This window comes from Plecotus auritus (assembly GCF_963455305.1).
Source record: "Plecotus auritus genome assembly, chromosome: 2".
Classification (NCBI taxonomy): Eukaryota; Metazoa; Chordata; class Mammalia; order Chiroptera; family Vespertilionidae; genus Plecotus; species Plecotus auritus.
Window position 1 is genome coordinate 228,689,610 of NC_137771.1, and position 137,153 is coordinate 228,826,762.

Below are 137,153 nucleotides of genomic sequence, written 5' to 3' on the forward strand. Positions count from 1 at the left end.
CATATTTTAGGAAAAGGGGCCAGCATGGGGGAAATCCACAAGAAGCGTGGCTCCCTAGAAGGATGGAGAGCCTGGCCGGCGTGGCTCCGGGGTTGAGCCTCGGCCTATGAACCAGGAGGTCACTGTTCGATTCCCGGTCAGGGCACATGCCTGGGTTGCAGGCTCGATCCCCAGTGAGGGGCGTGCAGGAGGGAGCCGATCCATGATTCTCTCTCATCATGGATGTTTCTCTCCCTCTTCTTTTCCCTCTGAAATCAATTCCCTCTCATTATTCTTTAAAAAGAGAATGGAGAGCCCTAACCGGTTTGGCTCAGTGGATAGAGCGTCGGCCTGCGGATTGAAGGGTCCCGGGTTCGATTCCGGTCAAGGGCATGGACCTTGGTTGCGGGCACATCCCCAGTAGGGAGTGTGCAGGAGGCAGCTGATCGGTGTTTCTCTCTCATTGATGTTTCTAGCTCTCTATCCCTCTCCCTTCCTCTCTGTAAAAAACCAATAAAATATATTAATATATATATATATATATATATATATATATATTTTTTTTTTTTTTTAAGGAATGAACTTCCAATAATACAGCATGGGTGAATCTTGAGAACATTAGGCTAGGTACCATAAGCCAGACACGACACGATGCCATGTACACGAAAGATCTAGAATCAGCAAGTTCAGAGCGAGAAAGTAGATGAGAGGTCACCAACACCCAAGAAAAGGGGGACGGAGTTCCTGTTTGGGGTGATGAGAAAGTTCTGGAAATAGACAGTGGTGAGTGATGGTTGCACAGTATTGCCGATGTGACGAACACCACTGAATTCTACACTTAAAGTGGCAAGTTGCATGTTGCATGTATTTGCCGCAACCTCACAACATGAATGATGTAATGTGCCCAAACCCGTTGAACTGTACCCTTGGAATGGGTGAGTTGTATGGCATGTGAATTCTATCTCCATAAAGCAGTTTGTGTGTTTTCTTAAAATCAAACCATAACCGTCCTGGCTGGTTTGGCTCAGTGGATGGAGCATCAGCCTGCAGACTGAGGGTCCTGGGTTCAATTCCGGTCAAGGGCACATGCTGGGTTGCGGGCTTGGTCCCCAGTAGGGGGCGTGCAGGAGGCAGCCGACCAATGATTCTCTCTCATCATTGATGTTTCTATCTCTCTCCCTCTCCCTTCCTCTCTGAAATCAATAAAAATATACACACAAAAATCAAACCATAACAATGACAGAGGGGGTCCAGGGAGGTGAATGAGTCCGAGTGTAGCCAGGAGGCTGTGGCTGTGTGTCCGGCTGGGCTTTGCAGGCCCAGGGAGGAGGGGGAGGTGGCCAAGTGGGGGAGATGTTTGAGGGCGGACAGCGCAGTGCGGTCGGTCATGGAGGAGGCCTGGCTTCCCTCTGCCCCCCCCCCCCGCCCCCACCCCCACCCCCACCCCCCGCTGCTCTCGTTAAATCAGGTTTTAGTCCTAATCTCATCTCTCAGGATTTCTAAACCACGTGAGAAGGTGAAATAATTCCATTTATCTTCCTCTCTGGAGCCCTTCGTCCCAAGGGCCTTGTGCCTCCAACCAAATGGAAACCAATTACCGCCCCCCCCCCCCCCCCCCCCCCCCGCCGCTCTCTGTCTCTAATTATTATGCAACCAAATGCCCAGGAAGGCGGGGGAGGGAGCCCCGTAAAGCCCATTGGGCAGAAGCGGGGTCACCCCCTCCGCAGGGCAGGCGCCTCCCCTTCTCCGTGGGACTTACAGGATTGAAAGCGGCCGCAGGTCGCCCCGTGGTTGTTCGGCACAGTTACCGGAGCTGGAACCGCAGCCGAATAAGAAAGTGCCCCCCCCACATCAACACCCCCCACAGCCCTTTGACCTACTGGGTGCCGACGGACCAGCCCCACCGTTGACTGCAGCGTGGCCCAGGGGCCCCTCGTTCACAAGGGACCAGCAGTTCCAAGGGAGCGGGCCGGCGGGCTCTGAGCTCCTGCGCGGGGCTGGTGCCACCCCGTCTCCTGCGCCCGATGGGACCGACGGCGCAGAGACACAGACCACCTGCGGCAGGACTCCACACCCCCTCCGCCTGCAAAAACACCAAAATCAGGGAGGGCCACTGGGTGGGGGGGGGATCACGTCGCCGTGTTCCCTTCTGTGCGGTGGCCCCGCTGGGTGGTCTCACCCCGTCCCCATTACATCCATTCCGTGTGCGCGAGGCGGGCTCCTTGCGGGGACCCCAAAGGACAGTCCTCCGCGTATGTGAAGGTTTCTTTTCTGCAGTCTCCGTGACCTGCGATCCATGGCAATCTGAAAAGATTACATGGAAAATTCCAGAAATAAACAATTCATACGTTTCAGAGCGTGTGCCGTTCTGAGTAGCGTTGTGATGACATCGTGTGCCATCTGCTCCATCCTCGGAGCTCGGCTGTGAGTCACCGCTCTGCCCAGTGTCTCCACGCCACATGCCAATAAGGGAGACGACGCTCACGTAACCTTTACTCCAGTGCATTGTCACAGTTGTTCTCTCTTTTTTTATTTTTTTTATTTTTTAAATATATTTTATTGATTTTTTACAGAGAGGAAAGGAGAGGTATAGAGAGTTAGAAACATCGATGAGAGAGAAACATCGATCAGCTGCCTCCTGCACACTACCTACTGGGGATGTGCCCGCAACCAAGGTACATGCCCTTGACCGGAATCGAACCTGGGACCCTTCAGTCCGCAGGCCGATGCTCTATCCACTGAGCCAAACCGGTCAGGGCTGTTCTCTTTTTTTTTTTTTTAATATATATATATATATATATATTTTTATTGATTTCAGAGAGGAAGGGAGAGGGAGAGAGAGATAGAAACATCAATGATGAGAGAGAATCATGGATCGGCTGCCTCCTGCACGCCCCCTACTGGGGATCAAGCCCGTAACCCAGGCATGTGCCCTTGGCCAGAATTGAACCTGGGACCCTTCAGTCCACAGGCCGATGCTCTATCCACTGGGCCAAACTGGCCAGGGCACAGTTGTTCTCTTTTATTATTAGTTACTAGTAGCCCTGCCCACAAATCCATGTGCCAGTAGCTCGCTGCCGCCCTCCAGTAGCTCTCTGCCCACTGCCCAGCCCCCCTGTAGCTCCCTCCACTCCTCCACCCCATAGCTTGCTGCCCTGCCCCCTCCTGTAGCTCTCCGCCACCCGCTTGTAGCTCACTGCCCCACCCTCCTGCTGATGCGTGATCCGGTCGTTAATCGGTTGGTCCATAGGCTTCACGGCATAACGACCATTTGCGTATTACATCTTTATGATGTAGGATTGATGTTCGTCTCATGCTGTGCTTAACTTGTAAGTTAATTTCATTGTAGATGTATATGTATAGGAAAGGACATCGTATACATAGGGTCGGGTATTGCCTGTGGTTTTAGGCACCCACTGGGGTCTGGGAACTAATCCATCACGGATAAGGGGGGACGACTGTACATTTCCTATTTTCATGTCCTAATTCCTGCCTTTGGTTAATTTTTTTAAATATATTTTATTCATTTTTTACAGAGAGGAAGGGAGAGGGAGAGAGAGTTAGAAACACCGATGAGAGAGAAACATCCATCAGCTGCCTCCTGCACACCTCCCACTGGGGATGTGCCCGCAACCAAGGTACATGCCCTTGACCAGAATCGAACCCGGGACCTTTCAGTCCGCAGGCTGACACTCTATCCACGGAGCCAAACCGGTTAGGGCTGGTTAATTTTTTAAAGATATTTTTATTGATTTCAGAGAGGAAGGGAGAGGGAGAGAGAGAGAAGCGTCAATGATGAGAGAGAATCACTGATTGGCTGCACACCGCTCACTGGATCGAGCCCTAACCCTGCGCATGTGCCCTGACCGGGAATTGAACCCTGACCTCCTGGTTCATAGGTCAGCGTTCAACCACTGAGCCAGGCCGGCCGGGCTTCCTGCCTTTGTGTTTTTCTCTTGGAGCAGCCCTGTGCTGTCCTCCCAGCTCTGCTCCATCCCGGCCCTCCTTCCAAGCCTCTCTTGCAAGGTGCCCCTGAGCGGTGTGCCCTGACTCCCCCCCCCCCCCCAGCCTCTCCCTCACCTGCCCTCCAGGTGGGCTGTCAGCGAGGACGGGCGGCGGCCCTTCTGGGAAGATCGAAACCTGCATTCGTCAGCCGCCAAGAAACCAACCTTTCAGCCGGGAGAGCGAGCTGAATGTGGTCCAGCGCTAAAAAGGCTTATTTTTAGAGGCAACAAACGGGGGTTTGTTTGTGGAGCTGGCATCGGAGCCGCTGCGCAGCAAAGGGCCTGCTGGCTGCGCAGGAAGCTGGGCGGCTGGAGAGGCCGACTTCAAACGCCGCGGGAGGAGGCCTTCAAGGAATGCGAGGGGAACGGTGTCTCTGCGTGCAGTCCACCCGAGGTCAAAGGCAGCCAGTGCGGAGACTGTGTGCTGCCGCGGCCGGCCAGCTGCCCCAGAGGCCTCGGAGCTGCACGTCTGCGGAGCGAAGGGCCAGGCTCTGCAGTCCCTGTGGGCTCCGAAGGCCCCGGGACTTCTAAACGAGATGTGGGTTTCAGAGCATGGGCGACATCTGGGCTAATGCCTTGACATCCCTCATTTTTTCTTGCATGCACTTTTTCATTTACTTTTTTTTTTAATATATTTTATTGATTTTTTACAGAGAAGAAGGGAGAGGGATAGAGAGTTAGAAACATCGATGAGAGAGAAACATCAATCAGCTGCCTCTTGCACACCTCCCACTGGGGATGTGCCCACAACCAAGGTACATGCCCCTGACCGGAATCGAACCCGGGACCCTCAGTCCGCAGGCTGACGCTCTATCCACTGAGCCAAACCGGTTTCGGCTCATTTACCTTTTTAATATATATTTTTATTGACTTCAGAGAGGAAGGGAGGGGGAGACAGAGAGAGAAACATCAGTGATGAGAATCATGGATCGGCTGCCTCCTGTGCGCCCCACACTGGGGATCCAGCCCACAGTGCCCTGACCGAGAATCGAACTGTGACCTCCTGGTTCCTAGGTCGATGTTCAGCCCCGGAGCCACCGGCCCGGCTCATGTATTTTTGAATATGCCCGGTTTGCTCCTATGATACTGGCATTTTTCTCTGTGCAGAAGAAGAACGTGGCGCAAACACACTTGGAGGTTCTGGGAGCCCCGTGAGCGGCTGGGTTCTGACCCCCGGGACTCGCAGTTGGACTGTCCCCGCCGGCACCACTGTCCCTCGCTCTGTCTGCCGAGCTGGAGGACCTACAGGCCGTCCTGCTGTGACCAGCTCTTCACCGGCCAGGATGCCCTCGAGGCTCGTCCAGGGTCTGGGCTGAGTGCCACTGTGTGTGTAGAGCGCATCGGTGCGCCCGTGAGCGTCTCTCCCGGGAGGGAGGCAAGAGCAGGTGCTCACGTGGGTGTGCAGTTGGTCCTTCTTGGTGAACGCACGCAGAGCGCTCTGGCAGAGCCTCAGAGGCGGGGGGAGAGGCCGCGAGGGGGGACATCTGGGATTCAGAAGGTCAGCGTCTGCACAGCCAACCCGAATGCCGCTAGCCGCTGTCAATGGCGCCCTCTGTCGGTGAGAATCTGAATTTATGTCTTAGAAATGGTGACAGTACCCCATGACTTCCCCCCCAAAATTTTTTTAAGGTGGTAAAATATATGTAACATCAAATTTACCATTTTGACCATTTTTAGTGTGCAATTCACTGGCCCTAAGGACATTCACAGTGTCGTGTGACCATCGCCACCCCCCAAACGCAGAACTTTTCCATCTGGGAGAACTGAAGTTCTACCCCTTCCAGGCGTCCTCAAACTACGGCCCGCGGGCCACATGCGGCCCGCCGAGGACATGGATCCGGCCCGCCGGGTGCCGCTGCCTGTCCTGCTTAGCAGCCGACGCGCCCCGGGCCCGCAGTGCGCATAGGAATTTGTTCATAGTTTTTTTTTTTTTTTTTAAACTATAGTCCGGCCCTCCAACCGTCTGAGGGACAGGGAACTGGCCTCCTGTTTAAAAAGTTTGAGGACCCCTGCCTTAGACCCTAGTTCCCCATTCCCTCCCGTCCCTGGCAGCCACTATCCCGTCTTCATGACCTTGACCACTCTGGGTGCCTCATATAAGTGGCATCAGCAGTCTTTGTCCTTCTGGGACTGGTTATGTTCACTAACACAATGTCTTCCAGTGTCACCCACATTGTAGCCGCTGTCAGAATGTCCCTGCTTTTTAAGGCTGAACAATATTCCACCGTGTGGACAAGCTGCACTTCCTTTACCCATTCATCAACCGATGACACCGGGTTGCTCCACCTCCTGGCTGTTGTGAATAAAGGCTGCCATGAACGTGGGTGCACAAAAATATTTTAAAAATTTGTCATGATAATTTCCAAGGGAAAGCTTAAAGCTACCACAAAGAAAACAAATCAACGTCCATTGGAAGGAATTCGGCATCAACAAAAGTGAGTTCTGGTGAAGGGTATAGAGCAGAGATGCCAGACTTTCTCAGCTCAGGGTGTCCTTGGTGCCCCTGATCAAAAAGAAAACAAAACAGAAAAACAAAAAGCTTGAACTGTTATGTTCATTAAATAGTTAGATCCAAACAACTTAACAAGTACTTACGTTCTAACAATTAAATAGCTGTTTGACGTAAAATACATGTACGTAGAGAGGAAACGTATTTTTATTTTATTCCTTAACAACCCAATTACTTACTAAGGGGGAGGGGTGTGCCCTATTGGGCATGTTGCAAATTCTGCAACCTTTTTTTTAAAAAAATATATTTTATTGATATTTTACAGAGAGGAAGGGAGAGGGATAGAGAGCTAGAAACATCGATCAGCTGCCTCCTGCACACCTCCCACTGGGGATGTGCCTGCAACCAAGGCGCATGCCCTTGACCGGAATCAAACCTGGGACCCTTCAGTCCGCAGGCCGACGCTCTATCCACTGAGCCAAAGCGGTTTCGGCAAATTCTGCAACCTTAAATCAGATTGGCCAGCACCCCCTGCATTTCCACAGCAGCCACCGCAAGCCGAGCTTCATGAGGCCCTGGCATCATCGAAGAAAAGCGGCACAACCTACTGTTGAGAGAGAAGGAAAGAATGGCAGTGCCCCTCACTGTCACAGTGTCGACCAGCAGGCCGAGACGCCGGCGAGGAAAGGTAACGGTGTCCCGGCACTGGGCACAGCTGCCTGTCCCAGGCCGGGGGCGGAACGGCACCCCTCCCAACTCGAGGACCCACTAAGTCACGGTGCTAAACCCAGGCTGGAGGGGTTTACGGCCATGCTGTGCAATCGACCAAGCTCCATCCATTCCTATTGATTTTTGGTACTACTTTATTTTACTTTTTAACTATCGGCCCAGTGCACGAAATTCGTGCACGGGGGGGGGGTGTCCCTCAGCCTGGTCTGCACCCTCTCCAATTTGGAACCCCTCGGATTGGGCCTAAACCGGCAGTTGGACATCCCCCTCACGATCCGGGACCGCTGGCTCCTAACCGCTCGCCTGCCTGCCTGCCTGATTGCCCATAACCGCTTCTGCCTGCCAGCCTGATCGCCCCCTAACTGCTTCCCTGCCGGCCTGATTGATGCCTAACTGCTCCCCTGCTGGCCTGATTGCCCCAACTGCCCTCCCCTGCAGGCCTGGTCACCCCCAAGGCTTTTATTAGTATAGATACATTTTTATTGGTTTTAGAGAGGATAGGAGAGGGAGAGGGAGAGGGAGGGAGAGAGAGAAACATCAATGATGAGAGAGAATCATGGATGGGCTGCCTCCTACACGCCCCTCACTGGGAATCGAGCCCACAACCCAGGCATGTGCCTTGACCGGGAATTGAACTGTGACCTTCTGGTTCATAGGTCGACCCTCAACCACTGAGCCACACCGGCCGAGCAGTGCCATTTTATTTTCTCTTCATTAAACTTTGTTTCAATGGGCCTCAAAATTCTGCAACAGATTTAAAAGTCAAGATGTTTCCATTAAATAGTATTCATTTTAAAAACTAACAACTTGAGGAGAAACCAAGATGGCGGCATAGGTAAACACCTAAACTGCTGCCTCGCACAACAATTTCAAAACTACAACTAAAAGACAGAACGGACACCATCCAGAACCACACGAAAGCTGGCTGAGTGAAAATTCTACAACTAGAAGGAAGGAGAAAAGCTCACAGAGAATTGGAGGTACGGCAAAGGTGCTTTGTGCGCGCAGAGAGGAAGGGCGGCTGAGAGCCTGGCTGACTTCCTCTGGCGGAAGGGGGAAGAAAGCCTCCGACCGCACTGAACCCCAGTTCTGACTGCACTGAACCCCAGTTCCGGGCGAACCCCTGGGGACCCACGCTCTTACGGGGGGAGTCTGGACTCTCGGGCGGAGACTCGAGCTGGGAAAGGCAGAAGTCTGAAGGTGCACGCGGGCCAGTGCGCACAAAGGCTGCGGAGGTTGCCATAGGCTTTCCCTAGTGGAAGGGAGTCAGAGGATCCTGACTGCACTGAGCCCCAGTTCTGACTGCAGTGAACCCCGGTTCCAGGCGAGCCCCTGGGGACCCACGCTCTTGTGGGGGGAGTCTGGACTCTCGGGCGGAGACTCGGGAGCCGGGGAAGGCGGAGGACTGAAAGCGCGCCCGCGCCGGTGCGCACAAGGGCTGCGCACAAGGGCTGCGGAGGTTGCCGCGGGCTTTCCCTGGTGGAGGGGAGTCAGAGGCTCCTGACGGCACTGTGCCCCAGTTCTGACTGCAGTGAACCCCGGTTCCAGGCGAGCCCCTGGGGGCCCACACTCTTGTGGGGGGAGTCTGGACTCTCAGCCGGAGACTCGAGCTGGGGAAGGCGGAGGACTGAAAGCGCACGTGCGCACAGGGGCGGGGCTGACAGGAAGCCAAGACTGAGGCTCCACCCCATCCAAGCTGAGCACAGAGGCTATTGCAATTTGGCAAGTCTAATCCTATAAGGCTGTCTCCAGCACCGAACTTCTCCCAGCATAGACACAGTTGATCCTTACAGCCAACTGGCCCGGAGGTCAATTCTTCCCAGTGATACCAACAACAATAAAGACTTAATTACAACAAGGCTGTACACACAGTCCACAAAGGGGTGCACCAAGAGTGTCCACCTCAGGTTAACTGGGGAAGCAGACCCACTGGACCATATTGGAAACCTAGCACAAATATCTACCTTACCAACTCAGGGAATCAGTGAAAATGCGGGGTCAAAGAATCAGATCACAAACGAAAGAAATGGAGGAAAACAAACGACTGGATATAGAATTCAAAACCACGGTTATAAGACTTTTTAAGAATATCCTAGAAAAGGCCGATAAATATAACGAGACCCTCGAAGATATGAAAAAGGACCAACTAGAAATTAAACATACACTGACTGAAATAAAAAATATTATACAGAGACCCAGAAACAGAATAGAGGAACCCAAGAATCAAGTCAAAGAATTGAAATACAAAGAAGCAAAAAACACTCAACCGAAAAAGCAAAAAGCAAACAAAAAAATCCAAAAAGTTGAAGATAATGTAAGAAGACTCTGGGACAACTTCAAGCGTACCAACATCAGAATTATGGGGGTGCCAGAAGAAGAGAGAGAGCAAGATACTGAAAACCTATTTGAAGAAATAATGACCGAAAACTTCCCCCACCTGGTGAAAGAAATAGACTTACAAGTCCAGGAAGCCCACAGAACCCCAAACAAAAGGAATCCAAAGAGGACCACACCAAGACACATCATAATTAAAATGCCAAGAGCAAAAGACAAAGAGAGAATATTAAAAGCAGCAAGAGAAAAACAGTTAATTACCTACAAGGGAGCACCCATACGACTGTCAGCTGACTTCTCAACAGAAACTATGCAGGCCAGACGGGAGTGGCAAGAAATTTTCAATGTGATGAATAGCAAGAACCTACAACCAAGATTACTCTACCCAGCAAAGCTATCATTCAGAATTGAAGGGCAGATAAAGAGCTTCACAGATAAGGAAAACCTGAAGGAGTTCATCACCACCAAACCAGTATTATATGAAATGCTGAAAGGTATTCTTAAAGAAGAGGAAGAAGAAAAAAGTAAATATAAAAATTATGAACAACAAATACATATCTATCAACAAGCGAACCTAAAAATCAAGTGAATTAAAAACCTGAGGAGCAGAATAATCTGGTGAATATAATAGAATCAGGGGCATAGAAAGGGAGTGGACTGATAATTCTCAGGGGGAAAGGGGTATGGGGGGTTCATGAAGAGAATGGACAAAAATCATACACCTATGGATGAGGACAGTGCGGGGGAGGTAAGGGCAGAAGGTGGGGTGGGAAAGGGGTGGAGGGGAGCTATGGGGGGAAAAGGAGAAATAATTGTAATAATCTGAATAAAGATTTATTAAAAAAAAAAAAAAAAAAACAACTAACAACTTAAAACCTCTCTCTCTCTCTCTCACACACACACACACACACACACACACACACACACACACACACAGAGGAATAGTCCATACAGCGGTCACCAACCGGTTGTCCGCGGACCACTGGTGGTCCGTGAGGTCCGAAAGGTTGGCAACCGTTGGCAGAAAGCATTCTTCCTTCCTTCTGGAAGTTTTACGATGCATTAGTGCCCATAACCCGTCTTTTACATTATACTTAAACTAGTGACCCGTGCACATTGAAAGGAAATAGATTAGAAGACATTTTAATATTGCGATTCGCCTTTCTCTGTAATAGAAGTGTCCATCAAATTCACGATCGACAAGGACAAATCAAAACACACGTGTGTGATTGGAGCCAGTGAGAGCTTTATATGTGTCGCGCATGTGTGAATCAACGTTTATTTTTATTTATTTTTATTATTATTTTTTTAGGGGTGACCAGGCCTGCAGGGGAGGGCAGTTGGGGGGGGGGTTCAACGTTTATTTTTAAATTGCCAGTGCGCCTCCTACGTACGGGCCGGTTGATCGGTCGGCCGGTCACTTAGCCTTTTATGTATAAAGATGCCCACTTGAGACGAACAGTTCTGAGACCTTTCTTCCACCGCTGATAACACTCTATTTTGTGTTGTGTCCCAAATGACCCAATTATTTACTAAGGGGGTGTGTGCCCTATTGAGGGGGTGGGGGTGTGTGTCATAATTTCCTTTACTCTGTCCAAGGGTTTCTCCCTCTCAGGCTTATGAGATTTAAAAAAAGACACAGGTATCCTCGAGGTCCAACTTACTGCGGGTCATGGACGTGGTCCCGGGGTTCTGTCGGCATTTCCTCCAACCAGAGGGCAGCCTGGGAGAACTGGGGCATCACCAAACTGCTCCCCCAACCAGCTGGGTCATGGCGCACTGGCACACGTGACCACGGGTTGGTGAGCCATTAAAGAGCGCACCGGCCTGGCTCTCCTGGTTCGCTCAGGCCTCCGTGTTTTATTCCAGAGCATTTAATGCGGCTTGAAACACCGTGCTTCCCCCTGTCCAAGCCGTGTTCCGCACACTGCATCCTTTCTCTGCAGGGAGGCCCCAACCTCAGGCAGGGCTGGCTTCCCGGCCCCACGGAACGGACGGGAACTTGGGCCTGGAGACCACCGCACTGTCCGCGAACGCTTCCCCAGCCATGCCAGCTGCTCCTCTCCTCCCACCCGCACGCCCTGCACGCCGCCGTGCGGGGGCACCGGGGGCGGAGGTCAGTCTGAGAGAGGCGCTAGGGTCAGGGTTAGGGGCGCCTGCACCGCCCTCGGCCCAGGTGCCGGAGCGGGGACCTCCGCATCAGCCCGCCCGGCACCCTCCGGCCAACCCGCAGGGCCTCCCGCCGCCCAGGCGTCCGCCGGCGGGCCAGCACGTTCTCCCAGGGCGCGTTCGCCGCGCTGACGGTGCAGCTCGCCGGCCTGGTGCCCCGCGGGAGCGGAGGATCCGGGTTCTTTCCCCGCTCCTCGCCCCCAGCACTCCAGAGAGCCTGGGGCGGGGGTGTCGCGCAGAGTCCGCTCGCTCCGGCCGCGAGCGAGCCAGCGGGGACGGCAGCAGCGGCGGGACCCGCCCGCAGCCCGACCTTCCGCGCGCCCAGCCCTCCTTGCCACAGGCCCCGCCCCCTCGACTGCCCCGCCCTCCAAGACTCCGCCCACATCTCCCCGCCCTGCAGGCCACGCCCCTCACCTTCCCCGCCCTCCGCAGGCCCGGCCCGTAAACAGCCACGCCCCTCAGAGCCCCGCCCCTCGACTGTCAAGCCCCTCACGCCCCACCTCTAGTCCCCGCCTCTTCCGTCTGCCTCACCTAGGCCCGCCTCTTCCGCCGGGCTTGCTCCCTGAGGCCCCGCCTCTTCCGGCAGCCCCGCCCCTTCCTGCGCACGTGTAGGTCGCAGTCTGGCGTCTGCTGCCAGAGCATCCTTGAGCCCCTAGTCCGTAGGTGTGGACCCCGCGCGACCCCGCCCTCGCGGCATGGGGGTCCCCAAGAGGAAGGCCGGCGGCCGGGACGGCGCGGCTTCCCCCGTGGGCGCGGCCAAGCGGGCCCGCACGGAAGAGCTCACGGGCGTGCGCTTCAAAGCTCAGCTGCGGGACCCGCAGGGCGCGGGGCCGGGTGAGTGCGGGGCGGCGCGGCGCGGAGCACGTGCGTGCCGGGCGGCCTCGGGCCGGGTGTGGGGATGTGGCCGTGCACGCAGCCCATCCTTTCTGCGGCTTTGCGGTCACCGCGGGCCAACTTCCTCCTCCTCCCCCCACCCCCCCGTTTGCAGAAGGGAAACCGAGGCCGGCGGCTGGGCTCCAGGGCCCGGGCGGCCCCAGCTCCGCGCGCAGCGCTTCCTTGCCGGGCTGTCAGCGCCCCCGGAGGCCCGGCTGGTTTGTTGTGACAGCTCCAGGGACCGCTCGCCTCCTGGCCCGGGCAGCAAACTCTAAAGCCCTTTCGCTGCAGTTGCTAGGGGAGTAAACACGTGCAGACGTTCTCACAAGTCCTGGTCAGTCCCCACTGCGAGTCCGCTCGCCACGGCCCGCTGTCCGCACTGTCCCAGCGCGTGAGTCCTGCGTCACTCACGCAGCGCCGCCTCTGGGACTGGGGTGACTTAAGAGGGAACTGGAGACCGAGAGGGAGCCATTCTGTCACTTCACGTTTTGAGAAGCGTGATGCCCTTCACAGCGCCCTGTAACCCGTGAGAACGTAGGTTATGGGGGAAACACAGGTGCACGTGCTACTGTGTGGGAACACTGGATCTGTGTCAGAATAAAACGGTGACGTTGTTTCTCCCAGGTTAAAGAAGTTACTAACTCCATAACGTAGGGTTATTAATTATTGCAGAATAGCCTCCCTTTCCAGTTTGTCTCCCACAGATTGTGTTTTTACATGGTTGAAACCTGCAGCTGCTAGGCAGTGCTGGGAGGCTATGCCTGCTTTAGCAGTTATCCATGTCATTCGTTCATCCCTTTGCTCATTGTTTACGAGTGGCTCTTATTGGCTAGGATAGAGATAAGATGGGGAGTGAACGTCAGACAGGGGCCTGCCATTGTGAGCTTACGCATAGTCCAGTGCAGAAGGCAGGCATCCATCAATAAAATCACACGGAACCGTTCTGGGAGATCCAGGAAGGCTCCGGGAGGAAGTGGCTTTCAGCGAGTGGTAGGATGGGGCAGGGGCAGGGGCAGGGGCCCGGTGGCAGGAGAAAGCATGTTTATTTAAGAGACTGCATCCATGCACACACTCGGTTTTGCTCAGAGAGCACCATGACCTCCAGGGGCAGCACTGGAACAGGTTTCGGATGGAAACCCGGGGTGACGGGTGGGTGCAGGTGAAGTCGCTGGCAGGCGTGGCAGTGAGCTGAAAGTGTGTATTTCCTGTGATGTGTGCGGGATTTGTGTTTGAATCTGGTCTCTGTCTTGGATTCTCTCTCTTTCCGTGTGTTCTCACAGCTTCCTGTGATCGGATTGCCTCACGGAACGGCATGGGTAGATGTTAGGGGGCTTGGTTCTCATCCAGGATCTAGGGAAGGCGTTGCTTCCGGCTTTACTGAGGCAGTGTTGACATACATGTAAGCCTGAGGTGTACAGGGTGATGACTTGCTACATGCATGTCGTGTGAAATGACCACTTCAGGTTAGCGAACACCGCCATGCCTTCACATCATCACCTTTTTTGGTGGGGATAATGTTTACAATCTTCTCCCTTAACAGCTTTCAAGTACATGACACAGTGCTGTTAACTGCGGTCGCCACGCTGTACCCTACATCCCCAGAACTTACTCATCTTACAGCTGCACGTTTGTACCCCAACCATCATCTCCCTACGTCCTCCCACCCCACCCCCACCCCAGCAACCTCCATTCTGTTTCTATGAGTTCAGCTGTTTTGGGTTCCACATGAGTGAGATCACACATCACTTGTCTTTCTGTGTCTGACTGATGTCACTGAATACCCTCTCGTCTATCCATGTTGCAAAAGGCAGGATTTCCTTGTTAAGGCTGAATAATACTCCACTGTGTGTGTGTGTGTGTGTGTGTGTGTGTGTGTGTAGCTGTATGTAGGTAAACATAGGCATACCACATTTCCTATATTCGTTCTCTGATTGCACCCCCTTCTTGTGGGGGTGGGAGGAAGAGCGCCGTGGGGTTGGATTGGTAAAGACCCGGGTGCTCAGGAGTGGATCGACGTGCGATCAGCGAGGACCCTGAGGGAGAAGGGTCTGCCGGGTGGACGGCTCCCAGGCCTCCCTGGCGACAGAGAGGAGGCAGTGTCATTACCGATCCCGCCTCCACATGGCTGCTCTGCCCACCTCGCTCCAGCCGCCTGGCGCTCCTGCCAGAACCCCCTCCGTCCCAGTCGCTGCTGTGATGGTTCCCGGGGGACCGTCCTTGTTGACGTGCACGTGCCATTTCAGCCTTGGAAGCGTTCGTCGCTGCCGCCAAGCAGCTGCCGCGGGAGGGCGCGTACGACGTGGTGGAAGGCTACGTCGCCATCTCCGTGGAGTGCGCGGAGGTGTTCCAGCTGCTGAGTGGGGAGCGGCCGCCCGAGAGCCAGGTACGCCTCTCCCGACGCCTGTGCAGCTGCTGTCGAGTCCCCTCGAGGAAGAGGGTCGCGATTCAGATGTCCCAGGCGCATCCCGCCTCTGCAGAGGGGTGCCTGGCCCCGTGCCGGGGGTCGCATTCGCTCTCGCGTCATGACCTTAGAAAGCATTTTAGGGGAAGCACGAGCTCCTTGTCAGTGGATACCAGCAGAAGGAGGGGTCACAGGTTCTTCAGACGTGCTGGGTTTCGGGGGTTGTTTTAACAGAAGGGAAATGGGTAGGAATTGCTTTCTGGTTCCTGGGGGCTCAGAACCGGGTGTTGAGGATCCGCTGCCGTCTCGGGGTGAGGGGGGAAGGCTTAGACCCGACCTGCCCGACGCAGCAAGGCCCGGGCGTGGCTAGAAACTTCTCTCCTCCTGTCACCGGCGTGGTTGTAAGCAAGCAATTCTCTGGGCCACTGCACTGACTCCGGGGCGGGGCCTGGGAGGCCTCGTCCTGCGAGTGCCTGGCTGAGCCGGGCCGGTCTGGGGGCAGAAACGGGAAGGTTCGCGGCGCCTCTCGCCCCCCTCGCAGGTGCTGTTGATATTTCAAGCTCTCGAGGCCATTCTCCTGCGGACAGCGAGCGACCTTTCCCATTTGCACGTCGTGGGGACCAACATTGTGAAGAAGCTGCTGCATAACCACATGAAGCTCATCTGCGAGGCCCTGTACGCCTCGGGGTACAGGTGAGGGGCCTCGGGGTACAGGTGAGGGGCCTCGGGTTACAGGCGAGGGTCCTCGGGGTACAGGTGAGGGGGCCTCGGGGTACAGGTGAGGGGCCTCGGGGTACAGGTGAGGGCGCCTCGGGGTACAGGTGAGGGTGCCTCGGGGTACAGGTGAGGGCCTCGGGGTACAAGTGAGGGGCCTCCGCGTGGCAGGACCAGCTCAGGCTCCCCAGCAGGGCTGGTGGCCTTTTCTCATCATGACATGGAGCCAGCGGCCGAGGCTCTGCCCCTCCTGCTGGTCCCCCCCCCCCCCCCGCTCTCTACTCCTCCTACAGCGGTCCCTCTCACTCCCGCCTGCTCTCCTTGCGGCCCGGGACGCTGACATCCTCGCGTGGCCTGGTCACGGGCGCCCTGCCTGTGCCCCGGGGCTCGCAGAGGCTCTCAGGGCCTTTGTGCCGTCCTGGTCCCTGTCGCCGTCGCCCTCCAGCCGCGGAGGAAATGCCACTCGTGCGCGTATTTGCCCAGCGGTGCACTCCATGCCTGTTCCCGTCACTCTCACTCTCCCGCCCCAGAGCGCAGGCTGCAGGCGGCGGGGCCTCGCTGCCCCACCTGGTGTGTGTCCCCGGCACCCGCATGGCCTACTGCTCGGTGGGTGCTCAGTAAACAGGTCCGGGCGCCTGTGCAGGGGCAGTGGCACTGCGGGGGTCCCCTGTGCCCGGGGAGGCCCTCTGCCCACGGAGGCAGGTGGGGTGGGCTCGCCCACCGTGACGCCTTACTGCACAGAGAGGGGCCGTCTTTCTAGCTCACGTTGCGTATTCCTGGGTCCTCCACAGACTCAGTTTTTTACTTTCATTTGAAATGTTTGTTACGCCTTTTTTTTTAAAGAAATAAAGCACGTCCGCACATCTGCTTTTCCCCCTTCCGGTTTGGGGCAGCAAGCCACAGCTGGGTGTGGGTGCTCCGTGCGTCTGATTTCCCCGTTGTCCCCGTGCAGGGTGGCCCGAGCCTGCCTCAGCCTGATGGCCGCCATGGTGACCCAGGGCCCCGAGGCCGCCAGGGACGTCTGCAGCCTTTTCGATCTGAATAAAAAGACCTTGTACGCCCTGGTGACCAAGCGGGACTCCAAGGTGAGTCCTGCGTCTCGTGCCTCCCGCGTGAGCCCTTTCCCCACGGAGAGCGGGCGGGTGGTTTGTCCATCCCGCTCCGGTCTCGGTCCTCACGCACCTGGAGTCAGGCCTCTGTGTGGAGGGTCATGCGCCTTGGCAGCCACTGGGCCCTGGGGGGCGGGCAGGCCTGGCTGCAGGGGGCATGGGGGCGGGCAGGCCTGGCTGCAGGGGGCATGGGGGGCGGGCAGGCCTGGCTGCAGGGGGATATGGGGGGCGGGCAGGCCTGGCTACAGGGGGATATGGAGGGCGGGCGGGCCTAGCTGCAGGGGGCATGGGGGGCGGGCAGGCCTGGCTACAGGGGGATATGGAGGGCGGGCGGGCCTGGATGCAGGGGGATATGGGGGGCGGGCAGGCCTGGCTACAGGGGGATATGGAGGGCGGGCGGGCCTGGCTGCAGGGGGCATGGGGGGCGGGCAGGCCTGGCTGCAGGGGGATATGGAGGGCGGGCGGGCCTAGCTGCAGGGGGCATGGGGGGCGGGCAGGCCTGGCTGCAGGGGGCATGGGGGGCGGGCAGGCCTAGTTCCTGGCCGCAGCGGGCCTGCCACCTGCAGAGCAGAACGACGGGGCCTCTGAAGGCAGCTGCTGTGGGCGGAGCGTCATAGTCCTCCCTTCCGTGGGGTGACTTAGCTCGTGAGCAAATGACATCTCTCCGTGGCCTCGTGCTGTGGACCCTGTGGGACGCTCCACTTGGGAGAAAGCCCTTGGAAGGTGAAGCAGTGAGGTTCTCAGAGAGACATCTGTGGCTTTTTTACGTTTCTGTGCCTCCCAAGTGCGTCTCGTAGCGAGAAGGCACTGGATTCTCCCAGAGAGAATGGGAGTGCAGCTGGTGGGCGTCGGGCTGTTGGTGGTGTTCCCGGGGGGCCCTGCAGTGTCACCTGGGCTCGGCGGTTCCGGGGGAGAAGGCACACGTCTGCGGGCTCGGTGCTCCTCCCGAGGCCTGTGCCAGCCGCAGGTCGGTCCCTCGGGGTGACAGTCCACGCTCCCTGCTGGCGCTCCAGAGCCCGGCAGCCAGGAGCGGGTTCTGCACCCCGTCCTGCGTGGGGAGCAGCCAGGAGCGGGTTCCGCACCCCGTTCTGTGTGGGGAGCAGCCAGGAGCGGGTTCTGCACCCCGTTCTGTGTGGGGAGCAGCCAGGAGTGGGTTCTGCACCCCGTTCTATGTGGGGAGCAGCCAGGAGCGGGTTCTGCACCCCGCTCTGTGTGGGGAGCAGCCAGGAGCGGGTTCCGCACCCCGTTCTGTGTGGGGAGCAGCCAGGAGCGGGTTCTGCACCCCGCTCTGTGTGGGGAGCAGCCAGGAGCGGGTTCTGCACCCCGTTCTATGTGGGGAGCAGCCAGGAGCGGGTTCTGCACCCCGCTCTGTGTGGGGAGCAGCCAGGAGCGGGTTCTGCACCCCGTTCTGTGTGGGGAGCAGCCAGGAGCGGGTTCCGCACCCCGTTCTGTGTGGGGAGCAGCCAGGAGCGGGTTCCGCACCCCGTTCTGTGTGGGGAGCAGCCAGGAGCGGGTTCCGCACCCCGTTCTGCGTGGGGAGCAGCCAGGAGTGGGTTCCGCACCCCGTTCTGTGCGGGGAGCAGCCAGGAGCGGGTTCCGCACCCCGTCCTGCGTGGGGAGATGCCCAGGGGTTTTAGACGTGACCTTGGGCGGGAGAGGTGCAGGCACTGCTTCCGGGGTGTGGATGCTCACGTGACCTGTCCCCTGTCCCAGGGCATGCACGACGTCCGGCTGGCCTACATCCAGTTCGCCCTGTCCTTCCTGATCGCCGGTGACGACAGCACCGTGGCGCAGGTGCTGGAGCTGAAAGGTGGGTGTGCCCCGCGCAGCAGCCCCTCTGCCCGGGAGGTTCCCCGCGAAGCACTGCTCCCGGGTTAGCAGGGGTCTGCGGCCTCGGCCTGCGGGACGCCAGAGGGAAGGGTGCGGCTTCCTGGCGTGGTCAGTGTGAGCCCGGTGCTCCTGCTGCGCGGGCTGCGTGCGGGGCGGGGCACGTGGCACACCCCTGCAAACGGGGCCTGCGCCAGGTCACAGCCCGAGTGCCGGTGCTTAGTCACTGAGCCGGTGTCACCACAGTGTCGGTGCTAGAGCTCCCAGGAGCCCCGCAGGCCGCTGGCTGTCTCCCTCCAGGAGGCGGCGGCGTGTGGATATGTGAGGCCCTGCCTCAGAGGGGACTCAGCAGGACAGTGAGCGCAGCACCTGGACCCACGGTCCTGGGCCATGCTCAGTGCGACCCCTGGGGTCCAGCCCTGTCGGGAGGGGAGGCCATGCCTGTAAGGACGGTGCTGGTGTCCCATCAGTGCTGCGGGTGGTGCGGGGTGCGGCAGGCATGCGCTTCAGTTCCTGCGGGCATTGGGCCGGGCGCAGCGAAACTCTTACAGGGGTCCTCAAACTACGGCCCGCTGGCTACATGCGGCCCGCCGAGGACATGGAGCCGGCCCGCCGGGGACCGCTGCCTGTCCTGCTTAGCAGCCGACGCGTCCCGGGCCCGCAGTGCGCATAGGAATTTGTTCATAGTTTTTTTTTAAACTATAGTCCGGCCCTCCAACGGTCTGAGGGACAGGGAACTGGCCCCCTGTTTAAAAAGTTTGAGGACCCCTGCGTCTTAGCATGTTCGGTACAGCCAGGCCAGGTCCGCTCGCTTGTCCTAAGGAGTAACGAGCGGTGCGAGTGGAGGTGTGATGGGGCCGTCCTCCCGTTAGCTGAGAGTTAGCCCTCGCCACCGGCAGGCGTTGGGGAGCACCGAGGGCGGCCGTGGGTGGGGAGCAGCTGCTGAGTGAGGGGACATGACTCACATCGGGCTTCCTAACCGCCTCTGATGGGGACACGTTCAGTCATGAAACGGTACGTGTGACCCCATTTCACTAAAAGTTAAACACACAGAGCCTGGATACGCCAGAAGGTTAGCGGGCAGCTGGGAGCCCCGAGGTCAGCAGAGTTAACCGTAACCTCCGGCTGCGGTGTTAACGCTGATTCCAACTCCCGTTCCTGTGCTGTGTCTGGTGTCTCCCTGGCTTTCCTTCTCTGAGAAGAACGGATCCACTCTCACAGAGCGGTGTGCCCATGAAGCACGTGCAGAGCGAGTGAGGCTGTAAACGCTTCCGTGTCTGTGCCGGCCGAGTCCCCGGGGCACAGGCACCCCAGGCTGTGCTGGCCGAGTCCCCGGGGCCACAGGCACCCCAGGCTGTGCCGGCCGAGTCCCCGGGGCCACAGGCACCCCAGGCTGTGCCGGCCGAGTCCCCGGGCCACAGGCACCCCAGGCTGTGCCGGCCGAGTCCCCGGGGCCACAGGCACCCCAGGCTGTGCCGGCCGAGTCCCCGGGGCCACAGGCACCCCAGGCTGTGCCGGCCGAGTCCCCGGGGCCACAGGCACCCCAGGCTGTGCCGGCCGAGTCCCCGGGGCCACAGGCACCCCAGGCTGTGCCGGCCGAGTCCCCGGGGCCACAGGCACCCCAGGCTGTGCCGGCCGAGTCCCGGGGCCACAGGCACCCCAGGCTGTGCCGGCCGAGTCCCCGGGGCCACAGGCACCCCAGGCTGTGCCGGCCGAGTCCCCGGGGCCACAGGCACCCCAGGCTGTGCCGGCCGAGTCCCCGGGGCCACAGGCACCCCAGGCTGTGCCGGCCGAGTCCCCGGGGCCACAGGCACCCCAGGCTGTGCCGGCCGAGTCCCCGGGGCCACAGGCACCCCAGGCTGTGCCGGTCGAGTCCCCGGGGCCACAGGCACCCCAGCCTGTGCCGGCTGAGTCCCCGGGGCCACAGGCACCCCAGCCTGTGCCGGCCGAGTCCCCGGGGCCACAGGCACCCCAGGCTGTGCCGGCCGAGTCACTGGGGCCACAGGCACCCCAGGCTGTGCTGGCTGAGTCACTGGGGCCACAGGCACCCCAGGCTGTGCTGGCCGAGTCCCCGGGGCCACAGGCACCCCAGGCTGTGCTGGCTGAGTCCCTGGGGGTCACAGGCACCCCACATTCTACCACCACTCAGTGAAATGACCACCATCACTTTAAAGACATCTCTGAGCAAGTCTAAGCACAGAGGATTATGGAAAACAGAGTCATGGCACATACTGCCTTTGGAGAGGCCAGTGAAGTCCATTTTCGGCAGTTGACGTGAGAAACGGGAAGCAGAACAGGACTGGGAGCCGCCGAGGCCCTCGTGGTTCTGTCGGCGGAAGGGACCCTGCGGCACGGCGGGGCTGCTGCCCGATGAAGAGGCAGAACTTTCAGGAAGGAAGGGGGCCCGGCTGCTGTGCCTCGAGGAGGTGCTGCTCTGGGCTCCTGCCGGAGATGCGGCTCATGCTCCCGCTTTCCTTTCAGAGTTCCTCCCCTGCGTCTTCACCTCGGGCGTCAAGGAGGATCGGATTTCCACAGTCGAGATGCTGTTGTCCACGCTGCAGACAAAGGTGCGCGTCCGGTACCCACGCGTCTGCCCTTCGCGACCGGGGTTTCACGGGCCTCAGCTGCCGAGGTGGCCGTGAGAGGGCCGGGAGCTGTTCCCAGGCAGAGCGTGTGCTGGGGCCGCAGCCCTGAGGGTCGGGGCTGAGCAGCGCGGAGACGGGGAGGAGCGGCGGGCACCGTTCCGGGAAGCAGGTCGCTGGGAGCCGTGACGGCCACGGTGGTGTTTGGTGCCGTCTGGCACGTCTGTCTTTTACGAGCGTCTTAGGGGCGTTGTGAAACCTGCCTCACGGATCCCTGTGACACAGCGGCACCTGAGCGGTCAGTTAGAAAAGCCCTCTGACCCTCCGCACGTAGAAGTTGTCGGAGGCCGCGGACGGGGAGTCCGGGTGGAAAGGCGATTGGCACTGTGAACCTAGCACAGCGGTTCCCCCCCGACCTCCCGGGCACCCGGCATGTCTGTGGCGTGGCGGTCAGCACTGGGAGCTGCAGCTGCGGCCAGCGGTCAAGCGGGGTGCTGCGCTTCACCCCCAGTCAGGCCGGGATGCCCCGCGGCCGGCGGCGGGCCCCAGAGCCAGGTGCTGTGGTTGGGAGCCCTGGTTTAAAGCCGGGCAGGTAGAGATGCAGGGGTCTCACCTGCCACCCTAGCATCGGCTTAAAACTTTCGTTCTAGCGAAGACGCTCTGAGTTGGATGCTTTCTGCGGGGCGTGGCCCTCGGGGCACAGCAGGTCTGGGGTGTGTGTCCAAGGTCTTAAAAACGTGTGCAGCCCTAGCCAGTGTGGCTCAGTGGATAGAACGTCGGCCTGTGGACTGAAAGGTCCCAGGTTCAATCCCGGTCAAGGGCACATGCCCGGCTGTGGGCTCGATCCCCAGAGGGGACTTGCAGGAGGCAGCCGATCCATGATTCTCTCTCATCGTGGAAGTGTGTCTCACCGTGGGTGTTTCTATCTCTCCCTCTCCCTTCCTCTCTGAAATAAATACAACATAATATTTTTAAAAACCATGTGCAGACGTTGGGGTGGGGGCTGCCTCAGAACCACCGGGAATGTATTTGAGGAACGTCACCCCCAGAGGTTCAGAGGATCGTTGGGGCGGAACTGGGAGCGGCACCACAGTTCCCGCCCACGGTCAGGTGCAGCACAGACCGTACAGGCGGTGGCCACAGCCTGGGATCGGGACGCCCTGGGGTGCACCGGGGCTGGCGAAGTAAGTCACGGTCACTCGGAGGGCAGGACATCAGCCCTCAGGTGCTTTCAGAGGATGCTGGCCGGCGTGGGGACGCTCGTGCTGTGTCAGGAGCAGCAATGCTGTGAGCGCACAGGGCCGCAAAGAGGCGGAGCCCAGCCAGTGTCTGCACGTGCATCGCGTGGGACAAGGGTGGGGCACGCGTGTGCTGAAGGGAAACACACCAGATGCTGACGCTAGTAGCGAGGGGGTGGGTTATTAGTGACTTCCGTTTTTTCTTCATATTCTCATTTTTAAGAAAATATATCTTTATTGATTTCAGAGAGGAAAGGAGAGGGAGAGAGAGAAACGTCAATGATGAGAGAGAATCATAGATCAGCTGCCTTCTGCACGCCCCCCACTGGGGATGGAGCCTGCAACCCGGTATCAAACTGTGACCTATGACCTGGTGCGTGCGCACACCGGCCAGGCTTGTTCCCTTTCTTTGGGCCAGATACTTTGTCACAAGGCTGCATCCTTTTCACAACGACAAAAACAACGAACGCTCTTAAAAACGGAATTCCTTGACATTGCTCTGTTTCCCTGTTTTCAGGTGGTTCACAATAAACGTATCACAAAAACCCAGAAGGTTCGTTTCTTCACCGGGCAGCTGCTGACCCACATAGCGTCTCTCTACAGCTGGAACGGGGTCGTCGACGTGGACCTGGGGCCCACCGAGGTGCGTCGCCGTCGCTGGCCTCGCCGTCAGCGCGTGAGCCTCACAGCCAGACGCTGACGGCGGCACACACGCCTCCTTTACAGTGTCTGTCCCTCTGGCCGGTTTCTTTTGGCCTTCGCTTACGTTAGTTTTCCACTCAGATCCAACACGATTTTTAAAGTTTTATTTTTATGGTAAGATTTTTTTTTCCTACTCTGTGGTATGATATGAAATTTTTTTAAAAGACTTTTTATTAGCCCTAGCCAATTTGGCTCAGTGGATAGAGCGTCCGCCTACAGACTGAAGGGTCCCAAGTTTGATTCTGGTCAAGGGCACATGCCCGGGTTGCGGGCTCCATCCCCAGTAGGGGGTGTGCAGGAGGCAGCCAATCAATGATTCTCTCTCATCATTGATGTTTCTATCTCTCTCTCCCTCTCCTTCTCTGAAATAAAAAATATATTTTTAAAAAGATTTATTATTACTATTTTTTAGAGAGAATGGAAGGGAGAGAGAAACATCAATAATGATATACAATCATGGATCGGCTGCCTCCTGCACGCCCCCCCCCACGGGGGATGGAGCCCGCAACCCGGGCATGTGCCCTGACGGGAATTGAACCCCGACCTCCTGGTGCCTGGGACGACGCCCACCACTGAGCCACGCCGGCCAGGGCTGAACTTTTGTTCTAATGAGAAAACTGCTCCCTCAGCTGAGTGACCTCTGAATGTCCCCGAGGTGCTTGCCCAGTAGAACTGGAGGGTCGCGCCGGCTCTGCCTCCTCTCGCCTGCCCCTTCGTTCCCTTCCATTGTTGTCAAGGCCGGCCTTTGGAGCTCCAGGGCCGGCTGCTGGGCCTCAGACCCTCAGCACCAGGGAAGCGCATCCCTCGCCCGCGTGAGCTTTGCGTGGCGCCGTCACTGACGTGCCCAACGGGGACAGCTGCTCCCGTGGACCAAGGCCAGTGTCTCTCGGTTCTCGTCTGAAATCCTGGGGGTGCTTGTGAGCATGGACTTGGCCGAGTCGCGAAGCCTGGGAATTCCTGTGACTTAATTACCCCAAGAGCTGGTTTCCGGCCCCTCATCTCCGACCCCAGGGCCTCTGGTTGGGAGCGTGTCCTGTGAGTGCCTTTCCCGGGAGCCTCAGCGCCACGCACACACTCGCAAGGGTGGAATTCTGTTGAAAAGGGCAAGAGAAATCGAGTCGTTCTGAAGTTGGTTTAAAAACACAGGTTTAAACGCGCCCCTCCTCGCAGGAGTGCTTTCTCACGCTGACTGCTGCTTGTTTTCCGTTGATTTTTTTTTTTTAATATATTTTATTGATTTTTACAGAGAGGAAGAGAGAGGGATAGAAAGTTAGAAACATCGATGAGAGAGAGACATCGATCAGCTGCCTCCTGCACGCCCCCTACTGGGGATGTGCCCGCAACCCAGGTACATGCCCTTGACCGGAATCGAACCTGGGACCCTTCAGTCCGCAGGCCGACGCTCTATCCATTGAGCCAAACCGGCCAGGACTTCCGTTGATTTTTTAATGGCGCCGAGCGTTGACTTCGCAGTGTTTTCTGAGCTCCCCTGGCCTCGGCCCTGTCCTTTCCTCTGTAACTGCCCTGGAGGCCTCTCCTGGGGCTTCCACGCATTCTTCGCCCTCCCAGGCTTCTGCCGAGGACGCGGGGCGGGGCCTGGTGCGGGAGCGCGTCCACGGCTTCCTGACGGACCTCTGCTGCTCGCTCAGGCACGGCATCAACTTCCATGACGCGTCCTTGGGAACCTCTGGCAGGTGAGTGTCCTCAGGGGCCACCACCCGGGACTGCGCGAGCGCTAGGGGGGCAGTCGTGCCGGGTAGGACTGGAAGGGGACCCCTGCCTGACCCGTCTCCCGTGAGCCTTAGAGCCCCGAGGCTTCCAGCCTGTGCCTCCGGGAGCAGGTCTCAGGGCAGCAGTGGGCCTGCCCCCAAGAGAAGCACCTGTCACGGGGGGCAGGGGGGGCCCTGCTCTCTCGGGGGCGGGGCCTGAGGCTCAGGCTGCCCCGGAGTGGGCCTCGCCACCCTCCCGAGGGTGGCATTGCTGCCCAGGTTAGCGGAGGGGCCAGGTCAGTCCCGCTGTGAGTGGCAGGGCTCAGGTTTGACCCCAGGATGTCTGCTTCCACGGTCACCTTCATCGCCGCTCCCCAGAGACGGCTGCTGACCCGCTAGGGTTTCCCCCTCTCGCTTCATGATCCCTAACGACAGTGTCTCCCCGCAGCCCACCGCTGGCAGCTCCTGTAGACTTTGTAGCTCTGACACGGCCACGCAGCTCGTGTGGTTACTTTGTAGCAGCAATGGCCGCTGTTGGACACACTGTCCTCAACGGGCCCTTGGCTCGGTGACAGGGGAGCATCGGACACGTGGTCGCTGTGAAGGCTCCTGTTTCTTTTCTTTTTTTTTTTTTAAATATATTTTATTGATATTTTACAGAGAGGAAGGCAGAGGGATAGAGAGTTAGAAACATGGATGAGAGAGAAACATTGATCAGCTGCCTCCTGCATACCTCCCACTGGGGATGTGCCCGCAACCAAGGTACATGCCCTTGACCGGAATCGAACCCGGGGCCCTTCAGTCCGCAGGCCGACGCTCTATCCGCTGAGCCACACCGGTCAGGGCTAGGCTCCTGTTTCTTAGCCCCCAGGTGATCCCTACAGGGAGGAGCTTGTGTGACTTCGTTTAACCAGTGAGGACGGGCCAGCGCGGTGGGGATTTCCCTCCCTGCTGTCACTCGGGCCCCGTTCTGATTCTGAGATGGTTCGGATCGAACTTGCCACAGCGTTTCTCTTTCTCACCAGTCAGCACATCTCACTCTCCTCCAGCGTTGGAGCCAGGCTCATAGTCTAATGTAACACAGGCCGTGCTTAAGGCGCACACGTGTCCCTTGAGTAGATCCATGAGCTAGAGCAGCGTCGCCAGCCGGTGGTCCGCAGACCGCTGGAGGCCCGTGAGGTCCAGAAGGCTGGCGACGCTGGGCTCGATGGTCCTTAAAGGAGCACGTGAGTCAGCGTGTGGGTCCGATTCACTAAGTGCTGGTTTACACACGGTTAGAAGCCACAGCAAAATGCTTGTGCTTCCGGGAGAGGCAGGGAGTTTGGCGTGTGGGGGCCTTAATGGGAAGCTTGAGGAGAGCTAAAGCGAGTACCGCACCAGCCCTCGATTCCTGGGGTCTCCATGCCGGCGCCCCCCCTCAGGAAGGCCTTCTCAGGGCCCCTGCTGAAGTCGCTCCGCGTCCCTGTCCTTCCCCTGCTCTGCTCCTGGCTGGGACGGCCCGCCCCGCGTGTTGGTTGACTGCTTGTATGTTACCTGGTGGGTGAGGGTGAGAACAGGCTGCTCTGCAGAGCCTGGTGCGTAGCGGTGCCTGGTGAAGCGGGGGCCGTGGCGTGGGCAGGCCCGAGGGCCCATGCTTTGGGTCTGGCGGGCCCCAGTCTGTGGGAGCCGACCGCCCAGCTGTGCCCTTGCAAGCGGGAAGCAGCAGGACGTGAGCAGACAGACGTTCACCTCGTCTCGTCTGTGCATCTCACTCGTTTCTGTTCCCTGGTTGTGGGCGTGGTATTTTAGTCTGTGGATTTCATTCCTTCACGTGACAGCACAGCACGAACTATGTTTCCCTTATGAAATTTGCATGTTAAAGGTTTTTAGCTTTTATGTAGTTTTACTTAATTTTGGGGAAATGTTGACTGCATGTAAAGCTGCCCTGTAGCACCTTAGACGTGGGGGGTTCTGGAGGGGACACCAGGCAGGGAGGCCCTGGAGGCGAGCGGCAGGGCTGCAGGGAGGCGAGGCTGTGACACCTCCCGCTGACCCCCCCTCCTCTGCAGAGGCGGGAACCTGACGCTCCTGCACTTCCTGTTGGGCTTGAAAACGGCCCCGGACGACGAGCTGGTGGCCGAGCTGGTGGTGAGCATCCTCAGAGTGTGCCCGGACCTGCTGCACAAGTACTTCAAGGAGGTCACGTTCTCCTTCCTGCCCCGAGCGAAGGCCACGTGGGCCAACAACATCAAGCTGCTGCACAAGGTGAGGCGGGGGTCTCAGCTCCCGAGGACGGGCCGAGTCTCCGATCGGGCGGCGGGAGAGGGTGACCGTGACCCACTGAGTGTGGGAGGCTGTAGGTGGCGCGGCTGCGGCCTTCTCCACGCGCTCCTGTTCACCGAGCTGAACCGTGGGCTCCGCCTGGGAGTCCCCGGAGCCAGTTTCACCCGGTTTTCAGGCAGCGAGAGCTTCGCGAGCTGCAGCGCTGGGCTGGGGTGAGGGGAATGTCCCTGTGGTAGGAAAGTGTTCAAACTCTGCTGTTTCGGGTACTTAGAGCAACTGGACATTGGCTGTGGGTGGTCAGCTTTGAGTGGATATATATTAACTTCTGATCAAAGATGTTAATTAACACCCCCTCGTCTACCAGGCAGTCCTCCTCCACACCCCTCGACAGTTCCCCTCCCCCCCCCTCTCTCGCTCTCTCTCTTCTCTCTCTCTCTCTCTCTCGCTCTCTCCCTCCCCCCTTCCTCCTCTCTCCTTTACGGCCTGCGTGCTGCTGCAGTGCTGGGATGGTGTGCTGCTGCCTCCGCCGGGGCAGGGGTTTTCCTTTCATTCTCCGCTTCTCCACGTGTCCCGAGGGCCGGTGCGCGATCCCGTGTGTCTGCCCTGTGGGGCGCTGCTCTGGGTTGGCCCGGGAAGGGGCGGGGCAGGTGCGTGGCCTGTGCAGGCCTGGGTGACAGGCCTCATCTCTAGCCAGTGTCCCGAAGGAAATGACTTAACCTCACTGGAGTCTCTTTTTTATCTGTAAACCTTTTTTTTTTTAATTATTATTCTTTTTTTATTAATTTCAGAGAGGGAGAGAGAGAAACATCAAAGATGAGAGAGAATCATGGACCGGCTGCCTCCTGCACACCCCACACCGGGGATGGAGCCCACAACCCGGGCCTGTGCCCTGACCAGGAATCGAACTGTGACCTCCTGGTTCCTAGGTCAATGCCCAACCACTGAGGCACGCCCGTTGGGCTCTAAAAATACTTTTATTTCGTATTAAAGATCCCTACCCTGTGGGGTTGTCGGACGCACAGAAAGGTCACAGCACTTGCCAGGTGCCCCGAGCACTGCCCCTGCTGAGTGACCCTTAGTGCTGGCCTGGCTCTGCCTGCTAACGGCGGCCTGGTGCCTGCTTCTCCACGTGGGCTGGCGGCTGCTCCTCCGAGCCTGGGGCCTGGGTCACGCTCACTGTCACTGGCCCGGCTGCCCTGTCGGTGCCGGCGACCAGTCTCAGGAGGGAAGCTTACCTCCGCCCCCTCATCTTCTCCTCGTCACAGATCTACGAGGCCCAGCCGGACGTTTCCCGGGCGTTTCAGACCCGAGAGTTCATCCCCTTGCCCCGGCTGCTGGCCATGGTGATGGTGACCACCGTGCCCCCGGTGTGCAACAAGATCATGTTCACCCAGGCGCTGAATGTGAGTACTTGCCTCGCTTCTAGAATGTTCTCCTGCTCATCCGCTGGCCCTACAGGATGTGCTGGACTCTGACTCCTCAGGGAGCCTCAGAGGCTCTCCGTGTGTCCACCCACCTGGGTAGGGGCATTCCTGCCAGGGCCAGGCGATGGCTGCTCAGCCCCTGCTCGAACGGAGGTCTGTGCCCGCTGCAGCCCCGGCTGGGGGGGGTCTGTGCCCGGTGCAGCCCCGGCTGGGGGGGGGGGGGTCTGTGCCCGGTGCAGCCCCGGCTGGGGGGAGGTCTGTGCCCGCTGCAGCCCCGGCTGGGGGGAGGTCTGTGCCCGGTGCAACCTAAGGACCTTGTGGGTCTGACTCCTTCCCAGTTGGACAGCAAGTCGGTGAGGCACACGGCCCTGGCCCTGCTCTTGTTCATTCTGAAGCGAGCGCTGAAGACCATCGACTTCTGCCTGAGCAGCGAGGCCTGGCAGGGGCCCGGCGTGTACACGGCCGCGATGATGGAGGACTTTGCGCGGCTCTTCCGCGAGGCCCTGAGCAAGGTAGGCCTGCGGCCCGGCATGGGCGGGCATGTCCAGGCTCTCTGTGGGGTGCCCCAGTTAGCGCCCAGCTGCCAGGCCATCTCGGGAGCTCAGGTGGGTGCGAAGTGCGGGGGTCCGTGGCCCTCGGGCCTGAGTTCCTCCAGGAGCTGGCGTGCCCGCCCTCCCCCAGGCCGCATGCACACGGGGCGGGGCCGCACGCACACGGGGCGGGGCCGCTGGAAGCCCCTCTCGCTCCCTCCTCCCCGCGGGTCGAGAAGGCCATGGCCTGAGACTGGCCGCTGCCCGAGCCGAGGTCGCCCTGGGCAGGTCCCCGAGGTCACGGACGTGTCTGTTCCCAAGGGCCTCGCTCGGGGACTGAGCCTTAGGGGCTGCGGGGCCAGCACTTGGGTTTCACCGAGTCCCGGTGTGCGCGGTTCGGGGCGTCGTGCCTCAGGGCGGGGCGGCCGAGGCTGGGGTGCGATTGCCCCCACCCCCGTTTGTGCATCTCGTCAGGGGGCTCAGTTCACGCGTCTCTCTCACGGGACCCCCTCTCTCCGTTCCCCTTCTAGGTCTTCCCAGACCTGAACACGGTCGTGTGGGTCTGGCAGTCCCTTAGGAAACAGGACACCAGAGGCGGGGACGAGCGGGGACGGAAGCCGGACAGCGGGGCTCCCGCCGCCAGCGAGGCTGCCCCGGGCGGTGAGGGCTCCTGCAAACGGAGGGCGGGGAGGGCTCGTGTCCTCGCTCAGAGGGCGGGGTCCGAGGGCATCGTGCGTGGACTCTGACGTGTGTCACGGCTGTGCGCTCTGCACGCTCGGTCTGAGCACCTGGGCGCGGGGTGCCCGGGGCTGGGCTGTCAGTGGGGGCGGGGCCTCCTGCTGTGCAGGTGGAGGGGCTGCGTGGACCCTGGGGGTAAGATTCTTTGACTCGGCCCTGTTAGCGGGGCGGGGGGCTCCGTTTCTCATGTCTGTGTCCTGTGAACCCATGGCGGCCCCACTGCTGTGTCCCCTCCCTCCCCACCCCCATAGGCACCGAAGCTCAGACACAGCGCTCTGACCTGTCCAGGGAAATGGGGGTAAACCCAGCTGTTGGAGCAGCTTGACCTTTAGCACGGGTCCTTCAGTCGCGTCCGTGGGTCTGTCCGCCGCGGGCTCGGTGCTCAGCGCGCAGTTGACGGCGGTGGGTCCGTGGTGTCTCCTAACGAAGCTTTCGTTTTGGTTCAGACGACGCGGAAACCATTCTTCTGAAGGCCGTCCTGCTGCAGGTCATCTGCTTCTACCAGAGGGTGGTCCCGCACGTGGTCACGCAGTACAACTTCGACTTCAGCAAGCTCCTGAGGGGTGCGCCTCACACCCCTCCCCGCCCCCGCTGTGCCCGCCAGTCTCTCTCTCACACACACACACACACACACACACCCCTCCCCGCCCCCGCTGTGCCCGCCAGTCTCTCTCTCACACACACACACACACCCGCCCCCCGCTGTGCCTGCCAGTCTCTCTCTCACACCCCTCCCCGCCCCCGCTGTGCCTGCCAGTCTCTCTCTCACACCCCTCCCCGCCCCCCGCTGTGCCTGCCAGTCTCTCACATACACACACACACACACACCCGCCCCCCACTGTGCCTGCCAGTCTCTCTCTCTCTCACACACACACACACACACACACACCCGCCCCCCACTGTGCCTGCCAGTCTCTCTCTCTCTCTCACACACACACACACACACACACACCCGCCCCCCACTGTGCCTGCCAGTCTCTCTCTCTCTCTCACACACACACACACACACACACCCCCGCTCCCCACTGTGCCTGCCAGTCTCTCACATACACACACACACACACACACACACCCGCCCCCCACTGTGCCTGCCAGTCTCTCTCTCTCACACACACACACACACACCCGCCCCCCGCTGTGCCTGCCAGTCTCTCTCTCTCTCTCTCTCTCACACACACACACACACACACACACACCCGTCCCCCGCTGTGCCTGCCAGTCTCTCTTTCTCTCTCTCTCTCACACACACACACACACACACACACACCCGTCCCCCGCTGTGCCTGCCAGTCTCTCTTTCTCTCTCTCTCTCACACACACACACACACACACACACGCCCCCCGCTGTGCCTGCCAGTCTCTCTCGCTCTCTCTCTCTCTCTCACACACACACACACACACACACACACACACACACACACACCCGTCCCCCGCTGTGCCTGCCAGTCTCTCTTTCTCTCTCTCTCTCTCACACACACACACACACACACACACACACACACACCCGCCCCCCGCTGTGCCTGCCAGTCTCTCTCTCTCTCTCTCTCACACACACACACACACACACACACACCCGTCCCCCGCTGTGCCTGCCAGTCTCACACATATACGCACACACACACACACACACCCGCCCCCCACTGTGCCTGCCAGTCTCTCTCTCTCTCTCTCTCTCTCTCTCTCTCACACACACACACACACACACACACACACACACCCCCGCCCCCCGCTGTGCCTGCCAGTCTCACAGCCCCTCCCCTGTCCCCTGGGTCTGCCAGCACACGAGGACTCGGGTAAAACCAGGGGGCCCAGAGCGAGGGAAGGCTGGGCGGTGGGCGGCGTGTGTGAGTGTGGCTCTCGGGGCTGCTGCTCTTGTTGGGATAATGCTCTTCAGTGGCCGGGGTCCTCGAGTCAGTGCTCGGTGAGCAGCCGCAGCGAGAGGCGGCGGGAGACGCAGCCTGCGTGGCCTCGGGCGCCACGGGCGTCGGCAAGTGGCCATGGACGCTCCCGACAAAGCCTCTCTCAGAGGGTGTGGGCCCTGGGAGGGCGCCCTTCCCGCCCTGGCCTCTGACATCATTACTCACCTCCCACCGCTGCGGCGGCGCACACCAGCCGTGAGTGTGACTCGCCGTCTGGTCGCGTTTCCCCGAGGGGACGTTTGGTAAAATCACTGTTAAGAGCCTCTAGGACGAGCGTGTCAAACGCGCGCTAGGAAGGCCTCGGAGCAGCGTCCTGTGTGTGAGCGGTGGGGCGCCTGCAGTGGTTGGAGGGAACGGTTCTCGGTGGTGGGAGTGCAGAACGGGCTCTGGAAGGTGGCCGTCTGTGTGTAGTGGCGTGTCCTCCCTGGGACCAGGCCAGGGGCCAGGAGCAGTCTCGGTGGCCGCCGTCTGCTCACAGAATGCCTGCAGCCGGGGAGCGAGGCCAGTGCCCACACCAGGGCTGGCATTAGCGGGGGCCCCCGGGGGGCGGCGTGGGGGCGGCACCAAGCTGTCGGAGGCCTCAGTGGCCCAGGCAGCGTGTGGAGGGTTTGACGGCCTCGGGCGGGGATGTCAGACGAGGTGTGGCCGAGCAGGGCACAGCCTGTGTGAAGGCGACCCCAGGTCGGGACAGACCCTGCGTCCGCCCTTTCATCTGGACACGGCGCCTTCGTCTGGTCCCTGGGCCAGGACAGCAGCCGCCGGGCGCAGCCCCCGCGTGACAGGACTTGTCTCCGCCCAGGTGTCATCTCGGAGCAGGCCCTGTGGGAGGAGGTGTCCCCTGTCCTGCAGCACCACCTCCTGCAGGTGGCCCTGGAGCTGCCCGCCTGCAAGTTCTCCTGGTTGAAGGCTCAGGTAGGAGCGGGCCCGCCTCTGCCCTCGCACACCTGCGGCTCGCTGGGGCTTCCCAGCCGGTCAGGGCCCGGCAGGCGGGGCCCGTCGGAGGGCGATGTGAGCCAGGAAGCCCGCACTCCCGTTTGGAAATAAGGCGCTTACCCGAGAGCTTCGTCTGCTGGGCACTGCGCTTTCGCACTCTTTGCCTTGACTGGTTGCTGTTTTGTGTTTAAGGCCTTTGGGAAATAGCCCTGGCTGGCCTAGCTCAGTGGGTAGAGCGTCAGCCTGTGGACTGAAGGGTCCAGGTTCGATTCCGGTCAAGGGCACGTGCTTGGGTTGTGGGCTCAATCCCCAGTGGCGGGCTCGATCTCCCTTCCTCTCTGAAATCAATAAAAAATACATTTTAAAAAAAACAACCTTTTGGGAAATAAAATACACACCTCCTGTGTCCGTGCCCTGGAGGAACTTGAGGCAGAGAGAGGGAGAACCCCAGCTGAGGGCGGGCTGGGGGGAGCCGGGGAGCGCTGGCGTTCTCTGTGACTAGCGTGTCTGCTGGGGCTCCCTGAGGAGCACCATGTGGGGTCGGGAGGGGGACTCACGATGCAGCGGGTCCTGTGCACTGACCCGGGCCTTACCGTTTCTGTCGGAAAGGGGAACCCAGGCAGTTAGCGTCTCTGCGTGTTTCTCGGTAGCTCAGGTGACTTTGGTTTTTTTAAATATATTTATCGATTTCAGAGAAGAAGGGAGAGGGGGAGAGAGATAGAAACATCAATGATGAGAGAGAATCATCGATCGGCTGCCTCCTGCATGCCCCCTACTGGGGACTGAGCACGCAACCCGGGCCTGTGCCCCTGGCCGGAATCGAACCCGGGACCCTTCAATTAGACTTGAAACTTAAGATCTCGTGGGACCATAGTGTGGCAGTGTGTGTTTACATCCTCACACGTTATGTTTCCAGAAAGGAGCAGGACGCTGTGGCCCTGGGGCCATTGTATTTCTCCCCCTTTCCATCCCCCAAGTCCTCTCTCTGAGGTCCCCTTGCATCCTGGTTGGGGTGTTCCGCTGGAGGACTTCCTGGGTGCCAGGCTCCACACGTGTGCTCTGTCACGGCTCGCTGGCGGCTCCACACATGTGCTCTGTCACGGCTCGCTGGCCGCTCCACACGTGTGCTCTGTCATGGCTCGCTGGCTGCTCCACACGTGTGCTCTGTCACGGCTCGGTGGCCGCTCCACACGTGTGCTCTGTCACAGCTTGCTGGCCGCTCCACACATGTGCTCTGTCACGGCTCGCTGGCCGCTCCACACGTGTGCTCTGTCACGGCTCGGTGGCCGCTCCACACGTGTGCTCTGTCACGGCTCGGTGGCCGCTCCACACGTGTGCTCTGTCACGGCTCGGTGGCCGCTCCACACGTGTGCTCCGTCACGGCTCGCTGGCCGCTCCACACGTGTGCTCTGGGACGGCTCACTGGCCACAGCTTAGAGATGAGGCGCTGGGCACAGGGTCCCAGCCGCGAGTGGCGGGTCTGGTCCTGGAGGCGGGGGAGCCCCTGACTCTGCTGTCCCAACCGCAGGAGGGCCCGGAGGCGGAGCTCATCGGGGGTGAGCGCTCCGTGTTCTACCTGCTGATGAAGATGTTTGTGGCCAGCGCCCACGCCCAGCTCAGGTCGTCCACCAAGCGCCTCATCGTGAAGGTGAGCTCTCCCGCCCTCTCGGCTCCGGGTGCTGAGCACGGTCCGCACAGCAGGTGCTTCGTCAGGCTGCCGAATCGAGGGTCTCGGCCCTCATCGTTTAAGCCTGAAGGTCCTGTGGCCGTTCCAGGGGTGGCGTCTTAGACGTGCCGTGTCCCTGAGGGGCGGCGTGCCGTGGGGGCGTGAGCTCGCGGCGGCTCCTCGGTGTGGGTCCTGGTCCTGCTTCCCGGCGGCCTTGTCACTGACTCGCCCCAGGTTCACGTCAAACCGTCCTCGTGGACGTGGGGATGCACCTCGCCCGCCGGAGTCCCCAGGGCCCAAGAGGCTTGGGCATCGGGCAGGCGGGGGTGCGCAGCTGCGGGGGCCGCGTCACGCACGTGTGCCTGGGACTGTGCGGGTCTGGGGAAGAGCCCGGGCCTCCTAGAGCCGGGCGTTTGCTGTGTGTTGGGAGGAGCTGAGGGAAGGCGAGCAGCAGCGGGACAGTCCTCCCTGCCGAGCACACGTGCTCTCTCCTGTCCCCTCCGTGGGGGCAGAGAGAACAGCATTTAGTGAGACTGTAGGGGAATCCCGGGCCCTTGGGCTCCCTGGGGTCCGCGTGCCGTGGGGCACGCCACCCGGCCAGCCCCACAGAGCCAGGTCCTGCTGACCTGCCGGCCATCTGCTCGCAGATCCTGCGGGACACAGGCGTGTTCGAGCACACGTGGAGGGAGCTGGAGCTGTGGCTGGAGCACCTGCACGACCCCGCGGAGCACCGACGGGAGGCCGTCCTCCAGTTTCTGGAACGAGTGAGTGCTCCCCGTGTACAGAGCGTGCCTGGGGGATCCCGCCAAGGGGTCAGAGCCACGGCAGGCGTCGATGCCCCAGGCCCACAGGCCGCCTGGCTCACCTGCTTCCTGCCGACACTCGGTCTGTAAGACAGGAGGAGACTCGATGCTGCTTACTGCCCTTGAAGGACCGGCTTTTGCCCAGAACAGGGGTAACTAAGTGATGGTAACAGCAGCGACAGACACACGGAAAGGAGTCTTTAAAATTCTACAGAACGCTTTAAACCTCGCAGAAAAGCCCTCGTTCTCGTGGAGGCCCGTGAGCGCGGTCGCCCCTCCCTTATTCTGCGGGGACGTTCTGGGACACTTTCCCCATTTCCTTTGCGACCTCACTGCTTTCCTCTCGGCTCTCACGCCCAGGTGTTGCTGACGTTGGTGGCAAACCCCTATGCGTACACAGACAAGGCCTCCGACTTCGTCCAGGAAGCCAGCACGCTGCAGGCCGCGGCCAGGCAGGACGCCGACGACGCCAGCATCCCCATCTCCCACATCGACGGTCAGTATGCTCCCTGCCCCTGGTTCTGGGCTCAGCTGCCGTGGCCCGTTAGACACAGAACCGGAACCGCGTTCAAGGTTGCAGAGCGCAAACCTGGTCGAAGCCCAGCCCACGTGGACACGAAATCGCCCTGTCTCTACGTGGCGGAGGCGTGTGCAGGCGTGCTGGCTGCGCTGTCGGTGGCTGCGCAGTGCTCGCTCCACGCAGGGCTGATCTGAGCTCACAGGCCCTACGTCCCAACCTCCTAGCAGCCCGACGGGCTCAGTCCTCACGGTGTTCACGGGCCGCTGTCAGCCACGCGCCAGCGCTCCGTCGGGATGGGCCCCGGGTGCCGTCCGCTCTGTGCTCTGGTGCTGCCCGGCGGGGCTGCGTGCCTCAGTGTCCCCTGAGGGGACTCCCACCTGCTGTCCCTTGAGCTGGGCGGGTCCTCATCTGCTTAGAATCAGACTTTGTGTTAAGCCTTTCCCCCAGAGAAGCGGAGTGCTTACCCTCCTTTTGCCCACATTCTCCTGCTCCCCCCGCCCCGGCTCTCACCCTGCGCGATCCCCCCCCCCCAGACGTGCTGGACATGGTGGACGTGCTGGTGGAGGGCAGCGAGGGCCTGGACGAGGAAATCGGATGCTCGCTGAGCGAAGACATGGCCCTGCTCACGTTCCCGTTCAGCCCCGTGGCCCCCGCCGCCCTGGAGGCCAGGAACAAGCTGCTCCTCGGGACGGAGCGTGAAGCAGGTGCCTGCGTGGGCGGACGTGGGGCATCGCGCCCGCTGGGTGCGTGTGGGTGGGAGGTGGGGCTCCAGGGGCCTGGGCGTAATCGCTGAAAACTCACCAAAGTGAGAGCTGCCAGCGGCGGGCTCGGCGGGCGGGGCAGGGGCTAGAGGCCAGCCGGGCCGCTGGGGAGGGGCCGTGGGCGGACGAGTGTCACGTCCCGTGTGTGCACGCCTGCATAGCCCCTGCTGTGACACCATCTTCTCACTGCTTTTTTTTATGTATTTTTACTGGTTTCGGAGAGGAAGGGAGAGAGAGTGTAACATAAATAATGAGAGATAGTCAGATTGTCTGCCTCCTACACGCCCCCCACTGGGGCACACAACCCGGGCGTGTGCCCTTGACCAGAACCGAACCTGGGACCCTTTAGTCCGCAGGCCGACGCTCTGTCCACTGAGCCACACTGGCTAAGGCGTGTTTCTCGATTGCTTGACGCTAAAGCACGAGTTCTTCATATTGGCTGGGTGTTCAGGCAACTTAGACTCCAGGAAGTGCTCCCAGATCAGTGTGATTAGAGAGGTCGCTCAGATGTTGCTGCAGTAACAAGCCCCAGCCAGTCGCTGGCTTAGCGGGTCAAGGTCTCCTCCTTCACCTGGTGATGGGCCCGGCCAGGCCAGGCAATTCTAGTGGCCGTCCCCCAGGGGGCGAGGGCAGCTGACCCCCAGGAGGTGGTGCCACGCCTCTCCCATGCCTGGGGGTGCCCCTCTGGCCTCAGGACTTGGAGCCTCTGGGGCCTGTGCCAGTGGCATCTGCCCCCCAGCGTGGTCATGTGACCCTGGTGGAGTTGGCGTGGATTTCCCTGCTCTGAACACTGAGTGGGGGTGTGGCTGGGTCACCGGAGGCCAGGCCCTGAGCCCTGCCGCCCGCCTCCTTCCTCCGCAGGGGACAGCGTCGTGGCGTACCTGACGGCCGTGCTCACGGACCTCCTGCACAGCCAGCGGGACCCGCTGGCGCTGTGTCTCCTGCTCCAGGCCTACGACAAGCTGGCGCCTCCGGTCCCCCAGGGCTGCCTGCCGCCGTGCTGCTTCAGCAGCTACTACCGCCTCTGGATCCCGGAGCCCGCCCGGGAGGCCGCGGTGAGTGGGGGCCACGACCCAGCGCTCCCGCAGGGACCGGCCTGTTCCGGGAAACCGAGCGTTCTTCCCGCGGCCCAGCTGTGTCGCTTGGCAGGGCGACATCTCCTAACCTCGCTTCTCTGCGTCGGAGGGCGCTGAAGGGACAGACACACGGGCTGGTGGGGGGCCATGCGCCCCTCTGGCTGCTGGGTAACTAGGCAGCTGCTGGGGTCCGCTTTGGGGGGTGCCTTCTCCTCCCCCTGAGCAAGCTGCACTCGTGCTGTGCCGTCCTCCAGGGTCCTCCATGGCCCTTAGCACCCAGGGCTTCTGGAGCTCAGTGGTCAGACTCCACCCGCCCCCGCCCCCGCGCTCTTCACCAGCGGCCCCGTGCCCATGAACAGGCCGGGCTGGGCCCGTGTGGAGGTGAGGCCGCACTCCCCGGCGGGTGCTCGGAGCATGAGCGTCAGCCCTGCGGAGGGCACGGGGCTTCTCCCCTGTGAGGGCCTCGGAACCCCAGCAGCTGCACCCGGCAGGGGGACGGGGGGCGGCGGGGGAGGTTTCCCTGCCTGGGGAGTGGCCTCCCTGCTGGGGGGGGCGGGCGGGAGGGGTGGTGTTTGGATGGCATAAATACAGGCCGCCTCGTAGAGGAGGCAGCTGGGAGAGACTGAGTGACGTCAGAGCTGTGCTTTGCATCTGCCCTCCTCCTGACGAGCTTCTCTGACCGAGGCTCCTGGGGTGGGCAGGGGCGGCTGTGGAAGGCTCGCCCTCGAGGAGCCGGTGCCCTGCCTACGGGGGTGACTTCCCGTCCCAGAGGTCATCACAGTGGCTGCGGGGTGCAGGCGTCGCTGTCACGCGGCTCCTACGGGGGTCCCTGTCCTCAGGGTGTGAGACACCTGCCGCTCAGGCCTCGCGTTCGTGCGCCGTGAGGAAGGCCGTGCCTGACGCACTTACCCACCGTGACGTTTGGTCACGTGTTTCCCAGTGGGCGTCCGGGTTGCTGTGGGACGTCCCCTGGTTAAGGGTGTCGCCTGGACCTGCCTCCCGGGCTGTGCACCTTCCTCTGGGGTGACTGCCTGTCCTCTTCCTCCAGCCTCCACAGCTGCCGCCCAGCCCTGCCCCCCAGGACCCCCCGGCCCGCTCCTTCGGGGCCCTGCTGCAGGCGGCCTTCCGGAGCGAGGACCAGGCCGCGCTGCTGGACGACGCGGTGCAGGCACAGCTGCGAGAGGCCGTCCCACGTCTGCCCATGCACCACGTCCTGCTGTCCGTGAAGCACGTGCTGCTGTACGTGCGGACCACCGTGGAGCGCTTCCGCCAGGTGAGCGCCTTCTCCACGCGGGCCACACGCCTCCCGGCAGCTAACTCGGTGCCCTGTGCCCGCGGCCGCCCCCCTGGGACAGGCACCCAGGGGTTAGACACGCGTGTTCTCCAGGCCTCACTCGCCAGCCCAGCGAGCCCCTCACTGCCGACGGGGCCACGTGCTGCTGGGCCTGGTCGCTGGGCAGCTGTTGGCGGGACGGGGCCTTCCCACCGCGGTGGCACCGAGGCCCAGCCAGGTCCCTCCTTCGTGCGTTGTCACGCGGTGGCTCAGCAGTGAGCTCCGTCCCTGGCGTGGCTCACGGAGCGCGGGGGCAGGGTGGAGCTGGGCCTGCTCTCGTTGTGGTCGGACAGCCCTGTGCGCTGGGTCAGGGAGGAGGCGGCCACGTCCCGCTGGGAAACCATTGAGGTTAACGGCATTTTCCAAGCAGTTGCCAGCCTGGCCTCGGGCCTTATTACTGGTGGCATCGCACCCCGGTCAGGGAGGGACCAGCGCTGCCTGGTGACTGGCAGCCCTCCCTGGCCTGAGGTTGCCCGGCTCTCCCCACAGCTGGGCAGGGGCGCGGGGCCCCCCCTCCTGCAGCTGCTCCTGGACCTGCTCCGGCGCCTGGTCCTGCACTGCGCGCAGCTGGACGCCCAGAACCGGGAGAAGAGCGAGGCCGCGCGGGCCGAGGCCGAGCTCTTCCTGGACGCGGAGTCCGTGGCCTCGCTGGAGCTGGCCAGCGACACGGTACCGTGGCTCTGCAAGGCCATCCTCACTGGGGGTGGGCGGTTTGCTGCAGTGAATTCAGGCTAAAGCCTGGGACCTGCAGGCTGAGGGGCGCTGCCCAGGGCACGGTCCAGCCCTCAGGGTCGTGCCGGAGGAGATGCGTGACATTGGGGTCCAGCTTTGCCCGGGCCTGGGGGTGGGGGGGTGCTGGGCTCCCCTGAGAAGGGGCTTCCATCCTATTCAGCACGGCGAAGACTTGCACAGAGGCTGCCGGCCCCCCGCTGGCCCCGGGCCCCTGAGCGTGTGCCGTCTCTGTCTTCCAGACACTGGAGGAGGTGCTGGTGGCCACACTCCGCCACCCCACGCTGGAGGGCTGGTTCCTGGCCCTGGAGCGGCAGGCCCTGCCCCCGCACACGCTCAGCCCCATCCTTGCGAAGCTCCTGGGGGCCCACCTCAGTGCTGGGGTCCTGCCGCTGCTGACGGCGAGCGCCCCAATCCTGCACAGCCGCGGGCAGCTGGGCCTCCTGGCCAGGTACTCGGAGGCCATCGCCCAGAGCGTGCTGAGGGAGCTGCGGGACCGGAAGGCGGGCCCGGCCACCGCGCCCCCCAAGGCCCTCCCGCAGCTCGAGGCCCTGCAGGCGCTGCACGCGTACATGGAGGGCGCCCAGCTCCGGGAGGTCACCCTGGCCCTGCTGAGCCTGCCTGCGGCCCACCTGGTGGCCCAGTGGCCCGCGACGTCGGCCGGGAAGGAGCGGCGCCTGAGTGCTCTCGGCAGGACCCTGGTCCAGCTGCTGACCGGCAGCCCCCAGGGCCAGCTGCCGAGCGGCGAGCTCCTCTGGGCCGCCGAGTACGTGAGAGGCTTGGGCGCTCTGCTGCCCACGCTGGCTGTGGACGAGCTGGACGCCGTGTTCCTGCGCTCCCTGCAGAGGGAGCCCGAGCTGGCCGCCGTGGTCGGGGTCGGCCTGCTGGACTACTGCCTGGCGCGGCGCACGCCGGCGGCCCTGGGCATCGCCGCGCTCCTGGTGCAGCGGAGCTGGCCCCACCTGCTGCGGTTTGAGCTGTGGTGCCGGCGGCCGGGTGCGGGGCCCTGCCTGCAGGAGGGCCTGGAGGACGTCCTGCCCCTGGTGCACAGCTACCTCCAGCGCCGGACCCAGGGACACGCCACGCGCCCAGCAGCAGGTACGGGAGGGCGGTGTGAAGTCAGGTGGCGTGAAGTCGGGCGGCGGGTCCACTTGTTAGCTCTGGGACTCCGTGGGCTGGGGTGGTCAGCTCCCTTCCCCAGTGTCTGACCTCTGGAGATGGAGAAAGATGAGAAATTCTCACTCAGCAGTACTGCCCCCTCCCCTGACCTTATGGCTTGAGGGGTCACCCCTACACACCTCCCATCAACTCTCGAGGGGCCACCAAGGAGGACCAGTGTCAGGCCACCCGTGTGGCCGCAGCCCTCACGAGAGTCCTAGAACCTCCATGGGCTCCGTGAGCTCGTCCGCGCGGCTCCACACACCCTCGCATGTGACCACCTCCCCCGTGTCCGCCCAGTGTCCTCTGCTGTCGTCCCGATGCTGAGGAAGGCCCTGTGGCGGCGGCTGCAGACGCGGCTCCTCGGTGCTGACGGGCCCCCGGAGGCTGGGCTGCACGCGGAGATCCTGGCCCAGCTGGTCCCGTTCGCAAGAGCCAAGGACCTGGGTGTCCTCAAGGACCGTTTGCCCAGCTCGCTTCAGACTCCACACGGTCACCGGAGGTGCGAAGGCTGGGCTGTCTGGTGGCTGCTCCCTGGGGCACGCGCGAGCTGGTGAGACGCGCGGTGCTGGTGCGCCGTTCTGGGGGAAGCCCTTTCCTGACGAACCTTCCAGCCATCCTGCTGGCGGGCTCTGACCGTCCGCACCGGGCTCTGACCGTCCGCACCGGGCTCTGACCCGTCCGCACCGGGCTCTGACCCGTCCGCACCGGGCTCTGACCGTCCGCACCGGGCTCTGACCCGTCCGCACCGGGCTCTGACCGTCCGCACCGGGCTCTGACCCGTCCGCACCGGGCTCTGACCGTCCGCACCGGGCTCTGACCGTCCGCACCGGGCTCTCCACCAGGGCGGCCTCAGCCCCTCCCAGGACGGGGCAGTGTCTGACTGTTATTACAACACGTGGGGGGGCGCAGCCAGAGGGTGGAAACCAAGGGTGCTGCTGAGTGCCCCGTGACCTGGCCGGGAACTTCGGTGCCACGGGGTAGGACAGCCTGCCTTGGGCAGAGTCGGGACAGGGTGCCCTCTCTGGTTGCTCTACGGCTCCCCGCTGTACAAGCGCTGGCCCGACCTCGATGTCAGACGGGGGAGGAGGCGGCTGTGGGCCCTGCCTGGGTGGCACAGGGAGCGGGACTCCGCGTGCGCCCGTCGTCACGTCGGGTTGTACTTAGAGCTGCAGCGTGTAGGCGCCGCCTCTGACCCCGAGACCTTGCCTTCTGCTGCAGCTGGATCGTGGCCGACGCTGTCTCGGCCGCCCTGGAGGGGGCGGCGGCGGCGGCAGAGCTGCGCGCCTGGAGAGAGCGGCTGCTGGAGTCCTGTGTGAAGTGGCTGGTCGGGGCTTTCGGCGCCCGGGAGCACGGCCGAGACGGAGCCCGGGGTCAGGAGGCGCAGGTGCTGCTGAGGTTCCACCAGCTGCTGGTAGGTGTCCTGCCTTTCCTGAGCGTCCCGGTCGGATTCCAGGGACAGGAAGGTCGGCCCACTCTTCGCCGGGGCGTGAACGCGGCTGGGGAGCAGGAGGGCCTGTCTGGGAGGCCAGGTGGCAGGTGGCCACCCCCGACGCGGGAGCCGGCGGGGAGGTGGCGTGAGCAGGCACTTGGCGCATCTTCGGAGATGACCTGGCTCTTCGTCGACGCGCAGTCTGCAGTGACGTGAGTCCTGTTGGCCGTGGAGCGTCGAACCGGCCTTGGGCTCCTGGGCCGAGGGCGCCCTGCTGTTAGATGCTGTGGGGTCTGCTGTGCTCGTGTTTCGTGAGAACGTCCGCATCTGTGCGCGTGAGGGTGGTTGTGACTTTAACTCCGTGCAGCGTCCTTGTTCGGTTTTAGGGTCAGGTGGCACTGCCCTCGCCGGGGCTGAGAAGAGTCTCGATGGGTATAAAACCCTGGGTTTTCTGTTTTCCTTGAGCACTGAAAGGGGCCGCTGTGCTGTCCTCGGGCGTGCGTTGTCCCTGATGAGATGGCTGTCGTTCTTGTTTTTGTTCCTCGTAGAGCGCGCCCCTTTTCTGTGGCTGCTTTTAGGTTTTTAGGTTTTTCTTCACGTCGGTCAAAGCAGCTGGGTTACGATGTGCCTGAGAGGAGTTCTCTTCCGGTTTCCTGTGCTTTGAGTTCAGTGCACTTGTCTCTGAGTTTGGAGTTTCTATAGAATTTGGAAATATTCAGCTATTTTTGGCCACTGTGCCCTTCTATTTTAGTGTGGTTTTTAAATGTTGTTTCTACATGGAGATAATTAGCGTTCGGAAGCTGGCGTGAGTTACTCCTCAGGGCACAGTGGAAGTTCTTTTAAAAGTCGTAGACCCTGTGACTTGTGTTGATAAACATGAAGGTTAAGGGAGCGGTAGTGCACTCGGAGGTCATAGACGGAGCAGTGTGTCTGCGTCTTGGGACTGGGACTCACAACATGCATGTCAGCCTTGATCCGTGTGTGATGGGCTGTGGGCACCAGGCCGGCTCACAGGCCCCCGATGGCAGAACCAGGGAAGAGGAGGAGCGTCTTGCGAGTTGGAGATGGAGTGCGAGGAGCGGGCGGGGCCACGGCCCCTGCCATCGTCCGCCCAGCAGGCTGGCTTGGTGACTGAGTGACAGGCTCTGCTCTCTTAGGGGTTTGAGTCCTCAAGGCCTGCTTCCTCCCCCCCCACTTTAGTTTCTCTCTCTCTCTTATTTTCCTTTGTAATGGACCTTTTTCTTTCCCAGGGCAGTTTTAGATTCACAGTGAAACTGAGTGGAAAGTACAGAGGTCCCCTCTGCCCGCCCCCCCCAACACACACAGCCTCCCCCCATCAACACCACACCAGCCCTTTTCTTGTAATTGAAATACGTTTTCTTCGTTTAAAATTGGTTTTGGAGAGAGACAGACAGACAGACATAGGTTTGCTGTCCCCTCACATACGCACTCATTGGCTGATTCTCGGGTGCCCTGACTGGGGTCCCAACACACAACCTTGGTGCACTGGGACGACGCTCTAACCAGCGGTGCTCCCTGCGGGGCCAGGAGTACCTTCTCAATCGTGAGACGGAACCTCTGAGGTCACGGTTGTGTTGACAGATAGCGTCCCTGTGCCCAGACTCCCGCCATGATTCCCGTCCTCCCAGGAAGTCCCGCCTGCGCTCCCAGGCCCTCCCTGCCGCAGCCACTCCTCTGACGTCACGGGAGAGCACGGGGAGGTGTCCTCCACGTCACGGGAGAGCACGGGGAGGTGTCCTCCACGTCACGGGAGAGCACGGGGAGGTGTCCCCTGTGGGGCTGGGACCTGCCCTGGCCCGGCGGGAGGAGGCCTGGTCTTCCCAGGCAGATGCTGTCACGTGTGTGAACAGCGGGAGGCGCCGTGTGGAGTGCAGCACAGTGCTGGCTGGGACAGCGGACAGAGGGGCGGCGGGCAGGGGGGCGGCGGGCGGAGGGGCGGCGGGCAGGGGGGCGGAGGGGCGGCGGGCAGAGGGGTGGCGGGCAGGGGGGCGGCGGGCGGAGGGGCAGCGGGCAGGGGGGCGGCAGACGGAGGGGCGGCGGGCAGGGGGGCGACGGGCAGGGGGGCGGCGGGCGGGGGGCGGCGGGCGGGGGGCGGCAGACGGAGGGGCGGCGGGCAGGGGGGCGGCGGGCAGGGGGGCGGAGGGGCGGCGGGCAGGGGGGCAGCGGACAGAGGACAGCAGCCGCGCCCGGAGTTGGCTTTGCTCCTGGGCGAGCCGGGGAGCCAGCGCAGGGCCCCTCCTCGTGTAGAACAGCCTTAGGAACCCCGTGCGACGAGGAGCGTGGCGGCGTGGCCTGTGAGGTGACTGGCCCACCGTTAGGGAGCAGCTGGAGTTTCACCTCCACGCCTGGTCCCCCCGGGACGCTTCCTGCCTTTCTCGCTGTGTCACGGGCTCGGCTGATGACGGGGTCTCGCTGTCTCGGCTGGTGACGGGGTCTCGCTGTGTCACGGGCTCGGTTGGTGACGGGGTCTCGCTGTCTCGGTTGGTGACGGGGTCTCGCTGTCTCGGTTGGTGACGGGGTCTCGCTGTCTCGGCTGGTGACGGGGTCTCGCTGTCTCGGTTGGTGACGGGGTCTCGCTGTCTCGGCTGGTGACGGGGTCTCGCTGTCTCGGCTGATGACGGGGTCTCGCTGTGTCACGGGCTCGGTTGGTGACGGGGTCTCGCTGTCTCGGCTGGTGACGGGGTCTCGCTGTCTCGGCTGGTGACGGGGTCTCGCTGTCTCGGCTGGTGACGGGGTCTCGCTGTCTCGGCTGATGACGGGGTCTCGCTGTGTCACGGGCTCGGCTGGTGACGGGGTCTCGCTGTGTCACGGGCTCGGTTGGTGACGGGGTCTCGCTGTCTCGGTTGGTGACGGGGTCTCGCTGTCTCGGTTGGTGACGGGGTCTCGCTGTCTCCGTTGGTGACGGGGTCTCGCTGTCTCGGTTGGTGACGGGGTCTCGCTGTCTCGGTTGATGATGGGGTCTCGCTGTCTCGGTTGATGACGGGGTCTCACTGTGTCACGGGCTTGGTTGATGACGGGGTCTCACTGTGTCACGGGCTTGGTTGATGACGGGGTCTCACTGTGTCACGGGCTTGGTTGATGACGGGGTCTCACTGTGTCACGGGCTTGGTTGATGACGGGGTCTCGCTGTCTTGGCTGATGACGGGGTCTCGCTGTCTCGGCTGATGACGGGGTCTCGCTGTCTCACAGGGCTCGGTGGATGATGTGGGCCCTGGCGATTGGCAGCAGTTTGTGAAGACGGGACTCAAGTAAGTCGGTGGCTCTTCCTCTCAGTCCTCCCCCGGGTGTTCTTACTGATCTTAGAGTGCGAGGGCGGGGCGGGGGGAGAAACGTCGATGAGAGAGGAACATCAAGCAGTGTCTTTCCTGACGGGCAGTCGAGCCTCTGGCCCTTCAGCGTGTGACGATGCTCGGACCGCTGAGCCACTGGCGGGCGGTCGGTGTCGGTGTGATGTCTGGTGCGGGGCGCTGCTGGCCCGGCTCGGGACACGTGACAGGCGGACTCCGGTCCTGGCCACCGGGCGCCCGGAGCCGTGCCGCTCGGCTGCAGCCCTCGCTTCCGCGGCTGTTCGCCGTGACGCGGACACGCCTTCCCGCGGGCAGAGGAGCGCGGGGCCGGGTCACAGGCGTGAGACCGCCGAGCGCCAGCACGCGCTGGCGGCGTCTCCGTCCGGCTTCGGCTGCTGTGTGCTTCTAGGACGCCCGCTGCGTGTCACGTGACTCAGTGTCCCCCGTGAGCAGAGCTTCCTCTCCCCAGCAGGAGGCCCTCGGATGTGAGAGGCTTAGTGACTGTTCCCGGTGAAGTAAAATCCCTTTAGGAAGCCAGTCCCCTTCGATGTCACCTCCTAGGTTTCGGTATCAGGACCCCGCTTTTCTGAGGGCGCTCCACGCCGCCACGCAGCTCCTGTACCGGCCCGAGGGCCCCGTGCGCGCGAGGCTGGTCCCGCTCCCTGTGGTCCACATGATGCTGGCCCAGCACTCCCTGTTCCTGCCCACCCTGCTGGCATCCGGGGAGGAGGGAGCCCCCGACGGCCAGGTGAAAGGTGAGGAGACCGTCCACCCTCCCACCTGGGCAGATCCCGGACTCGCCGGCTGCTGGGCTTGGCCGGAGGGAGAGGGCGTGTGTCTGTCACATCCAGGCCCCCGTGAGGCGTCCTGTGACGCAGGCCAGGCAGCGGGGCCGGCCCCTCCCCAAAGCCCAGAGCCCGCTCCCGCCCACGGAGGTGAGTCCTGGTCTGGGCTGTGCTGTGGGCACCGGAGGGCAGGCCTGGGAGGGAGGTGCCCGAGAGGAATCGTGTAGCTGCATGGAACGTCCGATGGGAGGGTGGGAACCTCGGTGCGGGCCGCGTCCCTGCTGGGACTCGGAGAGCCAGGCTCAGCACCCCCCGTCCGGGCCAGTGTGCTTACCTTAGCGCCCGAGAGCCCAGCCTGGCGCAACTGGGGACACCAGGGAGCTGCCTGAGGCCCCGCCCTCCTGCAGCCACAGTCGACACCCCCAAACCATTAGGAGTCCCCGAGGTCGCACACGGCACAGTGAAGAGAGCCTCCCCGAGTCAGTGGGCAGGAAGCGGGCAGGCTGCGCCCTCTGCTCGGGCGGGGGCGGCGTGCAGGGCTGGGGAGGTCGTGGGGAGGGCAGGCGGTGGGGGAGGGGCCGTGGGCTCACACACACTCTCTCACATACACACACACACACTCTCACAAACACTCACACTCACATGCACACACTCACACACACGCACACTCACACATGCACACACGCACACACACGCACTCACACACATGCACTCACACACTCACATACACACACTCACACACTCACACACACTCTCACATGCATGCACACACACTCATACACACTCACACACATGCACACGCACACACGCATGCACACTCATGCTCACACACACATACACATACACACTCACACACATGCACACGCACACACACACACTCACACACTCACTCACACTCTGCTGCTCACGCTGCTTCTCCTCCCAGAGGCGCTGGTGGACCTGCTGGCGGGGCTCGTGCGGCTGTGCCCGTCCGTCTGCGAGAGCAGCCACTTCGCCGTGCTCCTCGGGGCCTACGGCGCCTCGCTCAGCGTCCTGGGTGAGGGGGACCGGCTGATGGGGTGGGGAGGGGGGAAAGGATTCACCTCTCTAACTTGACCTTCAACTGCCCTCCAGACCAGAAGATCTTACTCCTGCTCCGGGCTTACGAACAGAACAACCTGAGCCTCCTCAACTTCAGGTGAGCGCTGGCGGAGGGCCGAGGGGCAGGCCCAGGTCCCCCGTTCCTCTCTGGTTCTCGGGAGCGGGTGGGTGTGGATCCCCGGCTCTCTGGCTCCGCGAGGCCGCCCGCTGGCTGAGCTGTGGGGATCCGGGGAATTAGTACAGGGCGAGGGCTCAGAACAGTGCCTGGCGCATCGCGTGCTCCAGTTAGGTGTCCTCTGTCATCGCCGACACCGTCCCACCCTCACACCAGCATCACTCTCACCCCACCGTCGCCCCGAGTTATGATGGGGATGAAGCGATAGGACCCGTGTGCTGTGCTCAGAACGGCCAGCTGCTCCACACAGCTGCTGCGATGGTCCTTCCGTCATCAGTTCTGCTCCCGTGGGGCCTGTGACCCCGTGCTCTCCCGTCTCCCCCACCCCCCGGCCCAGGGTGCTGCTGTGGGGCCCGTGACCCTGTGCTCTCCTCCCCCCGCCCAGGGTGCTGCTGTGGGGCCCGTGACCCCGTGCTCTCCTCCCCCCGCCCAGGGTGCTGCTGTGGGGCCCGTGACCCCGTGCTCTCCTCCCCCCGCCCAGGGTGCTGCTGTGGGGCCCGTGACCCCGTGCTCTCCTCCCCCCGCCCAGGGTGCTGCTGTGGGGCCCGTGACCCCGTGCTCTCCTCCCCCCGCCCAGGGTGCTGCTGTGGGGCCCGTGACCCCGTGCTCTCCTCCCCCCGCCCAGGGTGCTGCTGTGGGGCCCGGCGGCCGTGGAGCACCACAAGACGAGCCGCAGCCTGGGCAAGTCCCTGTGGCAGCAGCCGAGCGTCGGGGACATCCTCCGCCTGCTGGACCGCGACCAGATGATGAAGACCATCCTCCACTTCCCCCAGAACCGGAGGCTGCTGCCCCCTGAGGTGTGGGGGGCCGGGCAGAGCCACCAGGGAGCACACACCGGCGGGGCGGGGGGGGCATGGAGGGGGCCCTCCGAGGGCTCCACTGTACCCTCAGCTGTAGAGGCCTGAATTACAGGCTGTTTCCTGTTAACTTCTCACTGGGTCACATGTCAGCCACATACACAGGCCCCCTATAACCACTCGGGGCCCCTTATACCCACACAGGACCCCCCTATAACCACTCGGGGCCCCTTATACCCACACAGGACCCCCTAAAGCCACCCGGGGCACCTTATACCCACACAGGACCCCCTATAACCACCCGGGGCACCTTATACCCACACAGGACCCCCTATAACCACCCGGGGCACCTTATACCCACACAGGACCCCCTATAACCACCCGGGGCACCTTATGCCCACACAGGACCCCCTAAACCCACCCGGGGCACCTTATACCCACACAGGGCCTGTATACCCACCGGGGCCCCGTATACCCACCACAGTTACCAGCACTTGTTTCATTTATGACTTGTCCCCCCAAAGGTCATATTAATTCAGGTATAAGCACTAGTTTTTACAGAATCACTTTTTAATGCCCTCGGACATTCCAGGCGGTTTGGCATCTCGAGAGTGGGTGAGCATCCCCGCTGTTACATGCAGGAGCTGGGGCGGGGTTCACACCCGTTTCGGGCTCTCACAGGACACACAGGACCCGATATTCCGAGACGGGAGCCCCGCGGACCTCGATGGCCTGTACGACCCCTGCTTTCTCCTCCACCTCTTCTGTGAGCTGACCAGGCCAGGTAACGGCAGCTGGGGTGGGGGTGCCTGCGGGGCCCAGGGCTGGGATGGACGTGCCTGCGGGGCCCAGGGTCAGGTTTCTCACCACAGCTGTCCCTGTGCAGCTTGTCAGGAAGCTCTCCGCCGCCTTCCCACCTTTCTCCCACTGAGTTTCAGCAAAGCGACAGCTAGCGTTTCAGATACAATTTCAGATACACAGGGACTTTGAAAGTACATGTATTTTTTTATTTCAGAGAGGAAGGGAGGGGGAGAGTGAGAGAAACATTAATGAGAGAGAATCAGTGATTGGCTGCCTCCTGCATGCCCCCACTGGGATGGAGCCCGCATTGCGGGCATGTGCCCTGACCAGGAATTGAGCCGTGACCTCCTGGTTCATAGGTGGACACTCAACCACAATCCATGCTGGCTGGGCTACAGTGATTTGAAAAACATAAAAACACAGCTCTAGCTGGTTTGGCTCAGTGAATAGAGCATCGGCCTGCGGACTGAAAGGTCCCGGGTTCGATTCTGGCCAAGGGCACATGCCTGATTGTGGGCTCATTCCCCAGTGGGGGGCATGCAGGAGGCAGGCAATCAATGATTCTCTCTCATCATTGATGTTTCTCTCTCCCTCTCCCTCTCCCTTCCTCTCTGAAATCAATAAAAATACATTTTTTAAAACATAACTTTATAATGTCCCTCTGTCCTGACGTCCATCCTGATTCTCAGTGACCAGGGCCTTTTCTGAGGTCTCACCGGGCAGCCGTCAGCTGCCGACAGGTTTTGCCTCGGGAAGGAGTGAGCCGCGGAGCTGGTTCTGGTTCTACATGTGTGTTTGGAATTGCCTTTTGTGTCCGGTGGCCTGAGGGTGGGGTCTCGGTGGCTGGTGCAGAGACAGGAAGGAAAGGGGTCCTGTCTGCTCACTGGCCGGCCAGCGGGTGCCGGCCGTGCCTCCCCAGGCTCCTCCCCGCCGAGTACGTGCAGGTGCATCAGCGACCGAGACTCGCTGTTGGTGCTGATTCTCCCTTTTCCAACTTGAAATCGGTCCTGGTGACGGATCGCTGCTCCCCCTGCCCTGCCCGTAGAGTTCCTCCGAGACGCGCAGCCGCCGCTCGCCCGCCGTGTTCACGCGGTGCCACCGGCCTGCGGTGTCTGCGTTGCCCTGGTGCAGCGGCGGGCTGAGAGGCACGCCTGCCCCGTGCGTGGCCGGGAAGACGCTGCTGGCACGGCCTGGCCGCCGGCTCAGTCTGATTCTCTTCCGACGGAACACGGGTGTCCCACAGTCAGAAATACAGGCGACCCTGAGTCACAACCAGTCAGTTTGTTGCTCTGTCTCAGTAGAGCTTTTAGGAAACAGGCAGAGGCTTGGACAACGCTCGATAGAAACAGTAAGGTCAGGACATGCTTTTCTCAGAGTCATACATGTTGCCTTTTCCGGGCCGGGGACCGGGCCCGGGGGCCTTCTGGGGAGGTGACCGGTGAGTGGTCTTGGTGGGAATCTCTTCCTTCGTACAGCCCTGCAGGCCCCGCTGCCTGACCGCGGGGGGAGGCTGCAGAGCATCTGCGGAAGGGTTCGCAGCGGCTTAAAGTGCCAGCCCCATGCACCCGCTCATGCAGGAGGGGAGACTTGTTACGGCACGGAGGTGCATAGACAAAAGCAGAAACGTAAAAACTTTTTTTTCTTTAATATACTTTATTGATTTTTTACAGAGAGGAAGGGAGAGGGATAGAGTTAGAAACATCGATCAGCTGCCTCCTGCACACCTCCTACTGGGGATGTGCCTTCAACCAAGGTGCATGCCCTTGACCGGAATCGAACCCGGGACCCTTCAGTCCGCAGGCCGACACTCTATCCGCTGAGCCACACCGGTCAGGGCTATAAAAACTCTTTAAAAGGAAAAAGGAAACCAGGCTTATAAATATTGCTGTGGGTACCTGTCACCCAGAACCAAAGATGGGAGCATGGCGTTATGAAGCAGTGCCTGGTGGGAGGAAGCAGGATGTCGGGGAGGGGGACACAGCAGGGAAACGCGACGCTGGACAGGGAGACGCCGGCTCAGCACAGTGGCCAGTCCGGCGCGGCTCACGTGGCCGAGGGAAGGCCTGGCCTTCTTCTCACGGGAAGAGCGTGCTGCTCCTTTGGGGTCGCCCTGGTGAAGGCAGCGTGGACGGCGTACAAGCACGTGTTCACTGAAGAGGCGCTGGAGACTCCCCCGCTCGCGTGTGCGGCTAGCGGCAGGGTAGAACCACCGCTGGACCCGGCGGACGTGCTCTCAGCCCCCGGGTTCCCGGGCGTCCCTCCCAGCGGAGACCCGCGCCCTGGAGCTGAGCCCGCGTCCGCCCCGTTCCCATCGCGTGTGAAGCTCAGCCGGCCGGTGCACAGGCCCTCCTAGCACCCCCCCTCCCGCCGTGCGCCGGGTCCAGCTGCTGGACAATCGCGGTTCGACATCAGGCGGACGGTTAGTGTTTGTGCGGCTGCCTGTCTTCCTCATCGCCCCCCGTGGCGGCCGTGGCTGCGGAGCGGGCAGCCGGCTGTTGGCGTGGCAGGGACAGGGACAGAGGCTTTTCCACGGCCAGTGCCGTCCCCACGGAGCGGGCCGACACCTTCAGCTCGATTCACACAGAGCGGCCTGGGCGCCGTGCCAGCCCGGCCGCCAGCCCCCGCCGCCCAGGAGACGGTCAGAGGCGTGAGGAGAGAGAGGTCTTCCCGCCGCAGCGCGGAAGCCCACGAAGCGGGTGCTGCTCATTGGATCAGAGCACGTCCTGGCTGAGCCGTGTCATCTGAGCATCGGGGACCAGGGCCCGAACGCTGTGCGCGAGGTCCCCGGAGCGGCGCCGTCACTGCTGTGGACGGACGGCCTGTAGGCTCAGCAGCCAGGGCCCCTCCTTGGCACGCAGCCACGGCTTCAGACGGACAGGGATGAGCACAGAGCACGGCACTGCCTCCCTCACGGACACGTGGGACCCACCGTCTGGGGAAGGTCGTGACCCCCAGCTGGCACTGCTCCAGTGAGCGTGGCGTTACGTGCCCAGGCGGTTCCCTTCCCCGAGGGGTTCCATCCGCCTGTGTTGGCGGCCGAGGTCATAAGTGCACCCTGAGCACAGCTCCCCGCGCAGTCGTTCACTCCAGTCGGGTGCTTCCTAGGCTCCGGGGGTTGCTCTCCCCCCCCCCCCCCCCCGCCCCGAGAAAGAGGCACTTGTTACGGGAGGACACGCGCCCGTGCCCCACCGGCTGGAGCCCCGGGGTCTTCTGCGTGACCTTCGTCCTTTCGCTTTTCACCTGCTGCTCGGCGCTGACATGGGCCCCGTGGCCGGATGTGCTGAGTTTTGCTTGTTTACCTGGTCTCCCAGCTCTGCCTCTTAACTGGGGCGTGCACGCCGTTCACATTTAACGTGGTTGTTGATACAGTGTTTCCTTTGGCTTTTAGCTACAGTGTGAGTGTGTGTGTGTGAGTGTGTGTGTGAGTGTGTATGTGTGTGTGTGAGTGTGTGTGTGTGTGTGTGTGTGTATGAATGAATGTGTGTGTGAGTGTGTGAGTGTGTGTGTGTGTATGAATGTGTGAGTGTGTGTGTGAGAGTGTGTGTGTGTATGTGAGTGTGTGTGTGAGTGTATGTGTGTGAGTGTGTGTGTGTGAGAGAGTGTGTGTGAGTGTGTGTGTGTGTGTGTGTGTGTTGCTTTAGGGTTTATATGACTAATCAGTTTCTGGCCGTGTCTGGCACACGTGCTGATGTTGGTGAAATGCGAAGGCACTTCGGTTCGCCGTGTCACGCAGCAGTGGGACCGTGTGCCTGCGGAGTAATGATGGCTACGTTTCACTTCCCACAGAACTGGTGGTGGATTGTCGGAAGTTCGTGGATTCCAACGCTCTGGGCCTGACCGCCGCGGCCCTCAGCAGCTACGACCCCCAGATGCGAGCCGCCGCCTACTCCGTGCTGGCGGCCTACTACTCGCACGTGGAGGGGGCCCGGTTCCGCGAGCAGCCCCAGGTGAGTGGGCCGAGGCTGCGCTCCGCCCGGTCTGCAGGCTGAGCTGCCGGGAGACCTCTGTCCCTCCTGCAGGGCAGGCGGGGCGCTGGAGTGGGCTCGCCCCTCACACTCCCGTGGCGCGGTGGGCAACGCGGTTCCATTTCCTGTGGCTCTTTCCTCGGTTTAAACTCAGAGCTTAAGGCGGCCGTTGTCCGGCCACGGTGCCCGGGAGGACGGGAGCAGGTCGGGTCGTCCGGCCTGGAGCCAGGGCTCTCTCCGCCCTCGGCCCCCTGCGCCCTGGCCGTGGGGAGCAGGCGCCCCACCCGCTGGGCTGTGCGGAGGCTGCGGGGGCGAGGCTGGTCACAGCCCGAAGATGCTCTCCTGCTCTCAGGTCCTTTACCTGCTGGACGTCGTCCGGAACGGGATCCGCACGCAGAACATGAGGCTCACCTTCACCGTGGCGCTCTTCGTGGCCAAGGCAGCCCTGCAGCTTCTGAGACCAGGTGCCTCTGGCGGTGCGGGTGACGGTGCGGGTGAGGGTGAGGGTGCCTCTGACGGTGCGGGTGAGGGTGCGGGTGCCACTGACGGTGCGGGTGAGGGTGCGGGTGCCACTGACGGTGAGGGTGCGGGTGAGGGTGCGGGTGCGGGTGAGGGTGCCTCTGACGGTGCGGGTGCCTCTGGCGGTGCGGGTGAGGGTGCCTCTGGCGGTGCGGGTGAGGGTGCCTCTGGCGGTGCGGGTGAGGCGCGTTAGGGCCCCTGTGGGACCTGACCCAGGAAGGCGGAGGGAGAGGCCGGTGCAGGGTGCCCACATCAGACCTCCTGCGGTCACCGGGTCGCTGCGGGCGGAGTCTGCCCCGAGGGGGGGGAGTGGCAGGGGAGGAGGCGTCTGCCCACGTGACCCGCTGCCTCTGGACCAGTGGCCCTGGGCGTGTGGCCCCCTTTCCGGGGAGCCGGTGGGGTGCTGGCCCTGCACTGTCTGGGACCTGGTCGGCGCCGCCCAGGCTGATGGGCGTTTCTGCAGGAACTGAGGATGGGCGGGGGGCGGGGGGGGGGGGAGGTCCCTCCGTGGTTTCTGAGCCCCGGGAAGCTTGTGTGCGGTGTGGACCCAGCGGCGGGCTGCACTCTGCTCGCGGGAGAGCCAGTGGCCTGGATGGGAGCATAGCGCCCGCAGGCGGGTCCGTGTGTGCCCGGTGCCCGCGGGCCCGCTGTGAGCCCTGTGCCCTGTCCCAGAGGACCACATGTACCTGAGGATCAACAAGCTCCTGCTGGCGCACGAGGACCTGAACGTGAGCAAGGTGCCCGGCTTCTTCCCGCTCTTCTACAGCTCGGACGTCCAGGTGAGCCCCCCCCCCCCACCGCGCCTCGGCCGTGTGCGTCCTCGCGGGTCGGGCAGCGCTCGGTCACGCGGGCCTGCGTGTGGGAGTGGGCGTCGTCCATGGCTCATCTCGGGGCAGCCTCACCTGCGCCTCGTGGCGCCCCCGTCCCTGTGTCTTCCCGTGTCTCGGGAGTAAAGGTCACGCGCGTTCGTGGGGCCCCTGCCTGAGCCAGCACCGCTCGGCGCTGGGCGGGACCTGCCCGTCCTCCGAGGTGAAGGTGACGGGAGGGTTTCCGTCAGGAGCGGAGGCCGGGGTGCGGGGTGCCGGGTGCCGGGGTGCCGCCGCGGCGCTGACGGGCGCTGGTCTCCGCAGCACAGCGCCGAGCGGGAGTGGCTGTTCGGGCTCCTGCGGCAGGGCATGCGCGACAAGTACTGCTTCGACCTGTACGCCCGGCGCGGCGTCCTCCCCGTGGTGCTCGCCTCCTTCAGCAGCCCGCTGTGCGGCCCCGCGGCCCAGGTGGGCGCCCGCCCGTCCGCATCCGCCCCTCCCCCCATGTGCCCGCCCCGTCCGCGTCCGCCCCTCCCCCCATGTGCCCGCCCCGTCCGCATCCGCCCCTCCCCCCATGCGCCCGCCCCGTCCGCGTCCGCCCCTCCCCCATGCGCCCGCCCCGTCCGCGTCCGCCCCTCCCCCCATGTGCCCTCCCCGTCCGCATCCGCCCCTCCCCCCATGTGCCCGCCCCGTCCGCATCCGCCCCTCCCCCCATGTGCCCGCCCCGTCCGCATCCGCCCCTCCCCCATGCGCCAGCCCCGTCCGCATCCGCCCCTCCCCCATGCGCCCGCCCCGTCCGCATCTGCCCTTCCCCCTATGCGCCCGCCCCATCCGCATCCGCCCCTCCCCCCATGTGCCCTCCCCGTCCGCATCCGCCCCTCCCCCCATGTGCCCGCCCCATCCGCATCCGCCCCTCCCCCATGCGCCCGCCCCGTCCGCGTCCGCCCCTCCCCCCATGTGCCCGCCCCGTCCGCATCCGCCCCTCCCCCCATGTGCCCTCCCCGTCCGCATCCGCCCCTCCCCCCATGTGCCCGCCCCGTCCGCATCCGCCCCTCCCCCCGTGTGCCCGCCCCGTCCGCATCCGCCCCTCCCCCCGTGTGCCCGCCCCGTCCGCATCCGCCCCTCCCCCCATGTGCCCGCCCCGTCCACATCCGCCCCTCCTATCCCCGTCCGCATCCGCCCTTCCCCCTATGCGTCCACCCCGTCCACGCGCCCGCCCCTCCCCCCACACGCCCGTCCCGTCCGCATCCGCCCCTCCCCCCACACGCCCGCCCCTCCCCCATGCGCCCGCCCCGTCCGCATCCGCCCTTCCCCCTATGCGTCCACCCCATCCGCATCCGCCCCCAGGTCCATGCGCCCGCCCCTCCCCCCATGCATCCGGAGCCCCGGGTCCACGTGGTGTGGCCATCAGCACCCGCTGGCTTGGTCCCGGTTTCAGGGTTGGGTTCTGGAGATCCTGCAGAAGGCCGCCCGCGACGCCAGGGCCGCCTACGCGCTCCTGCGGGACTACAGCCTCCTGACGTGGGTCCTGCACGCACTGGAGGGCAGGTGAGCCGGTGCAGGCGGTTCTGGCGAGGCCTCTGCCCTGGGCTTGCAGACAGCCGCCCTCTCGCTGCACCCTCATGTGGAGAGGGAGGTGGGAGAGGGCGCGAGAGCTCTGCAGTCTCCTCCTGTCGCCAGGGCACCAACCCCGTCGCGGCCCCACCCCATGACCTCATCTGAGCCCACCCACCTCCCAGCCCCGCGTGGGGTTAGGGCTTCCACAGGAACGGGGGGAGGGCACTGCCCGCCGAGCTGATCTAAGTCCTCGCCGGCTCCTGAACTGGAGGACGGCCCCGTGCAGACAGCACTTCCTGCGGGAAGGTCCACGGCACACCTTGCTCGAATAGACTCGCCCGGGCGGCCAGGCCCTGTGCGTCCTCAGGAGCATCTTTCCCTCTCTGGGGGGGGGGGGTGCCTGCCTCTGGAGTGCTCTCGGCACCGGCTTGCAGACGCTGCCCGGGGCGGCCGGAGGCTGCTGGCGGCTGGGAAAGGCGTTCTCCTGTAGCCCGGCGGCGGCCGCGGGACTGCTCTCTGCTGGGCCCGGGTGGTCGGGGTGAGGAGGCGGCCGCGCTGCGTGAAGTCGGGGGTGTGGCCGCGCCTGCTCCTACTTGGACCCTGTGCCCGTGGGGGGCTGCAGGGGCTAAGCAGGTGGAGCTGTGGGGCTGGGACAGCCTGCTGAGGCCCGCCCGAGGGACTGCCACCGCCTCGGCCTCGCTCCGGGTTCCGCCCCCTCGAGGTGCCAGGGAAGGGGAGTGACCGCGGGCTGTGTTCGTCCAGGTTCCTGGAGACGCATCTGCTGTCCGGCATCATCGACCTGCTGCACACTCTGTGGGTGACCAACCTGGGGGGCAGGGGGGCGGAGGCAGGCAGCCTGCCGCCCGGCCCTCCCGGAACCCAGAAGCCGCCGAAGCTGCTGGCCCTGCACCTGGTCAACGAGTTCCTGTACGTCCTGCTTGCGCTGGCGAAGCACCTGAGGTATGCCCGGCCTCGGCCGCCCCTCACTGCCACGGTCCCCGCTCCGCAGGTGGGCTCCGGCAGAGCTGTGCCGAGCGGGGGACGCCGGGAAACCCGTCGTCGCTGCTTCCTCCCCCACGTCAGCCTCGTGGGCTCCTCGCGGGCCTGGGAACTAACGCCTGCTGTCCGCCTGCTGTCCGGGTCCCTGGCAGGAGCCCGTCCCCCGACACCTGAGTCCAGCCTCGGGGTGTTCTGAAGAGAACGTGACCCGGGACCTTGACCTAAGAAAGGGCAGGTCTTCCCCAACCCGCCTCCGCCGCCCGCCGCCCAGGCTCCTGGTCCAGGCACCTCCGCCCTCGGTCCCGGGCGGGACATCGCTCTGCGCACGCGCCCTGAGCGGGGACAGGGTGCTGGCTGGACCCACACCGGCTGTGGCCTCAGCACCGAGACGTGCTGGTCACGAGCAGGCCTTGGGTTTACGTCTGAGCCCGCGAGGCAGTGCAGGGCGCCCTGTCTCCGAGGGCAGTGAGCGTGCCCGGGGGACCCCTGACCTTCGGGCTCTCTGCCCAGCTGTCCATCCGCCGTGGTTTCCGGAGACATTCCGGCCCTTCCTGCCCCCACCCCACCCCCCCGCCCCCAGCGCTCGCCTCCTGCCCCCCGTGCGGTCCGGTGTCTGTTGTAAAGGGCGCGGCTGGTGGGCGGCCTGTGCGCACCTCGCTCGGGGGCGGTGACGGCCACCGTCCGGGCCGCGGACGAGGCAGCTGTGCTCAGCGCGTCCCTCTCCCCACAGGCCCTCCCTGGCCTCCGCGCAGCTGACCAGCTTCTTCGGGGCCCTCGACGCGGTGCTGCGGTGCCGGGCCTCCGTGCTGCGGGCCTCCCGGGACATGGGCCGCCTCACCGGGAACGAGACAGTGCTGTCCACCGCGGACGCGCTGCTCCTGCTGCACAAGTGGGGCCTCGTCGCGCGGGACGGCGAGCTGCAGGGGGCGCTGCGGGCCGCCGCCGAGAAGCTCCGCGCCAGGGACCTGCTGAGTGCGTGCGGCAGTGCCATCTCGTCTCCCACCCCTCACCCCGAGCAGCCCCATCCCCCCCTCTCTGAGCAGCTTTCCCTAAGTGGGTGAGGCGTAGAGACCCGGGTCCTCGTGGCCGCCTAGAGGGGACACAGGGTCTTGTGCCCCACCAGGGAGCCCCCTACTACAGCAGCGGCGCCAACCCCAGACCAGGGCTAGGCGCTCGCTGTGCCCGGGCAGCGTGGCCTCTGAGCTGCCCCTCTGCCCGCCCCTGCACTGCGCCAGCCCGGTCTGCAGGGGACAGTCTCACCGTTCTCTCTCTCTCACAGAAATGCTCAAGGACGGGAACAAGCCCACGGCGCCAGCCCGAGGCCCTCGGGGCCGGAGGAGGAGGCCTGGGGAGGCGGAGGAGGCAGCCAGCCCCGAGCTGCAGCCGTCCAGCTTGGAGACGTGCAGGGGCCTCCTGAGGTCCATACTGACCCACTGGGGGCCTGTGTTCCCCAGCCCTGCGCCCACTCAGGGGCCCTCGGACCCGGCCACCCCGCACAGCCCTGTGTGCACCGTCGTCGCCCTGGTGGTCAGCTGGGTGCTGCGCACGGCGACCGAGTGCCCGCTCAGCGGGGCTGAGGCTGCGGGCCTCCTGCGCTGGCTTCGGGGCCACGTGGTGGGGCAGCCGGAGGTCGTGGCCCAGCTCCTCGGGGACGGCGCGGTGAGGAGCGGCCTGTTCAGGCTGTACAGCCGGCTCTGCACAGAGGGGCTGGCGGGGCCCGAGCTCAACGCGCTGATGCTGCCGCTGGCGGCGGCCCTGAGCCCCTCGGGGACACCCCTCCCCCCGGCTGTGGAGACCCTCCACCTGGCTGCCCTGGACGACAAGGAGGAAGCCACGCGAGGTGATTCTGGGGAGGCCGTGGGCGGTGGGGGGTGGGAGCAGCCCCAGCACAGGCTTGGGGACCGTGGGCCTGGCCATGCGGGGGGCCGGGCCTTCGCATGCGGGGAAGCCTTTAGTGACGCTCATCACAGTGGGGGTGCTCGCCCAGACCTCCAGTCCCCCCAGGACTGTCCCTCCCTGCAGGCCAGGGTCTTTCCCAAGTGTCTGCCGTTTCCCAAACAGAATTACATTCCACATCGTGGCCAGGTGCGTGTGTGTGCATGAGTGCATGTGTGTGCACATACATGTACATGTGTGCACGTGCATGTATATGTATACATGTACATGTAGACACGCACCGTTGCCATGTTTGGCATTTGGCAGCTGCCTAGGAAAGGTTTGCACGTGCGTGTGAGGGAATGGAGGTGTTGAAGCCTGGGGGAGGGCACGCGGGGCCGTGGCACCTGCACGTGGTCCCTCTGCCTGAGGCTGGCCCTTCCCAGGACGCGGGGAGCGGAGGGGGAGCCGGGAGCGGTGGGCAGCCCGCAGGTGGGCTCACCTGGGAGCGGTGACTGTCCTCATCCGGCCGCAGGTGGGGACTGGGCGGGGGGCGCGGAGACCAAGAGGCGACAGGCCTGCAGCAGCGTTTCCTGCGTCACAAATACAGAGAGACGGGTCCTCAGGGAGCAGGAACGAGGAACCCGCAGTTAAGCGGAGGCAGAACGCGTTTGCTTTACACACCTGCCCGCTCGGTGGCCGCCGGCGTGGGCCCGGTTCATCGGGCGCTCAGGAGGCCGTGCCCGCGAGGGTGGCTGACGGCTCTCTAGCCGCGGAGATCCGCGTCCTGACGGCCCCGTGTCCTCCCCAGCCTCCGCCGCCTTCCTGCTGTCCCTGTTCATCCAGGACGTCTGGCTGGGGGCCCAGCGGCCAGACACCCTCCTCGCCCACGTCCAGATGGTCCGTGAGGCTGCGGAGGGCGCACCAGGCGCGGGCCAGGAGCCCATCGTCGGGCTCTGCGAGGACCTCGCCGCCCTGGCCCCGGACGCGTGACGCCCCCGCAGGCTCTGGGAGCCCACGAGGCGGCAGGGATGTGTGCGGTGCCGGGCTCCTGGAGGAAAAGCTCACTATTCATTGGACAGGAAACAGACTGGAGGGACTGCGTGGGGCGGTCAGCGTGACGGTGCCGGGCTCCTGGAGGAAAAGCTCACTATTTATCGGACAGTAAACAGACTGGAGGGACTGCGTGGGGCGGTCAGCGTGACGGTGCCGGGCTCCTCCGGGGCCACAGGCCCGCACAGCGATGGGTGGGCCGCCTTTTCTCGTTCCTCGTTCTTAGAGGAAATTCCTCCCAGCGAGTGGCACTGAGCACGCGGGGGTTCCTGTGCAAAGCTAAAGCTGAACGCCCACAGACGTGTCACGTAAAATAAAAGGGCACGGACGGAGACGCTCAGGGTGGTTTGTGGTGACCGGGACACGGCTCCGTGTAACTGTCACAGGGAAGCTCCCGCCGCCGTTTAACTCATTAAATCCACGGGGGCTGCTCGGAACCTCATGGGTGCAGTCACCTGACCTCTGCTTAGGAAGGCAGCCTGTATTTTTAACTTGATAATAAATGTCTATTTTTGTTAAGTTTTTGTGTTTTGCTTAATTGACGTTAAAAGCTGGTTTTATTCCACAGAGACCTGCAGGTTTGAGGTCAGGGTCTGACTTCTAAGACCCCTCATTGATTGATTGGTGTCATCTTGACGCACGTGGAATGTGGACAAGGCAGTTTCCCGTGTAGAAGTTTAGCCTGTCCCTCAGCTCTGTGTGCCCCGCACCCCGCACGCCAGGGCTCCCGGCTCTCGGCCTCGTCACCTGTCAGCCCGTGGCCTCCCTGCCTGTCCCCCGGGAGGTGGCTGCCCTTGGCCCGTGTGACACCTCCGGAGAGGCTTGGCTTCAGCCTCAGCGCCTGCTCTTGTTCCCACGCCCAGGGTCGAGCCTCCTGCTTCCTTCATGACAAGGTTTTAACCCAGACAAGAGCGTGCTGGTCTGCACAGTCCCCATCACCACAAAGCAGCTCATCCTCGGGCGGCCAGGAGCTGCCTCCCTCTCCCGCCCCCAACCCCGCAGCGTGTCCTCCCCCTGCAGCCCATCCTCCACGCTGGGTCCCGTGGGAAGGACCCCTCCTTCCTCGCCCCGTCTGCCTCCCTGGAGCTCAGTGGCCCCTCGCCTTCCCTCCGCCCCACGGCCCCCAGTCTGGGGAGGCCACCCGCCCTGGGAACCTAGAAGAGCTACAGATCATCCGGGAACTCGAGGTCGATACAGTGTTGCAGCAGTAATAGTGGAGGCTAGAAAGTGGCAGGAAAGATTAGTGAGTGACTAATTTAATCTGTATTTGTGTGTATTCTTTTTCTACGCTCCCAGAGTGAGCACAGGAGTAAGCGGCTGGGGCGCTAAAGCTCTGCCGTGTGGGGCTGCTCCCCGGCCAGGCCAGGCGGCTGGTGCGGGGACCAGTGCGGGTGCACACGTGCACGTCAGCGCCTCCTTGTGGTCGTTCTTGGCAGGCTGCGCTTCCACTTTCAGGAGGCACGTGTCCGGTTTTTGAGTCCCTCGGAGTGGCCGTCGCTCGCTGGTGCAGGACCGTCTCCAGTGGGAGGCCGGCTGGGCTGTGGCCGACATCAGCTGATGCCGTGGGGGTCCCCGTCCAGGGCCCGTTCCCGCAGGAGAGCAGGGTGGGCCTGGGGGGCGGTGGGGGGCAAGGCGGAGGGCCCGGATGCCCTGCTGCATGGCTCCCTGGCTGAGCTGGGTGGGGCCGGCGGGGCCTCCTGGGGGGCCCTTTGGAGCAGCGGGTGCCTCCGGATGCAGAAGGGGAGGCTGACGTGGAGGCTCCAGGGGCACGCAGCGTGGTGCGGGGCATTGCTCCTGTGGACAGAGGTGGGAGGCGGGCGTCAGGGCTGCGTAGGACAGTCCCTCCCCTGCTCCGCTGGGTTAACAGCTTAAGTGAGATACACTTTACAATGTAAAGTCAATGAGCTATAGCATAGTCACTGAACTTTGCAACCATCACCACACTCTATTTTATTATTTTTAATATGTTTTTATTGATTTCAGAGAGGAAGGGAGAGGGGGAGAGAGAAACATCCGTGATGAGAATCATTGACCAGCTGCCTCCTGCATGCCCCCCACTGGGGAGTGAGTCCACAGGCCAGGCATGTGCCCCGACAGGGAATCGAACTGTGACCTCCTGGTCCATAGGTCAGTGCTCAACCACTGAGCCACACCAGGTGGGCACCACAGTCCGTTTCAGAATATTTTTATCCCCAAAGATGGTACCCGTTAGCAACAGCCAGTCTTTCTGCCCATGGAGTTCCCTCTTCTGACACTTCCCGTCAGTAGCATCACTGAGCCTCATGTCCTCTGCTCACCCACGTGGGAGCGGGCGTCAGGGCCTCGTTCCTCCCGTGGCGGTGCTGTTCGTGGATGTGCAGCTCCTCACCACACGGCCCTGAGTCCCCCACGCACCCAGGCCACAGGAGCCCGACCAGCACGCACCCGGCCCTCACGCACCCGGCCCTCACGCACCCGGCCCGCACGCACCCGGCCCGCACGCACCCGTCCCTCACGCACCCGTCCCTCACGCACCCGTCCCTCATGCACCCGTCCCTCATGCACCCGGCCCGCACGCACCCGGCCCTCACGCACCCGGCCCGCACACACCTGGCCGCGGGAGCCCGGCGGGACATGGAGAGCAGGACGAGGAAGAGGAGCACCACGAAGGCGGCCAGGCTCGCCCAGAAGGCGATCACCACGGAGTCTGCAGGAGAGACAGGTGCGTGTGTGACCCACGGACACCAGCCCGGCGCGGGGCGGGGGGGGAGCGGGGGGCGGGAGCTGGGGAGCGTGAGGGCGATGTCCATCCTCTGCTGTCCCCTGGGCTGTGGGCCGTGACGGCAGCGGGAAGTGGCTTCGCCCAGAGCCCTGGCCACAGGGTGGTGAAGGGTTGTCTGTCGAGGGGAAGCAGGAATGAACCAGCAGTGCCGATGGGTGCACTTTTTTAGCTGCTCCTGCTGCTCAGAAGGTGGCTCAGGGGTTGAGCATCGACCTGTGAACCAGGAGGTCACGGTTCAATTCCAGGTCAGGGCACAGGCCCGGGTTGTGGGCTCGATCCCCAGGAGGGGGCGTGAAGGAGGCAGCCGGTCCATATTTCTCTCTCTCTCCCCCTCTCCTCTCCCCTCACTAAAATCAATAAAAACACATTTTTAAAAAAGAAGCAGCTGGGTTTCCCCCGCTCCCTTTCTCCTGGGGAGGGAGAAGAAAGGGCCCAGCAGCTCCTGTGACGGGCGGCCTCCCCTCCCAAGAGGCCGGCAGGGGCCTGGCCCGGGAGACCACGCCGAGCACCTGTGGGCAGAGCGCTCCTTCCCCGCGGGAGTGTCGCCCAGGCCTCCCCGGCCGCCTGCTCCGGGGGGGGGGGGGGGGGGGACTGGAGAGAGACAAGAGACAAGAGAGGGGCCCTCCTGTCTGCCGGGCAGGCAGCCGGGGCAACAGCAGGAGGAAAGGCACGTGTGCAGTGACACTGGCTGTGTCTGTGGCCAGAGGCTAGGGGCGGGGGGCACCCGGGAAACGCCCTAGACCCGCGTGGAGAACCGGCAGGCCGGGTGCCAGGCCCCACCAGTTCGGGAACCTGGGCCAGTGGCGGGGGAGCTGCTGCGCGGCGGCAGGGCTGCGTGGCGTCTTTGGGTTCAATGGCCACAGGGGACGGCCCGGCCGGCGGGGCTCCGTGGCTGAGCGTCGACCCGGGAACAGGAGCTCACGGTTCCATTCCCGCTCGGGGCACAGGCCCGGGTGGTGGCCTCAATCCCTAGTGGGGGGCGTGCAGGAGGCAGCCGATCACGGTTCTCTCTCTTCGTTGACGTTTCTCTCTCCCTCTCCCTTCCTCTCTGAGATCAATAAAAACTTATTCTTGAGCACCTAGGTCAGTTCTGTCAGCGCCTCTAAGGAAGCAGCTTCCAGCCTTGGCAGTTGGGAACTCTCCCTCCCCCTCCCCCTCCCCCTCCCCAGCCTTCCCTCCCCCTCCCCCTCCCCCTCCCCAGCCTTTCCTCCCCCACCCCCACGGGCTCTCAGGCTTCTGCCCCTGCCCTGGGTCAGTGTCCCCACCCACCCACCCACGAGCAGGACGTGGGACAACACCTCTCACAGCACAGCCCTGCGGACAAGTGACAGTGAAGCTGCCAGACCCTCAGGAGGCGGAGCTGCTTCCTGTGAAGCCCTCAGCCTGTTCTGCGAGAGGCAGCCACGGAGAGAGGGTTCGCTTCCCCCGGGAGGCCCTCTGCTCCGGGAGGACGTCCTGTCCCTTCCGGCAAAGCCTCGCCCGCTGGGAGTTCAGCATGAGGGCTTGTTTTCACAGCCAGACAGCTGGGCAATGCAAGGCCCAGTGCCAGCCCAAACGTCCCCTCTCCCCACTCCCCCCCTCCCTCCCTCCCCCCTCCCTCCCTCCCTCTCCGCTCCTCCCCACACCCTCCCCTGGTTCCTCCCTTCCTTTCCGGGGCGACACTGGCTGGACAAGGGGAGTGCGGCGGCCACAGAGGGGTGGCAGGAGAAGGCCCTGGGTGGCGGGGTCGGGCTGCGTGGCATGTTGGGGGCCTTCGCATCCGAACTTGGAGGCAGCAAATTCATTCCATTGAAACACTTGCTGTTCACAGGAGGCACCTACGTTTTGTTGAGGGAAAACACTAAGCCTCCAAATGTGCTCACATTCCAGTCCCAGGTCCTGGCAGAGAACTCCAAGATCTTCCCCTTCTTGGGGACTAACGCAGGGGTCACGGCCCGAGGCCCCGGTTTTGAGTTCTAATTCTGACTGCCATTTTCTAGCTGCCTGATCTCAGGCTATCTGGGGTTTTCACACCTCTAAATCCACTTCCTCGTCTGTTAAATGGGCTGATAGTGTGTGTTATATAGACTGCCACACAGGTTAAATAAGATCATATGTATGTACCATGCACATGGCATAGCTCCTCATTCACTGGCTGTGCAATGATCTGTAAATAGAATACATTGTCCTGTGAAGAGGGTTTGTGGCAAGTGGTATCGCTGCATCCTTCTAACTCGCAAGAATATAAGCTGTGCCTTGGCCGGTGTGGCTCAGTGGTTGGAGCGTCAGCCCGCACAGCCAGGGGTCGAGGGTCCAATACCTGGGTTGCAGGTTGGCTCCCAACCCCTGGTTGGGGTGGGTGCAGGAGGCAACCAGTCGAGTGCCTCTCACATCGATGTTTCTCTCCGCCCCCCTCTGCTCCCTCCTTCCCTTCCACTCTCTGAAAAGCAATGGAAGAAACATCCTCACGTGAGGATTAACAACAACAGAAGTAAGATGTGAGCATAGATTGCTGGTTGTCAGTCCTACTGCCCCCCGCCCCGCCCCCTCGCATTTCCCGGGTAACAGAACCCCTGCTGATTGCTGGGCACATGGCTGTCTGGGAGAAAGACTACAGTTCCCAGCCTCCCTTGCAGCTAGGTGTGGCATGTGACAAGGTGTTGGCCAATGAGGTGTGAGTGGGATTTTTCCTGGACAGTTTCTTGCAGTCTTTCTGCAGGGACGGCGGGCTTCTGCTCCCTTGGTCCCTTCTTACCCTCCTGCCATGTTTTCTGCCCAGAGCACGGCGGTGACTGGAGCCTGGCGTGGGGCGTGGGGGTGAGGACACGGCGGTGACATGGAGCCTGGCGTGGGGCGTGGGGGCGAGGGCAGAGCGAGGAACCGGGGAGGCTGGTTCCTGAGGGTTGCGTGGGGCCAGCCCCGCACCCGCCCGCAGACAACTACCTGGGAGAGAAAGCAACTTCTGTTTCACCTGGTGCTCTGCTCATTGCGACCAGTTTTCTGTAAGGAATCAGTAAAAAAAACCCTGACTTTTTAACTAAAAGTCCTCAAACTTACAATTCCCAATGAATACTGACCTTCAGAATAGCCCTCCCCTCTCGGCCATAGAATCGTGCCAATGTCCCTAAAACGCACGTTCTGATCAAACACTAGCAACATCTGCAAATTCCTCTTTTGGAATTACCTTCAGGGGCAACACCAACTTTGCTCCGTTAGGAGATCGCTGTTTGTTTTTGACCCCCGGGTCGTACTGATGGGCTAATTTCACCCACCCGATGGCTTCTTCGTGATTCTTAACGGTTTCCCCCAAGCAACTCCACCCTTAAAGGACATCCCTGGGCCCGGACGGTGTGGCTCAGGGGTTGAGCGTCGACCTGTGAACCAGGAGGTCCTGGTTCGATTCCCGGTCAGGGCACAGGCCCGGGTTGTGGGCTCCATCCCCAACAAGAGGCAGCCAGTCCATGAATCTCTCTCATCATGGATGTTTCTCTCTCTCTCTCCCTCTCCCTTCCTCTCTGAGATCAGTAACGTGTGTTTTTTTTTAAATAAGGACATGGGACGATTTCCGTTTTGAGCTGGTGGGCAGGAGCCCACCTCCCTCCTCATGTGAAAGTCTCCGGTCCTTGGCGATGCGTCCGCCTTGGACAGACGTGTGTGACTCGTTCATGAAACCCCCGGGGACCCTGGGACCTCGGGGAGGGCAGGACTGGGACCTCGGGGAGGGCGGGGCTGGGACCTCGGGGAGGGCAGGGCTGGGACCTCGGGGAGGGCAGGGCTGGGTCCCCGGGCCTTTGTTTTGTTTTTCTTGCTCATGTATCTCCTCGGCGAACTTGTTATCTTGCCCGAGAAGCTGGAATGATCTCAAGGGATTGCTGACAAAGCCCGGAGTTACCCAAGAGATGGAGCCGGACGGGAGGCGGGCCAAGGCGTTAACTCGTTCCGGGCGTCCTTCCTGCGGCACGACGCTAACCTCGAGGGCATTTCATAGACTCATCGTGTCAGACCTCTCAGGGGACAGCGAGCGAGCTCTCTCCCGGGTCTGCACACAGACACGGGGACCCCGAAGCCTGCCACGCGAAGGCATGCACCTCGCTCGCCGGAGCCCCGGGCCCACGATCCTCTCTCAGGACATCTGTGTTACCGCACGGGTGCCCCGGAGCGTCGGCGTTGCTCAGGCGAGTCCCGAACTCTCTGAGGACGGTGACGGACACTGTCCCCGCTCACGGATCCCTCCCAGCGCGGGGCGGGTCCCGGCCACCCCTGAGCGGTCCGCTGGGTGGAGAGAGAGCCATGGGGGCCCCGCCCCGCCCGCTGGCCTCCCCGGGCAGGACTCACACTTGTGGGCTCGCAGCTGCTTCTCGTCCACGGGGAGGAGGTCCAGGTAGTCCAGGTAGTACTCGTAGCCGTAGGAGGGCGCCGAGGCGTTGCTGCTGTTGGCCATGGCCGTGGCCGCTGGCGTGTCCGGCGCTGCGCAGGCCGCGGCGCAGATTGGCCAACCGGCCTCGGGGAAGCGTCCAAGTGTGTCTGTGGGTCTCGGGCCCAAGGCCGCCCCCGGCTGGAGCCATTGGCTGGAGAAAGGCGGGGGGTGCGGGCCCGCCTGCTGGCCGCCCTGGGCTCTCCACGGCCCCTTCCTGACGAGGCTCCAAGGCAAACAGCTGCGGGCGAGGGCCGGACGGGACCGCAGACCCTGGGCCCGGGAGGACGGGGGGCCGAGAGCGCTGGGAGGGCGTCCCTTTCCGGCCGTCAGTGTGTGAACAGGTTAAATCCCCAGCGCAGGCCTGGCGCTGCCCTTGGCCCACACCGAGGCGGCGCTGGTCCGTTGAGCAACCAGCCGTCACTGGCTCAGATTCGTCATCCGAGGCGGAGACGGCGACGTGGGCCCTGAACTGTGACCTGCTCGTGTCCACAGCGCCGGTTCATTGGCCAGAGCAGCCCCCTACCCCGCGCCCCCCGTTTATCTAGGCCCCCGAGACCCGGGGCTCCGACGATGGGCGAGGTTGCTGTCTGGGCCGAGGCCCCAACGGATGGGTCGAGCTCTGGGGACACAGCCCCGCAGGTCACCGGCCCGGCTGAGGGCGCGGGGGGAGCGTGCTGGGGGTCCGTGGGGCCGCCTCCAGGAGGCGCACGGTCAGGGGCGTCCCCGGGGCGGAGAGGAGCCTGGCTCGGCCTCCGAGGGCCGGGCGCTCACACACAGCGCTGGGGCCTTGCCCTCCGGCACCCACCTCCCACGTCTCCACGGGGTCACCGCCGGAGGGCGCGCACGGACGGTGTGGACGCAGCCCGGGGACCTGGCCTCGCGGGTGGAGCTGCGGCCACCCGGTCCACGAGGCGACACCCGCACGTGCCGTGGTCTGCAGCTCCGTGAGGGTTAAACCTCCTGGGTGCTCCAGCAGAAATCTTTAAATCCTCCATCTCGGGACCAACGCACCCCCCACATCCGCACAGACAGAACCCGGGAGCTACGCGGTGAGGCAACGGCCTCCCTCACTGGAGAGCCCTTAGGCCGTGCCCCGCCTCCAGCTGCCATCACCGCCTGCGGCCAGTGCTCAGCCCCACGCACGCACACGCAGACACCCACACAGCCATGCACGCACACGCACAGACACCCACACAGCCATGCACACACACGCACACCCACACAGCCATGCACACACATGCCACATGCACAGACCACCCACACAGCCATGCACACACACGCACACACAGACCACCATGCATACACCCACACAGCCATGCGCAGACCACCCATGCGTCCACACACACCCACAGCCATGCACACACACATGTGCAAACACACTCACAGACCACCCGTGCATACACACACCCCCACACAGCCATGCACACACACACGCACACACTCACAGACCACCATGTGTCCACACACACAGCCATGCACACCCACACGCGCGCATACACATGCGTACAGTCACTTGTGTGTGCACGCCCATGCACACACACACAGCCATGCACACACATGCACGCACAGACCACCATGCATACAGACACCCACACAGCCATGCGCACACATGCACAGACCACCCATGCGTCCACACACCCACAGTCATGCACACACACGTGTGCAAACACACTCACAGACCACCCGTGCGTCCACACACACCCACAGCCATGCACACACACGCACGCACAGACCACCATGCATACAGACACCCACACAGCCATGCGCACACACATGTGCACACATGCACAGACCACCCATGCGTCCACACACACCCACAGCCATGCACACACACATGTGCAAACACTCACAGACCACCCGTGCATCCACACACACAGCCATACACACACACGCATGCACACACACATGCGTACAGACACTCGTGTGTGCACACCCAGGCACCCACGAGTGTGCAAACATGCGCACACACATGCACACGCACTGAGGAATGTTCTAGGCATGGTCTCCTGCGGTTGCGGAGGTGCGGAGCCTGCGGGCTGGAGGCCTGGGAAGCCGGGGCGGGGGTTGAGGCCTGAGAGCCGGAGCGGGCAGGGTTGCATGGTGTCCACTCATCTGAAGGGTGTGTCTGCCCACAAGGCCACCTGGCTTGTCCCACGTGGCGGCTGAATAACAGCCCCCCAAATACCCACATCCGGGCCCCCGGCACTGCGCACGTGACTTTAAATGCCGGCAGGACTGCATTGGGGCCGCGATGGGACTCGCCTGGGTCATCCATGGGCTCGGGTGAGCCTCCAGGAAGCAGGAAGAGGGATTTGACAACAGGTCATGTGACAACAGAATGGGGGGGCACGATGCTGGACCAGCACCCAGGAATGAGGTGGCCTGGGGGGGCGGGAAGGCAGCGCCCCAGTGTCAGCCCCACACGCTCACCTCAGCCGGCTGTCGTCCAGGCTGTCAGATGGTGAATCGTGGTGCCTTAAGCCACCAAGTGTGTGATGACCTGATGGCAGCTGCTGGTCACTGAGCCCAGCACGGAGGCCACCCCAAGGCCCGCACCCCAGCTTTCCGCCTGGAAAATGGGCTGCCACCCCCGAGGCAGAGTACTGTGGAGCTGCTGAGGCCCTGTCCCCACGCGCCCCTTCTCCTCCCTGTCCACGTGTCTCCCCCCACCTGGGCCCTGTGCTGGACCAGGAGTCACCCCGGCTAAGGAGCACCCCGTTCCTGTGAAAGCCCCCCCGGGAACACAGCTTCCCCTTCAGCTTCGGTTGTAACTCAGGGCGGGAGACAGTGCTTCGGGCAAGGGCTCCGAGGGGTCTGCCCGCGGGAGTGCCACCGTGGCCTTCCGGGAGCGGCAGCGCTTACTAGAGGTCTTCCCGTCCTCTCGCCCACCAGGGCGTGCGCATGTGCATCTTCAGGCCAAGATTATCATCAGACCCGCAAGTCCACTTTCACAATCAGCGTCTTGTCACATGGAAGTGAAAACTGCAAACAAATGGAATTAAATATGTCCCACTGGAAAATGTAGCAAGGGAGGGAGGGAGCGAGGGAGGGAGGGAGAGAGGAGGGTTGAGGGAGGGAAGGAGGGAGAGAAGAAGGAAGGGATGAGGGAGGAAGGGAGGGAGGAAGGTGGGATAATAGTTTATGGTTTTATTTTATTTTATTTTTTTATATTTTATTGATATTTTACAGAGAGGAAGGGAGAGGGATAGAGAGTTAGAAACATCGATGAGAGAGAAACATCGATCAGCTGCCTCCTGCACACCTCCCACTGGGGATGTGCCCGCAACCAAGGTACATGCCCTTGACCGGAATCGAACCCGGGACCCTTCAGTCCGCAGGCCGATGCTCTATCCACTGAGCCACACCAGTTTTGGCTATGGTTTTATTTTTTAATCCTGCGTCAGAGATACGGACTGGAACAGTCACAGACACGTGGTAAGGTGAGGGTTTATTTCACAGGATCCAGCATCCGGCCAGCGTGCCGTCCCGTTTCTCGCCCCGTTTCTCCTGTAATTCACCCGCTCGGTAAGGGGCCCGCGGCACCTGGTATGGGTGCAGCTGTTCGAGGTGGAGGGCCCCTGCTTCCTGACTGCTCGTGAGTCTCTGTCCCCCACTTTTTACGTCTCCTGGTTATTCGTTATTTTATTCCATTCTCTGCGAGTGTCCGTACTGCACTTCCCAGCCCGTCCGCTACGGGTGAGACCTCCTCGCTCGCTCCCGGCTCCCGGGCCCTCCCGCCTCCCTCGTGTTGCCCCACAGTCAGGAGCCACAGCTCAGCGCACGTCAGCCTGTGTCGCGTGTAGAGAACACCCCCTGGGTGAGGGGGAGGTTTCCGGGTGTTGGCTACAGGGGTTCAACGCTGTTGCCGCCTCACTGCAGCCTTCCTCGGCTTGAGTCCCAGGACACGGGAAGAATGTGGGGGGGCAGAGGGGTGCCTGAGAAGAAAGCGGGACGGGGGATGTAGCCTGGAAACACGTTTTCCCTTACATGACGCTGTCCTCTCCGTGTGCCCACGTTCCAGACGGAAAGCTGGGTTGGTCTGGACCATGGAGTGACGGAACCCGATGCCCACTGGGTGGCCGGGCACATGCCGAGGGCGTCACAGCGGCAGGGGGGGGGGAGGAGGGGAGATCAGTGGAAACGGCGCCTGGCTTCTCTCTGAGGGTCGGTGTGATGCCAGGCGGTTCCCCCGCCGCCGGGGACATGGCCCATGGCAGCCCTGGGGTCAGGACTCCCTCACCCAGAGGAAGGGGTGAGCCAGGACCCTCCCTCCCAGCCTTGGCATAAAGCGCTCCAGGGATGGACTGGGCGGCCCTCGCTCCGCCCCCTGCTCCTGGAACCCGGAGATGAGGCCGGGAGGTGGTGGCTGAGGCCGTCAGAGCCGCACACCCACCGCTGGGTCGGGGGGGGGGGGGGGGCAGACCTGAGATGGGAGGCCCAACACAGCCACTGCTGGGAGCGTGCGGGGTAGGGGCTGGGGGAGCTCTTTGCCCAAGACGCGGGGGCGGGTGCTGGGCCTGCAACAGCCCAGATGTCCACTCATCCCGGCCGCTGACGGCCCATGACGTCTGCACCCCACAGGGTCTCCGCTGTCCCACTTGCGGGCGCGGCGCGTGGACCCAGCATCTCGATGACCCGCTCCCAGCTCAAACGTGTTCTGGTTTTCCTGAAAACCACACACCCTTCTCCTTCTCTTTTAACGTTCAGAAGAAAAAAGGATCCCTGTTGCTCAGCCGGCGTGGCTCAGTGGTTGAGCGTTGACCTATGAACCAGGAGGTCACAGTTCAATTCCTGGTCAGGACACATGCCCAGGTTGCAGGCTTGACCCCCCAGTAGGGGGGCGTGCAGGTGGCATTCCCATCATTGATGTTTCTCTCTGTCTCTTCTTTCCTCTCTGAAATATATTTATGTATGTATACAGACAGTCCTCGGGTTACGTCGGACTCAACATACGTCTTTTGTGGTTATGTCACCATCTCCCATTTATTTATAAAAAAAAAAGTTTCATCATTTCAACGTATGTACATACAGTATGTGCTTTACTTTTTTATTATTTATTTACCACAAGTAAAGATCAGAAATTGTCCTTTTAAATTTTTTTTTTTTACTGTTTCACTTCATTACTGCTGTGTCTGTGCTCCATGTGAGTTGACATGGGTGCTTATGTAGGTGGGTTCCGACTTACAGCAAAAATCACGTTACATTGCGCCCTAGGAACGAATCTCCGACGTAACCCGAGGGTCTACTGTATATATACACGGAGTGGCCAGATGATGATGACCTCTGAATGCATAATAATCTGGCCACTCAGCGTATATCCTATATAATAAAAGGCTAATATGCAAATTGTCCCCTCAACCAGGAGTTCGACCGGCAGGCCAGCCAACCGCCCATGCCCCCTCCCCCTGGCCAGGCTGGCGGGACCCCACCCATGCACGAATTCATGCACCGGGCCTCTAATATATATACTGAGTGACCAGGTTATTATGCGTTCAGAGATCATCATCATCTGGCCGCTCAGTGTATATTCCATGGGAAATAAAAACTTCATGTCACTTGCTTTACTGTGATATTTGCTTTATCGGGGTGGTCTGTAACCCAACCCTCCATACCTGTATTGTGATTGTATTTTTTAAACATCTTTGTGACATATATGAAATGATATGATGTCTTTGGATTTGCTTCAAAATATCCCATGGTGTGTGGGAAAGGTATAGGTAGAGAAGATTTCTTGATAATTCTTAAAGCTTATTGATGTATTCGCGGTAAGAACATTCTGCAAGGCATCTAGCAATATGAATTACTGGGCTTTTAAGAAATGTGCACAAAGCTTTGACTTGGGAATTTCTGTTACTTTATCATGAAATAATCAGACAAGGGCAGAAAGCTGTATGTATAAGAATGTTCATCCTAGCATTAATCATTTTTAGATAATTATCACCCATGCATCCTGTAGGAAAAACAATGTCACTTTAACAAAATGAAATAGGAATCTCAGATGGATGAGAAATGAGATCCAAACAAAACAAAATGGTGGCAGCTGAAGGGTGAAACAGCTCACAAGGCCTCGTTCCTATTTGAGGGGCACTTCAGCGGAACGGCTGGGAATCACCCCGACTCCCAACCCTTTAATTTCTGAATGGGAATGAGAGAGTTCTACTAGGCCACCGGATCCAAATACACACCGAGTGGCCAGATTATTGTGATCTCTGAACGCACAGTAATCTGGCCACTCTGTGTGTATATACTGTATATTGTGGCCACTGGGTGTATATACTGTATATTGTGGCCACTCAGTGTATACACTGTATATTGTGGGGAGCCGGCACGGCCATGGCATACTCAGCCCCAGGGCACCTTCTGTGCCGCGCCAGCTCCCCCAGGTTCAGTGACCCTGAGTGGGGGCGGTGAAGGCTTAGAAAAGACAGAGAGAAGGAAAGCTGGGTCTGGGTGGGACGCTGCCTCTCTGATGGAGAGACAGGGCAACGCCCACAAGCCGTGTCTTTATCTTATAGCAGCTGCCACGCGCAAAGGAAGGGCGTGGTCAAGGTGTTTACAACATTCTCATGGGTTTCCATCCTACTCAACTACATGCACCTGAACTCTATCAGGCCCACGTCACTCAGGCACTGGGGCCACGTGTTCGGACCAGAGGATCACGCTGACAACCACAGCTGTTGGCTATGATGGTGCGGGGAGGCTCTGCCCTCCAGGCTGGGACTTGCACGTGGCCATGAGGACTGTGCCCTCTCGTCAGTCCGAGGCTTGAACCTGTCCAAACGCTGTAGCTGCGCCCCACAGTATATATTATATGTATGTATATATTATATATGTGTGTGTATATATATTATACACACACACACACACACACACACACACACACACTAGACCAGCCATGGGCAAACTACGGCCCTCGGGCCGGATCCGGCTGTTCTATCCGGTTCTCTTGCTCTCCCCTCCGCTCCTTTACTTTGAATTTATATTAGTTCACACAAACACTCCATCCATGCTTTTGTTCCGGCCCTCCGGTCCAGTTTAAGAACCCATGGTGGCCCTCGAGTCAAAAAGTTTGCCCACCCCTGGACTAGAGGCCCAGTGCACGGATTGGTGCACCATTGGGGTCCCTCGGCTTGGCCTGTGCCCCCTCGCAATCCAGGACCCTCAGGGGATGTCCGACAGCGGGTTTCAGCCTGATCCCCGAGCCCAGGCTGCGCCTGCGGCTACCCTGGAGGCAGGAGAGGCTCGGCCCGCAGCCTGACTCCTTACAGGTGCATCCGCCCGCCTGCGCGGCCTCCGGTGTCCCCACCACAGAGCTGACAGAACACAAGGCCACCAGGTGCACCAGGTGCTGTTGTTTGTAAAGACAACTCGCAATGAGAGCACCGGTGACCCCAGGAGCACTGGACCCCTGCGTTTCCCAGACACAAACACCCACGTGCTCTTCCCACGCACATTTTGCCCCCCGTCTCCCCACCCCCTCCCCGCCAGGGCTCTGCAGCCCGCGCTGCCAATGCTAAAGGGGACAGGCTCCAGGGGACCCACAATCACCCTCCCGGTCCGGCGGGTGTGAGGAAGCGCGTGCAGTAAAAATCCAGCCCGTGCGGTCAGAGCCATGAACTCCCCACGTTCTCCGCGAGCCGAGCCTTCTCCCAGCAAAGTGGTCGCGGTCTCGTACATTTCTTCTCCCTTGTTCCTGTTCCTTCCCCGCCCGCCCGCACGCCCGCCGAACCGCACCTGGGACGGCGGGCCGGCAGCTCGCGCCGTAAGCAGCTCGCAGGTGACTCGCGCACCTGAGGAGGGAGGAGCCACAGAGGCGGGTGTGCCTCCCCTCCGCCTCCGGGGCATCGGGGGCAGCGGACTCGCCTTAGATCCACGGTGACGGCCCCGGGGAGGAGCTGCTGACAGTCTGGGCGCTTAACACTCTCACAGACACCGCCCTGCGGGTCCGCAGCTGCACACCCGGCGGAGGCGTGGCCGCCGCACCACCCGCAGCCCCAGCGCCAAGCGGCGGAGCCTCACGCATGCGCAACGCCCACCCGCCTGGCTGAGCCGGCAGCGAGCATGCGCACTAGCGGGCTGCTCGCCGTCCCGCCTCCGCCAGGCCCCGCCCCTGACGCCGCGGCCCCGGCTGGACGTCGGCCGGCTGGCCCCGCCCCGCGCCTGCGCAAAGGCGACTTCGTTTCCCGTGGTGCTCCGCGGCCGCCCGGTTCGTAGAGATGGCGGGAGTCCCCGCGCAGGAGAGTTGCAGAGGCTGCACCTCCACCAGCTGCGCGTGCGGCGACCAGGGCACGTGGAGCGAGCCCTCGCTCTTAAGCCAGCGGCTCTCGGAAGGCTCGCCCGGCCACCAGCTGCTGGAGAAGTGGACGAGCACGTGGGGCTCCCTGAGCGGGCCCGCGTCGGGGGCGGAGCGGACGCGGAGCGGGGAGGCGGCGGCCGCGCGGGACGAGGACCGGCCGCTCGTGTTCCTGTGCGCCGGCTGCCGGCGGCCGCTGGGCGACTCGCTGAGCTGGGTGGCCGGGCCGGAGGCCAGCTGCATCCTGCTGCGCAGTCAGTAGCGGGCCCTCCCCGGGGTGCCGCGCGGGGCGGCGGGGGTGCGCGTGGGGCGGTGGGTGCTCCGGGGCCGCCAGGGTCTGTAAGAGCAGGACGCCTAGGAGGGTGCGCTCACGAGGGACAGGTCCCTTCCTGTGGCCTCCCGGCCCGTCGTCCTTGCATCGGTCGCGGTTGAATTAGCATCGTTGTGAGCATTCGTTAAAAACAAAACAAAACAAACAAAACGAGATCCTAAGCATTTCGGTGTAGCCACTCTGAGTCACTCGCCACAGAACCCTGCGCGCCGTGCATTGGTAAATAATCGTGCCCGGCAGGTTTACCCGGGACCTGCAGCCCTTCCGCGGCCCGCTTCCTACGGGGGTGCCGCCTGACTCCTCACAGCTGCATCCGCGGGCGCCTGCGCGGCCTCTGTCCCGACCTTAGAGCCGACAGAACACGACGCCACCAGCGCTGGTTGTTGTTTGCAAAGCCAGGAGCAGGAGCAGTTCGAAGGCGGAACTTCCGGCTGTAATCCCACCTGTGTGTTTGCCAGCGTCCCTGGTTCGGTTGCTCTCATAGTATTTACTTAGGGGAGTGGTTCGCGTGTGTTTTTTCTGAATTGGTGTCAGAATGGCTGTTGTTCGTGGGCTTCAAGGTGAAGTTTCCTTCCTGCAGTAAAATACCGGGAAGAAAGGAGGGCTCCCGTGCCCATGGTTACCGGGAGCTTCTTGATGCCCGCGCTTTCCCGTAAGGACGTTAGCAGTGATTGCTAGTCCGGCCCGTGGCTGGGGGGTGAGCATCGACCTAGGAACCCCGAGGTCACGGTTGGATTCCCGGTCAGGGCTCAGGCCCGCGCTGCAGGCTGGATCCCCAGTAGGGGGCGTGCCCGAGGCCGGTAAGTGATTCTTTCTCATCGCCGATGTTTGTGTTTCTCTCTTCCTCTCTGAAATCAGTAAAAATATGTTTTTCGAAAGGAACAGTCATTGCTGTGTCCCTGTTAGTTGTTAGGCATAAGCCTGAGAACAGACGTTCCCCATGGTAATTTATTGGGATCAACCCTTTGATCCGTTGAAATCACATAGTGCAGAGGGTGGAAGGAGAGGACTTACCCTGCTGACCCCCCACACTGATGTAGCCCCAGAGTTTGTTCTCATCCAGACTTCCCTGGGAGCCCCTGCATGCATCAGCCTATTAAAACATGCAAAATGTGCCCTAACCGGTTTGGCTCAGTGGATAGAGCGTCGGCCTGCGGACTGAAAGGTCCCAGGTTCGATTCCGGTCAAGGGCATGTACCTGGGTTGCGGGCACATCCCCAGTAGGGGGCGTGCAGGAGGCAGCTGATCGATGTCTCTCTCATCGATGTTTCTAACTTTCCCTCTCTCTTCCTCTCTGTAAAAAATCAATAAAATATATATAAAAAAATAAATAAAATAAATAAATAAAACATGCAAAATGTTGAAAACACACCTGAGGTTATATTATGTATATGGTAAGCATGTAGTTTTTTTGGACCACACACACATGTTCTGAATATTCTTCCGTATTGGTGTAGGCAGATATACTTCATGGTTTTAGCCGATGCTGTACCCTTGCTAACAGGCAGTACAGCGTGGCGATGGCCCCTCGACTGTTGGGGTCTGAATCCTGGCCTGCCGCCTGCTAGCTTAGCTGTGTCTCCTCGGGCAAGTTACTCGGCCTTGCTGCCTCAGTTTTCTCCTCTGTGAAATGGGGATTTTTACAAATTGATGTAATGCCCTCCCCCCTCCCCCATGAAAGATAAAATGAACTCCTGGATTAACTTTCATTCCCTCCTGCCCCAGTGTGAGCAAGTTGAATTATGTTTACTTTGTCAAGATTCGTAACATGTACATACTGTTCTGTAGCTATAGCATGATCATTTAGCTTTTTAAAAAAAAAACACCGTTTGGAGGGAGGGAGAGAGAACATGGACTTGTTCTTTGCTTATTGATTCGCTCATCTGTTGATTCTCTTCCAGGTGCCCTGGCTGTGGGTAGAACCCACAGTCTTTTTTTTTTTTTTTTTTAATACATTTTTTATTGATATTTTACAGAGAGGAAGGGAGAGGGATAGAGAGCTAGAAACATCGATGAGAGAGAAACATCGATCAGCTGCCTCCTGCACACCTCCCACTGGGGATGTGCTCGCAACCAAGGTACATGCCCTTGACCGGAATCGAACCCGGGACCCTTCAGTCCGCAGGCCGACGCTCTATCCACTGAGCCAAACTGGCTTCGGCAGAACCCACAGTCTTGTGGTGTCAGGACGATGCTCTGACCAGCTGAGCTACGGGCCGGGGCACCGTTGAGCTTTAATGTAGCGTTTACGTGAACTCGTTTCTCAAGTCCGGGACTTACTTACATAAGCAGGCGAATGAGCCGGGTCTCGTCCCTGAGTGTGGGTTTGATCACAGGGCACCACCTGCTCCCCCTCCTGAAGAACGCTCCACGTTGGGAAGTGTCTCTGTCGTCTCGATGATGCGCGATGGCAGCCTGGCCGCGTGCTCGCTGCTGTTTGCAGGCCTGGGGCCGCGAGGACACGGCCTCGGGGCCAGGGTGGCCGAGGAGTGGAATAAAGATCAGACTTGAGGAGGAAGGAAGGGGCCGACAATCCAGGGCCTTGGGCTGTTGTACGGAATCAGAATCTCTCCAGTCAGTGAGGCGTGTAAGCCAGCGTGGCGTGACCTAGATTTTAATTTGGAGGAAGCGATGGCCGGAGGCCTGAGCATGGAAGTGGGGGTGGGTCCGGGGCGCAGTGGTCCAGGCAGGAGGAGGAGAGGAGGTTGGGGGCTGCAGGGAGAGCTGTGAGGTGCAATTGACAGGACTGGTCAGCATTGTGGATGTGGGGGAGCAGGTCAAAGAATCAAGGGTGACACCCCAGTTCTGGTTTGAGCAACTGGATGGATGGAGGTGGAATGTGGACTAGGAAGAGGTGAAACCAAGACTGTTTTAGGTCTTTTAGGTCCATATCCCCTCTTCACCTCCCACCCCCACCCCCACCCCCGGCGTCAGTGCCTGGACTGGGTCCGCTAGCGTGTTTCTTGCTTCTCGGGTCCGCAGTGACCCCTGCGCAGTCATGGCCTCAGAGATTTGTGGCCGGCGCCCTGAGGACACTCGGGACACGCAGAGGAACAGCCTGGGGATGGACGCATTGGCGTCAGCGTCTCCCCTGGTTTTGATCCCGTTTTACTGTGTCTGGCAGGTTCTCGGTGGTCTTTGCATTGCGGTTCTAATTGTTCCACGTTTTACTGTCCATTGAGTTTTCCCTCTAACTTGATTCATTTTGTTCATTTGAATGGTTTTCTGGGGAGGGAAGGAAATAACCCTTACTCTGCCATCCTCTTCCAAAAACCCAGGACATTGTTTTAAATCACCCGCCTGTGTGTGTGTGTGTGTGTGTGTGTGTGTGTGTGTGTGTGTGAGAGAGAGTGGGGGGAGGGGGGGACTTGAGCTCTCATTTTTTCTGGTCCTCTGCGCTCTAAAATAAAAGTTGAATTGGAAGTTTTCTAAGTGTCTGTATCTGTGATAACAAACCACATGAACGAGTCACTGTCCTCTTTCCTAGGTGTGTCCAGTAATGTTTCTGTGGATACGGAGCAGATACTGTCCAAACGGGAAAACGAGAGTGGTTGGTGAGTAAGGAAATGCCACGTGAGTGTGGGGGTAGAGAAAGCGTTTGCTTTTCACGTAGGACTCTCTGGTTATTACCAGCAAGATTGCCTGGGACCCTTCCCCACGGGGTCGGTGTTAGTCGTAGTGACACGTCGGTTCTTGGGTGATGGCGAGCTCCTTCGGTTTGCGGGGGGAGTTTCTGTTTCCGAGGCACACGGGGTCGCTCCCTTTCCGGGCTGTGGGGCGTGGTGCTGAGGAAATAGAAAGTCCACACAGAAAAGAAGACGCCTGTATGCTGAGATCTCAGAGCCAAGGGCGCCTCACCAGCGCCACCCACCTTTCCAGGTCAGGGCACCCACAGAAAGTGCTCCTGTCCCACGGACGGACATACACGCACACACGGACACATACATGCACACACGGACACATACACGCACACCCGGCCTGTGGCAGGAAATAGACAAGGCTACATGGGGCCAGAAATGACAGCACGGGGCCTCCCCTCCCCCACCCCCACCCCCGAAGGGACCCGCGTCTCGGCGCCCCGCCCCCTGCTGGGAGTGGCACCCTCACACACCGCATGGGCAGCCCTGCCTGTGTCAGTGTTCCCGGAGCTGTCCTGCCGGTGTGGGTGAGGTAACGTTAGGGGGCACACAGCCATTGAACACATTCACCGTCGTGTGTATTTTAAAGCGCTGGTGTCCCGTTTTCAGTGATGCCAGACTGGTAGTCAAATCGAGTATACCTCGGTTAAAAGTTCCTAAGGAGAACGAGGTTCCTAACGCAGGCAGTGAGGGCTGCGGCGGGAAAGGGCTCTGGCTTGCAGGGGGTACACGTGGAAAGCCAGCCTCGGACTCCCTCCCTGTGTGTCTGCAGGAAGGCGGGCCTGGGCGGTCAGGGCTCAGCTCAGGCCACGGACCACTTGGTTGTGGAGCCAGGACGGTGCATGCACCTCTTCCTCTTCCTCTTCCTCTTCCTCTTCCTCTTCCCCTTCCCCTTCCCCTTCCCCTTCCCCTTCCTCTTCCCCTTCCTCTTCCTCCTCCTGCAGAGCCGCCCTCTCTGCCTCCCCCGCTGGTCACGGTGCTGTCACCGTCATCACTTCTGCCACCTGTGCACCAGCTGTGCTGCCAGGGCTTAATACTGGTCATTTATCGACTCAGAGCCGTTATTCTGCCAGACGTGCCGTTTGCTGTGACCAGACAGTAACTGAAGGCAGCGACAGTGACAGCACGTGCGATGACCAGACAGTAACTGAAGGCAGAGACAGTGACAGCACGTGCGATGAACCCGTGGGTGTGGCTCAGCTGGTTGACCATCACTGGTTCCAGTCCTGGTCAGGGCACATGCCCAGCTTGTAGATTTGACGCCAGCTCAGGGGTGATGCCTCTCTCTCTCTCTCTCTCTCTCTCTCTCTCTCTCTCTCTCCCTCCCTCCCTCCCTCCCTCCCTCCCTCCCTCCCTCCCTCCATCTCCCTCTCTCTTCCTCTTTCTTCCTCTCTCTCCCTCTCTCTCTCTCTCTATCTCTCTCCCCCTCTCTCTTCCTCTCTCTCTAAAATCAGATTTAAAAAGCGTTAGTCCATCTGGCTGAGGTCCGACTGCCTGGCTGGTTCCAGGCTGAGGGGTGTGTGCCCCTGTTGCTAGGAGCCTGGGAATGAGTGTCTGTCCCATACAAACACCTCCCTGTGTCTCCTCTGTGGGTGTGGCTCAGACGGGGGGGGGGGGGGGGTCACTCAGCAACCTCAGCGTCTCCGTGTCGGGTGGGAGCGGGCTTCTGGGGCGGAGCCCTGGTCTGAGCGTCTCTCCCGCAGCATCCTGGAGACCCTGCGCTGCGCGGGCTGCGCGCTGCCCCTCGGCCACATCTACCGGAGCACGCCCGGCCACCTGGACTACAAGCGGGACCTGTTCTGCCTCGGCGCGGGCGCCACGGAGAGGTGGGTTCACGGGGTCAGAGCGCGGGCGCCACGGAGAGGGGGTTCACGGGGCCAGAGCGCGGGCGCCACGGAGAGGTGGGTTCACCCGGCCAGAGCGCGGGCGCCACGGAGAGGTGGGTTCACGGGGCCAGAGCGCGGGCGCCACGGAGAGGTGGGTTCACGGGGCCAGAAGGCGGGCGCCACGGAGAGGGGGTTCACGCGGCCAGAGCGCGGGCGCCACGGAGAGGTGGGTTCACAGGGCCAGAGCGCGGCCCTGCTCAGAGCGGCTGGCCAGCAGGCGGCGCCGAGCACCAGAGCCTCCACCTGCGGGCGTGTGTCCAAGTCACCGTTTCTGGCAGCAAAGCCGGGGCGGGAGCGTCCGCCGCTCTGAATCGTGCGGAGGAAGCACCGTGAGAGCATTTCCTGGAGCAAAGCCGTGCGCAGCGGCTCCTAGAAATCAGCGCTGACCGAGCAGGGCTGGGGGTCAGTCCGCTTGGTCCATTTGACCCCCTCAGGGTCAGCCTCCCAGGGCACCAGGAGAGGCGGGAGGCAGAGCCGGTCGGTAAGGGAGGCCCTGGTGCTCGGTGACGTAGGCACCAGGAGAGGCGGGAGGCAGAGCCGGTCGGTAAGGGAGGCCCTGGTGCTCGGTGACGTAGGCACCAGGAGAGGCGGGAGGCAGAGCCGGTCGGTAAGGGAGGCCCTGGTGCTCGGTGACGTAGGCACCAGGAGAGACGGGAGGCAGAGCCGGTCGGTAAGGGAGGCCCTGGTGCTCGGTGACGTAGGCACCAGGAGAGACGGGAGGCAGAGCCGGTCGGTAAGGGAGGCCCTGGTGCTCGGTGACGTAGGCACCAGGAGAGACGGGAGGCAGAGCCGGTCGGTAAGGGAGGCCCTGGTGCTCGGTGACGTAGGCACCAGGAGAGGCGGGAGGCAGAGCCGGTCGGTAAGGGAGGCCCTGGTGCTCGGTGACGTAGGCACCAGGAGAGACGGGAGGCAGAGCCGGTCGGTAAGGGAGGCCCTGGTGCTCGGTGACGTAGGCACCGGGAGAGACGGGGGGAGGCAGAGCCGGTCGGTAAGGGAGGCCCTGGTGCTCGGTGACGTAGGCACCAGGTCCAGCTGCCCGTGTCCCAGGTCCCCCGAGGCATCATCTTCGCGCTCCGCGGGGCCAGGCAGGGCCCCCCCGTCTCCAGGCAGCCAGGCGGTGGGGTCTGGGGGCAGCTCTGTCTCAATGGCCTTCCAGTGCACCCGCCTTTTATAGGGAACCAAGTTCAGTAAGTTCTGGGCCCACTGCATCTCTGCTCGTCCGGGAAGGGCGCCTCCGAGCCTGCGCGGCAGGCGGCCCTGAAGAGAGGCCGTGCCGGCTTTGGTCCCTGCGGTTTTGTCACTCCGGAGGGGTCCCTTAGACTTCCCCTCTAAACATTTAAAACCCTGCTCTTATTATAATTACAACGTCTCCTCCAATGATGCTCTGACAAGTGGGACCGGAAGGGCTTAGGTAACCATTTTAAAATGGGGAGCAGTGCAGGCGCGGCTCGTGGTGACGCCGCAGGTCCCGTGTTTGCATGCGTGCGGAGGCCCAGCGGACGGGCTGCCTTGGTCCCGTGAGGATTTGACATGAGTCCGTGCCCAGGGAGGGAGGGCAAGGACAGCGGGGAAGGACGGCAGCTCTCGGGCCGTGGGGCTGTGCAGGATCGAGGAAGGGAGCGTCCGTGTGGCAGGACGTGAGGGGTGGCCTCTGCCACGGGTCCCGGCACGGAGGCTGCTCTGGGCAGAGAGTTAAGGCCGAGGAACCTGTTTGTTTCAGAAGTGGGCGCCCTCGGCCAGGCACTGCCGTTTTCTAAATCCCTCGGTGCCGCGGACGTCTTCCGCCCCATCTTCCCTCCTCCAAGCAGCGGGTTAATGCCTCCTGCGGCCCCCCGCCCCCTGCTGTTTTCAGATACTCAGTCAGCAGGGCTCCCGAGACAAGGCCGCTCTGATTCGACAGGAGGAGTGACAGTGAGGTTCCCGCAGGTGACAACAGACTTCACTGCCCAAACGCAGCGGGGTCCGGTTCTGGAGCTCCTGGCCGCCCCCCACCCTGGGAGCTTGTTGGGTGCCCAGCGCTGCTGCTCCCGCCGCCGGCCTCCTGCTCGCCGCTCTCTGGCCCAGGGCCTCGGAGCCGAGCGGCCGCAGGGAGCGGGCGTCTGTGGGAGGTGCCAGGTTTGGGTCTCCAGAGTTGACGCCACAGGTAACTACTCACGAGAAGGCAAACGTGAGGGCACGCGTTCCCGGTGTCACGCACAGAAACTTGTCAGTAGGATTTTGAACCGTGAGCATTCACGGTTTGCCACCCAGCTGATTCCCATCGCGAAGGACTGTATACGGGGGACATTCAGGAATGTCTGGACCCCACTTGGGTGGAGGAAAACGGGGTGTCATGTAGGACAGCTTTCGGCATGGGGGTAGTAACAAAAATAGCTGTGTGCGTACTTGGGACTGACGTGTAGTGTAACATACGTAGTTTAACATGGTTAGCGAACGCAAGGCGAATACTTGCTCACCCTCTAACTCCGCGTGTGCAGTTACGTTTTAGGGTCCTCTGAGAAGCACATCGTGTCGGAAGATAAGGCGTTCGGTCTGGAGAGCAGAACTGAGATAGAGACCTCGCTGAAGCAGGTAACGGCTCGCTCTCGGGGACGCCCGTCGCAGGGCCCTCCCCTCAGCGCGGCGTCTGTTCCAGGCGTCAGGAGCCTGCGTTTTGGGGACAAATTGAGCTCAAGCTCAATCAAAAGGAATGACAAGGAAGCCATTTCCTGCCGAAACCACAGCAGCGTAGGTTCCGGCACCACAGTAAGAACGCGCCCGCTGAGCCAGACGCACTTCCGGGGGGCTCGGTGCTCGGCAGCAGCAGGCGCACAGCTGCACGTTAACATCTCGTGGGCAGAGGCAAGAGGGTGAGGCATGAACAAGAGCTGCCGAGCCCGCCCGTGTGGCTCAGGGGTTGATCACTGACCTCTGAACCAGGAGGTCACGGTTCGATTCCCGGTCAGGGCACAGGCCCAGGTTGCGGGCTCCATCCCCAGTGGGGGGCGTCCAGGAGGCCGCCGATGGATGTTTCTCTCCCTCTCCTTTTCTCTAAAAATAAGTAAAAGCATATTTTAAACAAAAGAACCCTCTTTAAAGAGCTGTCAGAGGTTGAGAACTGTTAATAGGCTTATGCAGGGGTCCTCAAACTTTTTATTTTATTTATTTATTTATTTATTTTTTTAATATATTTTATTGATTTTTTACAGAGAGGAAGAGAGAGGGATAGAAAGTTAGAAACATCGATGAGAGACATCGATCAGCTGCCTCCTGCATGCCCCCCACTGGGGATGTGCCCGCAACCCAGGTACATGCCCCTGACCAGAATCGAAGCTGGGACCCTTCAGTCCGCAGGCCGACGCTCTATCCACTGAGCCAAACTGGTTAGGGCGGTCCTCAAACTTTTTAAACGGGGCCAGTTCCCTGTCCCTCAGACCGTGGGAGGGCCGGACTATAGTTAAAAAAAAAACTATGAACAAATTCCTATGCGCACTGCAAGCCCGGGACGAGTCAGCTGCTAAGCAGGACAGGCAGCGGCACCCAGCGGGCCGGATCCATGTCCTCGGCGGGCCGCATGTGGCCCGCGGGCTGTAGTTTGAGGACGCCTGGTATGTGTTACTTAAATAACATTTATTTTTATTTATTTTTTTTAAATATATTTTTATTGATTTTTTACAGAGAGGAAGGGAGAGGGAGAGAGAGCCAGAAACATCGATGAGAGAGAAACATCGATCAGCTGCCCCCTGCACACCTCCTACTGGGAATGTGCCCGCAACCAAGGTACATGCCCTTGACCGGAATTGAACCCGGGACCCCCCAGTCCGCAGGCCGATGCTCTATCCACTGAGCCAAACCAGTTTCGGCTTAAATAACATTTAGTTTAAATGATTTCATTAAATTCACGTGGAATGTCTGTGGAATGCAGACCTTCAGAGGTTGTGTTACTGACGTATATTTCAGTCCCTCAGCCACGTCTGACTTTAACCGCAGTCTGTGGTTTCTTGTCCCTCTCGCTGCAACAGATGGAAGACGTTGTGAAAATCCTGCAGACAAAGCTGCGGGACGTGGAAACGAGGTTGTCCTTCGCCCGTTCCAAGTCCGAGCCGTGTCCCTAGTGCCCCTCGCGGCCTCCGGCTGAGGCGGCCGTTCCTGCTGCCACTTCCTGGACGGCGGGGTTCCCGATGGCCGCGCACCTGGGAGTAACCGGGGGCTTGCTTTATGGCTCCGTCTGGTGGGAAGAGGTGACTGCTTCCCATTTTGCGATGCTGCTGGAAACAACCTGGGAGCTTTATTCTGATAAGAAACTGTTGTCTCCTTGGCATCAAGTCCGTCTTCATTTTGTACCTAACGGCCTTCCGCCTTCGGTGCTGTGAGTGATCCTGAGGGTTGTATGGCTTCCCGGCCACCGCGCGGCCGGGTCCTCTCTGAAACGCGCCCGCAGCTCTGAGGAGCCCGGCAGGGCTCATCTGTCGGGACTGGAAACCTGGTCCGTGTCCCCGTTTTCCGTGATGTGAGACGTGCAGGGAGCACGCGTGGCTCTCGGTCAGGAAGAGAACAAAGATGAAAGCGGCGCTTCGGGATGGGTTGACGGAGCTGGGTTGTGGTGTTTGAGCTCAGAAACCCCAGAGCCATACCTCCACTCTTCCTGCACATGGCCTGTGCTTGGCCTGCTCCGGGGTGAAGGTCACCCTTCTGTTTGGGGGTACGGGTGTGGGAACTCGCCTCACCTGCTCAGAAGCTCCCTGATTGTTTCTGAGACTGCTTCAAGCTGTAACAAAAGTCCTGAGTGGAACGGACCGGCCATTCACCGTTCCTGCTTCCTGCTGACCAGTGGTCAGTAGCCTCCAGGGTGTGAAGTGAGCGGGCCCTCTGGCCTCCTCACAGCTGGGGAGCCTGTGAGCCGGGTGCTGCCCACGTGCCCGGGCGCTCTGGTGGCACCTGCGGGAAGTGCGTTGGACGGAGGGAGAGCGTCTCACAGCGAGACCTGCCTGCTTTCCGGGCGGGGCAGCGGCTCCCGCAGTCCCCTCCTGGCCGTCCCGAGAGGCGTGGCTCCCTTCCTCGGGTGTTCACGTGTGACCACGGCCACTCGAGGGCGACTCCTTGTCTCCGTCCCTCGTGACTGCGTGTGGGGACTGTCCCCGGCCACCAGGCCCGGCACACCCTGCCCGTGAGTCCGTGTCCCCGGGACCCGCTGGAGCGAGACGGGAGGTGCTCCCTGCGCCCCGGGGAGAGGCCGGGAGGCCGAGAAGCCGGTGCGTGGCCTCGGCTGTAAGTGCGTGTGAAGGCGTCCACGCTCTTGTCCACGAGGGGGGTTCTGCCTCCACAAACGTCATACGTTCCCACGCTCAGGTGCCGCGTGGGCTTGCTCTGCCGCCCGTGGGCACGCACCATCCAGGCCCGGTGGGCGGCACGGGGCCCCTTGCGGAGGGGCCGTGGGTGGGTGGGCGGGTGGCGGTGTGACTGGGAAGAGGAGCCACGGGAGGAGCGCCCTCAGCCTGGTTCTGGGCAGGAGCCCAGTTCACGGCTTCCTCCACCGCGTGACCTTGGCCGGTCATTGCACCCCGGAGCCTGTTCCTTCCCGGGGCAGGCTGGCCTCGGGCCCGGTCCCAGGAAATGGGGTGATGCTTCTGACGGAGCCACAGCCCTCTGTCCACAGCTTCCGTTTCCAGGGCTTAACCTGGGTCCGAAATTACGGAATGGAAAACTCCAGAAATAAACCATTTGTACGTTTAAATTGCATGCTGTTCTGAGCAGCGTGATGGAGTCTCGTGCTGTCGGCTCCGTCCTGCCCGGACGTGACCCGTCTCCGCACGGGGCGCTCGGCCCGTGGGTCACTCAGTGGCCATCTCGGGGACCGGGCGGGCTGTCGGGGTGTCATCGTGCTTGTGTCTCAGCACCCTCATTCCACCGAATAACGAGCCAAGTACAAGGGCGGTGATGCTGCGCCCCGGGAAGCTGGGCAGCGTGTGTGCGTGGCTGGCGCTCAGCGTGAAACATCTCATAAGCGCTTCTGCATCAAACATTCTGTAGCCTGACTGTTAGGGACTGCCTTGGATGAAACAGCTGTTAAAACCGGTGCACATGTGGCGATGTGGTGTGAAGTTCTCAGTTCAGTGGCTAACAGCTAAGTTCTCGTCAGAAGTTCAGGCAGGAGCGATCTCACACCACCCTCTCCGCCTCGCTGCAAGTGTGCGGGAGCTGAGGGCCGGGTGGTGCGTTGTCTGGGTGCTGTGCCAGTTGTTAAGTTGTTGGTAGCTTCCCATTCGCCATTAGGAGCATTTACACCGGAGGAGGCAGCAGCGCTGCGGTCAGGGCTCCCCCCGCAGCCGGTCAGGGCTCCCCCCGCCCCTGCAGCCGGTCAGGGCTCCCCCCCCCCCCCCCGCAGCCGGTCAGGGCTCCCCCCCGCAGCCGGTCAGGGCTCCCCCCCCCCACCCCCCCCCCCGCAGCCGGTCAGGGCTCCCCCACAGCCGTGCCCAGCCCCCTGCTTTGTGTGCTGCACGTCCACACGCTTCGCTGAAAGCTGCAGAGGAGAAAACGCCTTCTCGTTCAACACCCAGCGCACCGAGTCCTAACCTTGTCATTGGATCTAAAGCAAAAGGCTGTGTCTTAGCTTTAGTGATGCAGCCACGTTCCTTTCCTCTTCTGGAGAGGAGGCAGCACTGTGCGGTTGGCCCTCGGAATCCGCAGGGGTCGGTTCCGGGGAGCCCTCTCTATCCGCAGGGGTCAGTTCCGGGGCGCCCTCTCTATCCGCAGGGGTCAGTTCCGGGGAGCCCTCTCTATCCGCAGGGGCTGATTCCGGGGCACCTGTTCCGCTGTGCGCAGGGAGGCTGGGCAGCGCGTGGCGGGGGAACAGCCTGCTGATTCCGTGGTCGGGAAGCCACGAAGGGAACCCTGGGTCAGGTCCCGGTGGGCGGGAGGCGGGCGTTGCCTCCAGGGCCCTTTCCTGGGGGGAGGGGGGGAGGCCCTCAGGCCAAGGAGACACAGTTCTCAGGTTCCCGGCGTCTGGGTGGGAAGGAAGGCACCCGGCCCTGTGGTCCCAAATGGGGATCTGACAGGGCGGCCCGGCCACCCACAGGGCGGGGCCTGCCTTCAGCCCCTCAGGACCCCCGGGTGGGCATGGGGGGGGAGCAGGGACCCAGGCCCCGCCCGCAGGCTGAGTCACCAGCACCCCCAGGTGTCCCGTGGGCCTTGGTCTCGTAGGAGAGGCTGGTGTGGAGGGCGGGCACGCCCCTCTGGGCTCATTCCTCCCACTCCAGGCCTCTCAGCGCCTGACCCCGCACAGGGTGCTGTCACGGGCCGAGCTGGGTTCTTCCTGCTCCGTCCACAAGGGGCCGCATCTCACCACGTGAACACGGCCAGCAGCTGCCTCATCTCAGCTGGAGTTTGTCCCCTCCTCTCGTGACCAAGCTCCTTCATTAAAGTGACGGCAAGGACGCCCGCACCCCCAGGCTGCCTGCACCCCTGCCAGGCGGCCTGCACCTCCCCCCCCCCCCCGCCCGCCCCGGGCTGCCCACATCCTCCTCTCCCCCCTCCCGCCAGGCGACCAGCCCCCCCACTTCAGGGTTGCCCCACCCCCTTCCCTCCCGCCACCCCCCCCAGGCGGAAGCGCTGCTGCTGCTGCTGCTGCTGCTGCTGCTGAATTGCCCCTGGCAGGTGGCTGGCCCGTGGCAAGTCTTAACATCCTTTTTAATCCTCACGCAAGGACATGTTTCTATTCAGAGAGAAAGGGGGAGAGACTTCGATGTGAGAGAGAAACTGGTTGGTTGCCTCCCCTTCTGGCCTGGACTAGACAACGAACCCCCAACCCAGGAACCCCCAACCCAGGTGTGTGCCTTGGCGGAACTCGCCCCGCAGCCTTGCTGGTGTGGGGGCCGACGCTCCAGCCACCTGAGCCCTCGGCGGGCACCTTGTGCAGCTGGGGAGCTCCGAGTAGAGTCACACGGCACCGGACATCCGCCTCTGCCCCCGCACCGGGACGGCGGCTCTAAGGCACACGCATGCGTTCTTGTCGCTGCTCCAGTTGCCGTCACTCTGGCCGTCTCGGCTCTTTTTCCCGCGCCGTCCCCAGGCGCCGCAGCCCTGAGCGAAGCCCGGACCACCAGCCTTCCGTCCGTCAGGGCTGGACGGCGGCCCGCAGGGCGAGCAGCGGCCTGCGATGCCAGTTTCCAAGGCAACCGCCCTGGAGAATCTCCCGACCTGGCGCACCCACCGCCAGCGCGGAGACGCGGGTCCGGCCCGGCTGCTGTTTCTCCTCTAAGGACACGTCTTAGTCGCATTCATTTCTCCAGCCGGGACTCGGGGTCTGAGCGGAACGGCTTGTGGGGGCCAGTTAACAGCCTGTTTGGAACGCACACAGCCCGCTGGTCTGCGAATCGCCGGGTGATCTTGCACTGACGAAGCATTAAGAGTCACGCCGGCCGCGGTGGCTCCGGGGTTGAGCATCGACCTATGAAGCAGGAGATCGTGGTTGGATTCCCAGTCAGGGCACAGGCCTGGGTGGCGGGCTCGATCCCGTGTGGGGCGTGCAGGAGGCAGCCGAGCGATGTCTCTCTCTCATCACTGATGTTTCTCTCCCTTCTCTCTGCTCCAGACAACGACTGTCAGACAACAACGGCTTTGGAAGGGGGTCTGGGGAAATACTTCAACCAAGAATCCTGGGGTTTCCAGCTCCAGTCGGGAGGCGGCCCGAGGGGGCAGGAGGGCGCATGAACCCGGCACGCCTCCCGAGAACCTGTCACCCGTCCGCCCGGGGAAGCCAGGACCAAGCAACGCTCAGCACCGGGGAGGGGCCTGGGCCTTCCTCCCCGCTCCTCCGGCCGCGGGCCCAATCCCTGCTGGTCATGGTGGGCGGGGCCCTCCTCCTGCTGGAGACGCCCACGGGCGGGCCTCCCCTCTGCCACGGGAGGCACCTGGGAGTGGGTGCTCACCGCGTGTGCGTGGCTGTGCTGCGTGGCTGAGCGGACAGGTCGCCGCGGGGACTGACCGGGTGTTGTGACGGCCTTGGATGAAGTCTGGCATCGGGCGCCATCCTCCCAGCTTGATGCGATGTCATCGGACTTGATGGGGGGAGGGGGCCCGCCTGGACGCTGGGCCATTGTCTGCCTGGCGGCTCCTCAGGTCCTGAATGCTGGGACTGATAATGACCTCTGACCTCTGGCTGCCGGGTGCGTGACAGGTGACTGCTCCCTCCTTCCAAGGGGCGCCCTCTGAGGGGACTCAGGGAACTTGCAGGCTTGGAGGCCTGAGATGGGGACGAGGGTGGTGGGATGGGGGCGGGTGAAGGGCCCCCCTCTTTCCACTAATGGATGGCTTGACCCCTCTCCAGGGGTGAGGCCGGGGCAGGAGGCCAAGGGGGTGAATTGGGGGCCCCATAGGCCGCGGCAGGTCCCGATAAGGGTGGGAGGTTGGTCTCTGTCCTTCGTCCTGGGCTCCAGGTGGCGTCCGGGCCCAGCAGGACCGGCTACGCTCTGAGGTGGGGTGCGGAGCCGACATGAAGGAGGCCCCCTGCGGGGCCCCGAGGGGAATTGTCCCCGGCGGCGGAGGCAACACCAGGGAGACCCAGGCCTGGGTCAGGGGCGGGGTCGGCCACAGCATCTCGGACGGGTGAGCAGGCCGGGACGTGCGGGGGCTCGGGAAGGGTGGGACCGGAGGCCATCGCACACGGAGTGGGCATCCCTGGCCCCCACGAACTGGCAACTGAAATCCAAATAAGCGTCACCCCCTCCCACAGCCTCGGGAGGCGCCACAGCAGCCAGCGCCCCGGGAGACCGAGGCCATGCGGCCTGTCAGCACCTACACGGGAAGGAGGGTTATCGTCGGGGAGCTGGGGCTCGGCCGGGGCACGCGGGGACCAGGGCAGCCCGTGGGGATTCAGGTCCAAGTGCGGAGGCCCGAGCCCAGGAGCGCAGTGTGGGGGAGACAGTGGGCGGCGCCCCAGCTCCACGGGGACAGGACTGCCCCTCCACCGTCCCGTGAGGCCCTCGCCGACCCAGGGCGCCCACCGGCATCAGGGAGGCTTCCCTTCTCACTGCGGCTCCTGATGGGAAGGTTCCAGAGACACCCTAGCAGACACCCCGAGATGGCGCCAGGAAGCTGTGACCGCGGGGGAGCGGGGCGCTGGCTCCGGGCAGCACAGACCCACAGGGCAGGCGGGGCGGCGGGAGGCAGCGGGAGGCCAGGTGCCGGGCGGGCTGCTGGGACCGGTTCCCTCCCCCACGCGCCTGTGACTGGCCCGGGACAGCGGCTTCTCAGGGGGAGACCCGAGGGCCCCCACGCCGGACGGCCGCTCCCCAAGGGCTCATGTGAACGGGACACGTCGCCCTGGAGGTGGTTGTCATCCGTGGAGTTCTGTTAACGCGTCCAGATGTGCTCCGTGCTTGTGGGGCGAGGAGGCGGGAGCCCCTACCGCTCCAGTTCCACGAGGTGCGGGTGCAGGGCTGCGGGAGGGGCTGCGTGTTCTCCATTCACCTTCCTGGCGCTTTCCTGCTGGGCGAGCGCGGGGCGGCGGTGGTTCGCAGCTGGGGGCGCCGGCGGGGTCCCCACCGGACGGGTTGGGAATTTGCGGGGCAGGGTGTGGGTTCCACGGGCTGAGAGGTGCGTGTGTGAGCAGGTGCCCGGGGCTGGGAAGACCCTGAGGCAGCCCCGCCCCGAATCCGCCCCCTGCGGGCAACTGGCAGCGCTTCAGCCTCGGATCCTTGCTTCCAGGGATCTGACCTTTTTTTGTTTTGTTTTTAATATATTTTTATTGATTTCAGGAAGGGAGAGAGAGAGAGAAACATCAATGATGAGAGAGAATTGGGGATCGGCTGCCTCCTGCATGCCCCCCACCGGGGATCGAGCCTGCAACCCAGGCGTGTGCCCTGACTGGGAATCGCACCCGGGACCCTTCAGTCCGCAGGTCGACGCTCTATCCACTGTGCCACACCAGCCAGGGCAAGAGGATCTGATCTTTTGTACCAGGAAGCCTCATTTGTCCTAGCTGGGTGGCTCAGTGGATAGAGCGTCGGCCTGCGGACTGAAGGGTCCCGGGTTCGATTCTGGTCAAGGGCATGTACCTTGGTTGCGGGCACTTCCCCAGTGGGAGGTGTGCAGGAGGCAGCTGATCCATGTTTCTCTCTCATCGATGTTTCTAACTCTCTATCCCTCTCCCTTCCTCTCTGTAAAAAATCAATAAAATATATTAAAAAAGAAAAAAGAAACCTCATCTTCCCGGGGAAACACCCCCGGGGGTCTGGGCAGCCGACCAGGGCCGCCATTTGGGACCCGAGGAGGCGGCTCGGACGATGCTCTTCGGGAAGGCGGGGCTCCTGACGGGCACCAATGTGCGTCTTTGGCCACTCCTCCAGCCTCTTTCAACGGCAGAGTGGACACCGAGGTGCCCGCCCGTCCCTAGAATCGTGACAAAGCTGGATGGGACCTTGGTGACCGTGCCCCTGGGAGACGGGGGCCAGGTCTCTGAGAAGGCAGCGCGAGGGCGTCCGCAGATGCTGGAAGGCGGGCCCGGACCGGCTGTGCCCAGGCCCCGTGTCCTGGATCCCTTTCCCACTGCTCTGCCAGCTCTGCCCACGAGGAGCCGCCTGGGGCTGGCCACCGCCGCAGGGCCGGTGCGGTGAGCGGCGGGCGAAGGAGACCTGCTCCCGGCTCAGCATCCCAGGAGCCGCGTGCAGTGGGCCTCGCTTAAAACGCGGCCCTTCGGGGTCTGCCTGCAGGTGCTCTCTGAGCCCTGACGTGGGCGCTCTCTCCGTCGGCATTTCCTGCTGGAGAAGTGAACTCGGCCCGGGGCAGGGCGCTTGGCACGCCTGCTACTGTTGTAGTGTAACGCCCATCTTACAAAGGACGCCTCAAAAAGTCGAATTATGGAGTCATTTATTAAAAGCCGGCGGCATACGAGGGAGCAAAAGTGCTTCAGACCTCGTAGCACCGAACAGCTTGCCACTTCTGGCTTATATGCAGAATATCACAAAGGTATTGATTACGTCTTTGGGTCTGGAATGAGGAACCTGTTTCGTGAAAAAGCATTTTTACAGAAGAGCAACTTAGTTATCTAAAGTATCTACGAATCACTGCATCAACAGAAACGCATTATCTGGGACCACCTGGACGATTTAGAATAATTGTGCTGTCCAGATTCCGGGACCACTGAGTCAACGGAAACTCAGTTATCTGTAGCTGCTGAGACAATTTAGGATCACTATCTGTCCTGGGTCCCAGAGGAATGTGCTCCGATGAGCAGTGAGATCACAATCAATGGGATATTCAAACCGCCATCAAGGGAGTATTCAATCATACATAAGTTCAGAAAATCAAAATAACTTTCAAATGAGTACAGAACCCAAAACAGCAAGGTTAAAATATTAAACAGCAATTTTTACCCAAGTATGGTTGCTACCATACTTCACTACCTCTCCCCGTCCTGGCCGGGGCAGACATCGCCTGCCGGTCACAGCCTGCGGCTCCTTTATCACAGCCCCGGCCTGGGACCTTCACCACAGGCAGGCACCACCGACCTATCGGAACTAACAGAGTGGAAACCGGCCCCGGGCCCGGCGCGGCCGCTCGCTCCAGCCGCTAGTCACAGGCTGCAAAGAGTGTTTATCGTTTACGTGTTCCTGCAAAATGTCACACAGCGGCAATTGTGCTGATGGAAAGTGACAGCTGGCTTTCACTCAGGCCTCGCTCTGCCCCGGGCCCTGGCGAAGCGCTTCACCGATATCCTCTCATTTTTCACGACAACCTTGCACGGATGCGCAGACGTTCTCACCTGACAGCGAGGGCGCGGAGGCCGAGGCGGGAGAGGTTAGGGACGGGCCTGAGAGCTTCCGCCCCGGTCACCTACCTTCTGATCGCTCTGCCTTAGTCTCTCTGCCTGGCCTCTCTGTTATTGGTTGTTGTTTATATTTTTATGGATTTCAGAGAGGAAGGGAGAGGAAGAGGGAGAGAAACATCCATGATGAGAGGGAATCACGGATCGGCTGCCTCCTGCACGCCCCACACTGGGGATGGAGCCCGCAACCCGGGCCTGTGCCCCGACGGGGAATGGAACTGTGACCTCCTGGTTCCTAGGTCAACGCTCAGCCCCTGAGCCACGCCGGGCGGGGAAAATGCCTTTATTTCTGTCTCATAAAAGTGAGAAAGACTCTGGGGTAGATTTCAGTGTTGGGATTTGTTTTCTTAGCACTTCGGACGCCACATCTGCCTGTTGGCTCAGGCCGCCATAACCGAACGTCACCGACCGGTGGCTTGGGTGTTCCTCCTGGTTCTGAGGCTGGAGCCTGAGCTGGAGGTGCTGCCTTCCAGGCCGGGGCTCCCCTCCTCCCTCCCGCCTGGCAGGGAACCGGCTCCCAGCCGGTCTTCTCTCTAAGGACGCTGGCCACCTGTGGGGGCTGCACCCTAGGAACTAGTCACCTCCTTAGGTCCCCTCCCAGCACCCACACCGGGTCGGGGCTGTAGCCTGTGACCTCGGGGGCGGGACCAACCACTCAGCACGCCCTTGGCCTTCTGTCTCCCTACTTTTTGCTGAGATGTTCGGTGTTTTTTTTTTTTTGTGGTTTTTTTTCTTTGCTCCTTGAAAGGTAATACGTTCCCCTCAGGCCGTCTGAGCGACTTTTGGCCTTGCCCTCGCTTCCAGCAAATTAACGCGAGGTGCCGAGGCACGACGCTCTTTCTGTGGGTTCCTCCTGGAGTGCGTGGCGCTTCTGGAACCTGCGGCTGGGTGTCTTCAATTCATTCCCCACACCCCCAGCCCTGCACTGTGGCAAGCACATGTACGTTCGCTCTTGTACCACGTGGTACATAACACGTGTCATTGTGTATCATCCTTTTGCTCTCTGTGCAAAGTCAGGGTACGTTCTCTGGCCTGCCTTTGAGCCCCCCGACCCTCAGCGGAGCGTTGTCCACGGGCGATAGAGCTCATCAGAGCGTTCCCATGGGGCGCCGTGTTCCCTCCGTCGCGGAGAGACGGCCTCTGGGTTTTGATCTAGAAATGTTCCCTCTTAAAAGTCTAGAGATGCTTTGCCACCTAACCTTCCCTGCGCCCAACGGTGGCCTCAACACGCCTTTGGGCGGCCATGGACGTGCCTCTCGGGACCGTGCAGGCGGCGGGCGCCACGGGGAGGAAGGAGGTCCGTCCTTCAGCGTCCCCTTGTGCGCCTGACCGTGGAGAGACCTCCGCGCCCTGGCTCCTGGGACGATGGGTGGGCGGAGCAGCCACGGGTGGGTGCTGATGGGGAAAGGAAGGCAAGGTCGTAACCTTGGCCGGGTTGACCTGCTGGACTCGAGGCTGCCAGGGTCCTTGTGGAACTGGGTGCCAGGGTCAGTGTCCCGGTGCTGTGAGCATCCACTTCCTCTCGTTGGTTGCTAAGGCGACGGGGAGGAGCCGGGAGGGAGGATGGAAGATGTCAGTCAAGAGAGGAGGATCCAGCAGGGAAACGGGGCAACTTGCTTGTAAAGGATCTGCCGCCTCGGGCCTCTGTCCACCCAGCAGAGAAGCGGAGCGGGAATTTGGCAAACGTCGTCGCCAATGACCTGGCGTGGCCTCCACTCCCCTCCGGCCAGCTGGTGGCCGGCCAGGTCTCCGCTCGGAGCCGCTCCGAGGGACAAAGGGCACGCGGAGTGTGAATGTGCGTCTGCTGCGCTGACAGCTGGCGGGCGGCTTTGTGGCCGCGGCACCGCGCCTCTGAGGGACGTTCCCGTGACGCTGCGCTTGCATCTTCTTTGCAAAATGTCCATCGGGCTTGGCTGGGCTGCTGGCCCTTTAACTGACCCAGGGACTGAGATTCGGCCGCTCTTCGCTCGCTTCCAGACATCCCTCAGCCTGGGTCCAACAAGGTGCATTGCCAGCAGGAAGGAAACTCCGGGAGGGCTGGCCCCGCGCCTGGCCTCGCTGAGGAGTGAGTGGAGGCCGCGTTTTCAGCCCCCCCTTGGAGACTAACACGTGCCTTTCCATATTCATTCATTCATTCATTCACTCAGACTTTCAGACATTCATTCAGACATTCACTCATTCCTTATTAAATACTAGTGACCCGGTGCATGGATTCGTGCACATTGAAAGGAAATTAATTAGAAGGTGGCCAGCCGGGCAGGACTGGGTGAGACGGGCTGGACATGCCTGGAGCCAACCTCCCACAGTCCCTCCCTGGCCGGCCACACCTGGGGCGGCGCTGCAGCTCGAAGGGCGTCTGTGGAGTGAGTGGGGTCCCTCTGGCAGGTGGGGTCCCTTGGCCTGGCCTGCGGGGATCAGGCTGAAACAGGCTCTCCGACATCCCCTGAGGGGTCCCGGAGTGCGAGAGGGCACTCTGCAAAGTTGCTGTCGTACAGGGTGTGGAACGCAAGCGCACGTGTGCAGCAAACCAGCTTCGGGCCGACAGTGCCCCAGCAACAACATAACCCACGGCCGACGGCGTTCCGTGCGGCCCCGCGAGGAATCCGGCTCCCTCCTCTCTGGTTCCGGGTGCATCACCCGAGAACCGCCACTGCCGAGTCACCGCAGCTCGGCAGCTCCTGTGTTGAGCGTCTGCCCCCTGGTGGTCAGTGTGCGTCACAGCGACCGGTCGGACGGACGCTTAGCATGTTAGCCTTTTATATGTATAGACGGTGTGGCAGACACAGCGAATGAGGCATTGGAAGTCTGGCTGCAGAGTGGGCGGGAAGTAGTGTTTCCATGGTGACCGATGCATCGTAGCGCGTGCCTGGTGCAGAGGGCGAGGGTGGATTCTGCCCGAATGGGCCAGACGGCCTGTTTCAGAGTCGGGGTGAAGCGCTGGGGGAGTCTCCATCAGGCCCCTCTCCGCCCGGAGCTGCCGCCTGGAGCAGAGCCGTGTTCTGAGCATGAAGACAGCACCCGTGAACACATGTGAAGCCGTGTGTGCCCGAGGCAGCCGATGGATGCCCCACTCTCCCACAGTGATGTCCCTGTCTCTCTCTCCCTCTCCCTTCCTCTCTCTAAAAATCAATGAAAATATATGTTTTTAAAAATGGGAGCTGTTTCCTAGGCATGGAAATGGGCTGTGGAAGGACTTCCCGGTCGGGGGTGGGGGGGGCCGCTCGAGCCGTGGGGCGTGTGTGTGGCGTGTTTGCAGGAACAGTTATGGGGGGGGGGAGGGGAGAACGAGTGACAGCAAGTCCAGGCAGCGCGGGGAGCGACCGGAGGGCCGTGTGCAGCCCGCGGAGTCGGCCTGGAATCCCGAGGCCACGGGTCACGTGTGGCACTAACTCACACGCGTGGCTCTCTCCGGGCCGCTCCTCCTCACACCGCGCCCTGCGTCCCTGGGGCAGGACCCCGCAGCCCAGGCGGCCGGTTCGGGACAAAGCTCCCCTCGGGGCGCGGGCGCTGGCCGGTTCCAGGGCCGCCCGTGAGGAGGGGCCGAGGGCGGCGGGCAGCCTGGGGGCCGGGGCAGGGCTCCCTCAGCTCCCCTCCCCCCCACCCCCACCCCCCGCAGCGCCCAGGTTCCCGTCCTGACCCTCACGCTCCATGTGTGTGCCACGTGGCCACGGGGATGCCCACGGGCCAGGGCAGGGGCGGGGCGGGCTGGTGGGGAGCTGTGGCCTCCTCTCCCCTCTGCCTTTCGGGGAGCCCTTCGCGTCTGGAGGTTCTGGGTGGACCTGGGACAGGATGAGCTCCGGCGCCTTTGTCTCCTCCTGGAGCCGGAAGCGAAGGGCCGGCGCGGCTCAGCGGGAAGGGCCAGCGGGGGCTCGGCTGCGGGTCAGGGCCTGCGGGAGGCCGTGGCCGTGGTCACGAGGCCGCTCGCTCCCGGCTCCCGCAGGCCCGGCTCCCCTCGCTCCCGGCTCCCCTCGCTCCCGGCTCCCACAGGCCCGGCTCCCCTCGCTCCCGGCTCCCGCAGGCCCGGCTCCCCTCGCTCCCGGCTCCCGCAGGCCCGGCTCCCCTCGCTCCCGGCTCCCCTCGCTCATGGCTCCCCTCGCTCCCGGCTCCCCTCGCTCATGGCTCCCCTCGCTCCCGGCTCCCCTCGCTCCCGGCTCCCCTCGCTCCCGGCTCCCGCAGGCCCGGCTCCCCTCGCTCCCGGCTCCCGCGCTCTCCGGCCTGAGCAGGCTCAGCTGTGAGCCCTGTTTTAAGAAACTCGAATCCACGAAACCCAAATGCGTGAAGCGGACGGGTGGGCAGGGGGAGCTGCGGGCTCGAAGGATGGTTGTTCAGCAGAAGCGGGGCTGGGCCTCCTGAGCCCCATTAACCGCCGCCCGCCGAGGAAGGGGACCAAGACCCTCCCGCCACGTGTTCGCGGCGAAGGTCAAGGGAAAACCAGGAGACGCCGTCTGAAGCAGAAGTGACGAGGGAAGAAGGAAGGCTTGGGGCCAGGCCGCCCCACGCAGCAGCCAGCAGCGGGCTTCGCAGGAGGCCCCGAGGCTCCCGCACGCACACGGCTCAGCGAGGAACCGCATCGGCCTCAGGGAGCCAGACACCCCTCCCCGTGCGGGCGCAGAGGAGGCGCCAGTTCCACTGGGTTCAAAGCGCCAGGATTTGGGGACCTCGTTCTTCCTCTGGCCAATCGCTGCCCCAGGGCGAGGGGGGGGCGGATGCAGGCGCGGCTGTGAGCGAGCAGCGCTCCCCTCACCACGGATAACAGCGCCACACGCTCTCTGGGGAAGGAGCTCTAACACAGAGCAGGCCCGGCCCTCACCCCCAGCTCTAACAGCAGGCCCGGCCCTCACCCCCAGATCTAACACAGCAGGCCCGGCCCTCACCCCCAGCTCTAACAGCAGGCCCGGCCCTCACCCCAGCTCTAACACAGAGCAGGCCCGGCCCTCACCCCAGCTCTAACACAGAGCAGGCCTGGCTTTCACCCCCAGCTCTAACAGCAGGGCCGGCCCTCACCCCCAGCTCTAACAGCAGGCCCGGCCCTCACCCCCAGATCTAACACAGAGCAGGCCCGGCCCTCACCCCAGCTCTAACAGCAGGCCCGGCTCTCACCCCAGCTCTAACACAGAGCAGGCCCGGCCCTCACCCCAGCTCTAACAGCAGGCCCGGAAGGGGTAGAGGAGGCCAGAAGGGGGTCGATGAAGCTGACGGCTCCGTCCTCCTGGACGAGGTGCACAGCTCACTGGGACCAACAGGATCCTGGGCCCTGAGCTGAACCTTTTGTTCAGGGCAAAGCACACACCAGTTCACGTTCGTGTGTGTGTGTGTGTGTGTGTGTGTGTGTGTGTGTGTGGTGTGTATTTGTGTGTGTTGTGTGTATTTGTGTGTGTTGTGTGTAGTTGTGTGTGTATTTGTGTGTGTTGTGTGGGGTGTGTTGTGTGTATTTGTTGTGTGTACTTGTGTGTGTTATGTGTATTTGTGTGGTGTGTGTATTGTGTGTGTGTGGTGTGTGTATTGTGTGTGTGTATTTGTGTGTGTTGTGTGGGGTGTGTTGTGTGTATTTGTTGTGTGTACTTGTGTGTGTAGTGTGTATTTGTGTGTGTGTGTGTGTGTGTGTGTGTGTGTGAACGTGGGTATTGAAGACGCATTCCGGGGGCGGGCCAGCAGGGAGGGCTCGATTCCCTCCTGACGCCCACACTCTGGCGCATCCTCTCCCGCGTCCTGTGGTCGGTCCTGTGCGGGTTCCACCTTCCTCTCCAGCCGTGCGAGTCCTGCAGCCTCATCACGTGACTCGCCCTCCTCAGGCCCTACTGTGCGCCAGCACCTCGCCCTCCTCAGGCCCTACTGTGCGCTAGCACCATCCAGGACGCGTGTCCAGGGAGCGAGGGGAGGGGGAGGCCCTCTGTGGCGTGGCCGGTAGCCGTCAAGATGGGGCCGTAGCCCACGGCGGCTCCGTGGCGTGTTGCCCACCCACGCCTCAGGCTGTCCCGGGGCCACGTGGGAGCCGTGGCCGCGTGCGGGGAGGCTCCGAGGGCGCGAGGTGGGGCGCGGGCGCTGCCCACAGCTGTGGCCTGTGACATGTGACGGCACCAGACACGGCCGCCAGTGGGTGGCTGGAAATGAGGGGACTGATCAGATGCCTTCCACCTGAAAAAGGCCGTTTTACATCTGAAAAGGGTTTTACATCTGAAAAGGGTTTTACATCTGAAAAGGCCGTTTTACATCTGAAAAGGCCGTTTTACATCTGAAAAGGCCGTTTTACATCCGAAAAGGCCGGTTCAGGAAATCCCCTCCCGTGACCTGCTCAGTGTGGCTGCGTGCATGTGTGTGCGGCTGCCACCTCAGACGTGTGCGTCGTCATGGGTCGCCGTGGCCGCTCTGTGTCCTCCCAGGAAGCGGCGTGTGGGCCGCAGCGGCGTGACCGAGGGCGGTGAGCCCGGCGGGAGGGGCAGGAGCCACGTCCCAGGCCCGGGGACGGCCCGGCGGGGCCTCTGTTCCGGGAACGACGGGCTCAGGGACCGCCTCCCTCCTGACAGATTGTTCTCAGGAGTCGCTCACGGCCGTGGGGACTGGCCAGTCCGGCGTCTGCTGGGACAGCGACGAGGCGGGGGTCCAGGCTGGTCTTCAGACAGAGTGTCTTCTGCTTCGGGAAGTCCCGGGGTTTCTTCCTCCGAAGGCCTTCGACTGATTAGATGTGGCCCACCCATCGCCCCGCGCAGTCAGCGGGTGGCAGCTGTCAATGGGAGCCACGCCTCCCCTCCCAGCGACACCGGGTCAGGGTCTGAGTAAGTCACTGGGTGCTCTGGCCCAGCCAGGACACAGGGGGCCGTCCCCGAGGCTCAGGGTTAGGTGGCAGCAGCCTCGGTGCCGCAGCTCCTGGACGGGGAGTTCATTCTCCGACGGCCGGGGGCTGCTTGCTGCAAGGAGAGTGGACTCTGCCGCTGGAGCTGTGCTCGGGGGCAGGGTCCTGGGGGTTTGCGCTCCACGTCCATGTGGCCGACTTGTCCCTGCTCACGGCACCTTCTCCCGGTCCCGGGGGGGGGGGGGGGGGGACGCAGCCTCTTCCCGGACCATGGCCCACCACGTGGAGAAGGGAAAGGGCGCGGCCACCCCGGCCTGGACCTCTGCCGGAGGGGACACGTGTCATGGGGCCTTTGCCTGCATGTTGGTAAGAGCGAGTCAATGCCAAGCCCGGTGCTGGGCCAGGGAGGAGGGTGGGGAGGGGTCCGGAGGGGGCTGGGGAGGGGGACAGGGAGGGGGCTGGGGAGGGAACAGGGAGGGGGCTGGGAGGGGGAGGAGGAGGGGACGGGGAGGGGACAGGGAGGAGGCTGGGGAGTGGAACTGGGAGGGGGACGGGGACAGGACGGCAAGGAACCTTCTCCTCCCAGAAGGGCCAGGTAATAGGGCCACCGATGATGGTCTCACAGCATCAAACCCTCGGGGACAGACACAGGTCCCACCCCAAGCACCCGGCCCAGTAAATGTCCTTGGCCCGGATCACAGTGTGTCCTGGGGGAGGAGGGAGAGCCGCGGGGAGGGGAGCAGGAGGGCCCTGGAGGCGGAGCGTACATTAGTGTGGACGAGGGAGGGAGGGCAGCTCTGGCTGGCGAGTGAAGGGTGAGAGAGTGCCCTTGGCCCGGGCAGAGCAGCGGCCATCCAGGAGGCCGTCCAGGAGGCCGTCCAGGAGGCCGTCCAGGAGGCCGCGGAGCTGAGCGTCGGTGGAAAAGGAAGCAGCGATCTCTCTGGCCCAGCTTTGCACCGGGAGCATTGGAGAAGCCGGGGCCTAGTTCTCAAAAAAGAAAAAAAAATTCTCTTCAGATAAGTCGGCTCCGGTCACGTCTCAGACAGAAAGGGAGTCGGGCCTCCTCCCGGGACACCTGGGGGTGGGGGAGGCCGGAGGACAGAAGGACAGAGGGACGCACTAAGCTGCGGCCGAGGCCCTGTGGGGACTCCCCCAACACCCCGGGCACACTCCCCGCACTCTGGGGCCGGGCCGGGCTATTTTAAAGGAAAATTGTCATAAAAAGCTGGGCTATAGGTCACGGCCCACGGGCGTCCTGCAAGTCCTGAGGACGGGGTTCGCCCGGAGGGGCCCCTCTCTGGACCGGACCGGAGCCGAGCCGGCTGCGTTGCCCTTTTCCCCGGGCCGGGCCGTCTGAGAACCCTGAGCATTTAAAAGGCTCCGGGCTGCTCCCGGAGGGGGAGCCGTGGGGATGGAGCCGGCTGGCGGGAAGGCGCAGGCGGCGGTGAGCGGACAGCGTGGCCAGCAGGGACGCTCGGGCCTCACCTCCAGTTTTCGGACCTACGAGTGCGGGAGTGACTGGGACGCGAGAGAAGGGTCACTCTCCTCTCTTTGGAGTTTGAGCTGCTCGGCCGGCCGCGTGGCTCCGTGGGTGAGCGTCGACCTAGGAACCAGGAGGTCAGGGTTTGAGTCCGGTCAAGGGCACAGGCCAGGGTTGCGGGCTTGATTCCCGGTTGGGGACGTGCAGGAGGAGCTGGTCGATGATTCTCCCTCATCGTTGATGTTTCCTCTCGCCCTCTCCCTTCCTCTCGGAAATCAATAATAAAAACATATTTAAAAAAAGACCTGGCAGACAGCCATCAGCCCTGGGGTCCCGCTGCCGCACTCCCAGGCCATCGTAGCCCCTCGGGGGCCCGGGTCCAGGAGGGGCTGACCCCAGAGAAGCGGCGTCGCCCGTGGCCGGGTCCCAGGCCCTGCGCTCAGGGCAGCCGAAGCCGCCAGGGGCCCTGAGCTTTGACCACATGCAAAACCGAGGGGTGGGGCAGTGATGGGCCCTCACCGCCCCCCCCCCCCCCGCATGTCGGGGTCCCAGCTGGTACCCCAGGCGGGTAGACTCAGAGCCTCTCCCGAAGCTGAGCCTCCTCTTCATTCCTGCACGCCGTTCCACAGAGGGCCCCCGCCTCTCCCTCCCCCCTCCCCTCCCCCCCTCCCCCCTCCCCTCCCCCTTCCCCACCTCCCTCCCCTCCTCCCTCCCCTCCTCCCTCCCACCTCCCTCCCCTCCTCCCTCCCCTCCTCCCTCCCACCTCCCTCCCCTTCTCCCTCCCCTCCTCCCTCTCCTCCTCCCTCCCACCTCCCTCCCCTCCTCCCTCTCCTCCTCCCTCTCACCTCCCTCCCCTCCTCCCTCCCCTCCTCCCTCCCACCTCCCTCCCTCCTCCCTCCCTCCTCCCTCCCCACTTCCCTCCCTCCCTCCTCCCTCCCCTCCTCCCTCCCTCCTCCCTCCCCTCCTCCCTCCCCTCCTCCCTCCCCTCCTCCCTCCCCTCCGCCCTCCCCACCTCCCTCCCCACCTCCCTCCCCTCCTCCCTCCCCTCGTCCCTCCCACCTCCCTCCCCTCCTCCCTCTCCTCCTCCCTCTCACCTCCCTCCCCTCCTCCCTCCCCTCCTCCCTCCTCCCTCCCCTCCTTCCTTCCCTCCTCCCTCCCACCTCCCTCCTCCCTCCCCTCCTCCCTCCCCTCCTCCCTCCCACCTCTCTCCATGCTCTTCCTGCAGGTGTAACCCCGGTCTCCACGGAGGGAGACACAGAAGCACGCCTGTGATTGGCAGACAACCCATTTGCATGTTAGTCTGTGTCTGTGCTTCCTCTATGGCCCCGACCCTATCGCTGGCAGGTGGCCAGGCGTGGCCATTCGTCGCCAGGAGAGCGGGCTGGGCCCCTGAGGGTGAGTGACCCCCACGGGCCGCCGACCAGACCTCACGCGGGGCTGAGCACGTCCCCGCGCTGCCTGCCGACACCTGCACAGCTCATCCAGGGCCTCGAAGGCCGCGCAAAGGCCCGGCAGGCCGCCAGGCACGAGGCTGCCGCGGTCACTGGCACTGTCCTCACTGTCCTGGCGGACACCTCGCAGTGTGAGCCGCAGGCTGGCTGCAGCAGGGGGTCCGGTGACAGCAGGGAGGGGAGCGAGCCATCGCCTGCAGGTCGGACGGACGACAGCCTGCGGGCCAGGGCAGCCTCTGTCCGCACCCTCCAGCTGCTGCTGAAATGCAGGGGAGACCCGGAGGCCCGGTTTGCAAAGCAGGACATTCAGGCTGACTGGCCGCCTCCCCCGTCCCCTCCCCCGTCCCCGGTGCCATTGGGGCGCCTGACATCAGCATCTGTGGGGCTCACCGGCCTCCAGGGAGGGGGAGGCTGACAGATGGGGGGGTGGGGGCAGTGGGAAGAAGGAACAGGGCCAGGAGCTGGTGCAGAAGGAAAGAGGGAGGGGAAGAAGGGAGGGAAGGAGGGAGGGTGGCTGTCCTGTTCGCTCACTCGCCGTCGTCCCCGGGGCGATGGTTAAAACGTCCACAGGAATTCACTAACCACGCAGCCAAGACCTGATGACGCCGCGGCCCTGGGTGTGGGGACACGGAGCCGCAGACCGGCCTGCGCCCGGAGGCAGGGCCCATGGGAGAGAAGTGGGCAAACGTGGCTTCATTCCAGTGAGGTGCTGCTCCCTGAAGACCGGGAGAATTGGGAGACACCCCCAGGCGGGGAGCGGGCGGTTTGCACAGGACACGTGGGATGAAGAGCTGGTGTCCAACGTGCATGCGGAACCCCTGCAGCTCGGCCACAAGGAACGGCGGCAGCGTTAGGGAGCGCCGCTCACGGCGGGGAGGCGGGAGGCCCGGCGGCCGCACCATCTGTCACCCCACACTTCGGCTCACGGGCCCGAGGCCAGAGCCCACGGCGGACCCTCCCCGCGGCCCTGGACTCGCCATCGCCGCACCCTGGGCTCCTGCACACACCGGCTCAGTGACGTGGGTGGGTTCTCCGTGAGACGCCAGCGAGCCTCGAGGGTCGCCGCTCACCCGCGGGGGCCCGGGCCTTCCCGTCCAGAGTCTTCTCCTCGAACAGACCACCCTCAGGTGGCTCCGCACACCTTCACGTCCCGGCCCCGGAGGAGGAGGAGGAGGAGGAGGAGGAGGTGGAGGAGGAGGAAGGGGAGGAGGGGAACACCCGGAACCCCACGCTGCTTCTGCGCGCGCCCCGGGGCCAGAACCTGACCGCACGGAGGGAGGCGGGGCCCGTGGTCTGCACCGGGACGAACCCAGCGGGAACTGCAGTTACTACGGCAAGGAGCGTGGGGTGCTGGGAGCCAGGAGCAGGCCCCCCCCAAACACCTGGAGAAGGCGGCCTCGCCCCGAGCACAGCAGGACACGGAAGCGCGTCCGGGTGGGTGTGACGGGCTCCGGCTGCGACCTGCCCCCCGCTGGGCTGGGTGGCCCCAGGGACGGCCCTGGTGCGGGTCCCTAGGCCTCCGGACCCGCTCACCTGCCTCATCGTTGGTCTTAGTTCCAGATTCTTTCCCAGATTCTTTCCCATGTCACCAGCAGATTCTGCGTCGCACTCCAAAGGCAAATCTAGCCCGGCCAGTGTGGCTCAGTGGGTAGAGCGTCGGCCTGTGGACCAAAGGGTCCCGGGTTCGATTCCGGTCAAGGGCACGGACCTCAGTGGCAGGCTCCTCCCTGGCCCGGGCCCTGGTCGGGGTGCGTGCAGGACGCAACCAACGATGTGTTTCTCTCACATCGATGTTTCTCTCTGTCTCTCCCTCTCCCTCCCACTGTCCCTAAGATCAGTGGGTGAGGATTAAAAAACAAATCAATAAAATGCAAATCGAATCATGTCGCTCCTCTGCTTAAAGGACCCTGGGCTGGCTCCCTACTCCTGAGAGGCCCAAGCCAACCCTCTCAGCCAAGCACCACACACCGGTCAACCTTTAACTCTCATCTTCGCTGCCCTCCGGTGTACTCTGAGCGCCAGGCCCATGGACGCATCAGCAACTCTCTAAAGCCGCCTCACACCCCCCCCCCCCCGCCTCCACCCCTCACAGCCGCCCCCACACCCCCGGCCTCCACCCCCCACACCCCCCCGCCCCGGCCTCCGCCCCCACACCCCCCGGCCTCTGCCCCTCACACCCCCCGGCCTCCGCCCCTCACACCCTCCCCCCACCTCCGCCCCCACACCCCCAGCCTCCGCCCCCGCACTGGGCCTCTGTGTGTGATGTCTCTTCTGCGGGGAGGGCCCTGCCCTGCACGCCCTCCTGGGAGGGTCCACGCAGCCTTCAGGGCCCAGGCTCGGACGGCTCCCTGCCCCTCAGGAAGCTGCTTCTCCAGCGCCAGCAGGGCCAGCACAGAGGAGAGGGAGTCGCAGCCTTGGAGTCCCACACGCCTGGACGCAGAGCCACCTCGGCCGCTTACCAGGTGGGCGGGCAGTTCCTTAGACCTCATTTTTGTTCATCTGTAGGACAGAGCTAGTCACACCCACACGACAACATGGTTATGAAGATGAAGACAAACATAAAGGATGTTCGGCTCAATGACCTATTACTGGAATTAGTACTCTGCATGTGAGTTAGGGGAAAGTTAATGTAATACTATACTACCAGGGGCCAGGTGAACGAAATTCGTGCACGGTGGTGGGGGGGTGTCCCTCAGCCCAGCCTGCACCCTCTCCAATCTGGGGCCCCTCGGGGGATGTCCAACCGTGGGATCGGCAGGGATCTGGCCTAAACTGGCAGTCGGACATCCCTCTCGCAATCCGGGATGGCTGGCTCCTAATTGCTCACCTGCCTGCCGGCCTGTTTGCCCCCAACTGCCCCCCCCCACTGGCCTGCTCACCCCCAACTTCCCCCCCCCACCAGCCTTCTCGTCCCCAATTGCCCTCCCTGCCGACCCGGTCATCACTAACTGCCCTCCCCTGCCGGCCTGATCACCCACAACTGCCCTCCCCTGCCAGCCATCTTGTGACCACATGGGGCAGCCATCTTGTGTGCGGGCGTGACAGTCAATTTGCATATTACCTCTTTATTATATAGGATTGTATGTTATAACTGTAACAAAAATATCGTAAGAGAACGCCTGGGGAAATGGAATGGTCTTTATCTTAATGGGAGTTTGGATTTTGTGGGTGTAACATTGTCAAAACTCAACTTAAGATTGGTGCGTTTCATTTATGGAAGTAAATATTTGGTCAAGAGGAAAACAATCATTCAGGCCTGGTTAATCCCAGGCAGGCCACGCACTCAGAGGGAAGTGTTTGCATACACTGCGAACTGCATCCATTAAATAAGAGCTGATCAACAAACAGATGGGTGGAAATGGATAGGTTTGTGATAAAAATAAAAAAGTGTAGTAAAGCCCTAACTGGTTTGGCTCAGTGGATGGAGCGTCGGCCTGCGGACTCAAGGGTCCCAGGTTCGATTCCGGTCAAGGGCATGTACCTTGGTTGCGGGCACATCCCCAGTGGGAGGTGTGCAGGAGGCAGCTGATCAATGTTTCTCTCTCATCGATGTTTCCAGCTCTCTGTCCCTCTCCCTTCCTCTCTGTAAAATATCAATAAAATATGGTTTTTTTTTTAAAAAAAAAGTGTAGTAAAACATTAGTGGTGGGATTTAAGCTGTGGGCACCCGGATGTCCATGGTAGGATTCTTTTAGCTTTGCTATTATGAAAATTTTCATAACAAAAGCACAGTAAAAGGCCTTCTCCTAAAGTGGCTTTAAAATCAGTGGTTTTTCTTTTTGCCCCTCCAGGAACAGCCTCGGGGCGCGTGTGCCAGGCTGTGGGCAGGGACGCAATGTGCTTCAAGTTGCCGAGTCATTCTCTCGACGCGAGGACATTGTCCTCACCCGCGGCCACAGCCGGACCGTGCTGTCCCGGTTCCCAGGGAAAGGAGCGTGCGGGAGGCGTGCCCATCTGGGAAGGCCCAGGCCAGCTGCAGAGGCGTGACTTCTGCGCGCATGACGCTGAGAGGGCCGAGTCACGTCACCACGTGGGACCGCAGAGGAGTCTGGGAAAGATGGGAGCACCCCCCACTCGGTGCTCTGTGAGAATCCACCAGGAGGCCATTCTCACCCCGAATCGCAGGCATTCGGAAACCCCAGGAGCCTGCAGACTCCTCGAGGGCAATAGTGTTCTGCATCTCGGGATCTCCGGAAATTAAACACGAGGCCGAAGTGAGATGGGTCTTCGAGAAACGTTTGCTGCCAAAACCGGTTTGGCTCAGGGGACAGAGCGTCGGCCTGCGGACTGAAGGGTCCCAGGTTCGATTCTGGTCAAGGGCATGTACCTTGGTTGCGGGCACATCCCCAGTGGGAGGTGTGCAGGAGGCAGCTGATGGATGTTTCTCTCTCATCGATGTTTCTGACTCTCTATTCCTCTTCCTTCCTCTCTGTAAGATATCAATAAAATATATTTTTTTAAAAAAAAGAAGAAAAGAAACGTTTGCTGAACGAAGTGAATGCCTAAAGCAATACATTGTGGGAAGCCGCCCATCGTCTTCGCTAGCAGAGAGGTGTGGGCAAGGAACCCGAAGGCTGGTGACCTTTGAGCCCTGGCAAAGGTCAGGGCTGTACACCCACTGTTTAGTGGAGACAATGGTAGCTGAAGCAAATTTCCCCACCAGACAGTCATGGAAATTCTTACTGATAAGACAGTCTGTCTGTGTAGAGGTGTTCTCTCTTTTCCGCGTCAGCACGGAAAAGGAACAGGTCCGGTTCCTGAGTGGAGGAGCTGGGGATTAAGAAATAAAAGAAAGAGCCGAAACCGGTTTGGCTCAGTGGATAGAGCATCGGCTGTGGACTGAAGGGTCCCAGGTTCGATTCCAGTCAAGGGCACGTACCTTGGTTGCAGGCACATCCCCAGTAGGGGGTGTGCAAGAGGCAGCTGACCGATGTTTCTCTCTCATCGATGTTTCTAACTCTCTATCCCTCTCCTTTCCTCTCTGTAAAAAATCAATAAAATATATTTTTAAAAAAATAAAGAAATAAAAGAAAGAAAGAGACCAGATAGAAAGATAGAAACAAAGCTGGGAGCCAGGTGGGACGCCATCCTCTCTGATGGAGAGGCAGGGACCCCGGAGCCCTCGCAGCACATTTATTTTATTCCCCCAAATACCGGGAAGTGTCACCAAAACTTAGGCTCCAAGGAGCTCATTTGCATTCTTGAGTAGGCCTAGCATTCCTGGTGCTTGCCTGGATTTACATATCAAAGCCCGCTCCCCGGCACCTGGACGAAGGTAAAAAGTCAGTACTGATACCGCCCCCACCTTCTTGGGGAGGGCGTAACCGAGATGCCGCGGCTCTGCCAGTCGCCTTGGGCTCAGCTGACAACCATTTAAAGAAACGCCCATGTGCCTTCCCAGGCGGCCCTCGACAGTCTGTTACTGGAAATCGCCTGCCTAAGGGCTGTAGGTGTGTCCCAAACTGAATAAAAGGATGGCCAGGCCGGAGCCCAACCCAGCGGAGTCCTTCCTCTTGAGCTGGGCTCCCGCCTGGCCCCCCAATATTTCCACATTATTATTTCTTGTCTCGTCTCTTTCATTGGCGTGCGGCACCTCTTCCAGAGCCCGAACCCTGAACCACGCGGGACATGGGACTTCACAGCACCTAAAGGAACGAAGTGGACCTTTCACAGTACACACATTCCGCAGTGTGTGTCTACGTTTACCCCTGGGAAGCGAGCCACCTCTTGACCTTGAAGATCTATGCCATGTCAACTCATTCAAATCAAGCAATTCCTTATTTTTTTTAAAATATATTTTTATTGATATTTTACAGAGAGGAAGGGAGAGGGATAGAGAGTTAGAAACATCGATCAGCTGCCTCCTGCACACCTCCCACTGGGGATGTGCCCGCAACCAAGGTACATGCCCTTGACCGGAATCGAACCTGGGACCTTTCAGTCCGCAGGCCGACGCTCTATCCACTGAGCCAAACCGGTTTCGGCGCAATTCCTTATTAATTTAGGAATAAATTCCCACTCCTCCTCTCCCCCTATCTCCATGAAGGACAAGAATCATTATTTTAGAACGTTTACCGAACAACCTTGGAGGCTTTGGAAGGAAAATATTTGACCTGATTAAGAATAAAAAGTATTTTCCACGTTATTCAAGCGCTGGAGTTACACCAATTTAGACCAATATAATGTGACATGGCGTATGAACATTGCCCATAAGACTTCTGCTTGGTTCCCATTTAAAAATTTCTCCTCGGTAGACACTTGGAATATATAATTATGCTTCTTTCATTACAGCCTGTAATTCTAACTTTCATGAACTCATTCATATTGAGTTCTTTATCAATTGACCCAAATTATTATTTTTTTACTGCTCCAACGTTTTATCTAAGATTTAAAGAAATAGGGTCCTATTGTAAGTGGCATTGATCTCAGGTGTTGATCGGATCACCGTGGGAAGAACAGAACAGGAAATGGATGTTTCTCTCCCACGTTGGCTAGGTTTGTCCCAGAAACGCTGCAGGCCTCCCGCCGTGGGGCGCAGTGAGTCTCCCAGGTTCTCGCGCCTGGATCTCCGTGTCTGTGTGCTGGGACTTACGTCCAGGAGGCTGGCGTGATGCGCAGCTGCTCGCCCAGAGGAGGCGGCGAATTCCGGGGTCAGGGATCGGTCTCCTGTGGAAGGGGAGCGCCTCGGGTGCGGGGGGGGCGGGGAGCGCCGGTAGGAAAACAGCGGTCCAGAGGGAGCCAGTCCTGCAGGAGGGGAAGCAGAGGGAGGCCGGCCCGCCCTGCCTGGGGGTGACGCGGAAGGCTGTTTAGGGAGTGAGAGGTCAGTGGTGGAGAGAGACTTCTCAGCGTGGGGTGATGGGGAGAGACCCACCAGCCGGCCGAGCGGGAGCAGTGTCCCCAGGCCCGGGATGGTCCATCCAGCCGGCCGAGCGGGAGCAGTGTCCCCAGGCCCGGGATGGTCCATCCGTCCGAGCGGGAACAGTGTCCCCCAGGCCCGGGATGGTCCAGCCGGCCGAGCGGGAACAGTGTTCCCCAGGCCCGGGATGGTCCATCCGGCCGAGCGGGAGCAGTGTCCCCAGGCCCGGGATGGTCCATCCAGCCGGCCGAGCGGGAGCAGTGTCCCCAGGCCCGGGATGGTCCATCCGGCCGAGCGGGAACAGTGTCCCCAGGCCCGGGATGGTCCAGCTGGCTGAGCGGGAACAGTGTCCCCAGGCCCGGGATGGTCCATCCGTCCGGCCGAGCGGGAACAGTGTCCCCCAGGCCCGGGATGGTCCATCCGGCCGAGCGGGAACAGTGTCCCCCAGGCCCGGGATGGTCCATCCGGCCGAGCGGGAACAGTGTCCCCCAGGCCCGGGATGGTCCATCCGGCCGAGCGGGAACAGTGTCCCCCAGGCCCGGGATGGTCCATCCGGCCGAGCGGGAACAGTGTCCCCAGGCCCGGGATGGTCCATCCGGCCGAGCGGGAACAGTGTCCCCAGGCCCGGGATGGTCCAGCCGGCCGAGCGGGAACAGTGTTCCCAGGCCCGGGATGGTCCATCCGGCCGAGCGGGAACAGTGTCCCCAGGCCCGGGATGGTCCAGCCGGCCGAGCGGGAACAGTGTCCCCCAGGCCCGGGATGGTCCATCCGGCCGAGCGGGAACAGTGTCCCCCAGGCCCGGGATGGTCCATCCAGCCGGCCGAGCGGGAACAGTGTTCCCCAGGCCTGGGATGGTCCATCCGGCCGAGCGGGAACAGTGTCCCCCAGGCCTGAGATGGTCCATCCGGCCGAGCGGGAACAGTGTCCCCAGGCCCGGGATGGTCCAGCCGGCCGAGCGGGAACAGTGTCCCCCAGGCCTAAGATGGTCCAGCCGGCCGAGCGGGAACAGTGTCCCCCAGGCCCGGGATGGTCCATCCAGCCGGCCGAGCGGGAACAGTGTTCCCCAGGCCTGGGATGGTCCATCCGGCCGAGCGGGAACAGTGTCCCCAGGCCCGGGATGGTCCAGCCGGCCGAGCGGGAACAGTGTCCCCCAGGCCTAAGATGGTCCAGCCGGCCGAGCGGGAACAGTGTCCCCCAGGCCCGGGATGGTCCATCCAGCCGGCCGAGCGGGAACAGTGTTCCCCAGGCCTGGGATGGTCCATCCGGCCGAGCGGGAACAGTGTCCCCCAGGCCTGAGATGGTCCAGCCGGCCGAGCGGGAACAGTGTCCCCCAGGCCCGGGATGGTCCATCCAGCCGGCCGAGCGGGAACAGTGTTCCCCAGGCCTGGGATGGTCCATCCGGCCGAGCGGGAACAGTGTCCCCCAGGCCTGAGATGGTCCATCCGGCCGAGCGGGAACAGTGTCCCCAGGCCCGGGATGGTCCAGCCGGCCGAGCGGGAACAGTGTCCCCCAGGCCCGGGATGGTCCATCCAGCCGGCCGAGCGGGAACAGTGTTCCCCAGGCCTGGGATGGTCCATCCGTCCGAGTGGGAACAGTGTCCCCCAGGCCTGAGATGGTCCATCCGGCCGAGCGGGAACAGTGTCCCCAGGCCCGGGATGGTCCAGCCGGCCGAGCGGGAACAGTGTCCCCCAGGCCCAGGATGGTCCATCCGGCCGAGCGGGAACAGTGTCCCCCAGGCCTGGGATGGTCCATCCGGCCGAGCGGGAACAGTGTCCCCCAGGCCCGGGATGGTCGTGCCAATGGCTCCGCCTGGGAGTTCTGGCTGGTGCGGTAATGGGAGTTCTGTCTTTAGGGCTGCAATGTTCCCAGCTCCCCAAGCCACACTCCCTTCCGTCAGGAACACATTGGGAGTCCCCAGGCCACTCTCACTCTGACACCAACAGCCAGTGGGAGGGTCCCCGAGGCCGCCCTCGGGAGGCCATTGCACGCGTGGTCACTGTTATCACGGAGGAGGGATGCGGCTCAGCCAAGGGCAGGGGCAGAGGGCGGGCCCAGGACTCATCAGACACCAGTGGCACCACGAGCACCTGTTTCTCCCACCGATTTCAATGTGACGCACAGCGACCCGGACCGAGTGTTGGTGCCGGGGGAGCCCCCGCCTGGCACCCAGGGTTCTGTGGGGCTCAGTCGTGTGGACACGGATGACCCCCCGCCTGGCGCCCAGGGTTCTGTGGGGCTCAGTCGTGCAGACACGGATGACCCCCCGCCTGGCGCCCAGGGTTCTGTGGGGCTCAGTCGTGTGGACACGGATGACCCCCTGCCTGGCTGACGGTTGTCGCCAGCCCCTCCAGGAGTCACGCTGATGCCACGCGGCCCAAGCCCAACCCCGTCAGAAGCCACACTGTCAGCGCAGACCCCGCCTGGCCCCCAAATGAACAAAGGCAGGGGTTCCCCAGGCCTGAGGGGTGACCTCAGGAGTGAGGGCAGAGGCCAGATCTTTCCTGGGCAGGTCAGTCCAGACCTGGACGGAGGGGTTCCTCCTGATCGGGGGGCCTGTCCCCAGGGCAGATGGAGGGGTCAGATCTGGGACAGGATCAGACAGAAACTCAGCCGTCTTTGTACCCAAGGGCCAGCCCCCGGGGCTGTCGAAGCGGGTGGAGCCTCGTGGTCTGGGCAGGGAAGATGAGCGGACGAGGAGGAGGGTCGGGCCGGGCTGAGGCCAGGAGCGGCTAGGAGGCGTTCATCCTGTGATGCTTGGGCGGGTCTGTCTGTTAAAGAATCCAGGGCTGGCGGGTCCAACTGACATTTAAAAACAATCCGCCCCAACAGGTGCTGGAGTCACACTGGCTGTGCCTCCTCGGGGCACCGAGCGTTCGTTCCCACGCTGTCAACAGTGTGACCCGCCTGCAGAGCAGACCTTCCACCCAGAGCGCCCGGCACCCCGTGTGCGGGTGGTCGGGGGCGGGTTACAGGGTACAAGTGGCGTCCAGAGAGGACAGCGTCCTTCCCCTCAGAGGGGGAGCAGGAGTGACCACAGGGACCCATCCAGGCTCAGGAGGAGCGGGGGCTGCCTGGCCAGTGTGGCTCAGTGGATAGAGCATCGGCCTGTGGACCCAAGGGTCCCGGGTTCGATTCCAGCCAAGGGCACCTACCTCGGTTGCAGGCTCCTCCCCGGCCCAGGTCCTGGGCAGGGCGCACAGGAGGCAACTCATCGATGTGCTTCTCTCCCATCGATGTTTCTCTCCACCTCTCCCTCTCCCTCTCCCTTCCACTCGCTCTAAAATCAGTGGAAAACATCCTCGGGGAGGGGAGGGGAAGGGGGGTTAAAAGAAAAGCGCAGGGCGGCCCCCCTGCCCTGGCACAAGACTGATCCAGAGCCGACTCCGCGGCCTCCCGGGGGCCCGTGGAGGGATTGTTGAGCACCGAGGGTCTCTAAGACGCGAATGAGGGGAGGGTCCTTCCGCAGAGGCTGCTGCAGAGCCACCCGCGGCGATCCGTCTGCCCGTGATGCTTGCGGCACCGCGTGTACCTGGCATTGGGGCAGCTGGGGTCGCCGCCCGGCCCCTCTCAGGAGCTTCTTTCCGTCCCACCCGGGGCCCAAATGTTTCTGGAACCAGGGCCCGTGTCGCCCTCATTACCCCGCGGCCTGCGAGGGTGGAGGGGTGGCTGCTGGGTGCCCCTGGGGTCTGTGAGGGTGGAGGGGTGGCTGCTGGGTGCCCCTGGGGTCTGTGAGGGTGGAGGGGTGGCTGCTGGGTGCCCCTGGGTCTGTGAGGGTGGAGGGGTGGCTGCTGGGTGCCCCTGGGGTCTGTGAGGGTGGAGGGGTGGCTGCTGGGTGCCCCGGGGTCTGTGAGGGTGGAGGGGTGGCTGCTGGGTGCCCCGGGGTCTGTGAGGGTGGAGGGGTGGCTGCTGGGTGCCCCTGGAGGCAGGCAGTGAGGGTGGAGGGGTGGCCGCTGGGTGCCCCCTGGAGGCAGGCAGTGAGGGTGGAGGGGTGGCTGCTGGGTGCCCCGGGGTCTGCGAGGGCGGAGGGGTGGCTGCTGGGTGCCCCGGGGTCTGTGAGGGTGGAGGGGTGGCTGCTGGGTGCCCCTGGAGGCAGGCAGTGAGGGTCCAGCGGTCTCTCTACTTCCTCCTCCTGGACTCATGGACGCCCCGGAGCGGCGTGTTCCCGGTACAGGTGGGACCTCAGCAGGCCAGCCAGGCGGGCCGGGCCGGCGCACTGACCTTGTGGGAACTGGACCCGCGGCGCAGCCTCGAGCTGCAGAGACGGAGACAGAGGGGAGCCCTGGGGGCAGAAGAGCCGGCCTGGCCGGAGCGGGAGGCCCCCTGAGCGCCAGTCTCCCCGGTGGCCTGACCTGCTGCAGGGGCCGGGGCTCGCCAGCAGACCGGGACCCACACCGGGGCAAGGCCGGCGCCGCCCCAACGGGAGCACCGGCAGGTCCTCGGGGTCCCCGCAGGGACACTGTCCGCAGAGGAGAAGTCCTTCTTTGGTTAAAAGTCCCTCATGGGGAAGGCCGGCCATGATTACGCCGAGGGGGGGGGCGGGGGCGGGAAGAACTAAAGGCCGAGCTCCCGGGTCGTCCCATCCTGACACACAGATGTGTGCACGCGCCCTGTCCCCGCGCAGATGTGTGCACGCACCCTCTCTCCCTGCGCACAGATGTGTGCACGCGCCCTGTCCCCGCGCAGATGTGTGCACGCGCCCTCTCTCCCTGCGCACAGATGTGTGCACGCGCCCTCTCTCCCTGCGCACAGATGTGTGCATGCGCCCTCTCTCCCCGCGCAGATGTGTGCACACGCCCTCTCTCCCCGCACAGATGTGTGCACGTGCCCTCTCTCCCCACGCACAGATGTGTGCACGCGCCCTCTCCCCACGCAGATGTGTGCACGCGCCCTCTCCCCACGCAGTTGTGTGCACGCGCCCTCTCCCCAAGCACAGATGTGTGCACACGCCCTCTCCCCAAGCACAGATGTGTGCACACGCCCTCTCTCCCCGCGCAGATGTGTGCACGCGCCCTCTCTCCCCGCGCAGATGTGTGCACGCGCCTCTCCCCGCGCAGATGTGTGCACGCGCCTCTCCCCGCGCAGATGTGTGCACGCGCCTCTCCCCGCGCAGATGTGTGCACGCGCCCTCTCCCCGCGCAGATGTGTGCACGCGCCCTCTCCCCGCGCAGATGTGTGCACGCGCCCTCTCCCCGCGCAGATGTGTGCACGCGCCTCTCCCCGCGCAGATGTGTGCACACGCCCTCTCCCCAAGCACAGATGTGTGCACACGCCCTCTCCCCGCGCAGATGTGTGCACACGCCCTCTCCCCAAGCACAGATGTGTGCACGCGCCCTCTCCCCAAGCACAGATGTGTGCACGCGCCTCTCCCCGCGCAGATGTGTGCATGCGCCTCTCTCCGCGGTGTCACCCGGGCCGGCTGTGGGCTGGGGTGAGTGGCCCAGGCCGCCCCACAGAGGCCGTCATTCCCAGGTGGAGGCTGTAAGGCGGGCTCTCAGGGGGCAGGCGGCCGTGCCAGGAAGGACAGTGACCCCACGGGGTCCCAGGGGGAGGACAGGAGGCCTGGCGGCCGGGGCCGGGGCGGAGGGGAGAAACGATGGTGGTCAGGGCCGTGACCCGGGAGGGAGAAGGCCAGGGAGAGCAGGTGAGCTCGGGGTGACCCTCGGCTGCGTTTCCTGGGTCACCCTGAGCCGTGGCGGGGGAACCCAGCCAGGAAAGCTTCAGGGCTGCCTGTGAGGCGGCAGCGCAGTGTGTCCGTCATAAACTGCAGCAGGAATGGAAGCCAGTCGGCGACCATGCGTCCACATGTCTTCCCTGCGAGGCCGAGCGTCCACACAGCACAGGCGCCTGGGAACGCTGGCCAAGGAACCGGTGGGAGGCCTGGCAGGTGGGCTTGGGGTCACCACCCAAGCAGAGCCCCCCTCCAGCCACACCCTCAGGCTGAGTCCCTAGAGGGCAGGGAGGGGTAAAATATTTAGACACTAGAGGCCCGGTGCATGAATTTGTGCACAGGTGGGGTCCGGCCAGCCCACCCCGATCGGGGTGATGGGGCCGTGGGTGGTTGGCCAGCCAGCTCCACCCCCGATCGGGGTTGGGGGCCGATCACGGGTAAGGCCGGCCAGGGGAAGGAGCCGTGGGTGGTTGAACTCGCAGTTGAACTGGTCGAACTCCCGGTTGAGGGGACAATTCACACATTAGCCTTTTATTATATAGGATGGCAGCCCGGCCGGTGTGGCTCAGTGGTCCAGTGCCGGCCTATGAACCAGGAGGTCTTGGTTCGATCCCTGGTAGGGGCACAGGCCCGGGTTGCCGGCTCGATCCCCACTGTGGGGCGTGCAGGGGGCAGTCCACTGATGCATTTCTTTCCCATCCATGTTTCCGTCTCTATCCTCTCCCTCCACTCTCTCTAAAATCAATCTAATCATATTTTTAAAAAAATTAGTTTAGCCCTAACCAGTTTGGCTCAGTGGATGGAGCGTCGGACTGCAGACTGAAGGGTCCCAGGTTCGATTCCGGTCAAGGGCATGTACCTTGGTTTCGGGTACATCCCCAGTGGGAGGTGTGCAGGAGGCAGCTGATCGATGTTTCTCTCTCATCAATGTTTCTAGCTCTCTATCCCTCTCCCTGCCTCTCTGTAAAATATCAATAAAATATATTAAAAAAAAAAATCAATGAGCCCCAAACTCAATGCCAAGTGACTCCCACGAGACCACGCTGTGTACAAAATGACTCTCTCTCTCTCCCTCTCTGTGTCTCTGTCTCTAAAATCAATCAATTAGCCCGGCCGGTGTGGCTCAGGGGTTGAGCGTTGACCTATGAACCAGGAGGTCAGGGTTCGATTCCCGGTCAGGGCACAGGCCCGGGTTGTGGGCTCCATCCCCAGTGTGAGGCGTGCAGGAGGCAGCTGATCCATGATTCTTTCTCATCACTGATGTTTCTATCTCGCTCTCCCTCTCCCTTCCTCTCTGAAATCAATAAATATGTATTTTTAAAAATAATGTCAATTAAAAAAAGAATAATAAGCAAGACAGCCCTGAGAAAGGACAGCTGAGCGGGCCTCGGGCTAGAGATGAAGACTGGATCTGGGCGACAGGCAGCGAGGTGGTGAGTTATTGGCCAGAAGGCAAATGGACAGACCGATGGAGCAGAACCCGGACCCCCAAACACTTCCGGTTGGGCTTTATAACCGAAGATTCGCCCTGCAAATCAGCGGAAACCGTAGCTTCTTGACGAATGGCTCTGAGCAGCTGGCCATCCGCCGGGGACTATTTCTCTCCCCAGCCACCTCACACACCTGGAAAGCACCCCCAGATCCACTGCAGGTCTAAGTGTGACCAGCAAGACAGGAGCCATCGCAGGCCCGATGGCCTTCAGGGCCCACGACCCCTGCCACACTGGGAGCCTGGGGCAAAGGTTACGCCGCCCGGCAGGTGCCAGGCCGGCGGGGTGATGGGCACGGCCCCAGGTGGGGCACCGGGCTCCTGCCCCTGGAGGAGTGGACGGCGTCACAACCCCACAGCTCGTGCCTGGCCCAGAGTCAAGGGAACTCAGGGCCCACACACCCCTGGGGAGGGCGGCTGGGGGTCCTGAGTGGATCCTGAGTGCCGACTCTGGTTTGGCAACAGCAAACGCTGACCAGACTAATGTCTTCCAGCCTCAGGCCTCCTGCGGGGAAGGGCCTCGGGGCCGCCCGGTTCTGCCGGGCTGCCTGCCTGTGCACCCCACCTGCAGCCCCTGGGGTGACACCTGCTCTTCTGTGGGCTAGACGGCGGGGGAGGGGGGGACACAGGGAGGATCAGCTACAGCGCCTTCCTCTTCAAAGGACTGTGAACTAGTCAGTTCTCCAGGGAAGCAGAACCGATGGCTAGACCAGTGGATGGGTGGATGGATGAGTGGATAGGTGGGGGGTGGATGGATGGAAGGGTGGATGGGTGGGGGGTGGATGGACAGAAGAGTGAATGGATGGATGGATGGGTGGGGGGGTGGATGGATGGGGGGTGGATGGATGGGTGGGTGGATGGATGGGTGGGTGGATGGATGGGTGGGTGGATGGATGAGTAGATGGGTGGATCGGTGGGGGGGTGGGTTGATAGGTGGAGGGGGGTGGATGGATGGAAGGGTAGATAGATGGGTGGATGGACAGATGGGTGGATGGATAGATGGGTGGATGGATGGGGGGTGGATGGGTGGGTGGACGGATGGGTGGGTGGAAGGATAGATGGATGGATGGGTGGGTGGGTGGATGGATGGGTGGGTGGATGGACAGAAGGGTGGATGGATGGATGGATGGGTGGGTGGATGGACAGGTGGGTGGATAGATGGGTGGATGGTGGATGGATGGACGGACAGGTAGGTAGATAGGTAACTAGTTATGGAGATGGAGGGGGAGAGAGTGCGAGAGGGAGATTATGGCTCATGTGGTTATGGAGGCTGAGGCATTCCAATCGGCCTGCTGTCCGCACGCTTCAGACCCAGGAAAGCCTGACTGAGACCGAGGACCTGAGCACCAGGGGAGCCTGGGAGGTGAGGGCCAGCCGTGGGCAGGAGGAGGTGGCTGAGCGTCCCAGCTCCGCCAGGGGGGCAGGAGCACGGGAGGGAATGCCCCCGCCCCCGCCCTTCACGCTCTCCTCGCCCCCGTGTCGAAGCCACAGCAGCATTTCTGTAGGAAATAGCTCTGCCCTGGCTGGTGTGGCTCAGTGGACAGAGCGTCGGCCTGCAGACTGGAGGGTCCCGGGTTCGATTCCGGCCAAGGGCACAGGCCCAGGTTGCGGGCTCCATCCCCAGTGTGGGGCGTGCAGGAGGCAGCCGATCCATGATTCTCTCTCATCACTGATGTTTCTCTCTCTCCCCCTTACTTTGTCTCCGAAATCAGTAAAAATATATTTAAAAATAAAAAGAAAAAACAAACAAAGCTTTCTTGAGGCCCCAGTTTTGTCTTCGGAAAAGCTGGGGTTCAGTCACATAACCCCAGGTCCCTTTCTGTCCTCAAATGTTCTGATTACTGCCCGGCCGGTGTGGCTCAGTGGTTGCGCGTCGACCTAGGAACCAAGAGGTCAGGGTTCGATTCGGGTCAAGGGCACATGACAGGCTGTGGGCTCGATCCCCAGTAGGGGGCGTGCAGGAGGCAGCCAATCAGAGTGTCTCCTCACTGATGTTTCTCTCTCTCCTTCTCCCTTCCTCTCTGAAACCAATTTAAAAAATTAAAAAACCAGGTGGCCCGTCACGCCCCGTCCCCGCTCCACCAACTCCAGGCTTCTCACAGTCTCACTTCCCCCCGCGCCCCCCGCCGGGCCACCGCACGCAGGGGCCGCATACACACACGCCGTGCTCCGTCACGGAGGGAGTCAGGTCCTCTCCCCGCCCCCCGCGCCTTTCACCGTTCCCGGGAGATCCCGAATCCACAGCCCGCCCCCACCCCAAGAAAAACGCTGACTCGCCCCGCACTGCCACCTGCGGGTGCCAGCCCACGGCGTCGGTGGACAAAGCAGGGGCACGGGAGCAGGAGACGCCCCCCCCACACCCACCTCAGCACCCCCCGTGACTGTCCCTCGTGGGCCGAGAACGTGACTCAGAAGATGGTGCAACCGCCCGCATCGCACCCGTCGTAGGAGGAGCAAAGGCTGGCTCCCGGGCAGCACACAAACGCAGCAGCCGTCAGGGTGAAGGAGAGTGTATTTCACAGTCGCACGAAAGCACAGACACCGAACAGCGGGACAAGCACGGGCTGCTCATGCCCAGGTGGCACGCCACGTCTCCTCCTGGAGCCCAGACGATGAGTCGTTCCGTGGGGGACTCGGGCCGACACGGGCGCACACGCAGAGACAGGCACGGCTCACAGACAACGTGCTCGTACCGACCGGAGGGAGTCGGGTTCTCGTATAAATATCAAAGAACAAAGCATCGGACATTTCCCCACTCACTCGATCTCACAGATCCGACAGGTGCTCACACACACACAGGTGAGCCCCTCGCTCCCTCCCCCTCGCCGGGCCGGGAGCAGCCCGAGTCCGCAGTTGAGGTCACCGGTGTGGCCCGGCGGGTGGGCTGTTCGGGAGAAGGCCAGCGAGGACGGGGACAGCGACAGGGATCTGGGCGAGGGCCCGCAAGGCAGGTACACACAGCGGGGAGCCACCCTCAAAACAGGTCCCTTCCCGATCGAAACCAAACTCATGTCCACAGACAGGCCTTTTCCAGATGCTTCTCTCGGCTTCCAAAGCTCTAGTTCCCATGGAATGTTCCGGAACCCGGACTGGAGCCAGACAAGGGAATTGCAGCCGCAGCCGGGAGCCCGACTCGCTCCTACCAGGCCCCACCCAGGGAGCACAGCTGCAGGTCCCGTCCAGGTGAGCGAGGCGGGGCCCTGCAGGGGCTCTGGGCTCATTAAATGCCCCCCTCCCCTCGGCCAGGCAGATGGGGGCTGGGGCAGAGGTCTCCCTGGCAGACAAGCAATGAGCCGCCCTGCTCCCTGGCACTGCCCGGCTGCCATGCAAACGGGCACGGTCTTTGAGGACACATCCTGGGGCAGCCGCTGTGGTGGCTCGTGTTCCTCCTGCACAAGCCAGACCAGGGGACCCGGCCGCTGTGTGAGCTGCCCCTGAAGTAGCCCCTGTCCAGCCTGTGCAGGACCACGTGGTCCCCAGGCCGCACAGGGACGTGGAGCCGAGGTGCGCGCTGCTTCCATCCTGGGGGAAGGTGTGAGCACGGGGCGGGCACTCGGAGCCTTTTTCTCTGGGAAGACCTGGGGCTGAACTGGGCCAGTGATCCCGCCAGGCAAGCTCACGGCAAACCGGCTCTGCGGGAACCAGGCGGGCGCGCTCGCTCTCCGGGCAGCGAGGAAACCGCCTGCACTGCGTGGAGGTGCCGTGCCTCCCAGGTGCATCCGCGTCCCACCTCACCCGTCTGCTCGCTAAATAACCCGCCGACACTGGGCTCCGCCTCCCGAGGGGCAGGGCCACGCCGACACAATGGCTCCAGCCTACAGGGCGCTGGGGCCCTGCAGGTCACATGGGCACTGGCCACCACGCACCACCTGTGTGACCGCTCACGCCCCCACGCCCATCCTCCCCTGCAAGCACGTTCGGTGGAACCACTCCCAGCCCTCCACCGGGTCTAAAGTCATGTGAAAGGCCGTCTCCGGGGAAGAGGGCTCAACCAGCAAGTTTCACCCATGAAAGTGCCAGAATAGATGGGTGGATGGGTGGGTGGATAGATGGGTCCCCATTGTCGGCTTGGTCTGTGCCCGGCTGCCCCTGCCCACTGAGGGGCCAGCACGTGGCCGCGGGTCCTGCCCGTTGTCCCGCGAGGTCCGGCTGGCGATCCAGGACAGGAAACCGTGGCTGGATGAAGGGCTTGAGGACGTGGCCTCAGTCCCTGAGGCGGTGACCATGGCTGAAGGGAGAGTGATCCAGGGGCACAGCAGAGCACAGTGAGGGGGGGCCTGGTAACAGCCTGTCACCGGAGCGCCCGGGGCCGATGCAGGTGCTCCCCGGGGCCGATGCAGGTGTGCACTCTGATGCAGGTGTGCACTCTGATGCAGGTGCACCGGGGCCAATGCAGGTGTTCGCTCCAGCCCAGATGAGGGGGGTGGGAGGGAGGAAACAAGCGTTACTGGCTGTACCCCAGCCCACCCTGCAAGGGAATTCCAGCATCTGCGGGTCCCGACGCCAGACTGGGTGGAGCAGGCGTGGGGCCTGTGGGTTCAGCTACCCCCCAGGTGGGAGCTGCATGGCTGGAGGCTGGGCCGTGCGGGGGGTCCTGAATCTTCGCCTGCAGGACTGTGGGGCTCGTGCCGTCGCTGTCCTCGGGGTGCCCAGTTCCTCTGCTGCCCGGTTAGCACTGGCCCTGGACCGCCTGGGCCACGTCGAAGGTGAGGCTGGCGGGCACCGTGGGCTGCAGGCTGGCCTCCAGCGGCCGGTCTGCGGGGGGCTGCAGGCTCTGGTGCCTCTTCCTCAGCATCTGCCCGATGCCCATCATGGGGAACCGGCCCCGGCTCTTCACACAATGAGGGCTCCCCAGGGGCTGCGGGGCACCCGCACCGGGACCCAGGGCAGAGGGGCACACGCCCCCCTCTTTCGGGAGGCAGTTCTCTTCATGAGCAAAGGAGACCAGGGTGGGATGCAAAGGAGTCTGGAGAGGGGACGGGCTTCCAGGCAGCAGGGAGGGGGACAGCGCCCGCTCCCCGGGGGAGCCCAGCGCCCTGCAGGGGTGGGCCGGGGGCAGCAGGTCCGGCGGGTCCTCGCGCTCCACGGACTCGAAGGAGCGGACCATGTCCAGCACCAGCGGCTCCTCTCTGGGGGCGATGCTGCTGCCCCCGGGGCCCTGCAGCGGGGGCTCCGGCTTCTTGACAATCCGGGGGGTCCTGGGCGGGGGGCCGGGGATGAACTCCATGGAGGAGGAAGCCACACAACTGGGGTCCGAGGTTTTGCGGAAGATACCGCGGCAGCTGAAGGAATCTGCACACCGAGAGAGCACAGGGCACCGTGAGGGCGCCAGCTCGGTCCCTCCCGCCAGCGCGGCTGCAGCCTGGCTGAGACCGGGCGCCACCGAGGCCACAGGGCAGCTCCTGGTGGAGGGGCACAGGCTGGCACCGAGGCCACGGGGTGGGGTCCTGGGTGGAGGGGCCAGGCTGGCACCGAGGCCATGGGGCAGCTCCTGGGTGGAGGGGCCAGGCTGGCACCGAGGCCACGGGGAGGGGGGTGTCTCCCGGGGGGAGGGGCACAGGCTGGCACCGAGGCCACGGGGAGGGGGGTGTCTTCTGGGGGAAGGAGCACAGGCTGGCACCGAGGCCACAGGACACAGATCTGCCTCCTGGCACCAGCGTGGCACCTGCTGTTGCTTGGTTGCTGAAAGGTCTGGGCCCTGCAGAGCGTGTGAATTAAAGGTCCAGGGCCCTGGCCGGGTTGGCTCAGTGGTTGAGCATTGACCTGCGGACCGAAGGGTCCCGGGTTCGATTCCAGTCAAGGGCAGGTACCTCCTCCCCGGTGGCAGGCTCCGCCCCGGCCCAGGCCCTGGTCAGGGTGTTACAGGAGGCACCCATCCATGTCTCTCTCACGTCGATAGGTGTTTCTCTCCGTCTCTCCCTGAAGGCCCAGGGGAAACGTCCTCGGGGGCGGTTTACACAAGGCCCAGGCTCCGAGGGCAGCCACCGAGGCGCCGGGGCACGCAGCCCGACACGCGGAGGACGCGGATGCTGGGAGGGCCGTTCCCTCACGGCTCCTTCTCCATGGTGACAAGCACATGACACACGTCGACCGTCTTCCCATTTTACGTGTCCAGGTCAGCAGCGTGCGGGACAGTCACACTGCCACACAGGCCTCTTCCCTGGCCAACCTAACACTCGGGCCCCACTGACCACCCCGCACCGAGCCCGGGGCCCGCCATCCTCCTCCCTGTCCGAGCGTGGCCACTCGAGGTCCCTCCTGGAAGTGGGTCTACACCAGGGGTGGGCAAACTTTCTGACTCAAGGGCCACCATGGGTTCTTAAACTGGACCGGAGGGCCGGAGCAAAAGCATGGATGGAGTGTTTGTGTGAACTCATATAAATTCAAAGTAAAGGAGTGGAGGGGAGAGCAAGAGAACCCTCCTCTCTTTTGGCTCCGCGGGCCGGATAGAACAGCCGAACGGGCCGGATCCGGCCCGCGGGCCGTAGTTTGCCCACGGCTGGTACACCTTTGTCCTCACTTAGCGTGACGTCCTCAGGGGTCATACATGTGGTATGCAGCCCGGGCCTTCTCAATGCTCCCTCATGACCCCGATCCCAGCGGATCCTCCTTGTGCTCTGACGACACGGACAGAAACCCTCTCTGTCTAGGCCAGTGGTCGGCCAACTCATTAGTCCACAGAGCCCAATACCAACAGGACAACGACGGACATTTCTTTGGAGAGCCACATTTTTTAAACTTAAACTTCTTCTAACGCCACTTCTTCAACATAGACCAGCCGTGGGCAAACTACGGCCCGCGGGCCGGATCCGGCTGTTCTATCCGGTTCTCTTGCTCTCCCCTCTGCTCCTTTACTTTGAATTTATATTAGTTCACACAAACACTCCATCCATGCTTTTGTTCCGGCCCTCCGGTCCAGTTTAAGAACCCATGGTGGCCCTCGAGTCAAAAAGTTTGCCCACCCCTGACATAGACTCGCCCAGGCCGTGGTATTTTGTGGAAGAGCCACACTCCAGGGGCCAAAGAGCCGCATGTGGCTCGTGAGCCGCCGTTTGCCGACCACTGGCCTAAGGCAATGAGCCAGGCCTGGTTTCCACACCGAGCCGGGCAGGCAGTGCCCAGGTCGGCAGGCGGTGCCCCCAGAGAGCAGCGCCCCAGCGTGGGGCCCAGGAAGCCGGCCTCGCTCCTGTGCGTGGGCTACGCCCGGCTCCGCCTGCCACTGCACGTCCGACGGCCCAGCAGGGCCCAGCTCAGGACAGGCCACTGCACCCCACCTCGGCACCCACCATACTGCACCCCATCTCTGCTGTCTCAGGCCCCCCCTGCCCAGGTGGCTGACAGCATCGGCAGACCTGACTGAAGTGCTCCCAGGTGGCCTCCTCGGGGCACTAAGTCTGCTTTCCCACGGGCCCGGGATCCTGTCTGTCCTGGGGCCCACGCAGCCACGGGGAGGGGGCACAGCGGCCACGGGGAGGGGGCACAGCGCCCGGCAGCTCCGTGCGTGCCAGTGGCCGAGGGCGGCCGCGCTCACCCACCTCTGTCGGGGAGGCCGGGCCTGGCGGCCTTGCGGTCCCGCAGCGGGGCCCGGGTGCTCTGAAGCTGCGTCACGAGCGAGGCGGGGGGCTGCCTGTGTGCCGGCAGCTGCTTCTCCAGCTTCCTGGGAGACGGCCGGTGAAGGAAATCCCCCCTTTTCTCTTGCTCTTTGGGCTTTTTGTCCTGCAAATCAGAAGCGAACACGCGCTGAGGCGCACACGGGGCCTAGAGCGCGATTCCCCGTGGGACGGTCACCCGAGACCTGAGACCCAGCTTTCCCCAAACCGAGCCCGGGGACCCTACCGGGACCCCTCCGCCTGCCCTGGGCCACCTCAGGCTCCAGCCCCCCTGGCAACCTGCACTCTGAGGTGCTCCAGGAGGCCAAGGTCACCCGGGGGCAGGGGGTCAATTATTCTAGAACAATCTGGGCGAACTAAGGCAAAGCAGAAGGGCCTCTGGAGACCCGCCGTCCCACGTGAGCGAGCCCTGAGGCTCTGCCCACGGCAGCGGCTCTGCGCAGGGACGGAGCCACAGCTCCTGGACGGGACATCGTGCACGTTGTCAAGGCGCGGAGCGGGGCCGGGAGCCCGCACCCTGAGCCCCCGGCGAGTGTCTGACCCGGTGGAAATGGTCACTGTGTCCGTAAAACGGGCAGCGCTGAGCCAGCTCTGCTGCAAAGGCTCTAGAAACCCCTTTGAGGGCCTGGGGGTCGGGACTCCAACCAGGGGACTCGGCGTCCCTGGGCAGTTCCACCATAACGGGGACTGGAGAGGTGAAGAACGAAAACGTTCACTTTGGGTCTTACTTCAAAGTTCCTGACACTTTTTTAAAAAATATATATTTTATTGATTTTTTACAGAGAGGAAGGGAGAGGGAGAGAGAGCTAGAAACATCGATGGGAGAGAAACACCGATCAGCTGCCTCCTGCACACCTCCCACTGGGGATGTGCCCGCAACCAAGGTACATGCCCTTGACCGGAATCGAACCCGGGACCCTTCAGTCCGCAGGCCGACGCTCTATCCACTGAGCCAAACCGGTCAGGGCAGTTCCTGACACTTTTAAAAGTGAAGTTTCTTGAGCAAAGGGGTGACTGACAAAGGGGCGTTGGCAGGGGGGGCCAGAGCCCAGAGCCGGGGGTGGAGTCCCGCCAGCCCTCAGGGCATCTGTGACGGGCAAGTTCCCGTGTCAGGTGGGCTGGGCCACGCACCCAGGGTTTGGTCACAGCCGTTCAGAGGCAGATGTGAAGGGCTCAGAGGCAGGTGTGAAGGGCTCAGAGGCGGGTGTGAAGGGCTCAGAGGCGGGTGTGAAGGGCTCAGAGGGGGGTGTGAAGGGCTCAGAGGGGGTGTGAAGGGCTCAGAGGCAGGTGTGAAGGGCTCAGAGGCGGGTGTGAAGGGCTCAGAGGGGGGTGTGAAGGGCTCAGAGGCGGGTGTGAAGGGCTCAGAGGCGGGTGTGAAGGGTTCAGAGGGGGTGTGAAGGGCTCAGAGGGGGGTGTGAAGGGCTCAGAGGGGGTGTGAAGGGCTCAGAGGCAGGTGTGAAGGGCTCAGAGGCGGGTGTGAAGGGCTCAGAGGCGGGTGTGAAGGGCTCAGAGGGGGGTGTGAAGGGCTCAGAGGGGGGTGTGAAGGGCTCAGAGGGGGTGTGAAGGGCTCAGAGGCGGGTGTGAAGGGCTCAGAGGTGGGTGTGCAGGGCTCGTTGTAGAGGAGGAACATGGCAAGAGCAGCCTTAGAGTGCAGCAGACTACCCTGCACCAGGGGGGCCTGTAAGTCAGGTGAAGGTGGCAAGGGGAAGAGACGGAGGGGTCCTGAGGACGGGGGGTCCTGAAGGAGGAGGGGTGGTCCTGGAGGAGGAGGGGGGGTCCTGAAGGAGGAGGGGTCCTGGAGGAGGGGGGTCCTGAAGGAGGAGGGGGGTCCTGAAGGAGGAGGGGTCCTGGAGGAGGGGGGTCCTGAAGGAGGAGGGGGGTCCTGAAGGAGGAGGGGTCCTGAAGGAGGAGGAGGGGTCCTGAAGGAGGAGGAGGGGTCCTGAAGGAGGAGGAGGGGTCCTGAAGGAGGAGGGGTTCTGAAGGAGGTGGGGTCCTGAAGGAGGAGGAGGGGTTCTGAAGGAGGAGGGGTTCTGCGTCCAAAAGGCTGTGGGACTCAACCTTCCCTGGGTGTCCAAGCATGAGACACACACACAATTCGTGCTATTTCCCTGGAGGGCCAGCCGATCCGTCCTGACCCCCCACATTCTTACCTGCACGGCATGGAATTCAAGGTCTCGTGTCCAGGTGTCCAGGGAGGCCTGTGGAAAGCAGCATTCGTCACCATCCACAAATCTGCACCTGCTGTCTATTCCTGCAGGCTACCCCGCCCCCGCCCCCTGCCCCCATCCCACCCCCTACCCCTCTACCCCGCCCCCGCCCCCTGCCCCCATCCCACCCTCTGCCTCTCTATCCCACCCCCTGCCACCTGCCCCTCTACCCCGCCCCCGCCCCCTGCCCCCATCCCACCCTCTGCCCCTCTACTCCACCCCTGCCCCTATCTACCCTCTGCCCCTCTACCCCACCCCCGCCCCCTGCCCCGATCTACCCCCTGCCCCTCTACCCCACCCCCTGCCCCCATCCCACCCCCTGCCCCTCTACCCCACCCCCGCCCCTTGCCCCTATCCCACCCCGTCCCTCTACCCCACTCCCTGCCTCTCTATCCCACCCCCTGCCACCTGCCCCATCCCACCACCTGCCCCTATTCCACCAGCTGTCCCTACCCCACCCCCTGCCACCTGTCCCTATCCTACCCCCCGCCCTCTACCCAGCCCCCTGCCCCTCTATCCCGCCCCCTGTCCTCTACCCAGCCCCCTGCCCCTCTACTCCTGCCCTGGGCCCCTCTACCCCCGCCCTGGGCCCCTCTGCCCCGTCCCCTGCCCCTGTTAGGGAGTCAGTCGCTCCAGTGATCACACAAGAAACCAAACTCCCGAGTCACCCTGGAAGCGCTGCAGGTGCCCTACTTTCCCGGCGCACGGGCGTCTCGGGAGACGCATAAGCAGGTCAACGCGTTTTCTCGAACAGCAACACCTCCCCAGGGAGACGGTACCAGGTCAAGCAGCAACACCCAACCGGCACCCTGACGTGCTCCTGCCCAACCCGGCGGCGTCCCCACGGCGACCACTGCTCGATTTCCCGCAGCACGGACGGCTCGAGAAACTGCACTTCTAAGTGTCCGGAACTTGGAAGTAAGACCCCAAGTGAACGTTTTCGTTCTTCCCCTCTACAGGCCCCGTCATGGTGGAACTCACAGGGACGCCGAGTCCCCGGGTCGGAGTCCCGACCCCCAGGCCCTCAGAATGGGACCTCACGTGAAGACAGGGTCAGGGCAAGCCCGGGGTGTCCCCCATGAAGCGTGAGGACAGGGGGGTGGTGTGTCCTTTGCCTTTTAAAGGAGCCAGGGGGTGTTACCCTGTTAATCAAGTTAAAATGAGGTCACTCGGTGGATCCTAATGCGGTGTGACTGGTATGCTTATAAAAAGGGGAAGTTCGGCCCGGCCGGTGTGGCTCAGTGGGTGAGCATCAACCTTTGAATCAGGAGGTCACGGTTCGATTCCCGGTCAGGGCACAGGCCTGAGTTAAGGGCTCGATCCCCAGTGGGGGACGTGCAGAGGCAGCTGATCCATGATTCTCTCTCACCATGTCATCATGGATGTTTCTCTCTCTCCCTCTCCCTTCCTCTCTGAGATCAATAAAAATTCATATTAAAAAAAGGGAAAAAGACACAGAACACAGGCAGGGAGGCTGCTGTGTAAGGACGGGGCCGAGACCACATGGTGCTGCTCCAGGCCCAGGAGCCAAGGATGCCAGCGGCCAGCAGAGGTGGGGAGGCCGGGCGGACGGTCCCTCGGCCTCGGAGCATCATCTCGGGCCTCCAGCCCGCAGCCTGCGTCCTCGCCGCTGGCTAAGCCCCGGAAGGCGGTACCCTGTCCTGTCCGGCCGCCTCGGCCCACTGTCCTCCCGGCGGTGACATGACTGACACTACGAGAGCCCTCCCGGCTCTGTGTGACGGCTTCCACAAACCCGCACGCGTTAGAAAAGCTCGAACACGAGTGGCTTCTGGCTCCGTGTGGCTTCCATCAGCCAGTTTAGAAGTGATGACTGTCCCACCTTGACCCCCGGGGTCCTCAAGGGCCCCCTTTTCAGGAAGAGGAGTCCCTGGGTGTGCGGGCTGGGGCTGAGCGGGCACCGGTGGAGGGGGGTCCGGACTCCCCTGAGCTCGTCCTCCGTGGCCAATGGCCTAGGAAACCTCCGCTTTGGCAAGGGAAGGGTCTCAAACCTCGCCGGCCCGGAACCCACCCCCCAGCCCCCCACGCCCCTGCCCCAAGGTGCTCCCGGAGGGGACGTGTCTCGTTTTCACAGACATAACCCCGCCTTTCCCGGGAAGAGGATGCGGAGACAACGGCCCGGCCCTGAAACCCCAAGAGGGAAGGTTTCTCCCCTTAATTCAGGCCTTTGTCTCCTAGAACAGACGCGGGATTGAGGCCTGGGGTCTGTCTGAGGTTCAGACAGCCGGCAGAGGTTCCAGCAGGGAAGGGACACGGTCCGTTAGGGGCAGACCAGAGCGGAGGCTGGGGCGGGGCCCCCCGGGGGATGGGATGGGATGGGGACAGGGGAGGGGTTGGAGAGTTTTAGGAGTCGAGTAGGCAGAACCTGGTGACAGACTGGCTCTGAGGCAAGGGGAGGAAGGAAAAGTACAGGTTTCTGTCCTGGGCTGAGGGTGGGCTGCCATGAGGAGACAGAGAGGCTGCCCTGGGCAGGAGGGTTAGAAGGCCAAGCGGCTGGAGCTCAGGGAGTCCGGACCCCCCTGCGCCCCCCCCCCCGCCCCCGTGCCCGCTCAGCCGCCGCCCCCACACCCGCCTTCCAAAAGCTCATCTCGATCCTGGACCTGCTGGTCCTGGAATCCTGACTGCACCCCAGCAGCCTCATCACCCCAGAGTGGACGGGGCGGGTGGGTGGGGGTGTGGCCGGGCACCGCCGTCTAAGTGCCCAGCACCCAATGCTCGGCCACAGCTGAGAAGGGGGGCTCGGGTCCCGCCGAAACGGCTTCCTCCCCCCAACCCCCACCCCCACCCCCCGCCCCCCACGCCAGCCCCCAGCCCCCCCCCACGCCGGCCCCCAGGGAAGCGGCTGCTCACCTCACAGGGCTCCCTGCCGGGCCGGCACCTGTCCCCCGGGCAGAGCGGGGCCTTGGAGCAGACGCCGTCCTGCACGTCGGATTTCTACCAAGAGAAGAGGAAACCGCGCTGACCTCGCGGAGACGGCCGCGTCCGTTAGGCCGTCATTCATTTTCAAACCCGGGCTGGGCCGAGAGCCCAGAGCCAGGCCCCTGCAGAGGCCACCCCAGGACGCCCGTCAGGACCTGCTCCTGCCACCGCTCGGCCGGGAAGCGCCGGTCCCAGGGAGGTCCCGCTCCTTGCTGGCCTCAGTGCTGTCTGAGCCGTGGAGTTCCTCTAAGACAGGCGTCCTCAAACTACGGCCCGCGGGCCACAGGCGGCCCGCCGGGGACATGGATCCGGCCCGCCGGGTGCGCTGCCTGTCCTGCTTAGCAGCCGACGCGTCCCGGGCCCGCAGTGCGCATAGGAATTTGTTCATAGTTTTTTTTTTAAACTATAGTCCGGCCCTCCCACGGTCTGAGGGACAGGGAACTGGCCCCCCGTTTAAAAAGTTTGAGGAAAGCTGAAACCGGTGTGGCTCAGTGGATAGAGCGTCGGCCTGTGGATTGAAGGGTCCCGGGTTCGATTCCGGTCAAGGGCATGTACCTTGGTTGCGGGCACATCCCCAGTGGGAGGTGTGCAGGAGGCAGCTGATCGATGTTTCTCTCTCATCGATGTTTCTAGCTCTCTATCCCTCTCCCTTCCTCTCTGTGAAATATCAATAAAATATATTAAAAAAAATAAAATAAAAAGTTTGAGGACGCCTGCGAGACGTGCAAGCAGAGCCCCAGGCCCCGGGCTGGGGGATCACCCACTCGGAGCTGCTGCACAGGCTGCAGATGTGGGTTATTCGCTTCCCCACACGCAGCCCTCGTCCCTGCCTGCCCCACCCCAATGAAGGTCAGTTTTTCTTTTTCCTTCTTTGTTAATCCTCACCGAGGACACTTCTCCGGTGATTTCTTTAGAGGGAGTGGGAGGGAGGGAGGGAGGGGCAGAGAGAGACTTCGATGTGGGAGACACGTGATTAGTTGCTCCTCGCAGGGGCGCCTACCAGGGCCGGGGAGGAGCCTGCCACCGAGGCGCCTGCCCTTGACCAGAATCGAACCCGGGACCCTTCCGTCCTCGGGCCGACGCTCTGCCCACTGAGCCACACCGGCTGGGTGCTTTGCTACTGTTGTAACCCCGTTCGGGACAGTCAGCCTCACCTCAGGGTGAATGAACAGCGTAGACCCGAGTCAGCTGTGGGGAGGCCATCGTCACGGCGCCTTGTCCACAGGGGACACGCACACGCGAGGGCACTCACCCCACACGGACAGGAGGGCACTCACCCCACACGGACAGGAGGGCACTCACCCCACACGGACAGGAGGGCACTCACCCCACACGGACAGGACACTCACCCACACGGACAGGGGGACACTCACCCCACACGGACAGGACACTCACCCACACGGACAGGGGGACACTCACCCCACACGGACACGGGGACACTCACCCCCGACACGTAGCGCTCGAGCTTCTTGTTCAGGAGGAAGTAGACGGCGAGGATGTGGCAGGCGCGGTTGGCCAGCACCGTGTTGATGACGTCGCTGTTCTTGTAGCCCAGCTTCTGGGTCATGTGCAGCACGACGCTGGGGCTCAGGTCGGCCAGCGAGATCCTGCGGGACGGGCCGCGTCAGCTCTCCCCCGGGCCCGGAGGGGCACCCAGACACGGGGACAGTCCACTGAGGCCCGGAGGGGCACCCAGACACGGGGACGGTCCACTGAGGCCCAGGAGGGACGCCCAGACACGGGGACGGTCCACTGAGGCCCGGGAGGGACGCCCAGACATGGGGACAGTCCACTGAGGCCCAGGAGGGACACCCAGACATGGGGACAGTCCACTGAGGCCCAGAGGGGACACCCAGACACGGGGACGGTCCACTGAGGCCCAGAGGGGCACCCAGACACGGGGACGGTCCACTGAGGCCCAGGAGGGACGCCCAGACACGGGGACGGTCCACTGAGGCCCAGGAGGGACGCCCAGACACGGGGACGGTCCACTGAGGCCCAGGAGGGACGCCCAGACACGGGGACGGTCCACTGAGGCCCAGGAGGGACACCCAGACATGGGGACAGTCCACTGAGGCCCAGGAGGGACACCCAGACATGGGGACGGTCCACTGAGGCCCAGGAGGGACACCCAGACACAGGGACGGTCCACTGAGGTCCAGGAGGGACACCCAGACACGGGGACGGTCCACTGAGGCCCGGGAGGGACGCCCAGACACGGGGACGGTCTGCTGAGGCCCAGGAGGGACACCCAGACACGCAAGAGAACCCCGCGGTCATTCACCTGACTTCCCATTCGGGAAAAGGCCACACACACAGAGGTGGAGGGGATGGTGAACTACCCTAAATGCCCCATGTGCCATGTGAACACTCCTTCCTTCCTCTTCCTTCCTTCCTTCCTCCCTTCCCTCCTTCCTTCCTTCCCTCCCTCCTTCCTTCCTTCCCTCCTTCCTTCCTTCCCTTTCCTTCCTTCCTTCCCTCCTTCCCTTTCCTTCCTTCCCTCCTTCCTTCCTTCCTTCCTTCCCTTTCCTTCCCTCCTTCCTTTTCCCTCCTTCCTTCCCTTTCCTTCCTTCCCTCCTTCCCTTTCCTTCCTTCCCTCCTTCCCTTTCCTTCCTTCCCTCCTTCCCTTTCCTTCCTTCCTTCCCTCCTTCCTTCCTTCCCTTTCCTTCCTTCCTTTCTTCCTTCCTTCCCTCCTTCCCTTTCCTTCCTTCCCTCCTTCCTTCTCTCCTTCCCTTTCCTTCCTTCCTTCCCTTTCCTTCCCTCCTTCCTTCCTTCCCTTTCTTTCCTTCCTTCCCTCCTTCCCTTTCCTTCCTTCCCTCCTTCCCTTTCCTTCCCTCCTTCCTTCCCTTTCCTTCCTTCCCTCCTTCCTTCCCTTTCCTTCCCTCCTTCCTTCCCTTTCCTTCCTTCCTTCCTTCCTTCCCTTTCCTTCCTTCCTTCCCTCCTTCCCTTTCCTTCCTTCCCTCCTTCCTTCCTTCCCTTTCCTTCCCTCCCTTTTCTTCCTTCCCTCCCTCCTTCCCTTTCCTTCCTTCCCTCCCTCCTCCCTTCCCTCTCTCCTTCCTTCCTTCCTTCCTTCCTTCCTTCCTTCCTTCCTTCCTTCCTTCCTTCCCTCCCTCCCTCCCTCCCTCCCTCCTTACATACTTTAAACCCCAGCCACCATGACATTTCATTCCTAAACACAGCAGTGTGCATCTTTTAGCACACAGATGGGGAACCCCCTTTCTGCCGGGGCCGGTGAATATTTATATAATTCCAGGCCACACAACATTATCAACGTGCCCGGCAGCGGCTCAGAGGTGAGCAATGATCATACGTGTAAATCCCGTTGCCCAGGCACATCTGAGCCGCCTGCGGCCGAGGGTGAAGGTGCCCTCTACAGGGTGAAGGTCACAGTTCGATTCCCGGTCAGGGGCACGTGCCAGGTCGCGGGCTCGATCCCCAGTAGGGGGCATGCAGGAGGCAGCTGATTCATCTCTCTCTCATCAATATAAACTTTTTGTTTTAGAAAACTTAAAAAAAAAGAATACAATGACTTGAAGATTGCCAAAATGCTGAACACTTAGGCTCCATTGTTTAAAACAACCTGGTGATGTCTGTGTGGGAAGTGGCCCTGCCCCTGGCCAATCAGACTAGTCACCTGACTCCAGTCCTGGCCAATCAGACTAGTCACCTGACTCCAGTCCTGGCCAATCAGACCAAGGTCACGCGGCCCTGCCGCTGGCCAATCAGACCACAGCCTCCTAGCATCACCCCTGGCCACCCACCCGTGGGCACCCTCAGTCAGTGCCCCCTCCACTGGGCGGTCTGGGTGTGGGGCACCTCCCGGTGGGGCTGGGGGTGGCGGTGAGAGGAGGGACAGGAGCAGGCAGACACCCCATCTCTGCAGAACCAGGACAGCTCTGCCCCCCGCACCCTGCTGCCTGCTGCCTCAGCAACGTGGCACCCCTCTCCCTGAACCTGTGTTCTCAGACGGGAGGTGTTCCGGACCGCGAGGTGGCCCTGAGTAAGTTCTCCTTACGTCGCGTGGAGGCCACTGTGGTCTAACTGCCCCGTGTCACCAACAGCCTCCCCGTCTTCCCTCCGCCCAGAGCCAGCGGGAGGGACAGGAGGCTGTCCGGCCAGACGTCCAGCGGCAGCTGACTGACCGGCACGTTGACTGTAAGGTTGGCCTGTGACGGCATTTCCCTCTCGCCTCGGGGAGATGCAGGGAGGCAGCCCCACCCACCCTCCGCCAGGCAGCCCCACGGGGGTGCAGGATGGTCGTCCTCACAGCCTCCTGCGCTCGGAGGCGGCTTGTCTGGGCTGGGTGGGTGGGCGGGCGGGCGGGGGGGGGGGGGTGGGGGGGGCAGCCACAAGGCCACCGCGTTTTCAAGAGCCACGGACAGCTTCCTGCCCAGACCACTCAGGTGGCCTCTGTGGTGCCTGGCCGACCTGCTGGGGAGGTGATGGGGCGGGGCCTACCCCCTGGGGAGGTGCAGGGCGGGGCCTACCCCCTGGGGAGGTGATGGGGCGGGGCCTACCTGCTGGGGAGGTGATGGGGCGGGGCCTACCTGCTGGGAGGTGCAGGGCGGGGCCTACCTGTTGGGGTAGGTGACACAGGGCGGGGCCTACCTGCTGGGGAGGTGCAGGGCGGGGCCTACCTGTTGGGGTAGGTGACACAGGGCGGGGCCTACCTGTTGGGGTAGGTGACACAGGGCACCCTGCCCGTGTGGCTCTCGTGCAGCCAGCGGTTGGCCAGCGCTTGATGGATGTTGGGCCTCTTCACGGGGTCGGGCTCCAGCAGCGAGCGCAGGAAGCTGACGGCTCCTGTGGAGACATGTGGCCCAGACACCCGGTTACAGGAGGAGGCAGATGCCACGGAGACTCAGGCAGGGGGCCCAGCGCCCCCCCACCAGCCGCCGCAGCCCCGAGCCGGCCCCTGGCTCTCTGGGGCCACAAGTTTACGGCGTCTAGGACGCCCATCCAACAGGTACACTGGGGCCCGGTGCCCACACTGCCCGGTGCCCCGTGCCACCCTCTGAGCGAGCTCAGCGATGTCCCAGGTCCCGGCTCGAAGGGAGCGGTGAGCAAAGAGGACATGCTCCGCTCACGGCAGGTCCCCGAGCTCGGAGGAACCAGGGGTCGGCGCCTGGAACCAGACCCTCTAACGTGGCCGCCCCGCGTGGCAGCGGAGGCTCGGGAAGCCAGGGAGGCGTGTTCTTTCGGCTCCTTTCTTCCAAAGCCTTCTCCACGGCCGCCCTGTGGCCCCCGACACGCCACGGCCGCCCTGTGGCCCGCGCACTGAGCCAGGCGGCACCCTCTGGTCCGCGCACTGAGCCAGGCGGCACCCTCTGGTCCGCGCACTGAGCCAGGCGGCACCCAGGCCGCGGGACCCCAGGCCCACTTGGCCGAGTCCATCGGCTGATGCGACCCCAGCGCTGCAAAGTGCTAAGTGAACTCGGACAGCGACTCAAGTTGCAAGTCCTGGTTCGTGTACCAAGGTCGGCAGAGGCGCCCTCCTGGAGACCCACGCCCCGATGGCCTCTGCTCTGTGCGGACCCTAAACTAAAGGGGCCGGTCAAGTTCATGCTGACTCGCTGCACACCTGGGCTCGCTGCAGCCACGTCCGTCACCTGGGCACGCGGGGGAAGGACCGGGTCCGAGAAACCACTGACCAACTGCCAGGTCCCTCCAGCCCCTCCTCCCATCCAGGCCACGCGAGCCTGTCAGAGGCCGGGTCCCCGCGTCCAGCTCCCGCAGAGCGCCCGGGAGCACGTGCAGCCTCAGCACGGGGCTGGGAACCTTTCTCCTGCTGAGGGCACTGGCGCTGATGACATCACTCACGGCCACACGCCGTTATCGACCTGCGAATTAGCCTCCGGCGTTCGGTCAGACGTGAACTAACGGCCCCAATGCCCTGGCGGGGCCAGACCCTCACGCGGCCCACGGAACGGACATCCCCGCCCCTGCGGTCGGGTGGAGAGCAACGGGCACAGCCGCATGACCCGGAGAAAGGTTTCTAAAGCGCGTGACAGTCACAGGCTCCGGGACCTGAGGCATGCCGTGGACTGTCCTCTGTGGGGCAGGGATGCCGGGCACTGCTCCGAAACGAAGGCGCGGTCTTGCGTGGCCGTGGGACCGTGCTGGTGTCTCGATCTACGGAGCAGCGTGACCCTGTCCTTGCGGTATCCGAATGGTTCCCGCCTGACGTCCAAGGTCCAGCTCGCCCACCACAGGCCCCGAACTGTCTCCATCGGCGGGGCCCCCCAACGTCTCTCTCCGCCTCTGCAGAGCCGTCCTCCGCTTCCTGAGATAAACTGGCCTCCGAGGAAAAGCCTCCGAATTCTACCTCCTCCCGGGCCTCGCTGTCACTCAGCTCTGACCTTTACCGAGTGGTGGGCGCCGTCTGTCCACTGGTTTCTGCAGGGAGGGGTGAAGCTGAGGAAAGAGGGGCTGCCCGGGGGGCGTGGCTCAGTGGCGGAGCATCGACCTATGAACCAGGAGGTCAGGGTTCTATTCTGGGTCAGGGCACATGCCCGGGATGCGGGGATCAATCCCCAGTGTGGGGCGTGCAGGGGGCAGCCGATCGGTGACTCTCCCATCACTGATGTTTCTCTCTCTCTCCCTCTCCTTTCCTCCCTCTAAAATCAATTAAAATATTTTATTTTAAAAGAAAGAGGGGCTCGTACTAACCAGTTTGGCTCAGTGGATAGAGCGTCAGCCTGTGGACTGAAAGGTCCCAGGTTCGATTCCGGTCAA

The 137,153-nt window shown here is 62.4% G+C and overlaps 4 protein-coding genes across 10 annotated transcripts in view; 2 read left to right on the forward strand and 2 right to left on the reverse strand.

Moving 5' to 3' along the window:
* Positions 1-12,276: 12,276 nt before the first annotated feature.
* On the forward strand, positions 12,277-60,335 carry URB1 (URB1 ribosome biogenesis homolog). Of its 5 annotated transcripts, none has more exons than XR_013959866.1 (39): positions 12,277-12,498; positions 14,781-14,920; positions 15,480-15,631; positions 16,605-16,737; positions 18,475-18,571; positions 21,070-21,155; positions 22,926-23,051; positions 24,680-24,804; positions 26,868-27,063; positions 28,347-28,484; positions 28,844-29,017; positions 29,566-29,695; positions 30,220-30,336; positions 32,492-32,604; positions 34,154-34,273; positions 34,939-35,055; positions 35,455-35,590; positions 36,148-36,318; positions 37,237-37,430; positions 38,500-38,724; positions 39,274-39,453; positions 39,756-40,611; positions 40,972-41,173; positions 41,893-42,085; positions 45,314-45,372; positions 45,973-46,166; positions 47,122-47,232; positions 47,310-47,373; positions 48,077-48,248; positions 48,930-49,032; positions 52,836-52,996; positions 53,367-53,478; positions 54,206-54,312; positions 54,669-54,807; positions 55,778-55,887; positions 56,659-56,856; positions 57,626-57,867; positions 58,175-58,735; positions 59,582-60,335. XR_013959866.1 is itself a non-coding variant. In XM_080655032.1 (39 exons), the coding sequence occupies exons 1-39, from the start codon at positions 12,360-12,362 to the stop codon at positions 59,761-59,763; spliced, it is 6,780 nt and encodes a 2,259-aa protein (XP_080511158.1). In that variant the 5' UTR covers positions 12,277-12,359; the 3' UTR covers positions 59,764-60,335. The 5 variants fall into 5 exon arrangements, 4 of the variants coding, with proteins under 4 accessions (XP_080511158.1, XP_080511160.1, XP_080511161.1 ...); XM_080655032.1 differs by having other exon boundaries at positions 54,664-54,807; XM_080655034.1 differs by lacking the exons at positions 57,626-57,867; positions 58,175-58,735; positions 59,582-60,335 and adding an exon at positions 56,906-57,175 and having other exon boundaries at positions 56,659-56,823.
* A 717-nt stretch (positions 60,336-61,052) lies between these two features.
* MRAP (melanocortin 2 receptor accessory protein) lies at positions 61,053-67,370 on the reverse strand. Of its 2 annotated transcripts, XM_080658203.1 has the most exons (3): positions 66,899-67,370; positions 62,413-62,509; positions 61,053-61,617 (listed from the first exon to the last, which is right to left on the reverse strand). In XM_080658203.1, exons 1-3 carry the CDS (start codon positions 67,002-67,004, stop codon positions 61,374-61,376), a joined length of 447 nt encoding a protein of 148 aa, XP_080514329.1. In that variant the 5' UTR covers positions 67,005-67,370; the 3' UTR covers positions 61,053-61,373. The 2 variants fall into 2 exon arrangements, with proteins under 2 accessions (XP_080514329.1, XP_080514328.1); XM_080658202.1 differs by lacking the exon at positions 61,053-61,617 and having other exon boundaries at positions 61,965-62,509; positions 66,899-67,135.
* A 7,777-nt stretch (positions 67,371-75,147) lies between these two features.
* On the forward strand, positions 75,148-87,190 carry MIS18A (MIS18 kinetochore protein A; the record flags this gene model as incomplete). 2 transcript variants are annotated; one of them, XM_080656997.1, is made up of 6 exons in its annotated part: positions 75,197-75,527; positions 79,092-79,158; positions 80,946-81,068; positions 83,606-83,699; positions 84,786-84,887; positions 85,130-87,190. In XM_080656997.1, 6 exons carry the CDS (start codon positions 75,197-75,199, stop codon positions 85,220-85,222), a joined length of 810 nt encoding a protein of 269 aa, XP_080513123.1. In that variant the 3' UTR covers positions 85,223-87,190. The 2 variants fall into 2 exon arrangements, with proteins under 2 accessions (XP_080513124.1, XP_080513123.1); XM_080656998.1 differs by lacking the exon at positions 84,786-84,887 and having other exon boundaries at positions 75,148-75,527; positions 85,130-87,188.
* Positions 87,191-120,158: 32,968 nt separating this feature from the next.
* The window catches only part of HUNK (hormonally up-regulated Neu-associated kinase), a gene marked incomplete at its 5' end in the record, with an annotated part of 56,645 nt that continues 39,650 nt past the window's right edge, over positions 120,159-137,153 (reverse strand). The window contains 6 exons of the mRNA XM_080656982.1: positions 120,159-122,956; positions 125,200-125,380; positions 127,425-127,472; positions 130,350-130,433; positions 131,863-132,025; positions 135,089-135,221. Of these exons, the coding sequence (XP_080513108.1) occupies positions 122,334-122,956; positions 125,200-125,380; positions 127,425-127,472; positions 130,350-130,433; positions 131,863-132,025; positions 135,089-135,221 (1,232 nt within the window). The 3' untranslated portion in view covers positions 120,159-122,333. The remainder of the gene's footprint in view (positions 122,957-125,199; positions 125,381-127,424; positions 127,473-130,349; positions 130,434-131,862; positions 132,026-135,088; positions 135,222-137,153) is intronic.

Bases quoted from the DNA above. Each gene is read 5' to 3' on its own strand.
- URB1 (XM_080655032.1), top strand. From the start codon at position 12,360: ATGGGGGTCCCCAAGAGGAAGGCCGGCGGCCGGGACGGCGCGGCTTCC. The intron at 27,064-28,346 runs GTGAGGCGGGGG...TCCTCGTCACAG, and splicing joins ACATCAAGCTGCTGCACAAG to ATCTACGAGGCCCAGCCGGA. The intron at 29,696-30,219 runs GTGAGGGCTCCT...GTTTTGGTTCAG, and splicing joins CAGCGAGGCTGCCCCGGGCG to ACGACGCGGAAACCATTCTT.
- MRAP (XM_080658202.1), bottom strand. From the start codon at position 67,004: ATGGCCAACAGCAGCAACGCCTCGGCGCCCTCCTACGGCTACGAGTAC. The intron at 62,510-66,898 runs GTGAGTCCTGCC...TCTCTCCTGCAG, and splicing joins GCAGCTGCGAGCCCACAAGT to ACTCCGTGGTGATCGCCTTC.